General features: G+C 39.6%; 1 protein-coding gene across 2 annotated transcripts; it reads left to right on the forward strand.

Annotated features, from left to right (window-relative positions):
• The first annotated feature begins 2809 nt into the window (after positions 1-2809).
• Positions 2810-110852, forward strand: cdh11 (cadherin 11, type 2, OB-cadherin (osteoblast)). 2 transcript variants are annotated; one of them, XM_055024052.1, is made up of 16 exons: positions 2810-3339; positions 51381-51432; positions 74538-74909; positions 76755-76894; positions 78266-78560; positions 80483-80602; positions 84786-84953; positions 89979-90166; positions 100122-100235; positions 100394-100533; positions 100651-100784; positions 102318-102439; positions 102548-102665; positions 106744-106995; positions 107506-107657; positions 107745-110852. In XM_055024052.1, the coding sequence occupies exons 3-16, from the start codon at positions 74759-74761 to the stop codon at positions 108108-108110; spliced, it is 2460 nt and encodes an 819-aa protein (XP_054880027.1). In that variant the 5' UTR covers positions 2810-3339; positions 51381-51432; positions 74538-74758; the 3' UTR covers positions 108111-110852. The 2 variants fall into 2 exon arrangements, with proteins under 2 accessions (XP_054880027.1, XP_054880028.1); XM_055024053.1 differs by lacking the exon at positions 51381-51432.
• The last annotated feature ends 33327 nt before the right edge of the window (positions 110853-144179 follow it).

The following is a 144179-nucleotide window of genomic DNA, read 5'->3' on the forward strand; positions in this document are numbered from 1 at the left end:
TTTGATCTGAAATATTTAAATTGTAACTAACCTCCCTCTGTAAAACTAACCCCGCCCACAGACAATTTTTGAAAACTTCCACCAAAGTGGGCGGAGCCAAGAGATCCTGAAGGGTGTGATCAAGTTTGGGTCTGAGTGGAGGGGGTTAAGCAAGGCCATGTTCAGGACCAGGGATAGAACTACTGCTAACTTAGAACTTTGTTTCTAAATTAATGACTTTTCAGACTTTAACCTTCCAACGATTTCTTTTCAAAAAAGTAACTAACGACAAAACTCTTTTTACCTTATTAGAGGCAACATGTTAAAGCACCAATCGCACTGCAGCATCTGTCCTGAGGGAGAAACTGCAGTGGCCACCGTGAAGCCCAAAGAGGTCAGCACTGAGCCAGTTTTAGACTATATCTGTGCATGAAGATGTCACAGTTTGCATTAAGGCCACATTTATAGTTTATCTGCAAAAAAAAAATGTTTATTTGATGTTCAGCTTTTTTTTAAATGGACAAAACTGAGTAACTTTGGAAGGAGCAAAAACCTTCCCACAGTGTGTATATTTAAAGATTTCTCTATATTCTGTTGCCCCAATACAATTTATCCGCTACTGACAGTGGAGTGAAAATGTGCTGCAGTTAGAATGAGAGGCCAGCTATTTTGAATAGCACAATTAACACCAAATGCCTATTGGTTCAAGAACCATTAATTATCCTAATCCAGAACCTCGGAGCAGCTCTACTTTAAGTTCTAACCTCTGTTACGTATCAGAGGCTGTTTTAATTAGTGCAGCCCAGGTAATTACAGGGCGGAAATTTGAATTTCTAAAATAAATTGTAGGCTATTTGACGACAATTTGACTGAAGCAGGCCGCACCGAGAAATAAATCAAGACAGCGAAAGCCTGATTAGTATATTTATCTTAAAAGGAAATGTACCTGTGGTGTCAAAAATGCATTGAACATTTGAAAGCAAAGCGTATCAGTGAATAGATGGAGAAGCTAACGCCTTAATCACCTTAGTGAAAAGAGAGTTGGTCAGTATTTACAGTCGCAGCCAAAAAGAGTGAAGTGCCGAGCTGATCACCCACAATGAATAATCCGATTTGGATGTAATGTGCTGCACATGCAGGCCAACGAAGTGTAAGTAAATTATTCAGTTACCAAGGACCAGGCACCAGAGGGCATGGAGTTGCAACACTGGCTTCAGTGTTATCAGGCAGTCATCAGAGCATCTGGCAGTCAGTCAAAAGGCTGATTGAAGTCACCAGGGAACAGGCAGGACTGGAGTCGATGGGCTTTATCAGCCGCTGACCAAGTTTGATGGGAACTGGGTTCTTGGTTTACAGCAGGCTAGCTGGTGAAGCTGGTGGTGAGCCTCGCCAGTTTTCTTATGTTCAGCCCTGTATTTAACATTAGTTTGTTGCTGATGAAGAAAAAGGAAAGGTTACAGAGTATCCTTTTGGCTTTCTTTTGACACTTTCACTGTCTCTCCACATGTTCATAGAAAATACCAACAAATAATTGACTTATTGCACAGCCGTTTTCTAATGATGGAGGTGTTTTCTTGGTCTTCATGAAACTGTTTATTCACTAAACCCCCACAGCCATCACAAAACAACTACATTTATACAGTGGATTCCTGTCCATATATGTTCACTGATTTACTTATTTGCAGATGGTGGAACATAACTCCAAATTATTGTCAGAAAATATGCCAATTCACTGAATTTGTCTTATGAGGAATATTGGAAATGTTTGAAAAAAATGCATTTTGCAAAGATGAAACTGAGAAAAATGTCAAAATTCAGAAATGGAAGTGAAAACTCTTAGATAAAAGATAGAATTCTTAAATTTAAGTGAGAATGGGGAAAAGATGGAATTCTTTGGATAAAAGTCAGAATTGAAATTAAAGTCAAAGTTCTAGGGGGAAAAAAGTCAAGACATCAAAGATAAAAGTTATAAAGACTGAAATTTCAAATTCAAATTACAATTTTGACAGGGGAAAAGTAGAATTATGAAATCAGAATTCTGCAAATTAAAAGGGAAGGATTCTGAAAGTGGAAAAGTCAGAATTCTTAGTTTACACTTCTAAGTTTTCAATCAAAGTCAGAATTCAAACAGAAGAAAGTCAGAACTGTAAGATTAAGAAAATTTTGGATGAAAATCTGAAATTTTGGATAAAAATCAGAATTTTAATTAAAACCATAATCATGAAAATTTTAAAGTTTGTTGAAAAACCTTAGATTATTTTTTTTCCAGTAGTGCTAACTCTTCCCAGCAGGTGAGAGCCTCTATTATCTCTCTGAAGTAAGAATCACATTTGACTCTGTTTTCATTGGCTGAGAGACAAATTAGAGCTTGTTTTCCGTGCAGCCAATAGCTGCTCAGTCTGCTGCTGCTCCCCTCCTTTCATTGGCTGCATGGCAGACCATCAGTATCTTGTGCAGCAGTTTGGAGTCGCTTCCGTCCTATGAGGAAAAGCAACTGTTGCATCAATGACCCTCCTGCCGGGGTTCCCTGTGCCGCAGAGCGCCTCACTGGTCCGGGATGTTGAGTTTCTTTGGTCATAAAGAAAAGCACAGTTTCATTTTTAATGAGAACAAAAACATTAAAATACGTAGCAACACTTTTTTCGAGGGAAAATCGGACATGTTAGACGTAGAGAACTAATCCAGAGTGAAGGTTGCCCTCCACCGGCTGGCAGCGCGGCTCGCTCTCCTCCCTCCTCCCCAGCTTCCCGCGCCTCCCTCCCGCCTCCCTCTCTCGGTGCAGCCGCTCTGCCGCTCCGCTCCGCTCGGCTCCGGCTGCCTCACATCGCTGCTGACTCTCTGGGAGAGAGAACGGAGACAGGACGGAGACAGGACGGAGGAACGCCGCGGACTGGATTTTCATACCCGAAGGAGGGAGGAATGCTCCGGTGATTCCCTCCACCACTCCCACCCCGCCTCTCTCTCTCTCTCTCTGTCTCTCTCTCTCTGTCCCTCACCCACCGCCTCCGCTCCCGGTCTCCCTCCTCCTCGCCACCTTCGCTCCTCTCCATCACTTCAGTTTCGGGACCTTATCCAGACGCACGGCTGCTCCGGCTGCATTTTCTTTTGTGAAAAAAAATAAAAATAAAGAAATAAATAAATCATCTTAGAACCTGCTGGGGTTTTTTAAGGTTCTGTTTGTATCTTGTTGGCCCCTGCGCTCCGATTTTTCACCTTTCCCGTCCAAAAAGCAGCAGAACAGTTCACCCAGGGCTTACAGCAAGTGGACGTGTTGGACATCTGGTAACAGAAGCAATACCACTTGTATGTTTTGGAGGAAAGAAATCCACTGAAGACTCGCGGGAATCTTTCATTTTCAAGGTAAGAAGCAGCTTGATTTTTTTTTCAGGATGTTTTATTTTTTAATTATTATTATGACTGTATTTTATTTATTTATTTTTAATTGTGTGCACATTCCTTCGTGCCACTCAGCTGTTTTACCCTCTCCTCTGGGGGGTCATTGCGCAAACCCAGTTGACAGACTTTGGTTCCCGGGACGCCAGGGAGATTCTGGTTCCACTCTGGATCAGCACTGCAGATGTAATCTTCTGGATTCGTGATGGGATCCGGTCAAGACATTTCATCTGAATCCCAACAGTCGCCTTCATTCATCAGTGACTGGTTTCAGCCACCGGGTGTCGGTCGGATCTCTCAGCCGGGGATCGTCGCTTGACTCCCGGCTTCACGCGTTGCTGCTGGACTAACTTTGTGAGCGCGTCCGTCCTCCCTGCCGGAGCCTCTCCGCGGCTCCGACGCACAACTTTGATTGAATGCGGGCCTCCAGTATTAAAAATATACAAACCTATTCGGCTTGGATGCATTGAAGCGAAAATAGTGATTATTTTCAGGGGAGAAAATATCAACTTTTATGGCTTTTACCCAACTTATATCGCTCTTTAAAAATCTATATTGTTACTTTATGGATTAAGATCAATACATACAAATGTTTCCCTGATGTTTGGGATGAAAATCAACTTCAATAATCGGAGCTTCGTCTTCGCTCGGAACTCAGGAGAGTCTCGTGCGCTGCGTCTGGCTCGCGGATCACTGGACGGTCGTTTCGTTTCCACTCCGACTCCCTCCGTTGCTGTTGAGCGATTTGAATTTTCTATCTGGTCTGGACATTTAGGAAACAGGGGCGCTGGCAGAAAGTTTTGAACAGGGGCTCACCAGATGGGGACAACTGCACTGTCATGCAGGTTGAGGGTGGCCAAGCTTTAAGAGCAAAAAAAATAATAAAAACTTGCCCAGTGCTAAGTTTATATTTCTATGTCATATTATATTATATTTGCCCTTTGCCCCCTGTCAGTAGTAGCAAAAGATTTGCAGTTCTCCATCTTTGTGCAGTTTAAATATCTGTCACCGACTTTGTTTTCAGCATTTTTCCACAAACAAACAAACAAAATGGGTTGGCCTCTGTCCTTTTGTCTCTCAAACACAGTTGCAGTTTGAAAATTATTGAAAATTATCCCCCTCCCATTCTGCCCCCACCACCACATTTTTACCACCCATTCTTTTTTCCTGTCCCTCTGTTCTACCCCCTTCTTTTCTCCCCTCTGCCGACTCTGCCTTGCGCTCCGGTCTGGTGGGAGCCATTGAGAAAATCATTTGCTGCTGTTGTATTTTATTTGAGCGAGAAGGTTCTCACACCAGCAAGCCCTTTTTTTTTCTCTCTTGCAAATAAAAAATAAAGTCTTTGGCCAACAGTTGAGACACAGAAACAAGGAGACACTTAGAAAAATAATGTAGGAAAACAAAATCTGAATTCTTCAACAACAGACATCTTTTAATACTTTGTTCAGAGTGGCTGATTTATGCTCCATGTTTCCCTTAGAACTGAAGACTAAAGTAAAATCATAATGTACCAAACCTTTCTAATTCTCTAGGTACCCATCCAAATACAACACAATGACAGTATAACCTGTGGTTCAAACCTGTGGTTAACAAATTGTCTCCCATTTCAGTGACCAGTCTTCTTGTGGAAGTCGTTTCTAAGCTATGAATAACATCACTTAGATTTAGCTAAGATGGAATAAAAAGTTCATCTCTTCTTCGTCTTTCCATAACTTGTTGCATCCTGTTGCTTTGAAAAAAAGCTTTTCTGTGTGTTATCCATTGGCCGGACATGTTGTGGATTTCTCCCACACTGATGTCATTTTTCCAGCTCAGTGTGATCGAAAAACATCCATTGGACAGGAAAATTAGGCTTGACATTTGCGATTCTCTGAATTTTGGCCGCCAGATGAGTTCACAAAGTCAACGACCAAAAAGGCTTGATTTTCTTTTCCTAACAGATAGCTTCAACGCATTTGGAGTTTCGGTCACTTCATGAATTTTAACTCGTGTGATTGAATCTATTTATATATGTACATACAATTTTTAATGATTGGGGTTCTGATACCCATTCGGGTCAACTGAGATATTAAACATTTGGCACAAAGTAAAGCCAAACATAATACTGGTGGATAATATTTTACGGTGATGTGTAGCCACCGGTCCTTAAAGATCACTGTGAGTAGATTATAGAAAATGATTTGTTTGTAATAGGGTATGAAACTTCCCCAAGGTGAGTTTGGGTTGATGGAAGCTAGTAAACACTGTGACGTAACGCCCATGTCCAATGGCACCTATTGTCACATTCAACAAACCTGAAAGTCTGTTCATATGGCAAAACAAAACTGTGACAGTTCCAGACTGCAAATCCTTCTGGACTTACTCAAAGCCACTTTTAAGGATGGCCAAGTATAAAATGTTGTACTGGTAAGGATGAAAAACGCATTGAGTCTCTGAAAAAGTCTCCACTACAAAATGTACAGACTGTTTTAACCTGCTGGTTCTTGAGTTATTTATGGCTAAAAAACCCCCCAAGATTTAAATATCAAGCATTTGCAGACAGAAAGGGTGAAAACAAATCTGACCTGAATAGTAAATTAGCTAAATTTGCAATTTTCCACCAGGGAAAAACCCAGATTAGTCAACTTCTTTGACTTATTTTTCCTTCTTGCGGTTTTACTCCCAAAATGACTTTGTTTGGAGTAATTTGGTAAGCATCTGGAGGCCAGAAAACAGAAACAGGACATGTGATGAATTTTTATAGGATGTGGTGCGCTGAGTAGAAACAACAAGGTACGGGATCAGAGAAACAGATTTAGGTTTTAAAAACCAGAGCGTGACTCCCATCAGGATGTTAGGAGAAGACGAGGGCAGCGTGACTTCTGTCAGTAACGTCTGTCGTTCAGTTCTCCAGTATGGGAGTCGCTTCTGTCTGAGCTGGACGGAAAAAAAAAAAAAGAAAAAACACAATGAGAAGCTGCCTGTCTCCACTTAGGTATCCGAGGACACAACAGCTCCAGCAGAAGTTGGTTTTCTTTTTTATATCTGCAAAAGTGATCGTCTGGAGGCAAGACAGAAGCTTCAGTATACTAACCACGAATCTTCACGCCGTGTTTAAGCTGAACCGCACGTAGAAATGTTCTTTGGATGACAGAAAAAAGCAGGGTGGGGGAGACGTATCAGATTCTTAGCTGACATTCATTTGGGAAGAAAAAAAAGAAAGAAAAACGGCACACAGTGTAACACAGAAATGTCATCAGATTTGCTATTTTTTATAAGAGCTGTTTCAAGAACCTGGTAAGGCAAATACTCTGCAGTATTCCTACCACTTAGCAAAGAGCTGATGTGTCAGTCTGTATTCCTGCTGTAATATTGACTGAGGCGCTGCACAAAAAAGGTATTTTGTGAAAAAAGAAACAGTTCTCAGCTTCACTTTTTATTTTATTTCTTGTTGCTTTGCTGTGCGATTCTGACATTTATCACTGGTTGGAAATTTAGGGGTTTTTTGAACTTGGCCCTGACATTCAAAGGGGTTCACAAACCAAATTAGCGATGTCTTAAACCGACTGAGACTAAATGTCTGAAAGGAAAAGGAAAGTCAACAACCTTTTCCTTTTCCAATCATTTAAAAGTCTGGAAATTTACTAATGAGAGTAAGAAAGCGGATGGAGAGAGAACAGACTGTAAAGACGGCTGGAAGTGTTGAACTTTGCCCAGGTGCCGATAGAGGGAGCTGTTGAGCTGCGGGCTGCTCTGGTTGTTTTCCTTCTTTCTGCTCTTTCTTTCTAATTCTTTACCAATCTCCCTCTCTCAGAGAGCTGGTCAGGGAGATGGAGAGGTAGTTAGGCTCCCCAAGGATACAGGATTCAATCTGCACGAACTGCCCCGAACTCTCTCTCTCTCTCTCTCTCTCTCTCTCTCTCTCTTGCTCTCTCTCGCACACACACGCATACACACACACGCATACACCCCCCCCCCCTCACACACACACACACACGCATACACACACACTCATGCACAAATCCAACCTGTCTGGATAAGCATGTCCACTGTGAATGGTTTCTGTTACCTTCACATTCACATTACCTCCCAGTGAGAAGTGATAAGAGGTGGTGTGTGTGTGAGGTGTGTGTGAGGTGTGTGTGTGTGTGGGGGGGGGGGTGTCTTTTCAAGGGGAATTGAGTTCTGCTGCTGCAGTTCTTCATTTTGTTTTCCTGCCATATCTGAGTCCACGGCTCTGACAGAAAGCAGAGTCACAGTTACACAGCAGCTTCTGTTTTTCTTTTATTTCAGACTATTTAGAGCCGAATAGGCCGGTTAGTGGTAAGCTTTTTCAAAAAGTTACTGTTTCAAAACCACGGACATTTTTCATTCTGCCATCCCTCAAGTCAACAGACCGACTTCGACTCTGCCAAAACTAAAAGTTTGTTTTCTTTCCCCACTCCCAATGCGATTGGCAGTTGTTGTTTTTTTACCTCATATTCACACACATCATATAGGCATAATCTTTTTTTTCCATGTGCTGTCTGTTAACTACTGTGTAACTGAGCAAAAATGAAGTTTTATATGGAAGAACAGAAATGCCACTAGTCCCATCAAAAGAAACATTCTTGATTTTGCAAAAAGACACATTTCTTCCTTTTCACTAAATATTTCACTTAAAGTTCTTGAAATAAAATCCCAGACCGATCAGCAAAATCAATTAACCCCTCCCCCACATGTTGATGCAAAGTGGTTGCCAGGTAGTTGGGGAAAAAAAAGGAACTGCTCTTTTTCCACTTCTCTTTACTGTATGTAAACAGAGTAGTAGGGACAGGCTAACAAAAAAAAGTTTTTCATTTTGCTAGTCATAATGTTAGGAGAACATAGTCAAATATGAGAAAAAAAATCATACTAGCATAAAATCACCTTACGAGAATAAAGTTATAGTGTTACATGAATAGTCATCATGAGAATAGTCATATATTAAAATTAAAATAACACAAGAAGAAGTCATGATTATACAAGAACGAAGTTGAAATATGAGAATAAAGTCACAGTGTTGCGCAAATTGTCATGACGAAAATAGTTGTTTTAATTACACGTGAATAAAGTCATAAAAATGCTAGAATAAAGTAGAAGTAATTTGAGACGAAAGTTATCGTGTTATATGAATAGTCATTCTGAGAATAGTTGTATGTTAATCAAAATAGTACAAAAAAGTCATAATTATGAATAAAGTTGTAATAATACCATAATCAAGTTATGATATGTGAATAACTTTGTACGTGAAAGTTATTAACCAGAGAGTGAAATTGCAGTAATGAGAGTAAAGTTGTAATTATGCATGACTGAATTTGTAATAATACAAGAGTAGTCGTAATAAGATGAAAATAATGTTGTAATAATATGAGATTAAAGTAATAAAATTACAACAGTGAAATTACCAGAATAAAGTCACAATAAATTGGGATTATAGTCAAAATAATGCAAGTATATATTCATAAGATTGTGTATGAGATTAGGAGAATCTCATACACAATCTTATATCTCATATTTATTCCTTCAGGAACATCAACTGTGCCCCACTGCCAAATACCAATAAACATGTTAAATTGACAATTTTTTGTGACATTTAGTAACAAATATTTCATTTTATCTTAGCAGCAGTAGGAGTAATTGTTACATGTTCCGACAATGTTGCATTTTTTTTCTTTAAAATTGCATTAAACCATAAAACCAGATTTTTCTTCAAGGTCAAACAGAGAGAATTTCATACGTTGAACTGAAACCGGTCAAAATCTCGGTAGACGTAACACTGATTTATAACATCCGGAGTGCAGTGCAGTGGGATTATATCTCTAATCTTTGGTCTCAACCAGATAAAATGACAGAGTCGCTAATTAGTGTTCTTGACCTTTATTCCTGGGTAAAAGGGAGAAAACGAAGACGTATTTGTCTCCAGCTAAAAAGAGCAAGGAAATGATTTTCTGCTGATTCTTTGTTGTCAACACAACTCGCTCAGCATTGTTGCCACGTTGCAATACTTCCCCTTCTGTGGCGGCTACAAATTCTGTGGCGTCTAGCATGAAGTTTGTATGTTTTTCTTTCTTTTCTGGTGCTCATGTGGTTTCAATTATTCCCTCAGTGTTCTCCGTGAGAGCAACCTGAAATCACTGCCCGCGAGTTGAAGTTCATGCACTCCTGCGTTTTCCTTCCTTGCTTTTTTTTTTTCCCCTTCCCTTCTTCACAGCCGGGAACGAGTCCAACTTATGAGAGCACAGAAAGGACAAGAAATGAATCAGACACGAAGCAAAACTCAGCAAATGGGGAAACGTATCGAATTTGCTGGACTCGATCGGATAAAGCGTGATATTTTCGTGAAGCCGTCCCATTCCCGCGTTAAGCAATAAGCAAAGTCACAACAAAGTTGTACAGAGGTCAGGGGGGCACAGTGGGGTCCGGTGCATGGGCAGGAAGAGCAACAAAGTGACACTGTCACTGGAGACGACGTATGCGGGTTCTGTTTTTCAAAAGGTGTCGGTTCTTCTGAAGCGGGCCTCGTTTGCTCCTCTGACCTTTCCGGCGTGAGGAACGACTTGGGCCAGGTTGTGTGGATTTATCGCCAGGGGACGGCGGCCGTGGTGCGGTCGATGTTAATTCAGGATTAACGAGTGATTTTTATTGACTGGCGGTATTGATGATCAGAATACAGCTCGGACAGGTTATTGATCTCAGTACAATGAAAATTGATTACTTGGGATAGAGAGGCGATATTGACCACAGTAGAAGGTGTGCAAGCCTCTACCTAAAAGCCTGAGTATTTGTGTATTTTTCATGCGAAAAGGGAGTTTTTATTTATTTATTTATTTTTGGGAATGTGTGTGTGGCGCAGATCTGTGTTATCAAGGGTAATTTGTTTTCCCTGACAGTCGCTTGGTGCTGACAGGTGGTGGCTGATCTCATGACGCCAGTCACATGAGGGGAAATGAAAAGAAAGGTTGTTTCTTCATGCATAATTTTAACCACACTTGTGCTTTGGTACGCTGTTTTCAGTGAGGAGGGACGATGAGGTACAATGAGAGAAGGAGCAAGTGTGAGATGAAGGTCAAGAAGAAAGTTCAATTCTCAATTATGAATTTTAGAAGGTCTTTTGTTGTTTTTTTTTTATTTTATTTTATTTTTTTCTTTAGCTTTCCGTCATCATTGCGATTACTCCGGATTGGGGTCACTAAGATTTTCTTTTTTTATCATTTTTTCTTAAAGACCAATTAATATTTCACAGCTGAAAAGCCATGTGCTTTGACAAGCTTGTCTGAAGAACAGCAGAGTGAGCGCAAAAGAGAGGAAAAGAGGCGAGTTTCTGCGAGCGGGTCAAGGAGAGATTTAATGAGTCGTTTTCTTCTCATTATTCTGTACAATAATTAACTGTGTGCGAGCATGTGGCTGTGTGTTCATTTTGTCTTTTCCAGCCACCAGCGGAGCGGTCATTTGTAATGGTCTCAGCTTCTCAATCTCTGGCTCATTTTTAGGCTAAATATTTCAGGGTATTATAATCCAAATTGCTGAGTTTGCACTTGTGTTCTAGGACGGAGCAGCAACAATAAAACAAACTGGTATGTTTATGTTCAGCCTTCCCAAGAACCAGCTGGCATTTTTGTTTGCTCATATGCTCAAAAGTTCACCATGTGAAACTAATGAGCTAATTTCACACAGAATCATATACGTTTTACTCCGTTCTTGGGGTTACAGCCAACCAAAGAAAATGATTGGCTATTTTGTAAACACCAGCAAGTATTTTCCATACTTTGGAAATAAATTATGAAACATCTTATAAATAACTATTTCATTTCATTCTTCGCAGTTTGACTTTGCAGATGTAACACATTTGTAGAGGTGACCGGTACAGAAAGACAGTAAACGCCTCATGCTGTTCAGTGTGTGGTGGCGGCTGACAGATCTGTTCCAAACAGGTGTGTCAGCCGTCAGCTGTACAAGGAATTTAATTTCACACCGCACATGCTGACACAAGCACGCAGGGTGAAACTAGATGTTAAATGCATAGAGGGGAGAAAAAAAAGCAAATGCTGCGTAGCTCTTATCTGATTATGATATAGAGGGTGCAGCAGAGGAGTGGATAAAGAAACATGCAGATAAACAGGCTGATAGGTAGGCTTCCTTTGTGGGAAAATTCAGAGACTAAAAGCATCGCAGTCATGACCTCTGTGTGGTCAAGAGCGTGCATTGTTCGACCATTATTTTTCTATTTTTGTGGCTGAACTGGGGGGAAAACAAAAGTGGGTGACGGTGTAGAAACACAGCCGCATAATGAGCACTCTCCACATGAAGCTGGAAGGCAGAACGCGCAACACATTGTCGCTGAGCCCCTTCCCATGTCATGTTTAGAGGAGGAGCTCGGGAAAATAAGTGGCTTAATCGCCAGATTACACGGCTCCATTCCTCCATTATCTATTCCATTATCAACGGCATCTTTAAGCTTGTGATCTGCAGAGAGGAATTCTCTGCTGCTTGTTGTGGGATGAAGAGTGAGATGAAAAGTGAGTCATAGCACCAAATTTTCCAAGCAGCAGGACAGTTGTCTCAAGAGGAGTGAATCTTTAGACATCTTTGGATGAGAAAAAAAAAATCAGTCGTTTCACCCTGATATTAAGAAAGGTGTGGAATATGTTTGCATTTTCAAAAGCAACCTCTGTATCTACTGAAGATATAATACTAGAACCCTATATTCATAGGAACCGTAGCTGAAATCCATGAATACTCGAGGTCCCATCTGAAAACGTTTATAATTGGCTACTTTAATAGTTCAGGCCCCAAATAATAAATAAGCTCAGTGAAACCAAACTTAGCGCTACTGTAGAAGCTAACATCTACGGTCTTTCTGTAGATGGTACAGCCAATCAGCACCAAGGAAAATGCTAGCTACAGTCATTGCGTTCAGGTTTTTAAGTTCCCAAAGTTGTGTTTTCTTTCAAAATGTCATACCATGAGCTGAGTAAATCAAATACGTCGTCAGAGTGTGGAAAGTTAGGGAGAGATTCTACTATAGAAGCAATTTCTAACTCATCAGTCATCGTGTGTGTTTAGGCGTAGTCCTAAACTTTGAACTTTGGAGTTTGTTGTTGTACTTTGGTTTACAAATCTAAAAGGTATAAGCTGAGATTGATTATTGTTCTTCTTTGTTCCTTACAACAGGACTGAATGGAGCAACTGAAAACCAGCTTAGGCAATAAGATAGCTGCTAGCCTGTTAGCCGGAGAGTTGAGAGCACTGCATGGTGTGCTTGTCTCTGTCCATGTTTTTCATTTGTTCCTGTTCGTTTCTTCTTGTGTTGTGATAAAACAGGAAGTGACTGGAAGGAAGAAGACCCTTAAAGGGTTAACATTTCAGCGGCTTTGAAACCATAACCCTTTTCTATCTGTAAGCAGCCCAGGCGTGTGAAGACTCAGGGACGTTGTCCTTACACTTCCTGAAATGAAAGCATCACATGTAGATGCTTCGCATGTTTCTGCTGCAAACAAAAAGTGATTCATTTTTCAAAATGGGTTTTCTGAATACAGTCCACCTTTGCCAACTTTATCAGTGTCACAGAGAGAAATTCAAGATGAAGCCTCTTACCATCTCATATTCTAATATTTCAAAGTGAGAGTGTGTGTTTCTAACATTAACCAGTCAGCCTGCTGGCGAGGCTCGCTCTGGCTGTCAAAGTAACGCTTTGATCACACTGGGACTTATCTACCAGTTCTCATCCACTCCTGTCTCTTTCTCTCTGTCTTGTTCTCTCTCATCCCTCCATCCCTGCTGTGCTTTTTTTAGTTTTTTTTGTTTGTTTTTTTTTCCATGCTGCCCTCCCCTCTCATCTGTGCTCATCCTGACTGTGACGTGGATGAACCCAGCAATATGTTCCCAGAAACAAACCTGGCTGCAGCACAGATGCATCGCAAGCCAGTCTCCCTCATGAATATGCAATGTGACGTAAACACTAATAGAGACCTGCTGCGTTGTCATTAAACACGTTTGCTAAACTAGCCAGACGTTAAACGGTCGCAAATTACAGACGTCTCTTCTCTTGTCTCATAAGTATGAATGAACCAACCTCCTTCTATAAAACTTCCCTGTGACTCACAGGTTCAGTTTGGTGAATTACTGAGGTGTTATCCTTAATCCGCGCGCCTTTCTTTAGGCTTCTTACACACGCAGACACACACAGCTCTTATAAATACGAGTCTGTTTTCTTACCTTCAAGACAGAGCTTCACAGCAAGCTTGACCTCTTCACAATAATAACTTCTTTTGCTTCCAACTGCCTCATTCTGTTAGTTTCTCTCTCTTTGTTTGTATGTCATATTTTCTCCTTATTATTTATTTTTCTTATTAGTTTTTCCTATTATCTTCCCATCATTTCCTGTCTTTCCTGTTGTCAACTATGATGCTAATCATGGGTAAATACGTTTTCCAGGAAGCTAAGCTTTCCTATTGTACCGCTACACATTTTGCACTCCCAGGAAACTGGATTCCGACTGTTTTTAATGTTCATTTTTATTTTAATTCTTATATCCATTTTATATCTGATCTCAATCTCCTGTATACATTGGGTGAGAGGCCGGGTACACCCTGGACGGGTCACCAGTTCATCACACGGCCTGTTTAAAGTAAATATTGGATATAATTAGGGGTGCAATCTTTGACCTGCCAATTCTGATTTCAATTATTTATGTCTGGACAGTTGCTAAATACACCATCAGTGTTGGTAAGTTTGTAAACGTGTTGACCATGCACATAAATGAATCAGTCAAGTTAATGTGTATGTGTATGGCACATTTTAGCAACAAAGCAGTTTGGTTCAGTTTCAAATTTGATTTACTTTCTAGTGCAGATGTCTTAGGACACTTGAAATAAAATGGCTGACTGATTTGTTGGTGCACTGGTAGATGTATGTCAACAATTTTTGCTCCTCTGTTCCTTCCTTCTATTTGGCTGATTTGAATTCGCCTCATGCGGCTCAGTCTGATTAGACTGTTCTGGTCAACCAGGCCACTGCAGTGACACACCAGCACACTGAAATTACGCATTCTGTGTCTGTTTCAGGAAACTTCTGCACTTGAGAATATTTACTGGGAGGCTTTTTCCACAAATGAAGTTTGTTTAGGGACCACAACAGCCCATGAAAAGCTGAAAACCATAAGTACTTAAGACTCAGTCTAAAATCGATTAAAGCTGCCTATTGTAGTGGTTCAAATACCAAACGTATTGTTAATATGGAAAGTAGAAACCATCTTGGCTCCAACGTAGAAGCTGTGGTGTTCCTAAATTCCATTCTCAGTGAACTGCTTATTTACTTTTCCTACTAACAGCAAGGTAATTGAATAGTGCTTAAGGATTGGCTGTTTTTACAGATGCCGGCCAATAGTGAGCCTTCGTACTTCAGCTTCCCAAGCTTAATTAAAGAAATATATCTTTGACAGTTTTGAGCTAGTGCTGACCCATAGCCAGTTCTTAGTCAAATAAAAATGATGTGTGGACAAACAGAGAAAACAATCCCCAAAAATTTAGGAAACCAAATTCTTTTTAATTAGAGAAGCAAACCTCTTTTCAGTTATGAATGTGTATATAACTAAAGGGATCTTTTGTCAAAACAGGTCTCTCTTGTAAATGATATTTTGGATCGTCAATGAGACAACTTTTATAACAGAATGAGTTTATTTAAAAAATAAATAAATTAAAAATTATGATGAATTCATTGTTACTTTTATCATCCGAAAACTAAATCAAGTTTTTGTGATCCTTGGAATATTTTGAACTTGACAGATTTGGTCGACTTGGCAAAAAGTTTGGACATCTCCGGTGTCCTTGTTGGACAAAATAAATTGCACTGTTTTGTGAACAGCTTGACTGCTTCTATATTTCTCTGCCTGCCCCTGCATCTCAAACTCTGACCATGAGTCACAGGTTTATAGAGCATAATTCATACAAACTAACATTCCTGTCCTCATCCAACATGTCATCTTCCCTCTGAGCTCTTTGTGTGCAGCTGCATGTAAAACTTAGCGCTTCTTTTTTGCTGAAAAATAAGCAGATATAGCTGCTTCCAGGACTGGCGAATGGCTCCCTGGTTTCTAGTAGTAGAGTGAGAGATTTAACAGGGCAGCCATGTTACAAAATACACGCGATAAGTAACACTCACAATTAAACGAAAAGTTTGTTCTGATTTTTAAACCGTGATAAGAACATCCCAGGACATTTAGTAAAACGTCAAACAAACGCGGTACAGCCATTGATTGTATGTTTGACCTCTGCTGCTTGGGGATTTTGATCCATCATTGGATCTTAATTAGTTTTTTCAAACATATTGCAGTAGTTAGTGAGAAATGCAGAGAGACACTCTGGTCAGGGTTTATTTTTAAAAGCAGTTCCTTTGAGTCATTTTACATTTGAGTTTTCGGTGCTTATTTAGAGTGACATCGGATTTGTCACCCTCATGTCTAATTTTATTGTGACGGTTACAAAAGCAAATTCAGTCAACATTGTTTATGCTCTAGTGGCAAGGTTGAACAAACAAGGTCAGTGTTGGTGTGTGTGTGTGTGTGTGTGTGTGTGTGTGTGTGTGTTAGTGGCAGGGGGAATGAGGGGTCATTGCATGTTGCTTTCACATGTAGTTCTAAAGCTGACCGTGCAAGGTCAGCATTAGAGTCTTTGCGCATTCCCGTCCACCTGAGTGTTAGCATCACCGGAGTAACAGATAAAAGTTATTCCAGGCAGCCTGTCGGCAGAAGTCCATATCATCTGAAAGGTGAGAAGGTGAACTCTAAGCTCTCTGTGAGTCAACGCATGATGGCTACATGGCTGTTGCCTTGATTTATCTGTACAAGAAGCAAATGAACCTCCAAGGGGGGGAGATAAGACGGGAGTGGAAAAACAAACAGTACAATGTTTCATAACTGAAATGCAAATAGGCAAAGAAAAAGCATCCGTGTGTTCTATGTGCTCAAAAGATGGAGCTTTGAAGTTTCTCGTCAGAATGTTTGGCCAGAACATTAACTGAGGTTCAGAGTCGTCGCTTGAGACGTTTCTTCGATGGCTGTCTTCTCCGAGTTTGTGCTTGTGGTTTTATGCTGTGAAATCTTTGTTGTACGACTACAACCGCGTTAGAATGCATAAAACGAAAAGAACTCTGTTGATATGGATATTTAGTCTTGTCACTGACTTTTACCATTAGAGTATCCATCTAGTCAACTAGAAAATCCACATTTGTTGACTTGGAAGGCAGTTCAGTCAGGTGGGACATCTGTTATGTAGCATTTGGTCTCTGAGGTTGTATTTTTCAAGGTGCAGTTCAGAAAACTCAACAGGAATACATCTTGCTTTCAAATCAGAAAGCTTTCCACCAGCTATCAAGTCAGAATTTATTATAGCTGCTATGTGTACAAATGTTTTTTTGAGCTATATGTTTTGAGAGATAGGCTATGCCATGGTTCACTCCTCTCCTATTATATTTCTGTACAAACTCGATTAGTAAACATAATACAGGGGATCCTGATTATTTGTGGGGGTTAGAAATAATGCTAAAATTTATGATCCATGAGATCGACTCAAAAGCTGCCTATTTTAAATATTTGATAGATCTTCTTAAATTGGAATCAGAATGATTATTTTCCAATATAGACAACCTGGACGACCTCTGCTCCTAAACAGTGTTCTTGTTGTTGGATTCATGAAGTTGGGTGGAACATAACGCTTTCTGCTTGCATGCTACTGCTAGTTAGCTTGGTCGTGCAGCAAAACATTCTTTTGAAAACAGTCATGTTTTGTTAGCGTAAAGCAACTAATAGAAAGAAAGCTGGACGAATGATGGATGTTTTGACCTGTTCTTTTTAAATTAGAAAAAAGCGCAGATGTTTTATTCACAGAACACACACTGATCTTTTATTCAACAAATCAATGTGCCAATCTTTCGGAGCAGTTTGGAGCAATAACAGCTGAATGTCAACCTGGTTTTCTTCTCAAAATGAAAAGAAAAAAAGCAAAGAAAATATATCGCTGCCGCACTTTGAGGGAGGAAAAAAAAGATATATTTGCTTTGCGAGCATTTCCATTTTTAATTTATATTTCAACAACTGTATTTTTTGGAGGCATTTATTCAAAGCGACTTACTTCGCTCGCGTGAAAAAAGTAGGTTGAGTTGCTTAAGCACACCGGCATCCTGCCTCCTGATGTTGATCATTGAGAAATAAGACGCTATCTGCTTTTCTTTTCTTTCTTTTTTTCTTATGAAGCTTAAAAAAATATTTTTATTCCTCTAAATTTAGGAAGTAACATCTGGTCGTCATTCATCTCAGCTCCTATGGTTGCTCAGGCCGTTTGAAATTGAGACTACAGGCTTAGTGAGGTAAGAGATTGCAGTTCAGAAGAACAAAAGGCTCTCTGTGTCAACCTGGAGGAAGAGGGAGGGGAGCTGGCACAGCCATGTGGGGAACCAAGAGGGGGGTTATTATTAAGTAGCGACCGTGTCCAAGAACTGAGTCGGAACGCAGAGGACAGGGAGGGGACGGTTCGCAGGAGACAATGTCTTACCACAATGACTCTTGTGTCTTCAGTTTGTCAGGGATGTCGACGGTGTGTCAGTGGTTCCAGGGCAGGTCGGGTGATATGTGATGTTGAAGGGTAATTAGGGTCATTACACATGCATGATAAGTGCAGTGGTCTGCAACACTGCTGATCAATTGTCTTTTTCCTCTCTGCGTAGGTAAAGGCCACGTTTTTGTAATCTAAGGAAATAAGTATTTCAAAACTTTTCCACCTAAAATGTGACATTTATTCTATACAATTTTAGCTACGAATCTGTTCTGTTCAAAGATGAAAAAAAAAAGTGAAAACCTGGTTCCATGAGAGGAAACAAAACCTAAACTCCATAAAAAAAACTGGCATTAGTTTACAGATGCAAATGTGGAAAAGTCCTGAAAATCAAAATATGAGAGTCGAGTCAGAAAGTGTTCGGTTACGTCTTACTTCTGTGTGGCTATTTCAGCTTTTCTATTCTTTATTGTCTCCTGAACAAAGTTGTTTATTTTCCAGCTCAATGTCATTGTACTCAGAAAATATTTAGAAGTTATTTATGATGGTTTTGTTTTAACAGGACTCTGTGGACCTTTGAGAGAAAACACATTGTTTTGTTGATACAGAGCAGCAATCTCAGCCCTGATTAAAAAGTAAATATTTGCTAAAACTTTAAAAAAATATATAATCTTTTTTTAAGACAAACATGGGAAATTTTGTTCTAACATCATTTAATCCAGTAAAAGTTTCAATTTCTTTCAAAGCCGCAAAACTCATTCAAGCTTCCTGTTTTTAATTTTTTTTCCTACATCCTAATCACCTCTACCCTGAACAGCTAGCCTCAACAAACCTAAAGCAACTTTTTGCCCTCTGAGGGTGGGCTTTACATGTTTAATGATACCCCTTCCAGCTTTAAAGTCAAATCCATGTTCCCTTAAAATCAAACCCATGTTCGCACTTTATCATTATGAATAAAATCTGCCTCAAAGCTTAAAAACGGCTAATGGCTGCCAGATGAGCGGATCATGACCTGCCTTTAAGCCAGAATGTTCGTACCTTAAGGTCTCCACAGGCTAATTTGAATGTAAACAGTGGTCCCCCCTCCGCCCTGGGGATAAATGGGCTTGGGGGTGATGGGTGAGGGTTGGGGTGCATCCCTGGCTGAAGGCGACTCTTTAGAGTCTTAGCGGCATCCGCTAAGACCTTGCGTTCTGCCTCTTGCCTCTTCAATAGAGCAGAGCTAATCTGGGTGTGCTTAGGCCAGCTCTTCTCCTCTGTTGGACGACTGTCTACCTCTGTAAACGTGAGACATTCTGCGTTTCGCTCAAGGACACTCTGACGGGGACACGATGCCGACCTTTGCGTCAGAGCATCGTCTGTCCGACCGCTTGGCCAGAGCCGTCTTTTACTCCACAGAGTTCTCCAACTGACTGTCTTTTATACTCCTCTATGCAGGTGTAGTCTAAGTGTGAGGCTCAACTGAAATACATGTTGAGCCTTTAAAAGATGTAAAGACAGCAGCTACGTTGGCGCTGTGTGTCCTTGGGTTTGAAGTAAGAACAGCAGGAACCATAAGATTTCTGAAAAATAAACACTGGCTCTTGGAGGTGAACAGATCCGTCTCTATCGCCCCATCTCCTGCCTCTCCGGGTCCCCAGGGTCTCGGTGTCAGCTGCTTGCACAATAGGACAGCTGTTTCCAGATCAGCCAGAGATCTACATGCCCCTGGGGGTTGGATTAGGCCAATTAGTAGCTGTCCATCACTGTGACATATCATGGACAGTTAAATCAATACCTGAATGGACAGAAGGAGGAAGGGGCATGGAAGGAGGCTGGGTTTGGGCACATGGGTGGAGGCTGGATGTGAGTGGGGCAAATGCAGTGTATGGTAAAAACCAAAAATTTACATATTAAGAGACAAAAACACCATGTTTTTCCTCACCGTCTCAAGTTAGAAAACCAAACTTTCCTTGTTTGTTATTTCCATTTGCTAAATGCTGCAATAATGAGAGAGAGAACATGTCAAAGATTTAATTATTAAAGTCTTCACAAACAGAAGTTTACATGCGGCATCTCTTTAAGCGATGAGGGAAAGCCTAGAGGACGATGTAATTTCTTTAGGAACTTCTGATGGGTTCATTGACACATATGAGTTAACTGGAGCTATAAGCATGTATAGACGTGATGGGAATAGCACTCTGGAAGGAGCTGGGCTTTGAGTCCCAAATGTTCAAATCAAATCCAGAACAATCCACACAAGGACAGGAGACATGTCCTGAGGTCTAATGACACTGAAGTTTGTTTTTCTCCCAGTTTGGCGGAAAAACTGAGATGCTCGTGAGGTAAGTTCGTCAAAACAGATAGCATCATGGGAAGTGAATTTTATGTGGTGCAACATCTAAAACCCCAAAGTGGGTAGAGAATGCCTTAAGAACACCAAAGTCAGTGTTTTAGCATCACAGGGTCCTGATCTCAATCTTATCAATAAGTTGAGGGCAGATCTGAAAAGACAGAGGTCCACCAGTTCTGTGCCAGAACTCCAAGAATCTATGGCAAGACATTTGTAGAAGGAAACCCAAAAGATTTGACTGTTTAAAGACTTTGCTACCAAATACTGAGAAATGTATCAACATACATTTTGATGACTTTAATAAATAAATCTGACATATTCTTTCTCTCATCACTGTGGAAAATTAATGAAATAGCAAAAAGAAAAAAAAATATTGCAAATTCTAATTAACCTATAAGAAGAGACATTCGGTCTGATTATATGAGAGACAGTAAGAAAAAGGAAGGTGAACGCAACCAATTAAAATTCTAGACTATACAGAGATGATACAACACACACTTGTGGTGCCATGTGACAAGATTAAGGTCTAGATCACTTTTTTAAAGTCGATAGACAGAATAATACCTTAATACAACTTTGTCTTACTCATGAGCCTCGAGAGACAATAAAAATGAAAAGGTGTGCAAATAATCAGCCCCTCTCCCTTTCCCAGTCACTTCTCTCTGGTTCCCATCTGCTTTGGCTTTACATATTCGTGCTCAGCTTTCCCTAAGAGGTTTGCAGGAGACAGAGATTGGGTTTATAAAGTTTGGGCGACATCGGCAGATTTTATCTGCTTCTGACAGTTAAAAGGAGGAGGAACAAACACAAACCGGCAGAGAATCAATACGATTCAGAGAGAGAGACGGAGGGGGGATTAGCAACCTGGTGGCTGCGGAGACAGGCAGAGGAGATGGTAAAAAGGAAAAATCGGGGATCCAGATGGCTAATAAAGAAAATATTCATGCAAGAAAGATATTGGGTTTTCTTGTTGTTGGGTTTTCAGTCACATTCATGCAGTTGTCAATTAAACCGAGCGAGATTAGTATGAATTCAGCAGAGTGGGGAAAGAAACATCCGTCACAATCCGTAGATCAGGGATATGATTGTGAATGCTCTCCCTCTTTCCAAGGCTTCTGCTCCTTTTGACGTTTTCAGCTGATTGAGCTAAAAGTCAATGGACTGCGGAGTTAGACAGCATTGACGCGAATAGAGGGGTGGAAGCGAAGGATAAAGCAATGTGGAGTGAGAAAGCAAATAAATTGCTGTCACAAAGAAAGAAAAGAGCAACAGAAATAAAAGATGAGGGTTTTTTAAATAAAATTCAGAAATGGAAGAGGATAAAGAGGAGGCTCTGTAAAAAGAATAAAAGGCCAGATGAGTGAGAAAAAAGAAAGGCGAGCTGGAAGAGAAGGAGAGGATGTTGTTGTTTGAATATGAAGCTTGGAACATCTGGCATCACTCTCCAAACTTCTTTGGCCTTTTGAATTTGAATGTGTTGGTAGAGGATACGATGGGAGAGGGGGTGAAAGGGGGAGCTGTTAGTCTGAAGCTGTAACACACCCCGCCACCAGGCCTGCCACACTCGCTTACGTACGCCTCGGTGGATACGAGAAGCGAGATGGAAGGTTTGAGAGAGGACAGAGGAAAAAGACAAAAAAAAAAAACATGCAGGGAGGAGAGCGACAGATGGACGGGAGAGATGATATTGGGAAAGCATCCGGAGAAGAGATTTGTTTGGGATTGATTTACTTTGCTCTCCTTCGTGGAGGGTGTTGCAGATATTTTGCTCTCTCTGGGGCAGGGTGGGTTTTCATTCATGTGTTGCTCGCAGGTCACACAAATCGCAGTTTTCCTTTCTGACAGCGCTCCTCCTGACCTCCAGCTATTCATAGAAATGCTCTGACAAACATGATTAGCTCCCCACATGTTTTAACATTCATTCTACATTATGATCTGAATATCTATTTTTGGCCCTTTAGTCATGGTTTTTTATTTTTTGTTGGGTTTTTCTTATCGCTTTCACATATAACGAGGAACATGTCAAATTCAGAAGAAATTCTGAAATAATCTCATTTTGGAAAGTCCTTGTAAGTCAACCTTGTACTTAAAACTCCTTGTAAGGGCACATGTCTATTGAATGTCTGGTTTAAAAAGATTTAGTTTGGTTTTATAAGATTTCCACTCAGGAATGTTTGAATATTTTATCTCGACCCATCGGCTGAAGCATTGGATTCTGTAGTAAGGCTGTGTCTGAATGGAAAGTTCTGGTTTTGACGAAAACTGACAACTTTGTCAGAATTGATGCTTCGGATAATTCCTCCATTTTTGGTTTGATAAGATCACCAAGAAATATTACCAATTAAAAAATGTGATTAAAAGGCGATTGCTGTTCAGAGGATGCCTCCACACTGGGTGTTTCTTAAGAGCAATGTGACATTCAGTCACATTCATGCAGTTGTCCTAAAAAGAAGCAAAAATAAGTACATTTACCTTTATCATCACCTTCCTCATTATCAGAATAACTACCATAAAGTGCGATACGCCCTCACGGCCCAGCCCTGTTGTGGCTGTTGACTCTTTGCATGTCACCTGATCAGGTTGGGACAGAATGTCGGATGTTAGAAACGAGGGCATAGAACAGAGCAACTGCGATTGCTTTCCCCGGTAGTTTTTGCCAGTGTAGCAACGGCTTGAACTTGTTCAATTTGTCTGTGGAAGTTGCACTTTGTCTGTGGCATTCATAGGCATGCTTTTTACAAAAGTAGAAATGGCTAGCTTAGAAACTGACCCTCACAACCGTGATGAAATCATGAATTTAATGAATTCATGCCATGAGACACGTACCACTATGTTAGAAACAGAGCAGACCTAAGGGCATGCTAAAGTTTGGATGCTTACCTTTTTATTTGATTTTTTTGTAGATGGTAGGCTACCTGATGGTGCGACATTTCCTTCATGATTACTAATAATTAATATGCTAATTGTAATTGATTGCGTCTTACTAATCTTGCTTACTTGTGAATGTTAATCTACTTATCTTGTAAAAAGATCTGTGGATACACCGAGGGCTGCAGGTCCTTACAGCTGACACCTGCTATCCATGGCGTCTTCTTTCCTCATCAAAGAAATACTATCAAAAAGCAAGTTTGGTTTGCATCTGTCTTTGTAGCCAACCGCTCAGCACCCTCTGACCATCTTTACAGATAAATCAACTTTGTAGAAATGATAATAGGACACTGTGTTTTGATGCGCTCATAGGTTGTTTTGACATCTGTCTGTTCTGAAGAATGTGCAAAGAGTCAATAGTTGTTGTTGGTATGACTAGAAAAGCTCTTTATGTATTCAGTCCATTTACCATTCGTGGTCATTTGGCTGCATCTGTATTTTTTCTTCCACCCCATCATCTTTCATCTGTCTCTCCCTTCAGCCCCTCTCAGTGGCCGTCTTTATGTCCTGTGTGTCTGAAAGTGTCTGCTGTCTGCTCTTTATGATCTTAACAAGCACATTTTCTGCCTGTTTTAACCCTTAAGGAAGTGCTGAATTATTCATTGGGTTGTGCTGCCTCTGCTGTTGCTGATGGGTCAGTCACAAAGCCATAGATTTGTAAATGAGGGTAATCCACCTTTAGTCTGTGCACATGTGCCCAGGAAGAGGGGGGATGCATTAGCTTGCAGACTGATCAGAACTTTGAACGCAGATGAAATGTGCATTTTGGCATCCATGGAGTAGAGACTCTGGTGCAGGAAATGATTAAAAGTCGATGGAGAGTTAGTCAAAGTGTTTTTTATTTGTGTGTGTAGCATTGTGTGTTTAGACGGGGTCAGGCTCTCCGGTTCGAAGACAAGAAGTGTTTTGTTCCACAAGAATTTTGTGTGCGTGCGGGTGTGTGTGTGTGTGTGTGTGTGTGTGTGTGTGTGTGTGCGTGCGTGGGTGTGTGTGTTTTAGCTGTCGAGAGCTGAGTGCTGCCAGGATTTGTGGCTGTGCTACCACAATGACCCTTTCATCCGAAGAAACCTCTGATTGTGTGTTTGTGTGTCTCTGTGTGGCCCTGAATGTCTCAGTGTGTGTGTGTGTGTGTGTGTGTGTGTGTGTGAGAGAGTGATTTTGCAGACCTCTTTTTTTTCTTTGAGACCCAATCTCTTTATCTGTCCAGAACAATAAAAAGATTGAGGCCCAGAGGCACACACACACACACACACACACACACACACACACACACACACACACACACACACACACACACACACACACACACACAGAGAAGACGAACAGAGGACAGACAGCAGGAAGATAAGCAGACAGACAGAAACATAGCTTACCCAAACAGAGGTGTATAATTCAGGTCACCAGCGTTGGCTGAATGCACACAGCCCTTAATGACAATCGTTCAATACAGGAAAAATTGCATTGTCTTGCCTTTAACACTGATGTCCTGACCTGGAAACACTCCAGTGGAAAACCGGAGGTACGCCGATCAGGGAGTCGTGGCTGATTTGTGATACACAGTTCCTGAAAACCTTGACCTGGAAAAGGTCAGACCAGGTTATATTAAATTAAAAGAGGATTTTGAAATGAGGTTCTCGGAAGCTAGTTTGACGAATAGCGCAATCACAAGGCACTTGTAAGAAGAGTAAATAAATAGTATGTTTGGTCAAAGCTAATTAGCACTTATTTAGCTAACTTGGGGGATTGACTGTTTTCTGATTCCATGGAGAAATTCACCATTTTAGATGGAGTTAGACAAGTCAAAGTTCCAAAATCAAAACTGGAACAACTGAAAAGTCACAGCTGGTGAATCCAGCCGACAGCTTAACAAAAGAACCTGGTTTGGCTAAAACAAAACCGCTTCAAACTTCAAGTGAAATTACAGGGTTGTTAATGTCAACTAGCCCTGTATTTTATCTTTCTGACATAATGATGGGTTGAGTAAAAAAGGCTCACATGCAAAAAGTTGAAGCTATAATGCACTTTGCCAATTCCCAATTTAACTACACATTTAATATGTACTTACTACCATCTCTTTAAATTTGAAAACCCAAATCCATCAAAACTGAAAAACCTTTCTGGGTTTGTTGCTCTCACAACAGGTGTCCAAGGAGAGGAGAGGTGAGGGAAGTGGTGCAAACTGGAATTTGAGAAAATCATGAAGAACCTTAAAGAAAGAAGCTGAGAAAACACTGGTGGCTTGTGGAATAAAAGGAAAATTGTCACTGAGTTCCACCTTAGAAGATAAAGACGGACTGACTTGATTTTAAAGAGATTATCTGATTCAGAGACATCTCCACAATGTGGTAAAATGACTCGATTACCAATATTAGCGGCATCCTGTGGAGACGAATGTGAGGAGAGTCAAAGCGTCTGAGTCTCAGCAAATCAGCGAGGCACTTTCCAGGGAAAGAAATCGCTGCACTATTTGAGGTTTGACAGTAACAGCCGATCATAGTCAGCATTTTCCAGACAGTTTGTGTTCTGAATATGAAAAAAAAGGAAGCAAAAGAGAGAGAGAGGGCTAAAAATGGGGATGAGATGAGGAAAGAAAGAGTCTGCTATAAAAATAAAGGAAGAAACAAGGTTAAAGGAGAAGAGGGAAGTGAGGCCGGTGCAGCTTTGCTTTTTCACTCCTGCGTGGGTGTGTGTTTGTGAAGACAGTTTCTAAGCTACAAATAGTTCTGCTGAAACAAACCCAGTCTGACAGCAATCACACACTCAAGCTACCCACTTTGATGGCCTCCTTTCTTTCTTTTTTTCTGCTCTCTCTTTCTTCCATCTTGGCCTCCTCAGACTTCTAATTTGATGAGTTTTCCATGGTTGGGGCCCCTGGTTCCTCGACATGCATGCAATTTTGTGTGGTTCTGGCAACTCACCGAGCTATTTTTGGCGCTCTATGTTGGCTGTGCATGCTAAGCGAAGTCTGGGTTCAGTCCCTGCTCCTGTTACTCATGTTTCGTATATTTTTTTATACATATTTCCATCTCTTTTTCCACAGTGACTCATTTTTCTCCATTTTTTTATCCTTCTTTTGTAAGTTCAGCTAAACTCTAATGTGATCAACATGAAGAACAAAAATTCTTTGCTTGTTTTTAGTGGAATACTAAGTTTCTAAAGATGATTAAAAAAAAACTTTTTCTTAAGTCTTTTATAAATACCTTTGAAAGCAAGGACATCTTAAATGTGCTGAAAGACTGTTGTCTTTTTTTTTTAAAGAAAATTATTCAGCAGTTGAAGATTTAAGTAAATAAAAGATCCTGTTTTTATTATTTCAGCTGTGAAATCATTTTATTTGAATTTGCTTCGCCCATTCAGTGCCTCATCTGGATGCCCAATGTTAAATGAGAAATTCCTCCGCTAAGTGCAGCACTCGCGTTCATTTTAGTTAGTAGCAGGAAAGCCGCGCTGTCATTCACCGCCATGTCAAAGGAGCTGCACATTTGGAAAGTCAGCAAAACACTAGAGCTGAAAATACTTAAAACAAAGGGGAAAAAAAACAAAGAAGTAAAGCGTCGTTCAGATATTTTAGATACTTTATATTCACACGACTAATTTTCTCTCTTTCTCTCCAAGTTCGGGATGTACTTCAGTAACTTTCAGGATAGCTGGCTCTGTTGGTTTATCTAATGGAAAGGGAAGTTACATGTTTATAAGATTTTGCGACCCAAGTGTTCTTTAATAAAAGTAAACAGAGGGCGAGCCGGCATGGAGAGAACCAAGTCGGGAAAAACGGGCAGCCTTGATCCTGAGACGGAGAACCGAACCCAGACAGTTGGAGGACTAATAGTGTCTATAAACATGGCGCCCGCTCTGCACCACATGGCTGCTTGCGAAATGTTTTCAGTCATTATTTCTGCAGTCACAGAAAAGTCTCAAGTTTACTCCTTTAATGCCTCAGACAGCCGTACATTAGATTTAACTTCGTTGTAACTTCGTTGTGACTTTGTTGACCTTGTTAACTGATTTGTAAAATCTTAGGCTCTTTTTTTTTTCCTGACAGAAATGAGACAATTGAATAAAAAGTCATTGCTGTGTTATTAGTACCGTGACAAATATAATTGACACATTCAACCGGCATATAAAAATCAAGACATGAAAGGGAGATTAGATCAAATCAGACCAGAAACGCAAGACTAGTTTGAAAAATAGCCGACGAGACGAAACAGAACCTGGTGACTATTTTCTTTCAATTTAAAATGTTAAAAGTAGCTCAAGACTATAAAAACAATAAAAGATTGAACTTTAAATCTCTACATCTCTTTAAGCACTACTTCTTCACCTGATTTTGTTTTTTATTAATAATTTAGCATCTTTATTAAGGCTTGGCTTGGTTCTGGCTGAGGGACCCAGTGATTGTTTTACTGTCACAAATCTTCAAAGGCCTGAGGGAAAGAATTTATCACCACACATTTTCCATTGTTTGTTTGTGGAAAAAAAAAAATAATATTCTTATTATGTTATTCTGTACAAATGCTGTTTAGAAGAGGGTGGATTTAATTATCTGTCACTAGTAAAGAGACATCCAAAGACTAAAATGTAATAAAGTTTCTGATGTAAAAGCAACGTGGTGACAGAAAAAAAATCAATTTGAGAAAATCTGAAATATTTAACTCGCCGCAAACGAGCAAAGGAATAAGAAACTAGTTAGTAAATTGGGCATTTAAGAGTTTATTTATGCTCAAAGAAGCTTTTAAACCATTAAATGTAACTTTCTGAAACCTTTGGTGCAATTTCCGGTCGCCGTTTGCCATGGTTACCTGAAACTATGACAAAATAAAAACAATTTTTGTAGGACTTTAGTCATTGTTAAACACCTTCACCATCACATGGACGCCATGGATGCTGAAGGTGCCTCTATCAGCAGGGCCTGTCGAAGCAACGCGCGCGGGTCGTATCCGGGTCAGTACAGTGTGGGTGGTCCAGCGTCGGACACAACCGTCCTCCTGCTGATGCTGGTGGAGGGTGGACGTCACAGACAATGCTGCAGATCAGTAAAGAGCTTTTTGTGTGTCGCACAGACAGAGGGAGGAAGAGGCCATCACTCATTTGCAAAACAGTAAGCCGTGGTTAAAGACACTCTCATTTCATTTTAATGGTGTGTTTACTGAGCTGCACAGGAACTCAGGAGGAGGTGAAAGCTCACACACCACACAGTAAATGGCTAACAAATGAGTGGACTGTTATGTAAATGCGTATCCTTTTTTGATGTTATGTGTGCTGTTAGTTCCTGCTTGGAAAGCAAGCAGCGCATTACACTGTTCTCTTTGTGATACAGACATTTCACTCACAACCCTTAGAGTTTTAGCAACAAAGAAGAAGAAGAAGCCAAAGGCTGTGAAGCACATTAGAATACTCCGGAGTGTTTGTCCTGAATAAAAAGAGTCTTTACTGCCAGTTCAGATTCCAAGGTTCGAGCGTTAAGACCATGACTACGAGTCTCTCATGGTAGGAGAACCTCACAAACACATAACCTGGTCTCACCGTATATATCATATATTATACAAAACTCTGAATAAAACCAGGTTTTATGTAGAGTTTTGTAATGTGGTTTGTTTGGTTTTTAAACAGAAAAGCACCAGCTATTCCTACTTCTGTTAAAAACGTATGATATCTTTAAATGTGCGTTGAACTTGTTGTTTACAGTTGGAATCAGGTTTAATGTCTCTGTTGTTAAAGATATTGAGTGTTTTTGAAAAATAATTGTTTTATTTAGAAATGAAATTTGAGACGACTCATTGCACCCGTGGCTCTCATTAGATCTGACCTTTTCTTTTTCTTCTTGGATAGAAAAAAGTTTGAGTGCTTGGCGTTGCACACAGGTGTCATCATGCCGTCTTGTGCTCACAGGTAATGATGTCTCCCCTTTTATCTTTGGGTGTGTGACAGGAAAACTCGACACGAGTGGGCTTGTTGAACATGCTGAAAATATGAAAAGTAAAGAAAACCGCTGGAGGAACATGTGTGTGTGTGTGTGTGTGTGTGTGGGTGTGTGTGTGTGTTTACGTGTGTGTGTTTGGCACAGACAGGGAGCCGGAGATCTGTTCAGGCAAACGTCACGCCCCTCAACGCCGTTATTGGTAACCATCAAGCTCCCAGTTTCTGTTCCTCTTAATTAATTGGAAACAAAATTTTGCGCACAAAGTTAATTTATTTACCATTTTTAAAAACTGGTGCCTTATTTCTCTGCACTGTGTTGTAAACATTTTGTGACTCTTTCTGCAGGTTAGCAACAACACAGGGGGAAATTAGATAAAACGATTCTTGGTCTTTCAATCTAGCAGATAACAACAAACTTTAAAGTCTTAGCTGAGCCCGACCTCAAGTTGTTGGCTACTACTGAGCCTGCAAGGCGTCCCTTTGCTGGATTGATTAGAGTGGAAGAAAACTACCCTGAGCTCAGGCTTGTGCAGAGCTCAGTGAAGGCAGAGACGACTCCAGCAATTTAGATGGCTGGAGTTCCTCGAAAAACCAAGAGTGGTGAGCAAAATGTTAGGTTTCCAGCCAGAATCTGTGGGACTGGGAAGAAATGTGATGAATCAGGCTATGGACTTTAGAAATTACATGTGAATCATGTCTTATTCTTTGCGCTCATAAAAAAATCAAAATAAATCATATTTCAACAACTTTATTTCTGTGCTAGAGATGAAACTTTGTTCTATTTTTTATTAAGCGTCTGTAGCTTCGACAGATAACTACAAATTTCAACAAAAGCTGCCAGAGATGTGAACAAGAGTCATAGACCAGAGGCTGGCTAAAATTTTCTGACTGTAGAAACAAGGTGGGCGAAATGGACTGAAAGCTTCACAAGATCCTGTGGTAATATTGTGATAAATATTGTGTGATAACAGCAATAATAGCCTTACAAACACAAATAAATAAATGAAATAAACCTTACATTTTGTCAAATTCCATCAGATATGCTGATGGATTTTTAAAGCTTGTTCATCCAAACATGTTTGTCCAACAGACAGTCAGATTTTAGATTTAATCCAGTCCAGAAAGACAGCGTCGCGTTGGGATTCAATTTTCTGTTTACTGAGAAAAATTTGAGTGATATGACATTATGTTACTCTGATACAATTTTCTTCCAGTTTTAAATTATTTATCAGTCGGTCCCTGTGCTTATCTACTGGCCGGTACCGCCCCGGCATCTCGGCCCTGTCTTCTCCTGCTTTATCTTGCAGTGGATTTCTTTGTAGATCCCTGGAGGCTTTTTAAAGCAGATCTGTGACAGATTCTGTTGTGTATGCATGAAGCTGTGGTATTTCCAGTAGTGATGACAGACAGATGGGATTACTGAGCCACACACACACACACACATCTAGAGATATATGTGTGTGTGTGTGTGTGTGGGGGTGTGTGTGTGTGTGTGTGTGTGTGTGGGTGTGTGTGTGTGGGTGTGTGTGTGTGTGTGTGTGTGTGTGTGTGTGTGTGGGGGGGTGGTGTGTGTGTGTGTGTGGCAAGGCGAGCAAGCTTATCTATCCGTGTGTCGGGCCACGCGATCAACTGACCCACATGCTAGAAGTAACGACTACGTCCGAGCAGAGCGGTCAAAACTCAAAGTTGTTTCCTATTGGACTTCATTGGATATTCTCGTTTGCATCATTGAGTTTTCACTGCATTTCTTACTCAGTTGCTTAGTCAAGGCTTGGACTAAGCAGCCAATTTTATTACTTTTCTTTCTCGGCCATTTTGCTGTAGATGTACAGCATTCAGGATCATTGGATTCTTTTGAATGACAAATGAACGAATGCGCTCACATTCATTTATTTCAGAGTCGTCTCACCATGTGACTGTTGGTTGGAGGTGTTTTGGCTGTGTTTGGTTTCCATTAGCATAAGCTCTGTGTATTTAGGCTGAAACTGCTTGAGGAACTTTGTTGCCACATGCCTTTTGGGAAGGAATCTGGAAATGCTTCTGAATGTGCCGTACTTGTTTCTTTTTTTTTTTAACGTGTTTGCTTCTCTCTGCTGATGTATGTCCTCTTTGCCCTTCAATCTCACAAAACCTGATTAGCCGAACACAGATAATCAAGTAGCACCTGGCTGTTGTTACCCCTCTTAAATAGAAAAGCACAAAAAGCACAAAAGATGCACCACATTTTCCAGAAACAATTTCTCGTGGAACTATTTTTCTATGCCTCTTATGACGGCGTATCATGGCTATTGTACATGGAATTAAATGAGGAGTAAATTTCTGCCAAAAAAAACCCATCAGAAATTCAAAAATTTCAAAGTTTTCTTTTCTCAGTTTCTGATATTAAACTAAATATATTTAGGTTTTTTTTTTCATCCAGTTTTTGACTTTTCAAGTTCACACCATTCCCTTTTTTTTCTGGAAAATATTCATCTTAACATTTGTTTTTTGTTTTTCCTACAACATTCAAGATTGATCTAGACATTTTATTTTCTAGAAATTTTCTGAGATTAATCTCAAAATATTAAAAATGTATTCTTCTTTTATTTTTTATCTGCAAGGACCTTAATACAATGCCATAGCATTTCAACTCATTCCCATCAAAATAAAATCAATTTCATTGAGGCAAATGCAAATTCAAGTCAAATCAAAATGCAATTCAACTGAATCCAGATGACTTTTTTTTTTTGCATTGCACATTTCATCAAATGATCTAATTTATGCATTGTCAGACATGCTTATGATTTCTTGTAAAACTGTAAGTTGAGAAACATTGGCATTCACTCGTTCATATCAAAAAAAATTCTCTGTCTCATTTAAACATGTGAATACATGTGCTCAATCATATGAATACATGTGCTCAATCATATGAATACATGTGCTCAATCATATGAATCTCATCATATGAATACAAATCAATGATACATGTGCTCAATCATATGAATACATGTGCTCAATCATATGAATACATGTGCTCAATCATATGAATACATGTGCTCAATCATATGAATACATGTGCTCAATCATATGAATACATGTGCTCAATCATATGAATACATGTGCTCAATCATATGAATAAATGTGCTCAATCATATGAATACATGTGCTTCAACAAACGCAGCTGCCTTTGCAAACAGGTCAGATCACCTTGATCACGGCCGTTTAGCAACCCATTCCCTCACGCTGCCTCAAAGACCACAGTCCACGTTTTCCCACACGAACACACACGCTGTAGGGCTGCCAATGCTCCATTATTTTTCTGAAGTGGCTTTTCAATTCCATGGCTAATGCTTGAGGGAGTCTGTTTGCGTTGGTGCGTGTGCCTGCGCGTGTGTGTGATGCAGGGCTGGGTGGGTCGGTGGGTGTAAAGGGGGTGCTTGACAAAGATTGTGACATAAACCATTTATAGTGCTGCACTGGCGTTTGAGCGGCGGTGTGTGAGAGACGGAGTGTGATTTCTGTTGACATTAGCTCCTCTGTTCAGGTGAGTTTGGTGCAGGACACAGTGAGGGATGAGGTTGTTTTTTTTTTTTAAGTATAAAGAAGGAGAGAAAGCAATGAGATTCAGAGGGATTTAGCTCATATTATGCTCCATGCTAGTTCCCAGTGATTTCAAAACACCTTTTAGTTTTTGCCTATGCAATCTATCAGAAGAGCAGAACAACCTTTGATCAGACCAGGCCATAGTGTATGTAAATAGTTTTTTGTCCTTTTTGCAAATGTGTACTAAACTAATATGCTGGTAAATTGTCCACATGTATGAAGCACAATAAAAATATGAAAGCAATAAAATAGTAGCCATAGGAAATAAATGGCACAAAATGTTGGTAGGAGGAGATGAAATGATAATCTGTACGTATAAAATAGAAGTACGAATTGACTCAGAGCTACACTACTCTCAATTTATTATTATTTTTTTTCAGATATTTGTAGTCAGATAAAGACACTTTTATACTTGTAGCCCTGAGATCAACAACCTCAAAACAATAATAAAACATCCGTAGCTTGTTCAAAGCAGTGCTTGGTGGAACAGTGGAGCGAAAGAACAAGGTGATCTGAGCAATTATGATCTGACAGAGGCTTGAGTTGCACCTGAAGGTGAAACCGCCTCGTAATTTTCCCAGCTTGCTACATAAAACAGATATAAGTTAAATATATGAGCAAAACCACACCAGAAGTTGCACAGGCATTTATTGAGATTCTCCATCTGCTGATGTTTCATCATTCAAGCCACAGTTAAGAGTCTAATTGATTTTGGTGACCCCTATTTTCTTACTGCAGTCTCTCTATTGATCCAGTCGGTGCTGCTCTTCACCTCTCTGCAAGTGATTTTCCCAGTCATTACTGCCAAGATGAGGCCTCTTTCTGAGTGGGCCCTTAAACGACTTTCATGCAGAACCTCTGTCAGCTCCACAGAGATTCTTCAGAGTACAACGGGTCGATCTGAACACAAAAACCTGTTGGTGTAGCTGTTTTTTTTTAAATGTTTTTATTTAGTTTCGAAGCCAAATACAAATTGAACCCAAATCCATTTGGAAACTGATGCTAACGCAACAATATCGTTTGCTAATGGATGGCAGACGGGAGTCGCGGTAATCAATGACAAGTAACTGAGAAAATTACTCTGACTGATTAAAAAAACACATTAAATACCCACATAATGCTCCCAAAAGGAATAGTCTAATTTGAACATAATTTGATATGGATCGGTAAAGGTTACCAATGGATGAGTGAGGATACCCACACATTGTGTGGAATGCAGACCCACCGGGATTCACATCCACAGATGCCCATAATTACTCCCTCTAAACATAACTGCCTATTTTAACCATTCAAACAGCAATAATACTTTAATTTGGATTAATACACACATTTGAAACTAGGTTGGTGCAACTACAAAAGCTAATTATTCAATGAATTGCGTAATAAAGTAAAATGAGCTCGACGAGTTCGAGTCTGATTAATGTCTTTTTGAAGGGCAATTTTGCTAAAAGACCTCATGATGCTTTTTATTTTCAGTGTTTGTTGTGTGTACATTTATTTATTTATTTTTATTGGGGTTTTTTTGGTTGCTGCATTTAATTTGGATATTAAACCAAAATGAAACAAAACATTTTCACTCCACACTGTCTCCCAGTTACAGTGTGGACATTCCCAAAGCCCAAAATGAAATCAAAACATGCACAGACAGTTTGAGTAGAGCACGGCCGAGTATCAATGAAGTTAAATACCAATGAAGTTGAAAATATAAATACATATAGCTACTGTGGTTTTTTTTACTAGCACTAATCTTGCTTCTTTATATGAAAAGAAATAATGAGTAGATTTATTGTCACTTTTACCATTATCAAATAATTGTGATCAAAACATTTCCACATCTTCCACCTCCAATTCATCCACATTCATTCTTAAATGCTTCTTTTTTATTTTGAAGTAGGATATGATCTACCAAGAATCCACAACCTCTTGACAATTTTTGACATAAGACGTCTAGAGGACAGAAACTGGTTTTCAGTGATAAATTCAGAAGATGTTACATATTGACTGATAACTGCATTAACGGTCTATTAATAGAACACACAACCATGCAGCAAAAAGCTCACACCAGTGGCCGCGTCACACGTTCTGCTACTTTACCTTGGAATCAATTTCATGTCAGGTTACAGTACGGGTTCGCCCTCTGACAGAGGTCATAACCGCTACCTGCTGACTGCGTCTCCTCTCCTGAATGAAAAGACTGCATCACGTTACGTACAAATGCACACACACACACACAGGTTGCAAAGAATATACCCCAATCTCCACTAACACACACACACACACACAGCACATCGTATTACCCGAATAAGGAAAGAGCTATTGCAGCCAATGCAAAGAAACTCAATAGGCTTTTAACATTCATTTAGCTGGGATAGCAGGGCTTGCTAAGGCCGTGCCAAGTAGATCTGATAGCACAACAGAGATGGATCAAGACTGACTTCACACTAAAGCGAGCTGACAGCAAAAGGGGAGGCAAATTAACTTAAGAGAAACTTGTGGAAAGACAAAGACGATGAGAGGAACAATCAGCAAATGGTGCAAAAAGGTAGAATTGACATCCCGCCCACTCGCTGCGGTCAAGCATCTTCGTACATTCACACCCACAACAGGTCCGCATCGTTTCCACATCCTCCTGCTTTTGGCCCGCTGTCATGTCATTTCCCTGCTCTTAACATGCTTACCTTCTCCTTTAAAGAGCTGGCACATCTTTTTTACAGCCGCTTCGGGTGGCACCGGCATCATCGCATAAATAAATCTGGAGTCACAGTGAAAACATTACCGGCGTGCGCTCACAGCGCTTGTATTCGAAAGCAGTTTGAGAACATGCCAAATTCAATTTGGTGTGGAGTTTTACTGCCTGCCTTGGGGTTAGGAGGAGGAGAGGGAGGCGATGCTGGTGAGGCAGGACAAGTTAAAGTGGGAAGACAGGTAAATGTGGAGATGGAGAGTAAAACGAGAGATTAATGAATGACCGAGCTGTGATGTTGAGAGAAGCTGAATGACGGAATAGAAATCCTCACATTGAATAGAACTTTTCAATTATTGCTATTTCTCTAGATAAAGACATCAGAAAAGTTTGCAGTGCTTCTGTTTAAATATAAATTTGAATAAACTTGTCAACAGCATTTACTAAATGCTGTTGAATTTAGGGTTCATTCACACCAGCCCTTCTCGTCTGCTTTAATCAAACTTTCTTTTGTTTGCCTAGAAACTCCTGTTCTTTTGGTGATTAATAACCTAAGTACTAGTTCGGTTGAGGTGAAATCTGACTGAGCATGTCAATCTTTTGGAGAAGGCCATGCAAAGAGAGCATTCTGGGTAAATGCAACCTAAACAAACGAGTTACAAATGGCTCGTGATCTTTTGACAAAGAACGGAAAGAAATTCTACGACCGCTAAAATCTGATGCTGTCATTTTTGTTGACATTTTATCAAGGAGTTGTGCTTGGTGTCTTTTTCAGAGGTTTTTATGTCGTTTCCTTCATTGTTTCGATGTCAGTCCCCAGTGGAACAGAGTCTACCAGACTATCTGCTGTGAAAATGCCTTTACATTAATTGTCATTTAAATAGACCAGTGTCCAGCTTCAGAATTGTTCATTTGATATGAGCCACAACTTTTTCTAAAACATAGAAAACTCAAGCTGGCTGTTTCTATAGTTGTTGAACTAATTTATAAAAGATATTTTTGGTACACTTGTGTCTGTAAGAAGTGTTGGCATGTGACATATTGCTTGGCATTTTTTCCTGATGAGACAAGTTCGTATTTATTGATGAATTCTAATTAAAAATACCAAAACTGTTTGTCATTCCAAGCTGACATTGTTTTATGAAGCCTGTTTAAGAGCAATATGAGTGCATATCCACGGATATCATAGGTGTTGAGACGCTACAGCTCACAGAAAGCTGTGGGCACATTGTATAGATGGAATCAAAAGAAAAGAGTCAGGAAAACGTGGGTCAATCTTCATCAACATCACAACGTTCGGCAATGGTATTGCAGTTCCATGTTGTCCTGATACCCAGCTAGCTTAGTTTTTACATAAGCCAACACATGGGGAAAGATGCACGCAGTGACAGCAGCTTATCTTTGTGGCCTAGTTAAAAATGACAAAGTCAGCCGTTCACTGTGAGGCTTGTTGTTGGGATGGCCACTCGGTTTGAGAAGCAATAAAAATGTCTCCACTGTTTTTAAATGGTTTGTCAGGGAGCTTGTTGGGAAAAAAAAGAACTGGATATAGATTATTTCTAAACACAGTGAAAATACCAAAGCTGGCCCTTAGCCGCTAACTACGCTGAAGTTCTCATCTTAGAGCTTTGACTGTTGTCTGTGTTTCTAATGATTCATTTTTGCTACTGCTGATTGGCTGCACTTCCATGATTAGGAAGACTGTGGATGTTAACTTCTCCTGTAATGCTAAGACAGTTTCCACTGGTCATATTAATTCATTTTGAGGCATATTTGGTGTTTGATCTATTAAAATAGCTACTTTGGCAGGTTTTCCCTGTAATTTATACGGAACAGTTGCATTTTTTAAATTTGTTTTCATAATTTGCATGGCATTGTTGATCTCTTCTGATTGTATCACAATCTTGCACTTGTTTTATTCTGCAATAATAAATTAATGCAACACACAAAAAATCCTTGGCAGTAAGCCTAACAAATGTTTGTCCATCAGATGAGGAGTACAGAGGGAACTTTGTCTTGCTTGCTTCTTAACAGTTGCTCATCTCATTTGAATCATTTTCAACATGCATTCCTGGTATTCCTTTCTGATTCATCAATGCCAGATGCTGTCAGGACCACTGAAACAAACAGCTAAGTCACTGTAAGCCTATAAAGCACCAGATGTACAGTAATGTTCATGGCAAGCTACTTATGAAGTCTGCCCGCGTTCCACGAACCCAGCTTAGAACAGAAATCCATATAATGCTTTTCAGCAGCCCTCCGCTCTCCTCTCCCCAGTTGCCTTTTAGAGTTGTCATTGGAGAGTGACCTGCATTATCTATCCCTCGCTCGCTCTCCCCGGCTCTGCCTCTTTCTCCGACTGAATGGAGATTTAGATAAGAGAGCCTGAGCTGCATGAAAGCGGCTGCTGAATACCAAGAGACCGACCGTCAGAGGAAGAGGAAAGGCCAGAGCGGAGAGCGGGGAGCCGAGGGCAGATCCACACCGTGCTTCTGACTCGTTCTGCCGCCGCACCGGCTCAGGTCATTCATCAGAACGCTGCGACTGGTGCAGAGTGTAGCGATGACTGTCATCCTGCCTGTCAAGAGGGAGCATCACCCCTCTCTGTCTAACATTTACATGCATGAAGAAATTATGCAAATACAATTACATATAAATGTGGCAATGGATTCACTCAGCTAAAGTTCACGTTCCACGGTTCCTGCAGATTGTTGTAGTTTGTTTATGCTGCACAAAGTCAGTATGTGGAGTTGCACGCTCCATAACATGAACTGATATGATTGGTTCAGGGATGTGTGGGTCTGGAGTAAAATCTGAAAAGTTCCCAACTTCTTCCATTCACCCACATATTGTCTGTACCTGCTTATCCTGGCTGAGTGTCATGTTCATTTTGTTCAAAGGCATACAGTTATCTTCAATAAAAGACATAATAAATGAAACCAAATAAATCAAAATAAATGTGACAAAAAGCATAAACGTAAATGGACACGTTGTAACTTGACATCACACGCTCGTTAAAAAAACTGACGATGACTACCATTGGTTTTCACAGTCAAGTCGTCAACTTAATGAGCTAAATCGTAAATGTATGCGTGATATAGAAAAGAAGAACGAACACAGTCTTTACTACCAACCGTCAATACTCTGCCAACGAGGTAACAACGTCAGAAAAACATTTTAATTAACAAAAAACAGCGAGTGACAGGGAAGTCGGTCAGTTATGCTAGCATGACTTTGACAACCTTTCCATGCAGATGTGCTCCAGAACTCCGTGTTGCAATTCAGTAAGAAAAAGGCGACCCACAAACCAGCCAGCTCTCTGACAGGTGAACCAGGTGTTTCATTTAGCTAATGAACTGCCGCCGTTTTCAGATGATCACTTAATCATCTGAAATAAACATAAAGCATAAAAACATAAAACTGTAATGGACTGACCGTTTTGTTTTTAGCTGCTGAATGTTGATACGTCGGTGGAGTTGCTGTTAGTCAGACAGACACACAGACCTGGCGGCAGGTCTGTGTGTTGCATAGCCGACACACAGCTGAAGATAAAAGTGGTTTTGAGTCATTCTTCGTTTTTATTTTATTTTTTGTATAGTTTTTGTCCTTTGCTGTGGAAAACAGCACTAAATTAACATTACTTACATATCCAGACTTCTTTTTGTTAACTGAATACTTCACCCTGGCAATGCTGTTATGGATGGCATGAAAATGTGTTTGAATCCTGGATCTTCTCCCTGTATTGCAACAACTGGTTAGCCCTGCTCCCGATTTCTGTAATCTCATTTTTTATTTTTTTCCTGACTCATGTTTTTTTGTCTTCCTGTGTGAGTGTGTGTGAGACTTCTTTTAGCTGCGTGCTTCTGCATACGACAGAGACACTCACACACAGGCCACCATTTCAAATGTCCCTGAGGTGATCGATGAGGTGGTGATGGAAATGTCATCTGGTGCTAATACATTTATCATCGCTCATCCAGCCCCATGAATTCCTCCTTTTGCTTTTCAATCATTTTTGCTCTTTTGCCACTAGACCATTTGAATGAAGTGATTCAGAGGACTGACTGCACTTTCCTCTGAGGAGGCTCACTGAGCGTGTAGGCATCCAGCACTCTGACTAGACTCACTAATTAGTGGGCAAGACGGGGAAAGGCTAGTTTTTACATGAACCTCAGTGAAGAGGGGGGTAAATTAATACCTGCATGAGCAATGTGCATCAAAAACAACAATTATCACAAAGACAATAAACACTCATATACCCAAAGCATAAAAAAAATAAATACTATTTACCTGGTTATCTATAACATCGCTCTAGTTTCAATAAGATCTCAAATAAATAGCATTCAAAAGATTTTTTTTTTCCAAATTTCCGGTTGAACTGAAACTATAAACAAGTTTGTGGTAAAATATAGGCTAAGAAACAAAAACAAATCCTAAAACACAGTGCTTTTGCACTTGTTTTTCAATTAAAATACAGACGTATCGTATAGAGATTAAAAAACATCTCATAATAAACAGAGATTTCCCATCAGTCTGCATTTATCTCACAAAGTGATAATCAGTTGCAGTTAGCATATAATTTCTTCTTAAGCTAATGCTATTAGCCTCCAATATGAAGGCGAGTAGCCTAGCTTGGCATCCTGTGCTAACTTTGAGTTTGAAACACTATTTTGAACTAAGAAATGAAGTCGGTTTTTCAAAGTTCGACGACGTCTGCAGAGGAATCGTGCTCTGTGAAACAGAGACACACTGAAAAACTGACAGATCAAATTGATGTGGAAACACTATGAGAATAAAACTGGGTAATTATGTCTACTAATAACTGCTAGCTCCATAGTTTCCTTCTTGACGTGCTGTTGACCCGGTTTTCACACAGCTTAGGGACACCGACCGCTCTAAAATGTTTATAGCTGCCTATTTTATTTATTCAAACACTAAATATACCTTAATATGCATTAATATGCACAGTGGAAACCGTCTTACTACTGCAGAACCTAACATCTACAAATATGGACTATATTTGTATTCTATTTTAACATTCATTTATATTTTTCTTGTTCTTGTTATCTTGTGGCATTTTATTGAATTGTACCGTAGGTACTTGGAAAAACAAAGACTATAGGGTCAGCACCATGGAAAATGAGTACTATTGTTACTTGGATTAGCTTGTGTGCAAATACATGGTAATGCATAGTGCATAGCTATTTCTGCTTCCCAAAACTGCATTTTCTTTCAAATATTCTAGACCACAGGTGTCAAACTCCAGTTCTGGAGGGCCATCATCCTGCAGCTTTTAGATGAGCCTGTGCTGCATCACACCTGAATAGAATAATTAGGTCATTAAGGCCCTGGAGAACTACACAAGGAGGAGGTAATTAAGTCATTTCATTCCAGTGTTTTGTACCTGTGGCACATCTAAAAACTGCAGGACAGCCGCCCTCCAGGACTGCAGTTTGACACTCCTGTTCTAGATATTCTCTGCAAATTTTTCCACAAAAGGTTTGGAGTTACGGTCCAGAGAAAAATATGCAAACGGGTGACTCCACAAATAGGTTAGGAGGCTCATTGTGAACTAAAAGGCTATTTAAAAGTTTGAAGTGACTTGAGATTTGTCTACACCGGGCAAAGTTTTTCTGCCTTTATTCTTTGTCTTCCACCAGCACACTAATTTAGAATAAATCAGCAATTCCCTGCTTGATGTGTGAAAGACTAATTCATCTATGCTTTTCACCTGTCTGTCTATTCCCCCACGTCCTCATCTATGGTCACAGACTCTGGATAGTGGCCAAAAGAATGAGATTGCAGATACAAGTGGGAAGACTTCTCTGCTGCCTCTACAAACAAACCCTGACGAAGTGGAAGATAATAAATGGGATAACACTTTGCTTTATAGTGGAATTAGTTTGAACTATATGTCAACTATATGTTTGTCTAACAAGCTGGACTTAAATTTTGTGGTCAACAATCAACCTGGGATGAAACAGTCAGAGCCACCCTACTAAACGCTGTCACTCCACATTTAACACCCTCTCTGCTCAGCAGCCTTTCGGGGACTATCAAAGGGAATGGAAGTGATTAGCTGATTGTAAATGATCATTACAGTACTGTATAAAGCAGTACTTGCATACACTATATGTTCCATCTATAATCATAATCACGAGTTAAGAAGGTTCGACTTTCGAGGCCCAGAGCCTGACTGCAATTTTGCAGCCTTTGAATGGCTGCCCTGTTCTCTGTTTGAAGGACTTTCTAATTATCAGCTAGCAGCACATAAAAATGAAAATCATAAGAAAAGCGATCATTCCTACGTTATTATTCCTGGCACTAAAAGGACATTTCCTCCCTTAAATGTATAATTGATAGAAGTTATATATCTGCAATATGGTGTCAGTGTCAGTTACATTTGGATTTGAAAGGAATGTTTTTCAAGTCACATTTTGCGTTGGCTGATGGTTTTAAATGCTAGAAGCAGACTTTAAAGGGTAATATCAGATTGTGTTACGATAAAGTTGTAAGAGTTCATCATATATTCATGCGCGTATGTATTTCTGTAGCGGCTGAGCGACTCTGTGAGTAAGAGTCCATGTCATGAAGCAAACGATCTAGATGAAAATCATCGACAAGTGAGAAAAGTCATAAGTGAGCGTGCGCATACACACACACACACACACACACCCCCACACACACAAGTGGGTCAACCAGGCAGAAATGAATATGTAAAATGGATATTTATTGTCTCGTCTGCCTTCTTCTGTTCGTCAAGTACCGACTCCATTCATCATCCATATTTTCTCCTGCTCTTCATCCCTCCACTCCACTCTGTCAATCCCGTGACTCCAGCTCGTTTCTCTCTCTCTCTCTAAGGCAACGCATCAACGTTGAGATATTGCTCCTCTTCGTAACACACATTGCTATGTGTGTGTGTGTGTGTGTGTGGGTGTTGTTGTGTTTACATGTGAATATACAGTAAAGTGAGTTTCATCCGTGAGTGCCGTCATTGTCTTGTTTTGATGTTGGTTGTTTTGATGCGACTCGTCGTCCCACATTATGTAACTTTCATTTCAGTGTGTGTGCATGCAGGAGCGTGCGCGCGTGTGTGTGTGTGTGTATTATGAGAGTCATAAACGGCATCAAAAGAAAAAACACAGCATTTAGATTTTATATGATCTGCAGCATAAGGGTTGATTTATGTGAGGCTGCATTTAGGTTAAAACCCAAAACTGTCTGTGTGTTTATATATTCCATTGCCGTTTTTTTAAGCTAGTCAGCATAAAGTATGTGCTCATTATCTATTTATATCCATCAGGATGTAATATGAAGTGGCATCCCTCCAGCTTTAGCACAGAAAATATCTGCTGTCAAAGTGTTTTAGACACGGGCCCCATCTGATCAGTGGTGTGAGCTGAAAAAGCGGGGGTGCAAACCTGGGTTGGGTCTGGCCGCTCTGTGGTCAGTATATGTCATCTGACACACTGCCAGCAATCCAATACATTAAGATACATGAGAACTCCCCATTCTATACCATTCAACAGCAATTAGAAAATGATGTGACGCCGTAAAATAAATCATGACGAAGTGAGAAAATGTCTTCCGACTCAATAAAATCAACTGTTCATTTATTTTACAGGAAAAGTCATGATTTCAGTCCACTGAGCCTCAATTGAATATGAAAAATCTGACTTGCAGCAAAGCTGCTTATCAGACAGTCAATGATTAAGAATTAGCAAGAAAAAAAACAGAAAAAGGTCAAACAAAAAAAAATCTACACTAGGAGTAAAGTGCCTGTTGCTCACCAGCAGCTGATTAATTGCACCAGTTACCAACCAGACGCATCGAAAATTTGCGGCAAAATGTGGAATGACGAAGAGACTAATCAGCTCTGATCCAAATACTCGCGTTCCACTGATTGTTGGACGTTTTGATGTTTATGATGCGACTCTATTTGGATTTCTGCCTCTCTCCATTCACCTGGAAACAGGGTGAAGCTGTTCCAGAAACACCTTGTATGCTACTAATTAAAGCTCGTATGAAAATATAAAATCAAAATATTCCATTCCACTAGTTTTGTGTGCCGTACTTTATATTTACATTCTCCACTTAATATTAGATTTAAAGGATTTTTCTCTACAGCCCACTGCTCAGTCCAAGGAAAACCAATTTAAGGAGCTACATGTTGTTGGGGAGCGGAGGGGGGCTTATCTCTTTATTTTATTTGTACTGTATTAAACACCAAAAAGACAAATTACAAGTAAAATGAAATGAGAAGCTAAAATGAATATGCACAATGGAAATGCCTCGCAACTTGGGCTGTCTGGAGCCACGAGGGACTAATAAAAGCCTCTTACTGAACAGCAGAGTGGAAAATCAAGGGTGCAAGAAAGATTTCATATCACGTCGCTGATTAAAAAAACATGGCCAGGTTTCAGTGAAATGAGCAATATTGCATTGCTGAAGCAGAGAACCAAATTTGGGTCCAGGAAACAAAGTGAGAAGCGAGTGTCGACGGAGCTCCGGTTAGCACACAAACTGCTATCAATATGCTTTGTATGTGTGTTTTGCTGTAATAAGTGCTTTTTGGAATTAAATAACTTGGAGTTATATCTGGGCTGCTCGACGTTCTCTTAGGAAAACGTTATTTAACATTATGCTTAGAGCGTGTGAAATACATAATTTAGAGGCTTTTCAGGAGGGGAGAGCATTAAGTGGCGCAACTTAAATACACACCATTCACCATCTTGTCACGAAAGGCTTAATTCCAAAATCCCATTCAAAAGGACAACATAAACACGTCCGCCGTTAGAGTCAAACCTGCAGCTGCTGTTGTCTTACGCTGCATATTCAGCAATACACCTAAAAGGATTTGATGTTATTCTGTTACAAGATGTAATTTGGGGACATTTGCTGTTGCAACAGAGTGCCTCAGGTTAACCTTTTTCCCCAGAGTTTGATTTTTTCGGTCCCTCTCCTTAGCCGTCTTCCTGATGTTAACTTTGTTCAGGCGCTGCCTTCCCCTGCTTTCACCTACTTCTCTGAATGTGTGTCTATCCCCCCCCCCACTTCATTTCTCCATATTTAATGCCACTTTCTGAATGTTGGTATTGTTCTTACTGTCGATTCACGTTGCCAGCCCACTCACTTAAATCTCGACTGCACACAGACATCTGCAGGGAGTTGTGGAAGACTCTAGTGGGCAGATACAGATGACAAAACTCATGTCAGCCAACGGTGGCTGTCCAACAGACAGCAGGGGGGATTGGGAATTATGAATTTGCCCCTGAAGGTTGCTTCACAGTTGTGAGGGTAATAAATGCATGTTCCTGCTTTGAAAGACATGACCCTTTGAATTTACTTGCAAAAGGTTTGTGTTAAAATGTATCATCTTAAGGTGCATCCAAAACATTTTTGTGGTTGTTTAAGGCTGCCGGTCCAGAGTGAATAAATGCTGTTTCAGTTTTCTTTTTTGAACTATGGAGGTTTATCTCCATCTTTCTCTCTCTGTCCTGCATGAGACTCAGTCTCAACTAAGTTGAGTACAGACGTTCTCAAAACGTTGTTTTTGGGAACCACTGTGACAAATCCATCAGCCAACAACACTGTTGTGACCTACAGTTAACATTGTCATGCTGTGACTTTAAAGGTGGACCAAAAGCAGGAAAGAGCTTGAAATGATCACAATGAAGGTGTAATAATGAAGGCAGAAAACACAGAAAAAATGCACATGGAGAACAAGAAATGAAGCTGCAGGGTCTGCAGTTACAGTTCCTTTACAAACGTGCACAAATGTTTGACGACATTCTGCTTATGTCGTAAAAAAGCTAGCAGATGGAAATGATGGAGAGAGATTAATAAATACTGAAGGAGTTGGACTACAAAACACAGACTGGGATACACTGATACTGATATAAGAAAACTAACATTCAGAATAAACTAACTAAACACAAAGGAATGAATTGATATGGCAATTTTTCTCTCCCAATAATTAACACAGAGAAATGAACTGAATGTAGGAAAACACATAGAACATAAATGAACCAGGAAATGTTCAAAATACCAAACATCCAGGGATCATAATAACATAAAATATAGATAAAAATCACTTTAAATCAGACTTAGACAGTGATACACTTTCAGTTTTCAAAAGCAGGATAAGAGAGTAGTTTGTTTTTGTTTCTTTTTTTCTTTATCCTTAAGGATTATCTACCAGTTATTTGGAATCATTTGACTGAGAAACTGACTGCAGCATTGCTGATTAGATCCAGTGCTGTATGAGCAGCAGCATTGTGGGTGCGGGTCATCGGAGCTTAAGGATAATAAAAAAAAGGAAAAAAGTAAGACTAGCCAATCTGCTGTAAAATGACTGGTCGCCACTTGCACCTGCATCCATTGTGCTGCGTTTTATTTTAAACTCAGGAATGACTCAGTGAAGAGGCGAGGAGCGGCGGGGGAGGAGGAGGAGGCGAGTCAGAGAAGGATGCTCGCCTGGAGATGAAACATATGAAAGGAACTGCACACCAAACACAAGTTAAAAGGAAGTGTGGAAGAGAAGAATCCACTAGTACAATACAGACGTGTCTATTTTAATCAAATGCTGCCATATTTAGACAGGTTCCAAAAATCAAACATTTTTGACTCTTGCCAAAATTCCCAAAGCATGTCCGAGTGTGTGGGTACCTCGTCAGTAGCCTAAATACAGCATTACTAATGTGTGTATGCGCGTGTGTGTGTGTGTGTGTGTGTGTGTGTGTGTGTGTATTCCCCTGCAACAGTGAATGCATACTGGTGCATGGATTATCCAGAACCAGCTGGAATCCACTGTTCCCTGCCTGTGTATGTGTGTGTCTGTGTGTGTGTGTATATGTGTGATGTTTTCCAGCTGTGCCCACCTGGCTGAGCTGTGCAGCTACCATCAAATTTATCTCAGACTGCCAGAATAAAGCTCCCATTTGGTTGCATGAGACAGAATCCCAACATAATCCAGCCGGTTTAGGAAGTAACCGGAGCCTTCAAGGGAACCATTTAGGTCCTGAATTCTGCCTCAACTTGAGTGAGGAATATTTTCAGACCTTGTGGGTCAGTGTTGTCAAAAACTCCAGTCATTGAGGACAGGTGTCCTGCGAAACTCAGGGTGTCTGACAGTCTCGTAGACTCGGCTCGATTACAGAGTAAAATTGCTATATTTGTTATATTTTCAGTTAGTGCGGATGGCATTCACACTGCACTGTTTCAGTTTAAGTCAATAAAACTTTATACATCCCCAAGAGACAAATAAAAGATGCCGAGAGCAGCAGCATTCAACCTGCGTTCTTTGCTCCACATCAGTTTAACACCTCCCCAAATAAACCAGACTTTCTGGGGAAACAAATTAGAGTTTGATTAAAGTGATCTAAACAGGGCTGGAGTGGGAGCACCCTCAGACATGTTCCTAGAAAAGACAGACATCTGGAAGGTACAGGACACTGACCAATGGGAACTGAAGTGACAATTCTGTGAGCTGAGCTAATATCTGACCTCTGCGTCTAACTCCAGTGGCCATTGGGCATACTGTGGACTTCTCCCTGGACTAGTCACCAGTCCACCACAGGGACACACAGGATAAACACACATGCTCACACACTCACACCAAATGGCAAAGTTGAGAGACCAGTTACCCTAACAGTCGTGTGTCTGGACTGTACTGGGAAGCTGGAATAGCATCCAGGCATGGAAAGAAAAGGCAAAGCAGAGAGACCAAGACCAGGATTGGAACCCAGGACCTTCTTGTTTCAGCCAGCTGTGCTACCAATTGCTCTGCTGCGTAGCTTGTAGCAGTTTTCAAAAGAAACCTTCAGACTGCTTGTCCTCGTGGAGCTAATGGCTGCTTGACTCTTCTCCTTTTTCTGTTTTTGTGCCGATGTTCCAGCTGGCTTCCATCACACAGTAATTCCCAGCATCTTTAGTTGGGCAGCACATAAAATCCCAGATTTTAATCTGAGCGTGTGTAACATATTTGGATAGAACTCAGCCACAGAGGACTATAATCACAATAATTATTCTGGTCTCACTCCAGCTTTAGGCCTTTTAGCTAATGACAAGGCACCACACAAATGGCTAGATTTCAAACTGCCTATTTACATCCGTACATGACGTGTGTGTGTCTGTGTGTGCGTGTGCAAATGATGCATATCTTCAAGTGTGAGCTGGTTTGGCAGTAACATTTCTACACTGATCAAATACAAAACCGATGTCTGCTTCTGTCCTTCAGCTATGTTGTGACTTGCGGCTATAATCCATAGTCTCCATCCTGTTTGTAGTTGTGGAAGAGAACAAAAGTCGTGGTGTTTGGCCGCCAGGTGTTTGTTGTTGTGAAGTACAGCAGTGTCTTGAAGTGCTTTAAAGATATCAAAGTATGTGATCGCAGCATGATGCTCTGAACAATTTATTAGAAAAGTGAACCAAACGGTTTATCATTGCAGCTGAACACTTAATCTTGACATTCAGGTCACTGTGGGTTTTTCATCAGTTTATTAGATGAACATCTATTTCCTTCTTTGCTATCAGTATGAACCAGTTGTGGATGTTTACATATATTGCATTATGTGCAGATAAAGTAACTGTCTTTCCTTATCAATAGCAAAGTCTTACTTTAAAAGAAATATGACATTGGAATTAAGTTGAAGTTCAGTGTCCTGTTTTCACAGCAAACTCTTAATTCTGGCAATATTTTTTTTAACTTAGCTCTGTGGCCTTCAGTTCCATTGATTGTAGTTTTATGGTGATCTCGGAGTTGCATTGTTGAGACCTAAAACAATGATTTCTGTCTTTTCTGTGTTGGAAAGATCAAATTTCTGCACACCGGCTCATTGTGATGCTACATTTTGATTGATTGATTGAAATGGGCTGCTGTCATTTGTTGAACCCATGACAGCAGTCACTAACCCTAAGTGTTTCATCAAGATAATCAAACAAAATCAGAAACTTTGAGGTCAGACAGACAAAGCATGTAGAGCAAATCAAAGTGATCCAGAAATGGAGCCTTGATGGACGCCACATCAGTCCACCAGTCAATCACTGTGCTATGATTAACTGGCTCAACGTAGGAACCAGTAACACCAATACAGTATTATTGGTATTACATGGCTTACAGTATTATTTAAAAACTAGAGATGCACAATATATCCCCACAAGCATCAGTATCGGTTTGATAAGTAAAACTGGACTGATCTTGGCAACCAGCATTTCCATCTTGGTGCCATTTGCTTGTTGCCTCCTCTATAAAGACGCCGCAAAAGATTAACTGAAACAGAAAGTGGGGGGAATAAAATCAGCATTAAATTAACGTATTACTGGTAGATATTGTTCATTGGCCATAAAGGCAAATATTTCCCAAATTTTCATATCAGTGGATCCCAAAGAAAAACCTTAAAAAAAACCTTTAAAAAAATCATACCTTAAAAAAAGGTATGATTTTTTTACCCTTTTTACTGATCTCATTATGCCTTAAAATAAACTCTTTAAAACTAATATCTTTACAAAATGATAAAAACAAAAAAAAAGTTTGTTCTGCAAAGAATCAATCTTCAGATAAATACCAAACAAAAAAAATCTCTGCATAGATCTCCGCAGGATCATTTACTACATAATTATGACAATAGTATAATAATGACTGTCACTGCATTGGATGGATATTACTTACACTGAATAATGAAAATATGTTATGATGCTCTGCTCAAAATCGTGCTGTTTGTGGCTCCATGATGAAGTTTATGAGGCAGAAATTCGATGGCGCTGCTGCTGTTATGATGTTATTTGTACAAGGTTGTTCATCTTTTTTTATTAATTAGGTATATGAAGAAAAAAGTAAGGAAGTCTCCACTGTTTTACATCTTCACAGCAAAAATGGATTAGTCTGGAAACAGACACTCAAAGAAACTCAGTGATATTTTGAACAGCTTATTGTTACTGTATGTTGGCTGCAGAGCGCCGACAGTTACCAGTAGGCACAAAACTACTGCTAATAATGTTCAGCAAGATTATGAAAGGATTGTTGACTATTTGGTCTATCTTTCCATCCTTCAAAGCTGTAATCATCAATAAATTATAATTGCATCAATATGAATGTTTGTCTCATATGAAAGCAATTAGGTATTATCAAACTTTTAAATGTGTAAAAATCCAATGAAACTGGTGTTTTTAATCAAGCATTTTGTTTTATGAGCCTTTTTAATCAATAGTAAATCTGAATATTGTAAGAGTCAAAACTCTGTTTAAGAATTTTTTTTTTTTACAAGTCCTTTTGCTGAATGTGTAAAAAAAAAAAAACATGAAAGGATGTCTAATGATTGCAGAGTGGAGCGTAAGTCCTCCCAGCTGTGTGATATCTCACTGTACATTTATGAATATGTAGATAGAGCAAACGTTGCGATGAAGATAAATGCAGATTTTTTCCCTTTTGAAATGTAACTTTTGCGTCATGCCAAAATGTCTTCCTCGCTCTGCTCCATCGCTCATGAATCGTCTGTCCTCAATAATAACGTAATACCAAACGCACAGGGAATAAACCCCTGCTGATGTATTTTTTATGTCCTCTTTCACTCATTCGGTTCCTGAACAAATCACACATTTTCCTCCTCAGTGGCCTGGTTCACACTCATGTAGGGAAGCAGCTTCGCAGCACGTTTCAGCTGAACCGCTGGCCTTGAAACCTCTCCACCGAGACCCACCTGGGTTAAATAGCTCACCCCAGGGCTTCCTGTTAGCTGAAGTGATGGAGGCAGCAGAAAGTCCTGCTCGGTCTCTCACCCCTAAAACGCCCCAGGTGATCTGGGAATGTAATGGATGACGTTTGTTGTAAAATTCAAGTAAGAAAAAGGAAAAAAAGTTTAGTTTTCTTAAATAAATGAAAAAAGAACAATGCTTGTTTTCAGTGACTTACTTCTTACATTGCCTCTATTTAAACAGTTTCCTTCTGTTAAGATAAGATCAATATTTATTTGAGAGTTTTTATCCAGGTTTGTGTGAAATTACTTATTTTAAAATGAGCTTCCAAGAATATTTAACAAGAAAAAGTTACAAAGAAGCTCATTTGCAGGAGTAATTTTGAGTAACCAGAAAAATACCAGTGTATGAATAGGTGTGGATCCACTATGTGTAAAATTCACATTACCGCCCACTGATTTTTTTGTAACTGTGTAAAAAGTCCATTATGATTTTGATTAGTTTTTGTGTCAGTAGGCAAAACAAAAATAAACATTATAAACTGTGATTTTACTTTTGGAAAACCGAGGGTAAATGTTTCTTGTGTCCTTGTGTTGACTTGGTCTGTATTGGTTCCAGTAATTGCATGTATATGTAGAGCTGAATAATAAGTCTGGTTATATTGGTACCAAGATCAAAAAATTTTAAGTCATGCTTTTTTTTTTTTTATTGTCACAAATCTGCCTTATGCCACCGTAACAGTCAGTGTGTCATTTTTATGCCTCTATTGCCTGTTGATGCATATTCAATACATAGCAGATATCCTATTGGAAACACTCTGACAGCATCTAATGGTCTGAGTTATGTCTATTGTTGCTCATCTGCTTACTAAGTAGCTAAATTTGTTTTCATTTGTGAGTACTATAGTCTAGTGATTATGAAGCAATTTAAGGTTTTTCAGTCGAATTGTAAACAAATATAGTAAACAAATTATGTAATGAGCTGCCAGAGAATGTATCAAAGTTTCTGTGGCTGGTATTTGAGCTGCCACTCCCCCTCGGGTGGCTGCACACTGCAGGACAGCTGACTAAAATTTAAAGAAAAATGCTTCCACACATTTAAGACGCATTCATGAAGAACATCTATGGAAACATTTCTGGTTGTGGAAAACTGCTGTTGTTTGACTTGACCCAAAATGTCCTGTTATTCATTTTTGTTAAGTTATTGTTTAGATGCCATAAAACGATGGCATCTCTACTTATGTCTCTGCATGTTCTCAACCCGTTTCGCTTCAGCTGTTTTTGATGTAAGTAACAGGTTTCCTCCCTGTCTGTGTTTCTCTCAGGTAGTTCTGTGCAGAGAGCGCGTCTTCCTCAGCAAACACTGATGAATTAAAGGTACGGCTCTTTATTTTTGGCTGCTGTCTCTTTGCAGAATCAAAAGGATTTTCCGTGGCAATGACGCGGGAGACCCACTGACCTATTCAGCTTTCCATTTACCCAGGGACGCTTTCATTCATACATTGTCTCTCATATTTTCCCATTTATCCTTCAAAAAAAAAATATATTTTCTACTTTTGCCCCAGCCTCTGTTAGTAATGAGTTATGTCCTTCACGGCTAATAGAAAATTATTCAAATTTGCTGAGCTTGTGTTAGCCTGAAGCAGCTTGTTGAATAGCATTTGTAAATAATACATTTTTAATGTTATCTCATGCCTCTTAAATGTAGCTGACAATGTTTCAGGCCTCTGGGCGCATGTTTCCAAAACACTGAATTGAAAAAAAAAGAAAGAAAGCGTTGCATGTATTAACAGGCAGATCTAATCAATCTGGACCATGCTTATCAGTGACTGGCAGGCTGACGAGCTAATTGCAGAGCCGCATTGTTTAGTCGTACAAGACAAACTGGTCCAAAGAGCCTCACATGCAAGACACTCTAAACTAAACTAAATAGCTAGTGTTATACAACTTATTATTCTCAAGAAGAGCTTTGTAAAAATGTTTTAAATGCGGCCATACTGTTCTTCTGATGTAAATGATTTAAAAGATGGTTACAGCGAAATGTCTTGCAACAAGTATGAACCTGTATTTTGTGAGGGCAAAGAAATTCACTGCATTTGCATACGAAGGCACAGTTTAGTGAAAAACAGCAAAAAGAAAAACTAATTGCATTATGTGAGGAAACCTTTGCAGCCACAGAAAACTCACACAAACACACTCATTCTTGTTTAGATTGAAACCCAGGACCCTATTGCAAGAGAAAACCAAACGCACACACATGTTCGTGCTTGGTCTCGAAGCCAGGCTTCCTTTTGCCACGAGGCAAAAGCTACAACTGAACTACTGTGCAACCTATTATTTAAATGTTTTCATCCATATCCATTGTCTGCACCTGCTTATCTTTCTGCGTCTCTTCAGTGGTCATTGGAAGCCAGTCCAGCGCAGAGACACACAGGACAAATTATGCACTCATATATACATAAGTACAGTCACTTAGAATTCACAGTAAAGCTGTACATAAAGACTGTGCTGTAACATAGTGTAGTGTGTTCACAGTTACTTTTTTTAACAAAATATGTGCGTCAGCTGTTTCATATTTGTGTGATAATGATTTTACTTCAAAGAAATTTGGAGGTGAAGCATGGAGGAAACGGGTGTGGGAGGGCGATGCCAGCTCTCTCTGGCATCGCCTTTAAAGGACTTTGAACCGCAGGAGTTTTATGCTGGAACATTTTTTGCGGTTTGTGAAACCACAACTTTTCACAACCAACACTTGCCTTTTGTAAAAAAGGGAAAAAACCTAGCCAAAAAAAAACAACAGAAGATAAAGGTAAAAAAGAATAGCTGACACTACAACCTGCTATCTCTTCCTTACTGTTGTTTTTCTATGTACAGGAAAACTAAACTTAAAGCTAAAGAAATGCTAAAAGTCAAGCTAAATGTTAACATTTAAACCCATTAGGGTTCACTTTCCAAGCATTGCCAACAGGAGAAAAATGTGGAAAATCACATATCTGATGTTCAGAACCCAGTGAACACTTCATTCCTGGTGTTCCTGTATTTCTGTAATTCTGATTAAACCTGACTTGGATCAACCCGACTCCTTTAGTCAAACCCTCCCTCCCTGGCTCCAAACGGTTTGTCTCTACATTCTGATTGCATGTTTAGCCCTTTGACCTTCGTAGAGGGATAAAAGCACATTTCCCATAATATGAAGCATCCATCCAGATAACCTTGGCAGTCACTTTGAAAGTGACGAAGGGATCCCGTGTTGCTCTGTGGGTTTTCCTTGTTTGACGGAGAATTAGAAAGGGAACAAAAGAGCTTATCTGTGCAATGTTCAGGTCACACCATCCTTCTCTCACACACAGACACACACTATCTCCAGCATCCTCTCCCTTAGATAAGTGCCTTCCTCTTTGGACCTATTGCTGCTGAAAGAAAGCAACAGATATATTGTTGAGAGCGTATTTACGTGGCAGCTCTTGGCTGCGTTTCTCTGTTATTTCATTCTACACCAATTTCACCCACTGAGACACCAAAATGGGGACATTAGAACCAACATCCATCCCCCACTTGCTCTCTCTCTCTTTCTATCTCCACCTGTTTTATTTTTTTTATTTCTAATAGTTTGTAATTACGCTCTGTGTCAGCTCACAGGCAGTTCAGCCAAAGTTTCAGACTTTGTAGAATGAAGCCTCTAAGGGGAGGAGGAGGAGGCAAAACCTAAGCTGCACTGACATCAACACACACATACACACTTATGCATGCACACACGCTTTCATTTAAGGGCATTTCACAGAAGGAGTCCTCTATCACAAATGTGTCTGCATGCACATCACGTATTCAGTATTTTTTCGGCTTGTAGTCTGACTTTGCATGCATTAACCATAGTGAAATGAAATGCTTACAACAGCATCATTGCACATGAAGCGTATAGCCTCAGTGTACGATTACAAAAACTGGATACCGAATGGAGAATTCCCCCTGAAACTGTGTTGTACTTCTGCCGGAGGTTTTAACCAAACAGCACATCAAAAACGAATGAGAAAGACAATTATCTGATCTAAAGGTCTGATCTGTACGGTGGCCCTGAAGGGCAAACCACTTCAAAACACCACTGAACACAACTCCAAATCGTTAAACACTGTATATTCAAAAACACGACGTCATTAACTAAACACTGTTGCAAACTAAGAAAACTCAACAACGTTAACAAATTGGAAGAGGTGTGAAACCTGAGACATCGTTGATTGGACGACAACATTTGGCTTTAGAACGTAAATTATTCAGGCATTCACTCTCTGTTAAGATAAACAGGAAGGCAGTCACAGCGCTGCATGCTGCCCAAACTGTGAAAAGAATGAAGCGAAACTTTTGTAGTACGTCCCGACTCAAACTATGCTGGGATAGCGGTTGCTACGTTTGAATTCATATATTCAACAAATTCACCAAGGCCAGAATAACTTCTGGCTCTAAAGCCAGACGTTTTGTTGTCCAATCAGCGATGCCTGATGTTTCCCACTGGGACCTACCACTCCCGTTTTCTTAACGTTATTTTGTTTTTTCAAATTCTACATAGCAATTTGTTGATGTAGTTCACACTTCAGGGCCACCGTAGATCTGCTGGGTGTGACACACCCGGCCATGAAGACGGCTCTGTCTCCGAGTTCAGGCCTCATAACCTGGGATTTTATTCGAGTTCTCCCAAGTTCTGGATTAATTTGATTATCGATGGTAGTGCCGCCATTTAGAAGCCACTAAGACTGGGTTTCAACACGCAGAAAAAAAGCCAAGGTTCAGCAGTTTGCTGTATAGGCAGACTTAACACATAAAGCAGTGCTGATAAGAACCTTCTCCACAGTGGGAAGTAGAGTGGCAAGATGCTGTTAAAACTTATTAACAATCAGGTCCATATATCTTCAGGAATGTGACACTGATGGGTGTCTGGGAGGACAGATAAGGAGCAGGAATTAGGGAGAAGATGTTTTTCTTCCCCCAGGATTTCCACACACACACGCAGAGTTTTAACGCCCTCTACCACTATTGATTATCCAGCTGTCTGACTGATTGAGAGCCAGATATAGAAAAGGCACACATCAATAAAATACTGTGGAAAACCTCGGGAGAATTTAAACACACTGTCCCTTTTCACCCCTGTTTAAACCACGTCAGGGTTGCTGGTCATTTGACATTTTGTATCTGTTCTAGTTGTGATCATTTAATACCAAACTTTTTCAAGTTTGCTCCAACACAGATTGTATGGAAATTCAATATTAGAAACAGCTAAGTCAAAGCAACTTTTTGTCATCTACACAAAATCTACTGTAATAGTTATGACTATAATAAATAACATCGTTTGAGTGACGGTTGGTCAGAGGTGCTTTTGTTTGGTCAGGGTCCTGATTTGTCAGACGTCAGAGGAATCGATTGGCCTAACACGGCTGAGATGAGAAACTAATGGAAATATGGTGTGAAAAGCTGCTTTTGTATCTTTTTATGTCATAGTTATTAAAGAAAAATGTTCTGCTTTCCTTGGTATTGTGAAGATTCCTTGGCATAAATTCCTAATCAGAAATTGGTCATAAACCTTCAGTCGGTGGATTTCTGGATCAGCATCAGCTCTCACATCTTTGTTTGCTTGGAGGTTTTCAGGCGGTAGATTCACTTTCATCAGGCACCAAACTCAAACATTTGTTCTATTTTCATCAGGTGTGGTTGTGCATGTGCAAACAGAAAAAAAGAAAAAACAGAAAAGAAGGTGTAATTTCACTTTGAAAATTTTGACTTACTGAAAATATTGATTCTGCATTCAGACATTTAAGCACACGGAGTGTCAAGAATTGTAAAACTTCGGTTTTAAATCAGTGGCTGGAGGTAGAGACATCACACAGGTTTAGTTTGGTGAAAAACTAGACTGAGCCTCGAGCCAGGAAGTAGCTGGTTTCTACTTCCTGTCGTCCTCTGTGTCATTTATGCATCGACTGCGCTGGTGATGATGTCATCGCCACAGCTTTTTGGGAACCCTGAATGATGAGATAAAGAAACAATATCTAATATAAAAGCTTAAACAATCCACTACAAGGACAAAATGACATTTTGGAATGGATAGGAAATGATCTATAGCTGTGCAGAGGATGCACAAAATGAAGCCACCCTCCAATATGAGATTACAGTCTGCCAAGCTTACCTCCTGAAAGCCACCTGCACTGGATTTCCACAAAGATGGGAAGAAAAAAGATAGTACAGTCTGACCTAAATCTGTTTTTCACTCGTACATATTGATTATTAATAAGAAAAAAAATGTATCTTATTTTGACTCTACTTGTTTGAATAGAGAATCAACGAAAATGTTAACCTAGCAAGATAAAGTCTGCATCAGTATCTCTGCAGTGGGTTGGAGGGTGAGAGAGGAGAGAGGGATGGATGGATGGATGGATGGATGGATGGATGGATGGATGGATGGATGGATGGATGGATGGATGGATGGATGGATGGATGGATGGATGGATGGATGGATGGATGGATGGATGGATGGATGGATGGATGGATGGAGGGAGGGAGAGAAGGAGGATTTCAGGATAGAGGGATGTGAAGGATAGAAAGAAGAGATGCAAATATGGATAATGGATGACAGGGCTCAGAGCTGGGAAAAAAACAAAACAAGCTGAGCCATAAGAAATGCAAAGATCAGGTGGAGCAAAGAGAGAAAAGTGAATACTGAAATACAGGGAGATAGAGAGGAAAAAACAAATGTAAGCCCCCGAGGATTAAGTCTCTCATTTCTCTTTCGGGAAGAATGGGGGGAAAAAAAGCGGATTTCCACCTCCTATCCTCTCAGCTTCCCCTTTCATATCTCTCTCTCTCTCTTTCTGTCTCATATTTTAATATCTCCAGCCCCTATTCATCATGCTGGAACAGACTCTGAGCTCACTACAGCATGAACACACATGGCTAACCATACATGGACACAAATCCCCCCATGTTCCTGCTCTCTTTCCCCTACTGCTCGGCAATTTTAGTTGATCTCTTCATTTTGCTTTGCCGCCATCCATTATCTGCTCCCCTCCGAAAGTCACATGTTTGCCAGGAACTTGAAAGCAGCATCAATTCTTTTTAGCTGGCCCCGCTTTGTTCTCCATCTGCGGCGGTTTGGCAGCTGCGTGGAACTGTTGCGCGGGGGCCAGCGCCGCACTACGCCACTCGTTGTTGGTGTCGTCGCTTCAACGATTGCTAATAAGATGAATGGGTCTCCCACTGATCGGTTAATAGCATATTCAATGATCCTCGGTGGAGTGCAGATTTCTATAGTTCTCACGGCAAACACGGAGGAAACAGCTCAAGCGGGATGTGATTACCGAAGTAACCCAACGAGTAAAAATGACTCGCAGAACCTCTGCTTAGATCATTCAGCTTATTATTCACATCTTTCCTACCGTTCAGCAGTTTTGTAATAAGAAAAAAAAATTGAATCATGTGTTGTGCATGTGCATTCAGTCCCTGTTTACTCTGATGTTACAGCAATTAATGTAGTGCAACCAACTGCCGAGACTCTGCAGGTCTTCCTTTGAGTGTCAGAATGGACGCCATTAATAAATCACATTTACATTTGCCTACATTGTGTTAGAGCAGAGGTGTATTTTTTTTGGCCCATATCGAGATCTTGAATTTTTTCAAGGGCCAGTTGTGCGAGTATGTATTAATAAAGCCTATTAAAAAACTGTTAAAATATTGATAACAAGCTTTGATAAGTACTTCTTAGAATTAAATAATATCAGACATCTTTTCACGCTGATCCGTCCCTGCAGAACTTCAGGATTGTTTTTGTGATTTTTTTTTTTATTTTTTTATTATTCAAAATAGCTGATTCTGTGGAGCCATTAGAAATATTTGCAAGGAATTTTTGAAACATTTGTGCTTACAGAATTTGACTTTTTGTTTCTTGCTGTATTAATTACAACTTGACGTCAAGTAAAACCAAGGAAACTGTCAAAATAAATACGTAGTGCCACCTGGTGGTGGGAGGTAAAATGTTTCTCATCATTTTTGGGGGAGAAATTTTCAACAATCTCTCAGTGACGTGTTAGTGCAGAAAACTATTTGAACTGATTGATGTGATGTGGTGTCTGGAGTTTAGCGGCGGGGCCGGATTTGGCCCCTTGGATTGAGTTCGACACTGTTTTAGAGTATAACTTTTAGTTTCAGCACAAGATTTTGAAGCTTGTGGTTTAACTTAACAAAATGTACAAAATCCAAAATACTGCATCTTTAAGGCACTGACTCACACATCTTCCTGAGTTGTAAATCAGATCATTTACATATCCGACTCTGGTTTCTGTGTGTACATAATGACCCAGAGTTGACCCAGTTCCCTCTTACCACTCAGCACAATGCTTTTGTCAGGCAGGTCCAAACGAGGCGGTTTGTTTGTCGTTTGGTTTTGAATCGTCTGTTCATGCAGCATTCCCTGCACGTGTTGGAATCACAGCCCTCACTCAAAAGAAAAAAGAAAAAGTCTAATACTCAGCCACTGCAGTTAAGACGGGATAGAAAATAAACTGTTTCACAGCTGCCGCGCAAAACAGGTAGAGAAGCTCAAGCTGCTCCAGCAGAGTCTCAAGTTATTGTTTTTCCTCCTTCATCTTCCACTTTTTATCCATCACTCTTTGTCTTCTCTTTGTTTCTTTTTGTACCTCTGGTCGTCTCTCTGCTCATTTTTTTAGAACCTATGTAGAACCAAGAGCGTATCTGCATATTGATGCCGTCACTGCAAATCTTTAGGTAACAATGGCAGCGCAGCTCTTTTTGGGTTGTTTTGCGGTTCCATTCGTGCAAACGGCTTCGTTTATTGACAGGCTCTCCTGTGAAACAGGAGCACCGGTCAACAAAGGAGCAGGAACTGACTGTAAAGTAAAGGAATCACTTTTTTTCTTTTTTTTTTTTTTGTTCGTGTCTGCAGAAGCTCTGTCCTTTGTGCTATATGTTCAAGATTCAAAAAATGGCTTAAATTCATCTTCATATTCTACTCTCTACCCTGTTATTTTTCTTTGTTCCCCCAGTGATTATGTGGTCACTTGGTTTTGCTGTCCTACGTGTTTTTTTCCTTCCTTTGTGGTCATCCAGTCCTTCTCCTCAAGCCTGTAAGAATCCAAAGTATTCTATTTTTCCTTCTGCCTCAAATCATTTCCAGACGCCACTGTTTCCTGCTCCATCTTTCTTCCCTCCGGTCCAAAACCACGTAAACACACACGCCCACACACACGCACATTTTAGCTGTTTTTCATTGGATAAATTTCAGCCCTTTTTCAACTCTGCTCCAAGAGCCGTAATCGTTCCTGAGGGATTATTATTCAGCAGGTCATGCTGTTTCCTGCTTGCTTGGACGACCTCCTGACATACTTATCTGTCTTCTTATCTTTTCCTCTGCCGTAGATTAAAGGCCGTTCTATTAGTGTCGGGACTCCTGTGATGTAGCCAGCGCATGACGGTGAACTCTGACCTTCTGCTGACACCATTTGATGCACACCTTTTGAACAGCCTGAGCCGTTAGCCCCATGCAGATGTGTCCTACACATGGCCGACGGTGGCGGAGTGTCTTAAGGGCCATTTCTGTCCCAGTGAGAGAAAAGTTTGAATGAAACTAAAGCTTTTGGTGCTGTGCAGCTCCACATAATTATATGTGGATTTTCTGTTCTTAGATATAGCCTTACAGTGTTCCTCAGTAATTACAGTGTCAGAATACGTCCGTATTGCAAAGCTATAATTTACGACGATGGATCCTACCGGCCTGGGCCAGAGGATAAAGACACGGGCAGAACGGTGGAGGATATTTATGGTGGCCTGAATAAATCTGCTCCATTTTTGCCTTTTGTCACACTTAGATGTTTCCCATCAACGTGTTTTTTTTATTTTTTATTTTATTTTAATCTTAATAACCAAACTTTCTGCTTTCCATTTAATTTATGCACTGAAGCCAATTTTGATGCACCCACATTCTCTTTTTTTTTACTTTGATTTTCTTTAACATTAGCTTGTCATTTTGAGAGTTACAGAACTACATAACGAAACAAAACATAACGAAACAAAACATAACAAAACCGCCAGACAGAAATTTGCAACTGGAGTTTGATGTCAGAACTGTATTAAATAGGATAACAACTGGGAGATCTGAGTTTATGTTATTACAATTAATCAGAAGGTGGGATGATTTGGCTTTGAAGCATAAAGGGTCTCCGTGTTTTTCCGTTTTTGATGGTTGTCCATCTTGTCCAAATTGTTACGTTAAAGTTGTATAAGTGATGAGATTTTGCTGAGTCAGTTGGTGTTGGTGGTTTGGTGAATTTCCATCACCGTCTGCCTTCAGGGGTGAAGTTCCAACACATGGAGGATCAGTGTATTGAAATGTGTTGATCTGGTTGAATGTTGCATTTAGAAAACTTTCTGAAAAGTGCAGATCAACAACCAAACAGATATCAATTCACCCAAAGAAAAGCTAAACAGTTACAAAATGTGATTTTCATTTGAAGATTTCATTTGTTAAGGGAAAAAGTTTAATCAAATCAACCTGGTGAAAAATACCCAACTCTTTGTCAGGAATTTATGAAAACATTTTGTTGCTAAAAGTCTGAAATAAATGCAGGGGGAGGATCTCACTAAGACAAGGTTTCTTGTTAAAACCAGAAAAACATTACGCTGTAATGAGACGTAAAATCTGGTAAAATGTGAGCGTTTCTTGTTATAACGTGACAGATTTTATATCTGGTACATCAAAAAACATTCTTATTTTGACAAGGTTGGATTTATATCTTGTTAAAATGACAAAACCTAAGATTTTTGTTATAACGTTTTATATCGCGTTACATTGAGAAACATTCTCGTTTTGACGAGTTGAGTTTTGTATCTTGTTTCTTATTAAAACGAGAAAATCTTGTAACAAGATGCAGAACTTGTTAAAATGAGATTTTCCTGTGAAAAAATAACTAAACCTTCTCATTACAAAGAGATGCAAAACTTACTGAAACGAGACGGTTTCATGTCACAGATTGACTAGTTTATATCTTGTTAACCTGAGAGACTAGAAACAGTTTTTATGAGATTGGTTTTCTATCTGTAAAAGGAGAAAGTTCCATATTAAAATGAGAAACCTTTTTGTTTCTTGTTTTCTGTGATCATAGACTCCAGTAGTAATGTAAATGGGCCTGTAAATTGTACATTTGACCTTGTGTTGTTTACACATAATCCATAATAAATCAATGCTGCACAATTAATGGTTCAAACACACCAACAAATGGCCAAAGCTAATGACACTGGTACCCAGTGTAATAAGGAGAAGATGACAATAGAGTTAAATAACTCAGCTGACTTTTGAATGAAAATCCTGAAATTCACAGGGTTCCTCTCTTGGTCAAACACGTCACAATTGTAACAGCTTTTCATAGCCAATTCCTCACACATCGTTGCTCCTTTTCTAATGGGTATTTTAGTGCTTATGAGAGGTATATATAAAGATTAGTCTTTATAATTAACTGTTAACATCTCTGCTCTGGAGTTCATTGACGTAAAAAGCCAATAAAGCGAAGTTTTCCACGCAAACTGATATCCAGCGAGCAGCGGTCAGCAGCCTAATTGGAAGTGCATTGTGTTGCCTCCAGCTTTGCGGAGCCTCATCAGCCCTCCCGTAGTTTTAGTGTCTATTCTGGTCCCTCATTTAGGAAAGCTGATTGGCTTGGTCATTAACTTGTTTTCAGCTCAAACGATTTGATTATGGTTCTGAATGCCTAATAAAGAACTGCGGCATGAGGACACCCCCGGATCCTCTCAGGCCCATTGTAAACCTCTTTCTACATTGGTATTATTTGGTGGCATTAAAAAGATTGTGCTTTTTATAAATTTTATTTTTGTTTTATTTTTTATGTTTTGTTGCTTTCTTTACTTTTCATGGAGTGGGGAGGAAAAAGTTTAGTCTACAGAGTTTGCATAATACTAAATCAACCGTGTTACAGCCAACAGAACTGGTCCAGATGTGTTGCAGCCAGCTGTCCGTCTGCATCACATTATGCAGATGCCACAATGGAGATTAACCACAATAATTAGCAAGAAAAAACAATTTAATTACCCAGCTTTTTTTTTTTACAAATGAGTATAAAAGGCAACCTTTGTCTTAATTATGAGAAAAGATTTGTGATTGTGCATAATTTACCACAAATTACATACAATTTCTATTGAAATGAGTGTGATTTCATGTAATTGGGGACGAGAAATAAAACGTGCCAAACAAAACAAATAAACCAAAAGTTTGAATTCACACGTGGCCCTCGTTTGTGTCTGTAAACCAATGTTCTCACAGATGAATTCAGTCTTTGCAAATGACACAGTGGTTAATTAGGTGCTAGCTGGTACAATGCAAGAGTCATAAATGTGTGCGTCCTGTCAGCATGTTGTTTGTCATCCTCATTCTCAGCCTCCTTCATTTAGCAGTTCACAAATGACTGTAATATGTAGCCTAATTTGTTGGCGCAGTGGCACTGAGGGAGCGAGCAGCGCTGATGTTTCGCTGGCGTACATTTAAAACATGCATTAATAACGCCTGCTCTGTTCAAAAGGAGAACTCTTCATGGTAAGCAACTTCAATAAAGAAATATATATTATTGTCTTTGTTGTGTTCATATTGCATTTATTTCAATATTAAAGTTAATTTAGAGAGTTATAATACATTCAACTGAGGAAGCTGAACTGGGTTTATTGGGTTTCTGAAGAACAGGGTGAGGCTTTAGCAGCGTCTTTAGGAACAAACTTTTTAGTTTGTACAAATTAATGCATCACAGACAGCGTTAAATCATTTGAACCTTAGGACCCCAGAACGCTACAACATAAAAAACAAAAACAATGTTAGAACCAATAATTAATGCTGTTGTAGCAGCGCAACGTTAGCTTGTCCAATAACAAACCTCAGGAGCTGCTTCCTTTCTCATTTCAAAATAAGTCTCTGAAACATGGATGCAGCAGTCAGTCAAGGAAGTTATGACTCATAATAACAATTTATTCTTCATTCTGGCTAACATTGAAATATTGTGTTGTTTCTATGTCTCAAAGTCTCATGGCAAGTCATATAATTTCAGCCTCATTTTGAAGTGAAACTGACATTTACTTGTAAACATTCTGTCTTTTTTTGTGAAAAGAATCAGGCACCTTTAAATAATAGATAAAGTTCTGGCTGAATGTTTTTCTTTGATTTTCTAGATATAAATGTATTTATTTATTTATATTTTTGCTTCGGCCCTCTGGACTTCCAGCTCAACATGTTTTTTTTTCACACAATATAGAATTGTCTGCAAATGACAAAGCATTGTAAATGATCTTGCCTCTGGCTGAACTGCTCCTGAGGGGAACATGCAGTCAGTTCGCTTCATGAAGTCACTGACCTGTTTCATATACATCTAATCTGTTTTCCAAGATACACGGCGTCAGATCCGCTCAAAAACACACTTGTTTACCTCTTCTCACGCTGAATCAGCCGCGTCTTTTCATATTCAATCCACTGTACACAACAGCTCACATTTTTTCTCTCTGAAAAAGAGGAAACGGATCTGCTTCGCCGTGGAAACCCATCCCTTTCTGACTGTTTTTCTCCATCAAAACCTCATCAAAGCTCCATGACACTAAGCACATTACCTTCACGTTGACGGATAACAGGTGACGGGATTGGGTTGTGAGTAATGCTCATCCTTACCAAATCTATTTGCGGAGCGTTCCTTGTTGGTTTTTCACGCGTCACACAGTAAGAACCGCAGAACCATGTCAGTGATTGCACTGTTCACAGGCCTCCCGCCTATCTGTGTGCTTCTGATTCATTTAAACAAAACATGTGTAAAAGTTTCAGTGAAATAGTTTTTCTCAAATGATTTATTATAATAAATTTTTGTGCTGGAGTTTATAATATTCTATCAGAAACAAACTTAACATAACTGTGGATTAACATTTATACCTGTGAATCCCCTGAATACAAGGCGTTTTGAAACATTTATAGATTCTGAAAGTGTGAACTCCAAGCTTTCTCATGATGTCAAACCGTAACAGAATGAAGACGATGAGGCCATTTGAATGTTGGCAAGTGATAAGACAGACAGACCTCAGAGTTTCAGAGCTGCCCTCTGACATGAAACATCCTTTGCTAACATTCCCAGGTAGCTCATCATGTCAAACACAACGGGTTAGATTGTCATATCTTTCGTCACAAAGATAGCCTGATGTAACAAAAAAAAAGATTTTGTTTTAGGTGTTACTACTACTAAATGAAGTTATGCATCACGGCACACGACTCTTGCCCTGCGAAATCCGCCTTGCACAGTCAGCACAGCACACTGCAGCATCCCTCCAATGCAAATAGCATCACAGTTAGATTTAGGTTATTGGGGAGTTTAACAGAAATGTTGAGCTTACATTTCAGTTTCAAACTTTGATCCCAAGAAATGCACCGACTCCCTGCGGTCTCCGTAGTTATATAAAGTGGATGTGTGTGTTTGTGTAAAAACAAAAGCAGCAGACTGCAGGTCTTGTGGGCAGCAATTAGTAGTTGAATTTTATTAACTGTTTAATAGGAATCAGGAACCATTACATCCAGACGTTCAATCGCTCACTCGTACACAGCTACATGCAGAGCAGCGCTCTGCTCTGCGGTAAGCTGGCTCTGTGTGTGTTCCAGCTACTAGCCTCTCATTAATACCTATTTTCATGAATGCTGAGAAAGCTTTGTGGTTCCCTCATTGTAATTGCCTTACCGCACACACACGCATATAAAAAGACACGCTTCTATTAGTTCCTCTAATTGAAAGGCAATTAAGCCTCAGGTTTCGTGGTGTGAGCTAAACGCTGGGTGTCTGTTTTCAGCGCCGCTCCGTTTTTAAGCTTTTAACAGATCACAGAGAGCCAGCCTCCGAAACAAGATAGCAAAAGTGAACTTCAGTGTACCGACGTTCTGCCTTCCAGACCTCTGTGTCCTTGCTGCTCCTTTCTGCCTCACGTTCTGTGGTTCTTAACTCGAACTTAATTTAATTTTGCAAGTGAGGTCACCAATAGAGAAAGAGCAAAACATTTAAACAAATATGTTTTCAGTACTCAATGTTAAATCATAGCTTCATCTTTCAATCTGCATATTTGGAGTGCAATTCTTTCAATGTCTTAGAAAAGCCTTGCCCCACATTTTGTGGTTTATTTTGTATTTTTGCCCACACTCTGAATTCTATATGTTAGAAAATATTTTTGAAAAAAAAAAAAGGAAAAAAGAGAAGTACTGTGTTAAGCTTTACATCTACTGCAGAGTACTTGTGATTCATTTCAGAGACTTTGGCAGATTTCTTTTTGAGTAGCTAATTTGAATTTTTAATCTTTTTAATCGTTTCATTCCAGGAAATTACAGGAATTCAAAAAAAAAAGAAAAAAGAACTGCCATCTGGTTCAAATATTTCAGGGAGAACTAGTAGAGCTGGTGGCAATAGAGTTAGGTCCAATCATTAGAGTTGTTCGTGGTTTAGGAGAACTTTTTTGAACTTTAGTGAACTAGTTTTAACAAAATCCCCTCAGTTCCTTACATATGCTTTAATAGTTTTTTTCACTGCTTTTTGAAGTCCACTCTTCATTTGTATATCTTCTGATCATTTTTAAGATTTACCTGTGGCTTGGAGTCCAGCAGTGTGGGTGTGGCGCTGGGCGAAGCATGTAGTGGTCCCTCATGAGCCTAAAACTCATTGACTCTTCATACATTTATTGGCCAGTTGAAGCCATGTGCATCAGGTTATAAGCCAAAAACATCCAGTGCCTGTCAGAGAGTGAAAGCGATTTAAAAAGACCAACGTCAATCAACAGATGATAAGGGACTCAACTCAACTGCTAACCATGAGTGAAAACCTGTTTTATTATTGAAGGGGAATGAAAACTTACATCCCGCTGATACTCTACATTTTACCGCCTCGATAAAAATCCATCTGTAGTCATTAAAAAAAATAAACGTTTATTGTGCTAAAGTAGATTTTGCATGTTGAACACAAAAGCCCGGCCTTCTGTCTGTCTCGCTCTCGCTCTCACACACACCCACACAGTTGGGATTCAAACACTCTGGATGAAAAGGCTTGAAGTGAAATGAAGTAGCAAGCAACTTTATAACTCCCACTAATAAACTATGGAATCATTATAAGTCTCATAAAATAGTCAGCAGGACATGAATGAGATGTTTGTTTAAGTGGCAGCTGGCACTGATGGGAAATTGTTGCTTCTCATTGAGTATTAGGAATGCTGCAAAAGGAAAATACCACCATGTTCTTTCTTCCCTAATTGACCTAAAGTCAGTGCTATTTGGTGATTTCATGAGCTCTGATGCATGGAGAGCTCCTGAGAACAAGGCGAGGTTTTGGAAACATTTTAAGGTACACTGAGATTCACTGCACTTCAAGTATTTTTATTTTGCCATTTTCACAAATAAAGTAAAAGTTTCAGAAATCGCAAACTGTTTGGGTTGACGCCCAACAAAACAGAGAACAAATGCTTCCTTTTTTCCCGTTCCTAAGTCTGGGAAGCTAAAGGTCAGCTGGCGATGGTATCCTCACATTGTTTGTACGGTTTGGGTCTTGCCTCTCATTCCGTCTCTTTCTTTATTTCATGTGCCCCAAAGTGCTGCCATACCAGTGATTTAAAAGGTAAAGAAGTTTCTTTAGTATTTTTTGTTTTGCTTTTTTGAGCTAAGTGTAGTTAGCTCCTGTGAAGGTCTGGCGACATGTCCAGGGTGACCCCGCCTCTCGCGCGTCAACTGCTAGATCTGGGCACCAGCTGACCTCCGACCCCAACGGGATACAGGTGTAAGAAAATGGATGTCAGTCAAAAATGCCGGATAAGAAAGCTCGAGTGGAGTCTTCCACAAACATGTAATCCGCCATCGTTGTTGTTATGTATGTACTTGGGGTCAAAGGTCAAGTTAGAGGTTGAGCAAATATGTTAGCGTTTTCACAAAAGGTACATGTTTACAAGGATGAAATATTAACGCTGTTTAAAGAAAAGCTTGGGGTTCTCCAAAGGGCTGTTCCCATATGAGCGGGACCTCAGACCGACTTCACAAAATGAAGTCACATGCTGACAGTTTACGGTTAAAACAATTAGCTCTTAGCTCATCCCAACATTTTTGATGTTGTGAGTTTTCGTTCTGCTTCTTTTAGACACAGCAGCATCTTGTTTCTACCAGACGGATTTTGTTTGCTGTGTTGTAAACCCCTGAGACGAGTTCCTGAGCTGCTCCAGCACATTACATGTCAGCAGCAACTTGTCATGTCTGTCTCAGAGCTGAACTCTGAAACAAATTGTCAGAATCCGGCAACAGATCAGAGTCATGCTACCGCAGAGTGATGTTAACTCGGCGATGGACTGCATGGGACCAAGCTGGCCAGCTCTGCTTTCATTTTTTGACAACCAGTTGCATAACAAAATCTTTGGTTCACGCTATACTGACTAAACCTCCTCTGTCCTGTTACAGAAATGTTATTTTGTCTCATAACCTTCCTTGAGGTTTTGTAATTTGTTATAGCGTCTGTTCTTTTTGACGCCACCTTTGTTTATTTAACTGCAACTTGACTGTAATTGTCTTTTTGCTGTTTCATATAAATGTCCAACAAAAATCTGTTTTGTTTTTTTTAGTTATTCATGTAGCAACATTTTTTTCTACAAGAAAATATATTGACAACTTAGACCAAGCTTTTCTATCACACATATTTTCTATGCAGCTTTGGTTTTATTTTTCATTATTGCCAAATTTTACGGAAATAAAAGTGAATAGAAAATTAGACAAAACTAAAAAAAGAAAGTTAAAGAAAAAAAATTTAGATGTTTTATAAAAAAAAACGTAAAGGAATATCTCTACATTATCTGTCAATATTTGGATTTGTTTCCATTGTTTTTGTTTGGTAAAATGAATAAATAAAATAAAGCGTGGTAAAGCATGCAGGCAAATACCAGACATTCATAAATAAATCATGTTTGTTCTACTGATGCCTTCAGTAAAAAAAAAAAAAAGAGGCAAGTTTGAACCAAAAAGAAAAAAACACTTCCAGCCAAGTATTTTGTTCTTTCTACACTTCAGAAGCATTTTCCAAGGTTGTTGTAATGTTGCTAGAGTGAAACTGAAGGCCAGTCAGTGAGGAAAGCAGAAAGAAAAAGATCCTTAATGCTAAATGGATCAAACAAGTTTACACAAAAATGACTTATGCAGAATATTTTTGATTTGAAAAGCTTCAATTGGTGCAGGTTTGGCTGCATAAAGGCTGGCTACTAGGTCAAGTTAGAGGTTGAGCAAATATGTTAGCGTTTTCACAAAAGGTACATGTTTACAAGGATGAAATATTAACGCTGTTTAAAGAAAACAGCGTTAATAATCTCTGAAATCTCTGAAATCCTTTTCAGAGATTTCATATGTTTATTAGCTGTTTGGAAATTACTTAGGTTTTTTTTTTTGTCGAGAAACGTTACTTTTATTTCCAAAAATAAAACTCAAAGTAAATGAAAAGACTCTCGGCTGCATGGACGGGTTCATGTTGAGCTGGACTTTACCTGTTTAAAAACATTTCAGACACAAAAAACATGGAAAATTATGATTTTGAAACTAAAGAAAGAGGGCAACAACATCAATGTGAAAAATGTTTTTTTTATTATTAAAAAAATGTTAACACAAAATTTTAAAACATGACTAGGGAGTTCTGTTATTTGAAGACATTACAGACAATACTTACACACCGACTATGGAGTTTTAAAGAGGCAAACGGGCTTTGAGAACTTTGCTTATGGTTATTTTTCTACATTTTAAAGAGGAGAAATATACGAAAAAGTCAAATACAACTAGAACATGCATGATGCCGGTACTCCAGCACTGACTTTGGGCACCACTGCTCTAAGTCCAAACGGAGACAAATTTGCAGTAGCATAATTCCACCACAATTTGCACTATCTGAAAAATTCGAGCGGTTTCTGAAAGGGGGGAAGTTGCACTTTCCACCTAATATCGCCGCAGCAGGGAGTGAAATTAATCTGAAGGACATTCTTATAATAGACGGTAAATTACAAAAATAACTTGCGAGAAATTAAAAGTTTCAGGTATTATGGATAAATGGGCAAATATATTTCCTCAGAATATTTAAAGAACTGCGTACAATTACAGTAGGCAAAAATATCAGGTGGAAATTTAAAATTTAGGACATTCATAATTGGTATCTAATTTGAATGGATGCCAATTATGAAAAAAAAATTTCTTAGTAAATGTATCTTCTATTACATTTTCACATTGTACTCCTTTTAGAGTCGTTTTATAGACGATTCCTGGATGATTCCTGGTGCTATCTTGGATTTTCACTATCAAAACATGAGTTTAGGATTCTCTTTAGAGAGGAAAGTGATGACTTTGTTGAAGAGGTTTTGCAAATTTGTGTATCAAAATATAATTTTAATGTTTACACACTTAGGAAGCATAACGTAGAACAATTACTATCAGAACAATAACCTTCATAATTGCGTACGTTCTGTTTTCTGAATATCGACGTCACATTTCAATTTGAAGGACGCACAAATTATATCTTGGTGTACAGATGTGGTTGTTCTGAATCAGACACACATGTGGGCTTATATGTGCCTAGATGATATATGAGTCACTGGGGAACATCACACAGACAGATAGTGTTTTAAACCTCAGAGCTTCGACCACTGTTTAAAACACACACAGACACGCAGCTTTAATGTTGGCCAATGAATCACTGAGCTCTACTCAAACACTTGACTCATGGATTCGCAGCGCTGCTTCAAACTGAAAAGAATTGCATGTATGCTCACACACACACATGCTCGAACATACTGTTCGCTACTCTAATGTGACTCTTGAGTCATGTATGCAGACAGAGGAAATCGTCTGGCCAAGAGGCATGCTTGCCCTGGGGAGTCATCTTCACTGGAGGTTTCTGTGTAGGCCTTTTCTTCTCTGCTTGACTCTTTGCCGCTCAGTCGAGAGTTGAGCATGCCAGAAAACCTGGAGCTGTGTTCTAGAAACAACGGCTGTTAGACTGTTTTGACGAAAGGCCTGCAGTTTCAAGATACAGGAAAATAATAAACACCGGTGTGTCCAGATTGGATGCTTATCAACCTGGTGTCTTGCTTTCTAGGATATTCATTATTCTACGAAGTGATTGTTTTCAACAAACAGGTTTTGCAATGACTTAAGGCATATTGCCAAGAGCTGTTGTTGCAATGAAGAAATTATGTAGACTTAGCACAACTCTTTTTTTTGTTGTTTTTGTGTTTACATACAATATTCAGAGCAAGAGTTTTTGTATTCAGGTTTCTGGTACACCTGTAAATCGGACGCACAAGCAACAGTGATAGGTAACAAAGCTCTTTATGGACCACTGGGGGTTTATTTTGCTTCAAAAAATGATCTAAGATGATGCTGGAGGAGACTATTGTTGTGTTCAGGTTCTGTCGACATCTCTAAAGAAGTTCCATGAATGACCAGGGGATCCTTGAGCACTTGATAGCAGAATGGTCAGAATAGCACTTTACACCAATCTGATGGTTTAAGAACCTAAATAACAAATTAAAAACAATACACAGTACAGACCAAAAGTTTGGACACACCTTTTCATTCAATGAGTTGACTTTATTTTCATGACTATCGACATTGTAGATTCACACTGAAGGCATCAAACTATGAATTAACACATGTGAAAATATGTACTAAACAAAAAAAGTGTTAACTGAAAATACGCCTTATATTGTAACAACCTTTTGCTGTGATTACTGCTTTGCACACACTCTGCATTCTCTTGATGAGCTTCAAGATGTCGTCACCTGAAATGGTTTTCACTGCACAGGTGTGCCCCATCAGGTTAATAAGTGGCTTTCTTGCCTTATAAATAGTCATGAAAATGAAGGAAACCCATTGAATGAGAAGGTTGTGTCCAAACATTTGGTCTATACTGTATATATTTGTGGTTGAGCTCATATTTCTATCTATTCCACAAATTAGCAGCAACATATGTTTTTGAATTGAAAATGAAGCTTATTTTGCTGATTTGTGGTTATCAATTATATAAATAATGTGTCTCAAAGTAACTATGACATCACTGTTAATTACAGATACTGCAATTGACTCACTTTAGAAAAGTTTTGAAAGAAACAAACCAATCAAATTCTCTAAGTTTAATGTTTGTTTTTACATGACGCCATGTTTGATGTGTCATCATCCTCACTACTGCCACTATTTTAACTTAACAAGTAAGGAAAAGGGTCAAGCTACAGAAGGTCACATGAATGTGACTTAAAAATGTCTGCATCAAATCTTAGAGCTGACACAGCACAAAATTTACTCACGAGGTCTTCACCGAATCCGCTGTTTAATTATCTTTTGCGTTTGTTTAAATGAATTTAATTTATTGGATGTTCAGGATGGATTGTTTTGTCCAACATCCTGCGGTATTGTTTCGCTCAATTCCAGGATGGTGTCAGATTAGCGGTCTCACAGAACTAGCTTGCAGGCCTGGATAAGTGAGTGACAGGCAGCACATACACACATTTACATCCACAAACAGATGCACAGAGCATCTGAGCATAATGAGACAGATGATGAGTCAGTACTGGAGTAACTGTCAGCACTTCATAGCCGGCTGGCAATGCGGTTAATGCTAACCAATGATCCGTAAAGTAAGATTCTCATCAGCTGAAGATTCTAAACACACACACACACACACACACGCACACACACACGGTCACACTCACCAAACACATTCACATTCTGTGAGTCAAAGAAAGAGTGGAGAAGAAAAAAGAGCATCTCAGTTTGAGATCTTAAGTCAACTACTGCTTTTTGTTTTGGAGTGATGATGCTGCTTCCTGTTTGATTTGGAGGCTGAAGTTTCTGAATTTGCTAGTTTAGAAAAATCAGCTGATGTCAGATCGTCAGATCTGATATGGCATCCATGCAAAATATATAGTAAGAATTGCAAAAATGTTCAGTGTACTTACAGTTCTGACAGTTTGTTTCTCATTAAGTTGGTAACACAGATAGTCAGTGTGTCGACATCCCCAGTTTGTGCTTAAATGTATGAAATGCTGAGAGAAAACATCTGTTCCGGGTGATAGCCTGTTCAAAAGGACCATCATTAATAACTCCCAGATGTTGCCCATTTGCAACAAGAAGACACATCAAACATGGAGCATTATTCTGAGATTTGAGATCAGACTTTCATGGTGAATAATGTTACCTTAATGCTGACTGGGTTTGAAACTTTGACACAGTGTAGCTGAGATCAATACTAACTTGCACAACTTATTGCTGTGTTTGGTGGTAATTCAATATAACTAGCCCAGCTGTTCACCCGGCCCTAAATTTGCAAACATGTCTGAAGTTCAAGGTGTAGCAGACCTGCTTAACATTAACATAGAGGAAGTTAGAAACATGCAGTTATAAAAGTGTAATAAGCGATCGCAGAGGTATGGTGCTGTTCATGTTTTCTTTGATCAAACATTGCCACTAAAATAATTTCTCCATTATTGAAGTGATGTTGTGTTGCCAGATATACCAAAGACGATGAAAATGATCTCATTTAAATAGCGATGGATGAGACAGTACACTGTATTCACTGGAACAAGACAAGGACCTATATGGGAGGCCAAGGTCCTCAACTGAACAAAGTGGGCTGCTTCCTCTAAGTTGTTGTCAAAAGCAGAGAAGTGCGAGTATTTTGGCATTGTGGTGTTGTCGGGATGGAGAGGAAGTTTGATAGATGGATTGAAGCGTTGTGGGCATTGATCGGATCTGTGGTAGAACTATATTTACCTTCTGACCTTGAGATCCCTCAGAATGAGTTGGGCAGAGTCAGCGGCGGGGAGATGATCTCAAAATAGAGAGAGACAACAGAGGGATGGAAAACAAGGACAACCAACAAGCCTAATACTTTGGCTAGAGAATCTGTAATCACAGAAAATATTTAAATCTCTAAGTATGCACTATTTTGTTTGTTTGATTATCACTGACTCACTATGTCTGCTGTTTAGGCAACAATCTGTGGTGTGTAACCACAAAATTGATTTGCAACAAGCAGTGAAACATAACTGACCCTGTATTTTATTGTCCATTTGTAATTATACATCTATAGATATTGGTTTATTATTATTATTATTATTAAAGCAACTAATAATTCTACAAATATTAGTTGGTTTTACTAGAGACTCCTGTGACCACAAGTTGTTCTTACTTTTGTCAGTGAGCAGCAGGCACTGTTCCAAAGTAAAATATTATATAACAATAATAACAATTATTAACCATATCAAGGTGTCTCTGTGCATCCCAACCATGGATAAAGAAGGATTACAAAAAAAGCAAAAACAAAAATTGAAAATGCACATTTTGTCTTTTTATCAAAAGTGTTTCATAAATCCCAAACCAGTACAATATACCTGCTTGTTGTTGAATTGTCTAGTGTGGAGTTGACCAGTCAATTGTGTTGAATCTTAATAAAAAGAGATGGTCAAACAAAGTGAAAAAACAAAACAAGTGGTTACAGGAGGCTTCAAAACTGAAGCTAACTGTAGCGGTTAATTGTTCTGTCAATGTTCTCACAATTCATTCACACCTGGTCTGTTACTGCTTTTAGTTTTTTGTCATTTAACTACCCAAATTTGCACCATGTCAGTATTTTATAATGGAGGCCTTTGCAAACCAACCAGATAACACAAGCTGACAGCAGCTGACGGACTTCATCAGGCGTTCGCCGCTTTCATTCATGTGACTTTTCATCCTGATCATGTTAACTGAATAAATAATGACAATAAACATTTTAACATTTAGTCAAGCATCAAGACATTAAAAACACAGATTTTTTAAATCAACTGTCAGGCTGAAAAAAGTGCACTTCTGACTGATATCCATCTAGGGTTACTTCCATGAGCAAGCCGTTCTTAGTTTCACAGCTCCGGATTGTTAATGGACATGTTGGGTTTTGTAGAGATCAAATTCAGTCCCAGTTTTGCTGATTCATTGACTGCGGATCCGTAGAGGCCAGATCATCACCTCAAGCAAAGTGTGCAGCTGAAGCGATAAAGCTCCTATTGGTGTAAACAGGCTCTGTGGAGAGTACACTGTAACACTTAAGTGACTGTCTCTTCACTGTCGTGTTACTTTAGTCGCTTTTGAAACGGCAGTAATTAAACCAGCAACACGGTGACTGGCTGTCACATGAACTGTCTGCTCTACAACAAATCTGTCTCCATCTAATTGAATTAAAGCTAATGGGTTTATGGACAACACTGCCTGTATAATTAGCACATTGTCCTAATTAACCCGACAATCGTTTAGAAAGCCATTTTCCCTCTATTGCCAATCTGTTTATAATGTCTAGGCTTATATAGCTAAAGATATACTTTTTGTGTTAAATATTAATTAACCCTGTGTTACTGACTAAGTTTTTTTCCATTCCGCTCTCCTTCAGGCTCTCTGAAGACACAAGTGTCAAGTTGGAAGTAGAGGTTGCCCATCGGTGATCAGAACCTGCAGCAACGAGCTCTGCCGCAGCAAATGAACAAGGAGACTCTTGATCGACGTTTCGCTCAGAAAACAAATCAGGGTTGGGCCTCGGTGGGAGCAGAGCTCCACTGAGAGGAAGCAGAGAGCCGGAGAGAGCCGAGCGCACGGTCCCATTGGTCGGCCAAGATGGCGGCGCTGATAGGAAAGCGGCAGGGCTTCGGGCTGCTGAGGGCCCTCCTGGTGCTGCTGGGAGTGTCAGTGCTCTGCAGTGTTGCGTTGGGAACCAGGAAAGGCCATGCTACGCTGGACCACAGGAGCCACAGACACAGACATCCAGGTAGGACTTAAGAACAGCTTCAAACTCGAACCATTTACGCCATTTTTTTAAATGGATTGCTGAAACACTTTTGTCGTAATGAAGTTTAAACTGAATTGAATCACTGTTTCTAAATCCAGCAGGCTCAACTCTTGGCAGCTTTGAATGTTGCATGATATTAAGTCCTGACAGTTTGATTTATTCCTCAGGATTAAGACTTTATCTTTGTCATAAATTTGTGAATTCACTGAAAATTGTAGAAACAGAGTAACAATAAAATTAATAACTGTGATTTTGTACCATTACATTATCATTAATCAACAATATCTACTTAATACCATTGATCTTATGAAATGTAGGCATAAGTAAAGCTCATTTAAACTTCCAGAAGTACGAAAAACCTAAATATATGTATTACTTACTATTATAAATGTATTATAAGCTTGGAAGACCAGCCTACCCCCATTGGGGTAAAGATTGCTTTTATATGTTAGCCTTTTTTAAATCTATATACTTGATGTTTAGATCTTGTTAATGTTTTTCAATAACACATGCCACCTTTTATAATATGTGTTACACTGGTTAACATTTTTTACTCAAAAACACGCGAGACAACTGGATGACTGTCCTACATAGAAAGTCGGCCCATATTTATTTACATTTGTTTAAATCACATCCACAGCAAATTGTCTGTCATCTCAAAGATCAAACAGGTTTCCTTAAAAAAAAATCTAATCTGCTGAAACCTGGTTGTAATGGTGCAGAGGAAGGAAACAGGAAAATGGGTCAGAAAGAGCACTAAAGGTAGAATTAACTCTGTCTTGTGATGAGCTCTGTCTGATATTATTGCCAAAAATCCCTGTCTTAAAAGAAATGGTCTAAATTGTTTTTTAACTCCTTTTGTTGGACAGTAAGATTTGGGAAGTTGAGACTACAGTAAGCACAATAGGAAATGTAGAAAATGTACAAAACAAAATAACAGTTTTCACTCTTATGTGTTTATACAAGCCATTACATTTGTCCTCTGTTGGATCCACTTCTAATCATTTGAACGTCAAATGTAGCTTTTTGTCTCCAAATGAACGAGTTAAAGTGATGGGTGGGATTGCTCTTGTTTGTATTTAGTGCAATTTGTTTTGTGAATCTAGTGCAGAGTTAAAGGAAGTAAAGGGAGCAAAACATCCAGCTATTTTCTGTCATACTGATGTTCCTCAGCATTATAAAAAGCATGAATTCAAATGTTTCTGTTTCGCTTGTGAGTCGTTGGTGAAAGTGTTAGATTCAAATGTTCAACTTTTCACTCTGAACATCTTCCAGTGGAGATGTGACCCCCATGTTGTTTGGTTATTTCATTATGCATCCAGCTTGTTGCTGTTTGTGCTGCCTGTCCCTCCAGTCAGACGCTGCAGCATGGATTGAGTTAAAACCCAACCCTGCTCTGCTTCACCACAAAGCAGCTGCACCGCAAAAGACAGAGGTTAAATGCCTCCCTTAGCGCCTTGTGAAACACAATTTATTGAAGTGTGTGTTCTTCATACAATCTGCCCACGCCGTCCCAGTTTGGGATTTGCACGAGTGACCCGGAATTCAAAAGCAGACCTCCATGCTCTGGAGGTTACAGCTTCTCGCCCACTTTTAAGTTTCATCTGTGGAAAAGAAAAAAAAAGTGTTTATGAAGTTCAGAATTGTTTTCCTTTCTGTTTTTGCTGTGTTCATTCATACATTCATCAGAAAGTAGCCTTAATTTGTATTTTCTTTAGTCTTCTAACATTATGTGTGTAATAACGTCACAAATATGCTGCCAGTTTTCAACTCTAACCTTTTCTTTGTGTATAAAACATCAAACTGGACACTTTGATGTTTTAGGTCACTTATCGCTGCACAGACACAAACAGAGGACAGGGAAGGAAGGCCAGGTACTACACCGGTCCAAACGAGGATGGGTTTGGAATCAGTTCTTTGTCATTGAGGAATACACCGGACCTGACCCGGTTCTGGTGGGGAGGGTAAGTTTTCCACAAACCCCTGTAATACTTTAATGTCTGCCTGCATATCCTCATAGACATAAATCATAAAGCTCTCAGTTGCAAAAACTTATCAACACAATATCATATTTTGCAATGTCACAATCACAAACTGTTACTGAAAAGTGGAAGAAAGGTTAAATAATTTTTTTTATTTTAAAAATGTATGTGAATCTCAGACATTGTCAATATTTTGAACTGTATTTGCAACAAATGATGACTTTACAAAGTTCTTTGGTTATTCCATAGCTTCCCATCGCTTCATGTGAAGCTTTACACATCCAGGGATGACAGTTGCTTCTTTATGACAGAATAACTCAAGTTCAGTTTACAACAGTAATCATTTGTAGTAAGTCCCACTGAAAAGAGACTTTGTAAAACAACCTTTAGCTGCAATAACAATTCCATATCATTTGGCTATACCTCGACAAGCGAGTTACGTCTATTCTGAGCTGACTTCTTCTCAAAGTCAGTCTGACTTTTTTCACGTTTTGTCACAGAGCTGTGACAGTGTCCTGTGCTTAGACCTCTCCTCTTCTCTAAGCCCAGTACTTCAAATAAAAGCCAGTAGAGACAAAGAAATTCTAAAAGTTTTGTCATAATTTCTCATTTCAATTCAGCTCTGGATTTTGTACACATTCTTTGCTATGAACTATTCCATTAGCTACTTTGCTGCAGGAAAGTGAACCTCCACCCTGACATCAACATCTAGCAGGTTCCCCTCTTGTATTGCCCCTCATCATAACTCCATCCATCCCATGAAATACAGTAGATGTTTGTCTTAATGGGTACAGTGAGTCCAGTGCCAGTCACAGTGACAGCTAGCTCCCAGTGAGATATAAATAAAGTCCTCCCGTTCAGCACGCATTGAGAGTAAGACACAAGTAAAGGCTTTGGGTCAAGTTGACATTCATGTGGGATGATTGGGGGTTTTCCTCAACAACACCATGACTTAGACAGAACAGTGGCATTCATAGAGAACTGAAATGACATCTGCAATGCAGCTTATTTCATAGTAAAGAGGCTGTAAAGATGGAAAAATTGAATGTTGAATAATCCTTGTCTTTTGTAGGAATATTCCCTAATCTCTTCCTATATTGACATTTGCTTGTCTGGTACAGAACATCCTCAGCCTTTCTGTCTCACTCTGTCAGGCCTTTGGTTTGAAGAGTTTGGAAATTAGAACCTCAATTCCCATCTAGCTGTCAGTTCTCCTTATAGTTTTTCCTGTCACTCGCTATTCTCCTTTTCTGTCTCTATCCTCAACACAAAACCTGAATTTCAGATGTTCTTGATATTCGTGCATTTAACCCTCCTGTCCTTGACTGTCTCGTTTGCTTCTTGTCTCTTCAGCTTCACTCAGATGTGGACAAAGGCGACGGCACCATCAAATACATCCTGTCCGGTGAAGGCGCAGGAACGATATTTGTCATTGATGACAAGACGGGCAACATCCATGCCACGAAAACGCTGGACCGTGAGGAGCAGGCCCAGTACACCCTGACAGCACAGGCTGTGGCCCGGGACACTAATGAGCCACTGGAACCTCCATCAGAGTTCATAGTGAAAGTTCAGGATATCAACGATAATCCGCCAGAGTTCCTGCATGGACCATACTACGCCAGGGTGCCTGAGATGTCCAATGTTGGTGAGTGACATAGAAGGCATCAGGGAAGTGAGAAATTTTGCTTTGTTTGTTGGCAACATTTGTCAGGAATCCAGACTGAGGCTAATATCCCAGATAACAACAATATCTGATCATGGTAGTCAGGCTTTTTCTTGGTTGCACTTTTCATGTCTCTTCACCATGAAATTACACAAATTGAATTGACAAAAATAAATTTGTTTAATGGAAACACTCCAATTTTGAAGAAACTCCTCTTTCACTAAAAACGTTGTGCACCAGGATGAGGTGTTTTTTTCAGCCGCATCAAACTGGATGTATTTTGCAAAACAGTTTTTGTTTTCCATCTCACAAGTCACATGATCAACAGTCGGAGGTTGCTACTGCCGCAAACAACGAAGAAGACGTCATGAAGTGTCTGGAGGATGTTGGTTTGTTTTTGTTTTTGACTTTTTATGGACGATTTGCAGCTGGCTCCACCAGAGCTCTCACAACACAGCAACAGCAAATAGAAAAATTGCATTTTTCTCAACTGAATACTGAGAGAGATTTGTGATGGAAACACAGTTAATGATATTTTTCTCTGCACAGCATGCAGAATGGAAAACCGCTAGCCCCAAATAAAGTCCTCAATCTCCACCTATTACTCCCTTCACTTTCCCCCACATTTACCTGCTAATGCTCAAACCACATTAGGATGTGCATGATTCTCACAATGGTCTGGTTTACCAGTGAAAGGTTCCCTGGTTGCCAGACTTCTGGGACGTACATTGTGCCATCGAGTCTCTTTAGAATAAAAACTAACAATCAGAGTACACTGCTCTGTGGTGCACCTTCATTGATGATCACCTAGTCAGACCCCTGAACCTTTAGCCCCAATCTGTGGTCTGTTTGTCAGTGTCTGCTGGAGTTTCTTGCAGTAATTCAGAATAAATTAAGTAAAATGCACAGGAAGAATCCAACAATATGACTCTCATGGTTCTGCCCACTTTGTCCACTGATTCACAGTAGAAATGATCTTCCTATCCTCTCTAGACTGATACAAGTAATTCATTGTGTCTCTTACTTACTCACTGTGCTGCATAAAGAAAAAGGAATGTGTTTTTGTTGGATAGCAACTGTATGATATTGAATAAAATACCACCTTTGGACATTAACAATAATCGTTTTTGGATATATTCAGCACATTTTTACAAAATCAAAAGGATAAAGTTGTTAATACCTATAATTGTGAGAAATATCTGCATAAAAATCATAATACAAACATTTCATGTGACAACAATGTCACTGTTAAAGGAGCGGTGAAATATTTGTCCCTATCTACAGCTTGTAGTGGTGAATTTAAATAAGTAAGAAAGTTTCAGCAATGCAATGAGTTCAAAGAGTCAGCCTGGAGCCGTGTTTCAAGAGTCGGGTCCAATTTTTTTTTTTTTTTCATTTCAGCAATTATACAAAGATAATGCAAATTATTTAACATTTGAGGCATTTTAATTCACTTGGCCTGAATGCAGAGCTTCTCTGTGTCATGTTGAATTAGCAGGGATCTGCTGCAAGTGAAACACATCATTTTGAAAATAGCCAATTTTCTGGGCTGTTTGAGCTCAACATCTTTGCATTTTACAAAGTTTTCTAGGGGTTATGAAAGGTTTTTCATGAAGCTCGGGGACTGTTGAATTCTGTCCACCCTCATAATGTTTTATTAAACCATAAAAACCACTGACATCGGAGATGGAATATTTCCATCTCCCACAATGATGAAATGCAGAGAAATAATAGCGGAGTGCAGCCTTGTAGGCTGAGCCTCGCTGCAGCGTGTCCGAGTATTAGAGCGGTGAGCAGCGGTTTTGTCCAGCCGGTGCCGCTAGGTGAGCTGACGCTGATTGTCCAGCTTCTCTTGAGCCAAGTCAGTGAACAAGCCTCCATGCCTCCGTGTCTCCGTCCCACAGGTACGTCGGTGATGCAGGTGACGGCTACAGACGCCGATGACCCCACCTATGGCAACAGTGCCAGGCTGGTGTACAGCATTCTGCAAGGACAGCCGTACTTTTCTGTGGAGCCTCAAACAGGTGAGACTGGAAGCCGAACTGTTACCCATCCTCTAGTGTGGTCCTGGTGGAGTTGTTTAACACTCATAGCTCTGCAAAATTAATTACTACAAGTCAGCACATTAAAGTAAGAAATGGGAGGCCTATCTGGGCGGTGGACCCTCCATGTGGTGGCTGAGGGCTACAGCAAAGTAAGCAGGCAGATAAAAACCTGTGGATTGAATAAAAGATTAGGGTGATTGCATTGAGGCCTTCCAATGGAAATGAAGAACACAGTTATCGGCAATTCCACTGTATATAGGGTTTGGTTACTGTGTTTTTTCTATTTATTGTTGAGGAGGGTATTATTTTTAATAAGACATTTTAAAGGAAATGTAAATAAACTGATTTTTGTTTAAATTGATTCTTGTGTTCAATCAACACAGACAAGCATCAATGCCTTTCAGAAGCGTGCTGTTTGGTTGAATGGAAAAAATTGTACATGTCATAGTTCACCCTAAAATGCATAAAGGAGAACACAGAAACATGATGCACACTAAGAAGTCTGATAAAAAAAAATTGTGACTGAATGCTATCCGCAGCAACGCACACACAACATTCTGATGTAATATTTCAGTTTTCTACCACTTTTCATGTACAAAGCTGCAGAGTGTCCGCTTCAGGGATCGCATAACCCTGCATGTTTTCAGAGAAGAAGGCAGAACTGCAAAAGAAGAAAGAGAGAGAAGTCCCAGAGGACATTCAAGCCCGTTCCCAGCAGAGCATGGGCCTAATATTTGAGTTTGCATTAAAAGAAGAAATTGGTTGTAAGGCGAGAGGTTAGGGCATACATGGAGATCTGTTAGGTCAGAAAGAGAGCCAGAAAATAAACCGCAAGCTAGAGGTTAGAGAAGAGAAATTGGTTCAGAGAGAGTGAGCTCATGGAAAAAGAGTGGTTAGGGCACAGAGAGTCGGAGAGATTTGAGCGGAGTAAATCTAGCTAATCAAACCAGTGTTGGGTATTTGACTGGCTCAAATCCATAGCTCACATTTCTAATTGGTTTGGAGATTATCAGCTTTTCATGCTGTCACACACATACGCACACATTTGGAGTAAAATGACACCGGAGAGCTTCTCTGCAGTTCGACATGCGGGGAGAGGGAGAGCGAGACGGACAGAGAGTGGCGGGGGATCATTAAAATGAACAGAAAAGATTACTGCAGCTTAAAAATAGTGGATGGGAAAAACTGCATGAAAGTTCTTATTTATCTAACAGATGGAAGAAAAAGGGTTCGCTTTCAAATTAAATATCACAAATTAAAGTTGCGGGGGTTAGTTTATGCTTAGCAACTGTTTTTTGGTTGTTGTTGTTTTTTTTGGCTTTTTAAATGAGTTTTTTGCTGAGATTATTACCTCACTAGTTTTTATGGTCATATAAACAAGAATTGTGCAGAGCAATTATATGTGGTAGCAAACATTTGTGAGTCTGAGGATATCTAATTTTATTTGATGATGAAGCTCTGAAATAATTTAAAGAAATATTTTTAAAGGATTATATTAAAATTATATTTCTTTCATTTATTTTTTACTCTTGAGCTCAATCTAACGTATGACAGAGCTAGATTTATTGCTAGAATATCTGTCAGTTTTATTTAGAAAATTCCAAGCTCAGATTTTGGCAATTACTTTTTTCTATTTTCTGAACAAGGAAATATATATATCTGCAAATTTTCTCAATTTAGAAAATATTTTATCACTTCTTTTGTAAACTGCTGTTTTATATGTGGCTAACCTAATCTATATATCCCATATATCAATAATGTCTGTTGTTGCATATTATACACATACCAGGATATGTACTGGAAATGCTTTTCTGGCATCAAAATTGAACTGAATGAAGCAGTAGTTGCTGTTTTTAAAATGATGCTGATGTAATGAAGACACTTCAGGTTCTTACATTTTATTTTACCTTCCTAAAAGACACCCTGGCACAGCAGAGAAATTTATAAATTGAAAACAAAAATGTACTACTTTTCTTTTCAAAGTGGATTTTTTTATGTGATGTCTTCCTCTTTGTTAGCATTTTTTATCTTGCAATTTTCCTTTTATTTGCTCATATTTACTCAACAAAGGCCATAAGGAGGACAATGCATCACAAAGATGATGGCACTGATTAATTATGCAGTAAATCCCTAAGCACAGAGCTAAGTTCACCAGAAATGTGTCAGTGACTGAAACCTATTTGTTCCCTTTTTACTATGGCTGCAAACTCCATGGATGGCGTCCACTATCCATTATCATCTCCAGTCTAGTGTAATAAGCTGTGTCATGATGAAAGTGGCCAAACACATTAGATATCACTAAACTCACCGAAAAGATACACAAACACACTGGGCTAGTTGATGTTTCAGCTGTGGAACCAGATTTCTGTCAGAAGCTACAGCTATCTAGCATCCTCACTAAGAAGCAAGCATATGAATACTATGGATACTTATTTTTTTCTTATTCAAAAATGTTGCATATGTATGAAATTCCATTAAAAATGTAAAATGGAGACAAGACCTCAGCCTTCTTGAAGGATTATTGGTTTTATGGATGGATGTATGGATGGTAAACAACCTACTGCTTCATGCTGCTACTTCTGTAGCGCTATGCTATATTGACTTTAGGCTACTTTGTAAATACACAGCTATTTTCTGTTGTTTACATGCAATAAATCACCTTTGTTTCCAAATATAAGTTAACAAGCAAAATGTTATGTTTGTGAAATTTACTGATAGTTTTATTTTATTCCAAGTATTCCGAGGCAGTCTGACAAACATACACTCCTACTTAAAATTAAGCATGTTAGCCTGCCAGGAAACAGTTGAGGATGAAGAAAAAACTAGCAAAATGGCAACAGCAAAGAAATAATGATGTAGCAAAGCAAACTGTAGCCTTGATTCTCAAAGATTACCCTTGTGAGTTCTCTTACAACAAATCCCCTTAGCAGAATTAAAGCGTGCAGCACTCCTCATGTCCTCCTCCTCCTGTGTTTAAGATAACATTCCCTTTAGATGACTTAAAACTCTACTAATCTCCAAGGTTGGCCTTATCTTATATTTTTACAGGCTGCAGCTGCCTGCCAGGCTACTTAAAGCAGACTGTTTTTCACTTGCTGTTAATTTAACACGCACTCCTATTCTGAGGAAACAACCGAACTCAAACCAGTCCCCTATCCCAGAATCTGGAAAAAAATATATCTTTGTAATCCTAATGTTTATTATATTTTTTATATCATTCATTATTAAATATACAACTACAAGCTTTTATTCTGGTTTTTGGGCTCCTTGTAGTCAAAAGGAAGGTGATAGAAACTAGTTGCGGAATGCTTTCTTTTTCTTTATCCTTGCAACACCAAAAGACATCCGAAACTTTTTCAAATCCTGGTTTAAAATTAAAGATTCAGCGCTTGCTATTTTGCACCCATATTTCACCATAAGAAGTGATTCAATCAATATGAGTTACAAATCTCTACAATTTAACGACCTGTGGTTGATTGATCGATCCCAAGGATCAATCCTGTTACCCATTGTTTTTTATGTTTACACATTTATTTTGCACTTTGAAAGTAGTTGGAGCATTCCCCAAAACGTTTGGATCTCTTTACATTTAATTCAACCAGGACTGTAACACATACAGTTGACCACCGATGTTCAGTGGAGTTTGGGATCACAATTGCCAAACAGCTGAAATCTGCAGAAACTTAAAATTAAAACTACTAAAACTGCCCATTTTAGTAGGTCAAACAGCAAATTTATGTTAATATACATTAACTCACAGTGCAAACCATCTTGGAAGCTAACATAACATCTTCATTATCTCTGCTCTGAGGATACAGCCAATCAGTGTCAAGAAAAAGAAAGGGCACTTCTGGATTGGCTGCTTTGCAAACACCAACCAATCGTGCATCAAGTTAGCATTGTGCCAAGGTGTCTTAGCTTCCCAACCTGCAATTCTTTCAGATATTTAGACATGGTCTAAAGAATAGGTCCATTTTCTGTGAATGCATTGGTGGTCGAGCCACAAATAGGTTCAGTACGCTTGATTTGTATTTTTTACAAATCTCTTAAATGTCAACATTTTTCATAAATTTAATGGAATCTTGATTGTCGTGTTTGTAAGCTCTTTATTTATTGTCCAATAAATCCTTCAGACTTTATCACCGCATTGTTTCATTTCCAGGTATAATCCGCACTGCCTTGCCAAACATGGACCGTGAGGCGCGGCAGGAGTACGACGTGGTCATCCAGGCCAAAGACATGGGCGGCCACATGGGGGGGCTGTCAGGGACCACCGAGGTCAAAATCACCCTCACAGACGTTAACGACAACCCTCCAAAGTTCCCACAGAGTAAGTTCATTTCTTCACTGTCTTCATGTACTATCCACATTTGTCACACTCTGTTTAAGCATCATTGCCACTTCCACTGTGAGCCTCCACTCTCACCAACTGTGTTGAAAGTATAAATATATGATTGAAATCATGTAGAACTCGAACATAATCTTTTTGAACACTCCAGCTCCAGTCATTGTTTTGCTATTCTCTATTTTTTATCCAACTCCCTCGTCTTTGTTCAACACTCGGTTTCTTCCTCTTTTCCCCCCTCAGGCCAGTTTTAGCCATCTGCATGACTCTGCCATTTTCTCCTCTTTCCGCATTTCTCCTTCCCCTCCCGCAGCTCTGAACCAAGGAACTCCAGACAGAAATTAGCTGCAGGAATGGATGGAGAGTATAGGAAGGGAGAGAAGTGAGGATGAGGATTTAGCCTGTGGAGAGGCTGAACAGGCGAGGAGAGGGGTGACGCTGGTGGAAGCAGTGAGGTAGGCTGCAGAGGAGAGAGAGAGAGCCTGTCAGAGTCGTCCCTCTGGTTGCTGCGTGCTTCAACGAGCTGACAGTTCTTCCACCAGACTATCAAGGGAAGCTAAAATCTGATTGTGCAGGGCCGTGACAACCGGAATCCATTTTTGTTTTTCAGCTATCTTCAGAATTTGAGGTGTGTGAAAACTGCATACTGACACTCATACTTTTTAAAACTGTGTGACAGTTTGTAAAAGCAAAGGGCTTTTAAAGCTAAAAACTCTGTTAAATACTTAGTTTATTTCCATTTTTGTCCCTTTTTGTTTTAAATTTCCGATTTAATTTCCGTAACAGTTGTACAAAGTAGGACTATTGCATATTTTACAGAATTGTTTAAAACATGGGATGTGTCCATGTGGCCGGTTTTCCCTGATTCCTTCCTCAGAGATTAGCTTAATTTGAAGTTGCAATGAATAACATACACTGCTTATTTTATTTGATCAAATTGGAATGGTCTGTCTGTCACTGTAACCAATTAATCAGATGCTCAGCTGCATTATAAATTAAATTGAGGTCAATCATTTCCATTCTGATGACACTAGTGTGTTGTCGCTAAGCCTCCACAAATGTCCACTGTCCTGCAGTGGGAGGGGCTTAAAAGGACTGTCTTTGAAGAGAGAGTGGCAGAAATGTTCAAAGTGTTTAAACATCTGAACACCAAAATACTGACCAATGAAGAAATCTGTATTGCTACGGCAACCTTTAATTTCCCTTGACTATTATCTTTGACTTACATTTTTAGCAAAAGTACCTCTCTGTATGACAGAGATGCTCTTAGCGCATATCTCGCAGTTTGCGCCTGGGATGCGAGACAACGCACAGAACAACAGCAGGCTGCGGAAGTTGGCCCCCGTGTTCAAAAACAAGGCGAAGCAGCCCAACCACCTGCAAGAACAGTCTCCCAGATGGTGAGAATGAGGACAGTGATTACTTATTTAGCAGCGGGGTTGACTGAGAGAGGGCACTGAAAGGATAAAAACGAGATAAGTGAGACGTGAAGAAAAACAGAAAAGACAAAAACCAGAATTAACACTCCCTGCCGACATATGATGCGTCTGCGTTTGAGTTATGGTGATGAGTTATGCCAAGGTGTTATTTAGATATCGTGCTTTTGAGTAAGCCACTCCGGGTGCTTTATTCACTGAAGTGACAGCCAAAAAACATCACACGCCTCCAGCTCAGCTTGTCGCCAGCACTGGGGTACTAATAAAGTTGCAGCAAACCCTGAGGAAGAATGAGGGGAGATAAAAAGTAACACATATGCGGTTTTGTACAAAAAGCTAGACTTCCTCATGTGGTTCTGTGTTGTTTGTTTGTTTTTTTCAGTTTCCATCAAGCAGTGGCATTTTTCTGAGGCTTCATCTGTTTTTAACACACCCCTCATGTCCCTGCAATTTTCTCCCTTTCACCTCATTATCAAGCACCCCCAGAAAATTCATTACGACACAGACGGGTTATTACAAGCAAGGAGGGGAAAATAAAGATGAGAAGAGTTGTGACTCCGTGACTTCAGTCTTTATTAGACTTACGACGACGAAGATGGTTTTGTTAAATACTGTTAATGTACGCGTGCCAGCGCACTGTAAAGCCAGTGCCCTCTAATTCCCGCCTCAACAGAAACAGCGGGGGAACGACGCAGGTCATAAAAGCTGTTTGAAGAGAATATATTTTGATTGATGTCTACAGGCTTCTGTTTGAGCGTTTCATTTACCTTCGCTGACTTCTGAAATTGCTGTTACAGAGCTGCCTTCTGTAATGAACCACACCAGAATGATTCAATTAAAAATCCCCTAACATGACTGGAGTGTTTAAATGAAAACCATGTTGGAGCTTTAATGGAAAGTTTTCCTGCCAGATTTGACCCAAAGGAGAGAAAAAAAAATGACAGAAAGGACGACACGTCTTTATTCGCAAACTGAAATGTTTCCATATTTGGGACAAATTGTCAGACACATTTCATAAAGGCAATTATATGATAAAGCAAAAATACTGACAGCTGAATAATGACTGTTGAAACATTTTCTGTGTACATTATTACCTTGTGTTGAATTGACACTATATTGCCTCGCCTGCTGACATCCTGTTCTTAATCCATAGGGTTTAAGTTGATGTCTGCTTATTCTTTGCAGCTATAACAGATTCAACTCTTCTGGGAAGGCTTTCCACAAGATTTAGGAGTTTCTTATAGGGAATTTGTGACAATTCTGTATGTGAGATCCAACACTGTTGTTGGACAAGAGGCTGATGTTTCACAATCTCTACTTTACTTTATCCCAGAGGTCTTCTGTCTGGTTGAGGATGGGACTCTGTTCAGAGCAGTCAAGGTCTTCTACATCTGGAGACATCTCTGTGGACATCCAGGAACTTTTAGTCATTTAACAGTCTTTGCAGGAAGAATTGCACAAATCCATGTAATTTCACACCATCTGTCAAATGCTCCTTAAAAGTATTTATGTTGCGTGCAGATGCAAAAACTGGATAGATTAAATGACATACCAACATTGCTGTCTGAGCGCATTTCTGCATGAAACACATCCACCAATGTCTGACCAATCACAGCACATCACATGGGGCTCTGTGTGACATGGTTCAACCCAGGCCTGGCGTTCAGAAGTGGTGGAGGAGGACGCCGTTTCAGAGTTGTAGTTGTAGTCTATAAACAGATGAAGTGCATGAGGCCGTTTGGTCCGTGTTCACCAAGAGCTCCCAACTATTGAGCAGCTGCAGTCAGAGCAAGGAGAATGTTTAAGATATTTAATTGCTTACAAAGATGACTTTGAGCCATTCTGTATTTTCCAGAACTTCCTTCACCATCCAGTTTACGCATCATATAAATCATGCCCAAAAATTAGTGACTGGATAAAATCAGATCCAGTCATTCAAAATTTCAACAGAGTCCACACCTCCAGCAAGCAGTTGTTTCCCAATAGGCGAAGTCGTTCCCTCTGTACGAAGCAAAGAACAAGGCGAATTCTCTAATTCAACATTTCAATCATTATTCTGGCATTTAACAAATATAATATACTTTTATTAAGTCAAACAGACCTAACGCAGAAAGTGTTTATACAGTGTGTATGTAAACTCATGATTCCAGTTTTATATGAAGACAAGCAAATGAATCTATGATCTATTAAATCAAATTTCTGCCACAAAGCAGTTCAAAGTATTAGAAATGTTTCTTTACTCCAGCTGGTTGGCCTCACATATCCTTGGGAAAAAAGTTTTAGAACTGCATGAAAAGTCGCACACTTTTTTCCCGATGAATATTCATCTGAAAAATTTAACATATTTCACCTAATGTGGGATTTGAATGTAAATGTTGGTACTGTATGCACTGCGCTACACTTTTCGCCTGTAGCCAGGTACGCCAAGTCGTACCTGTCATACAATGTTTAAATCAACTGCCACAAGCCACTGAAGTTAAGCTACTTAGGACAAGCAAGGATATGACAGGGGAAGAGCAAGAGGAAAAGGGCAAGGACAAGGGAGGAGGCGGGTAGTGGGTGCAAGCATGAAATGAGCTTTTACCCAGAAGAGGACTGAGGAGGGGAGAGGAAGGCAGAGGAGAAATAGGCCAAAAGGGGGAGGAGAGGTGAGGATGACTGAAAAGATTTGAGAGACCAGAGGGGGCAAAGGCAAATGAGAGATGAAGACGAGGTGAAAGGGGGTGGTAAGGGACATTAGCAGGACAGAGTCAATCAACATGAGGGGAAGTTTAAACGTCAGGAACAGGGAGGGAGATGAAAGGTTAAGAGGGATTAGGTGAGGATCGATGCAGATGTGGCGAAGAAAAAGTAAAGAGCTTGAGGGTAGCTGGTCGGGATTCCAGCCGGATGAGTCCAAGCCCGGGAATGACTCTTCATTTTGTTCCACATGCACATGCCTAGTCGCCTTATGACCAAGGAAATTTCATGATTCCAGTGATTTGCTCCACCTTTGCAAGCGGGGTAAACACTCTAATGACGTGCTAGTAAAAATGATGAGTTCTCTTTGAATGGTAGGTGTGGGTTGAGATGAGGTAGGAAAAAAACACAACAGAACAGGTATGATGGGCACAGAGAAAAGAAAGGGAATTATTATACGACAGGAGAAACAGAGGTGGAGGAAAAATGTGAGGAAGAAAGGAAGAAAACGTCTGGGTAGGCCAGAGGGAGGAGCGACGGGAAGATGAGAAATGGAAGATAAGGAAGGATAAAAGAAGACATATGGTCCTCCTGCTTGCATTCTGAAAATCTGGAGTCTGTGCCTTTACCCACATGCACACACACACCTGACACCGCAGGAGATATTAATATCCTTTGGGCCATATGAGGCAGATGGTATATTTCGTGTTAATCCCTTGCTGCCCTCCAAAGCTGACCCTGCCACAGCCAGTAAACATGCTGACAGCCGGCCAGGATTTCTACAAAGGTGTTGAATACCAAAGCAAGCCATGACTACGAGATAACACGGCTGGCCTTCATCGGCAAGTACATTTTCTGATTCTTTTTTTTCTTTCTTCTTCTTTACTCCCACCAGGTGTGTATACCATGTCTGTGTCAGAGGACAAGGTGGCAGGAGAGGAGGTGGGTCGTCTTAAGGCCAAAGACTCTGACATTGGAGACAACGGACTTGTGAACTATCGCCTGATAGACGGAGATGGGATGAGTATGTTTGAGCTGTCCACCAACTCAGAGACCAGAGAGGCTGTTATCAAACTGAAGAAGGTAAGAGATGATAGGGAGGATGGAAGAACCTGAATGAGACTTTCTACAGTCTCCTTCAGACAGAAAACCGTTTAGCTGTGAGATTACTGTGGATTGCTAGACAGTTGAGAAAAGTCTGGAATTAGACGTAACTTTTCTAGGTCCATGTTCTCTTCCAGAATCTAAGTTATTCATCTCTCCATCCATTTGGGCAGCCCCATGTATTGTGAATGTGTCATCATCAAAATATCAGTGTTCAGAACATTTGTATCACAACAGATTGTTTGGACTGCAATGAATGTTGACCAATTCAAGGGTTCCCAAACTTTTCCAAGATCATTAACTTCTTGTATTGAACCCCCTTTGAAAACCCAGACAATGATACAAAATATGTCAAGAAACATCAACTAGAATGATTGTTATTCATTATTCTATAATTATGCTGCATCACACCTTCTGACTTCAGATGGTCATGAGTTCTACGGTGGAAACCTTTATTATCAGAAAATATATTATGACTTAATTACCATATAGTACAATTGTTCAACACACTTTTGATTATAAGAAATTCTCATATTTTACATTAATGTAATGTATGATATAATCATACATTACTGTAATGTATGATGTAATCATACATCATTACATTAATCACATAAAAAAAATCTTCCCAAAGTTCTTATAGTTTTCCTCCTTTGGTCCTTTTCTTGTCAGAAACTTTTCTATTTTCTTGCTATGGTAGCTTGCAGAGCAAAGCAACTTGAAGAATTTGACAGGCAGCCAATCAGAACTAACATTTAAAGAAATTATTTTAACTTGACAGAAAACAAAATGATTAACAAATGGAAAACAGGAATGATAATGAGACATTTAAGAATAAAAATTATGAGATTATTTTTCTTTTTTTTCTCATTTTTTTTCTCATCTTTCCATCCCACAGCGCCCCCTGGCAGCCCTCCAGGGGATTGTAGTCCAAATGTTGGAAACATAAAATTCTGAAGTTATTTTTTTACATGTTAATACATATTAGCTAGTAAATATGTGACTCTGGGTCAGAGTCTCCCAGCAGCTAAAGCTCAAATTAGACACAAAAGGTGTCGCTAAAAAATACTGAAGTCACATAGAATAGAAAGCGTGTATATAGACCTGTCACAATAACATATTTTGTAGTAAACGATAATATTGTCATCTTGTGACCATTTTCAACTAATATAATGGTAATGGCATAATGATGCAAGTTTTCAAAGACTAATGAACTCTACTTTTGTACAGTTCATTAGTGAACTGTACAAAAAGAAACTAAAGCAACAACACAAATAATTCCCAAAGACTTACACCTCCTATTTTTTATAAAAAACACTTGAACTGGAAGTTATTGTAGATAATCAATATAAAATACAGCAACCAGAAAAAGCAATCAAAGCCACACACAAACAAAACTGTAAAAAAATTGATTATGAAGTCTCTGTACACAATATTGCCCTTCAATAAAATATTATTACCCAGCTCATTTTAATTTATCATGCAATTATTTACTTATTGGGACAAGCTTAAGCACACAAAGAAAAAGAAAACTATATTGCACCTGATATCAATATTGCAATATTTACTGCTATGGTGCAGCCTGTCAATCCATCCATCAGACCATCCATCCGTTCATCCATTCATTCATTCATTCACCTTTTTATTAAGACTAACAAATGACAAACAAATGTCAGAGTATTCTGAAAATTTGAGTCTGGAAGTAAAGTTTGGATTTCTCTCATGAAAAATCTGAATGATGTATGAATTTCATGATTCCAGCTGTAAAGTTCTCAAACAAAAAAAAATCCCAACTTGAGAGAATTAACCCCCAGTCAGCAAAGGTGAGGGGAAAAGTACTACCCTGTCTGTTCACTAGGAAGAGAGCAGCAAATATATTAGCGCTACATTCAAAAATACACATTGACCTTTTAATTTTTTTTTTTTTTTTTTTGCTGACTGCAATGCTGCCTGCACTAGCAAAATGATCAATAAAGTTTCTTTCTAGTGCTGAATGAGAAAGCACAAAGCAGCAGAATCTGGCTGTTCTTAAAAAACGAGGCTCTGTTCGTGCTCTCAGAGACCTGAAGGCATCGGTGCATTTAAACTGTAATTTATTGACAACTTGCACTACAAAAGTCTTGTAATAGTGAGCTGTGTGGTAGAAAAATACTGTAACTCATTCAAGAAGTCTTTATCTGTCTTGCTGAATTGAGTGCAGGTTCAATGCCACTGCTTATTGTCGCTTTGTTAAGTGAGTGGAGAGTTTTCAGTTATTTATATAGGATGTACCAGAGTGAACTCAATATATTAAACATTGTTGCACCTACCTTTCATACATCCATACAGCATCTGGAATGTCAAGAGAAATTTGAAAATATCACATAATTGCCACAAATCTGTTTGTAAATGTAAGGTTTGATAACAGTTAAGGTCTAGATAATGTAGGACCAGTTTTTATAACTAAAATACTTTCATTTTGGGGTATAATTTATGAAATTATATCATTATATTTATTCAGCTTGTTGCTCCTTTTTTTTCTTTCCAGTTGTATAATTCAACTAATCCACTTTTTTTGTTTGACTGAACAAAACTATATTAAAAAGTAAAAAAAAATTGCAATCATGGAATTTAACCCTAGCACACACCGTGAGTCTTGGCTCGAAGGCGAAGATTTATTACATCAAATGCTCTTCCAGATGAAAAAGGAACAAACAGTGCTGCATGGCTTCTGCCAGAAAGGCAACGGTGAACCAGAGAGGATCCAACAGGCAAGATGGACTGGAAGGAGCTTATGGGGAGATATGGGAAATGATCAGTGGCTTGGGAAACAAGTTGAGATAATCAACAACTTATAGTGCAGCTGAGTGGGGACTTGAACAGAGTGGCTGGGGAAAATATGTAATTAAAAGAAAAGCGAACACAGAGTGAAATGTACACAAACACCGAAAAAACTGTAAGCAGTTTGGAAGGAGCTCCAAGCCCAACCTAGCAACTCCACCCATAGTTATGTCCCTTCCTGCTCTCCATACATGTAAGTTTGTTTGTCCCTTTCTCCCTTCCTGCTTCTTATTACACTTTACTAAAATTTCAATTCAATCACACATTCCATTGATCCCAGCTATCAAACAGTACAGTATGTTCAATTAATTATTCAAAGTACTTGAACAATATCTACTTCATATTTATCAGGGTGTCCATTTATGGGAGCCACAGTATTTGTGGTGATCTTGTGTTTCCTCCCCAGACATTCGTGACGTTGCTCAGGAGTGCAGTGAGCCCCAACCCACACTTTGTATTCTCTGATGGTGTGGGAAAATCTTTTGCTGCAATAATCGATTCCAGTCGTCCTCATGTTGCTTTTTTCTTTTTTCTTCTTCCATGCCGCTTCACAGCCTTCTGCACGAGCGATCCATTTTCTGCTCTGTGCGGAAGCCAGGCTTTGAGAGCGCTCAGAGCTGAGGGCTCTCCTCCCAGCCATGACACCAGTAGTACGCGGGGAAATGAGTTAGTGATAATAATGAATAATGCTCCTTTCTCCTCTATCAACAACTATAATTACTCCGCCCTGGAGCAATACAGGTAACTCATAAATAAGGCATAAGCCAACAGTAGAGGGCTGTGACAGAGCGGCGTATATCTAAAATTCAGATTGCTCTCCTGTAACTGAATGTAAAAAGAAAAAAAAACTGAATGAAAGTTGTCTTCTTTTTTATTTTTAAAGATCCATCCTAAAATCACCAGAATGATCTGAATGCAAATCACGCGATTACGCCAAAATGAAGGGCTAATGTGTGTCTGTGTCTGTGTCTGTGTGTGTGTGTGTGTGGGTGTGTGTGTGGTTGACAATGCATCCAGTTCACAAGACACACAGCAAGGATTTATTTATTTATTTACTGTAAACACAGGAACTGGATAGTGTTTTAAAAGATAGACTATAGGAGTAATATCACGGTGTTCTGTGCACTGGGAGGTCTTGTACTACAAGATCTTATTATACTGCATGCAGTGTGTATACAATACACTGTGCAGGCGAGGCTGTGAATGTTTTTTTTTTTTTTTGGCCAAACTTACAGAAAAATGTTCTCATAACATACAAACTATTTCTTAAAATCTAAGCCTCAGGTCATTTTCACAGCGTTCATCATTGCTGGGATTTGTGTTTGGTGTCGCGTTCGCAATGTGAAAGAATAGTCACTGGGTATGTAATATGGGATCCATTACCATACCAAAGTTAGGGGCAGTTTCTTCTTTCATAAATCTTTTGGTTTTTGTTGGAGGGAGAGGCAGAACTGCTTGTTGAAAATTTACATTATAACCTCCACAGATATATTGGTCAAAATACCCTTGAATGTTGAATCCAAGCACATAGAAAACCAGTTGTATGAGGTAAATGCATGACAAAAGATTCTCCTCTTGTCCTAATCGTTGGGTTACGTTCTCTTTGAAGAATCTGCATAGGATCTGTTCCCACTGCACTCACTACTTAAGTATTTCCTCTGTGAGCTTCTTGTGCTCTTGGAATCATTATGTCTGTAAATACAGCCTTCTTGTGCTCTTTATCAGCTGTTACATTATCTGGATGATGTCCATCCTGTCTGGATCCAGATCCCACAGAACGTCAAAGTCATCATGCTAGGGGTGCTGTGGTGGCACAGGGGTAAAGCACAACCCACATATTCAGGCCTTAGGCTTTGTGCCGGTGGTCACAGGTTCGACTGTCAGCCTGGCGACATTTGTAATGAGAGGGGAAATTTTAGTCCCCCTCTCTCATTACCCTCTTTCCTGTCAAACTACTTTCAGAGCCACCAAAAAAAATAATGTTATCATGCTCAACACCACTCCCACTCTGACTGTTTTAACCACTTTGTCAGATTGTTCAGTGTATGTTTTCCCTACTGTTTAAGGGACATGTTTACACATCTTCCATCTCAGATTCTGAATGATGCGGTAGACAGTGGGGTTTTTTGTTTTTGGGTTTGTTTGTTTTTTTACTCCAATTCAGGCTGTCTGGAGGTGCAATGTGGAACCAGGGTGACGACAATAGGAGAATTGAGCCAAGAACAATAAAACCATGAAGCTGAAGTACTTTGTTAAGTGGCAAAGAAATGAGGGGAAACTAATTAGAGGAACACAGAGCCAATGGGGCAGAAATAAGTAGGTTCCTGAGGAAAGGTGAAGATTCAAGATGGTGGGGTTCTGTCATGTCTCCTGTACTTAGAATGTTTTGTCTGGTCGCCTGCAATCCCTTTCTGGCTCTCTCCTCTTTTGAGTCATACAGAAAGTCAGACTGACTGTTGTTGTCATGTACAGATTAGATCACACTATTTTTTAATGTACAGCATTAGCCAGCAGCCCAGAGCTGTTCCTCACAATATTGTAGTGGAAATCACCTCAGCTGTGGAGGGTAGAGTTGAGCCGTGGTGTAGAGGCACAAGTGGAAAATGGCCAAAAGGTCCAAATGATCTTTGGTCATCCAAAGACTTTTTTTTTCTCTATCTTTTATGCTGTGCATTGTCAGTTTTAATGTCTTGACCTTAAACGTTGGAGCAGGCATTAAATTTTGAAGTCCTCAGGTCCTCTGCTGATTGGTTAGCTAGTTCAGGGAGGCCATCTGTAACATACCCTGACCTTTAAGTTGTTATCACAGTAAATTTATCTTGATTTGGTCAGTGAGATCTTACTAATGCTGATTTGAAGACAACGCTGGACCATAAACAGATCTGTCGAAACCGCCACACATCAGCCCATTACCGCAGTTCCTTGTGTCTCTTGGAATAATAGCTCATTAGCCAGATCCTGATTAAAAGTGCGTAAGTGCAGAATGAGTTGATCACACCCACCTCTGCTGCTCCCCACTCTCCCCCCTTGATCTGATGACGCCATTTTAACTTGAAAGTGTTTGTATGTACGCAGGGGAGAGTGTGCGTGCGTGCATGCGAAATTATTGGGTCTTGATTCATCTCAGGGGAAATCAAAACCTTTTGTGCCCTGAAGGTATCGTCACACGAAATTAAAAGCAAGCGCATACCTTCACACATGCACACACACACATGCGACCACATGCATGCACTTCCACCTATACACACTTTCAAATCAGCATCAAGAGTAGCCTTCACTAATCTCCATTCTCTCCTCCTCAAAGACAGACACACAGGGATGAGCTTTAATCAGCTATTCTCTTTCAACTGTGTCCTGACGAAAGCAGTCCACAGAATATTAAGGAGCAGCGTGTGTATGTGTGCTACAGAAAGCAATAGGGAGAAGGAGGGGTATTATTGTGAATATTATTATCATTATATCAGACTGATTATAGAAAGAGGGCGAGAATAAAGACAGGGCGGTGATAAGAAGAGAGGGAGGCAGGGACAGAAATGAGAAAATGAAAGAAGTGGGTCACATCTATTCTTCTTCGACTGTACCTGTCATCATCGTATTAAACATGTTTATCTGCAACTGGATGAGTGCGCAACAATCCATTCAGAGGAGGTGTTACTTTCTGATAATGTGTTAGATCACATAGAACACGGTGGACTTTATTCGCTTGGAGTTGTAATCTTGATTGGATTCGGGATCTTTTATGAATGATAAACAGGATTACCTGCCTCCAGCACATATTAATGTGCCTTATTTAGCCGTCCAGGTTGCAGAACTTAGAATCTCTAGCTCTAAATTTGTTCCTGAGAGCTCACTCGCTAATGGGTTTGGGTCTGTGGAGCTAACAGTTAGACAAACCCAAGACCAAAGATGATTTCAAGCATAAAGTCAGTTTCAGAAAATAACTCTTGTTCATTCAGATTCTTTCAGTAACATTTAAAGTGCTTTCCTTTTTGCATAAGGTGGCTTTTTAGACACTTGTCACTAGATGTACCAAGTATCCGCTTAAAGTGAATGGATCAAGAGCTTTATAACGAATAAGAAAAATATTCATTATTTTGCCAAAAGTATTTTGTCACTCCATCAAATCATTGATTGCAGGCATTCCTACCTCTTTCATTGCCACAGTTGTATGAAATCGATCTCTTAGACATGAAGAATGCTACAAACAGCCATTCATTGTCTAGGTTGGTACCTTTCTCTGTGGTACCAGCGCCAGGTGCACTCTGGACAACGACTTGTCCAGAGTCCAAAGTCATTGGACTCTAAATGAGGAGCAATTTAGAAAGATCAACTAACGTAATAGTCATGTCTATGGACTGTGGAAGGAAGCCAGAGTATCTAGAGAGAACACATGCATTTACATGCAAAACGTGAAATTACGTAGTGGGTGGTGCAGCTGCATATAGGGTGCAAAGTTTATCAACTTTCTGTTGTTAACAGCTACACACATCCAAACTTGGTGTGGCATTTAGTTTACCTCAAGCACAGTCTACAGAGAGCTCCGTTGGGTCTCTTTAAGAAGCTGTTACACCTGACCCTTCAAAGCAACAGGTGTGGCTCTCTAAAGCTTTCTGAACACCAGACTGGTGGAAATATGTTCTCCAGAGTGACGAAACATGCCACAATACAAAGTCTGGATTTGGTAGTCGCCAGGAGAACACATATTGCCTGACTGAATGGTTTCTAGTGCAGAGTGTTCTGATTTTGTGGAGACAGTTAGGAAGGAGGCAGATGCTGTCCCACAGTGACAGTTCACCAATGCATAAACCCATTTTTCGCCTCTGTCCTTTCCATGTGTCCCTTATGAGTTCTTTTCTTGCATCCTTTCTCCTTCTCGTCTTCCTGTTCTTTCCTTTTCTCCCCTCATTCTTCCATTTTTTTTCAATCCCTTGGCTTGTCTTCGACCTTCATTCCTTCCTTGAGTCACTCCTTCTTTTCAGTATCTGGGTGGTTTGCTGGTACCAGAACTGACACCTGCCTGCTGTGGACACATCTCCCAGAGACTTTCATCTGAATCTGGCTGGGGATTCAAAGGCATCTTCCTCAGTGTGGAATTCAGTTAAATGGGCTCAGCTGGCGATCCATGGATAGCGATCAATGGATGGGGCTATAAACGTAATCCCATTACAGAAGCTATTGCATCACATTAACCATAATTTGGTAATTAAATTAAAATTATGAAACCGCAGACAAAAAAAGAGCCCCAAACCGCATGACTTGGCTGACAGATTGAACTTTAAAAATGTTGAGGTTTCTATTCAATTTCATGGTAAATATCAGAACCTACATCTAGAAAAGTGAATCTTAATTCAATTGAATGATTTAGAGGCAAACAATGGGTATGCTGCCATAAATTTAAAATATCTTCTAAACTACCTCCAAATCTTCTGGGAATTTTGCAGATATTGATTTTTACTGATTTTTTTTTTTTTTTTATTGGAAGAGAGGAATAAACAAGAACAGAAGTAGCGGAAGAAGAAGCGATGCCTCCAAACATTGTTTCTTTGAATATTAAAAGCCCAATGATACAACTGAAAACAAGCAACAGACCTAAAGTGAAATCTACAAATGTTTTCAGGCCCTGACACCTCAAAGAAAAGACACCATCATCATCATCATCATCATCATTAATGTTTTGAACAGATATAGAAAATTTTGCCAGCTGCTCATTTGGCTGAAATGTATCTCTCTAATTAAGACTTAGAGCCAATGACACAGCGCTTCATGTAAATGTGACAATAATCACGACTCGCCCACCTCATTTGCTTTTGCTTCTTGTCTTAAAAATCTGGTTGAAGATGGTTTGAACTTCCTCCTCCTGCATCTATGAAGCCTGCTTTTCAAAATCAATTTTAAAATCTGCAAAGAGAACAAATCAGAACCAACATGACAGAGCTACTCCAAACCAACGTTTACCAAAGGCACAGGAGCCCCAGAGTAAAAGATCTTGGGTATATCCTGTTCAGCATCACCATTTTCAGGAGGAATAGCGATGTCTTTGTGGCAAAGGATGAGTGTTTAAGACCAAACAATAACACCCAAAAGAGTGTCACTTGCTATGATTACAGTTGCATATAAGGTTGCTGCCAAATGCTGCTGGCGAAGCACGCTGCCTTGCAATCTTAGCAGAGAGCACCTCTTGGGGATTGCATCATACGATAACTGCCAGAACAATTGTTGACTTAGAAGTTTTCCCTGCAGCAGTGTAGACTCTGCACATCAGGAGAGAGGATCATTAGAGGCGTAACATGCACTGTGCCTTTTAGCCAAGGGTCATTGCTTTGTAATTGCAGTGCAACTTTTTTGAGGTGACTAGATGAGAATGTGATGTGTAAGGAAAATATGCTCGCAATGGGGAAAAAAAGAAAACCCTCAGGGCACAAATCGATTCTGCATCGAGGCTACTGTATGTAAAAAGTGAGGTGATCCTGACTTCCATGTGAATAAATTCAGCACCTCAGAGTTTATCTTGGAGTTTACTGATATGTTAGCTGAAATATTGGCAAGCTGTGTATTAAAAGTGGATGATTAATACAGCAGTCTCCATTGTCAAGGTGTAAATGATTAAATTCCGCCTAATTCTTCTGGCGGAAACGGGCCGTCGCGGTCCTGAAAGCGTTTCTGTTCCTCTCCGTCACGCAGCATCCCAGGCTCCCAGACCTCATCCTGGCTCATTAGAAACACACCACCATTGTTTTTCATCTGATGATGAAAGCAGCCAGAACAGAAACAATCCAATGATTCATTCACTTCCAGAAATAATCCTGTCATATCATGCCATATCATACACCAGGAACAGTTTTAAAATCAAAGTCTGTATTTGGGTTACTGGGGTGTTTTTTTTGTTTTGTTTTGTTTTTGGCTTGTTAACAGAAGCTCCTTCGATACATTCATGTGGCAACAGCTCCCCCTACCTGAACAGGAAAGCTCAACACTGATCATTCATGCAGTTTCAACGTCAATGCAGCTTCTGCAGGGGATGGATATTAGTTCTGCTGTTTGGAAAAAACAACAATATTGTATGTATCTGCAGCAATGATAATAATGATAAAATCCATTGTCTCTACTTTCTCAGCAAGTGGACTTTGAGACGAAGAGGTCCTACACTTTGAAGGTGGAGGGGTCCAACCCACACTTAGACCCTCGATTTCTCGCTTGGGGACCTTACAAGGATGAAGCCACGATCAAGGTAGTTTTGTGTGTGGAAAGGAGCAGAAAAGTCAATAATGCATGCATTTCACTGGGTGCACAGTGTGCCCAAGAGAGCGAGCCGTGCATATTTGTTTGCCGGTTTAATAAAGCAAACATCACAGAAGCCCTTCAGCGGTTGTTTGTGTTGGTGTGCAGATATCGGTGGAGGACGCAGATGAGCCTCCAGTTTTCATAGCCCCTAGTTACACTTTCGAGGTGGAGGAGAACGCGCCTCGAGGCACCCCGGTGGGACGGGTTCATGCCAAGGACACGGATGTTGCCAACAATCCTGTCAGGTAACAATAAAACAATGTGTTGCACAAAGACTCTCAGATCAGAGCACAAATAACCTAAAAGTTGAGATTATGGAGTGACATAAAACTTGTGTTACGGAACATGTTTTCTGCAAACAGATACATGATTCCTCGGTACACGGATGTGGATCAGTTCTTCAGCATCTCAGAAGACGGAATGATCACCACGAACAGACCGCTGGACCGAGAAACACAACCCTGGCACAATATTTCAGTTTCAGCTACAGAGATTGGTATGTATACCACAGCAAACACGCCCAGTCATCAAAGCTTATTACAAGGCAACAAAAACAATATTTACCCTTGAACTTAAGGGCCAAAATGTTGGTACAATGTTTGTCACTGTGCTGACTCTGTGCCAGAAGACGTAATAGAGGTTTAATTCAAAGGAACAGAACCGGTCCTTTGTCTTCAGAACTCCTGTAATTCTTCAAGGTTATAAAATTAAAGTTGGCTGTTTGGCTCATGATTTGAGGCTGGGAAAGGACTTAAATACAGAACAAACTGAGGTAAAATCAAAGTTCTTCAGTTAGAAATGCTGCCTATTAATATGGAAACTGCTATAAATCTGGCTTGATTCTCTTTGAAGCCCCTCATTATAAAGTGAAAAAAAACATTAATTATTTTTTGAACAACTGCTTTAGGTAGTTTTTCACATGTTGCCTTTGGCTAAATTAGTAACATTTGTATTTTGACTTTACATTTGTTTTTGTTCAATGAGACAAAAACCATGAAAGGGGAAAAGAACTAAAGCATTCACACATTTTAAGACGTTTCTATGGATCAACGGTTTGATGTTACGCAAAGCTTTTGGGTCTAATTTTGAGAAGCAGCGCACCAGTGGAGTTAACAGTGTCAACACTAAGCAAACTGAAATGAAAACTAAAGAAAATCAGTTAGATTTGTCCACCCACAGACACTAGGAAGATTTTTCTCTTTGGTTTTAACGCCAGAAATCTTCACAGGCCACCGTGGCCCCACCCTGGTATTCTGTGACCAGGACCCAAGCTAGCAGAGCGCCATGTGGTTTTTCTGTGGCGTGCTCGACGCCAGACGGACAGATGGAAACGGACTAGTCGCCCACAAAGTTAGAAGCATTGCAGGCTATGCTGACCACATTTAGGCACTGGGAAGCTTAAATAAACGGCCAGTAATTACAGGGTAGTGGAAAACATATGCTGACAAGTTCAGCAAATATGTACATTTCTGCAGCAAAGAAATACTTCCCATCCTTTTTTCTTCCGTTTGATATTTGGAATTTGTCACATTTGCTTATCAGGGCAAATTTAGTGTTGACAAATATAAAAACAGTTTCTTGCCAAAGTATTCATTCCTTTTTATCATTTGAAATGATTGTGACATTTTTTGCACTGAAACCACAAATATCTGTGGATTTTATCTGGATATAGATAAAGTATAAGAGAATCAGTGAATACTAAGCAGAGAGTAGTCGGGGGTCCGCTGTACATTAAGATTTGTAGTTGCAACATGAAAATATGTTCAGATTTCAAGGGGAATTCTTTGACACATTACTGTAAATAGACATGAGTCAGTGCGTGGTAGACAGCAGAAATAATTAGCTGCTTGTTGCATTCTTAGAATTCTAAGAGGCTGTCTGATTGACAGACAATCTTGCAAGAAAACAATATTGTCCCTCGATGCCAAGAATAGATTACTAAACAGACAAATAAACAATCACTGTGTTTGACACTGCTTTATATATGTCTGGTAGCAACAGCGTACTGATTATTTTATGTGCAACACAGGCGGACACCACCAGGACACCAAAGTGAGAGTTAACATCAAAGTGAAAGACGTCAACGACAACGCCCCAGAGTTTGCCACAAACAATGAGGTCCACATGTGTGAAAACGTGGCGCTAGGGAAGGTACGCTCACCGGCACCAGCCAGTGCAGAGAACTCCTCGGTACTGAAAGGCATAAACACTCAGTGACTGTTTTGCATCAACGTCTAGTCTCCTGTGTTTGTGATGCAGGTTATCGAAACAGTCAGCGCAGTGGACAAGGACGAGATGGCTCACCGGCAACACTTCACTTTCAGCCTTGCTCCTGAAGTCGCCCACAACCAGAACTTCTCAGTCAAAGACAACAGGGGTAAATCAATCGAGAAACTGATTTCTTTATTTTTCTTCCTCCAGTACTTTATTTTTGCAGCCAGCCTTCCTGTTTCTTCCTCTGCAGTCTCTTATTCAACACCTTCCCCCCTCCTTCACTCAAATTAGATCAAAGCAGGACCAGATGGAGGCTTATAGTGCCTTGTAGAAATAAGCAGGTGCTCTGAATTTTTCTCCTGCACACTCATGAATGCGCACATGTCCTGCGGGCCATATTAATTGTGGTGGGGTCTCTGTCCGTCTGTACGAGTATCTTTGGGGGGCCGACTGATTGAATTAGGTTTTGTGAGAGCCGTGAGAGACAAAATAGGAAGGGAAATGAGAGTTAAGGGAAGTGGAGAAGACAGCGGATAAGAGAGGAAATGTCATGGGAAGAGAGCGGTGTGTGTGAAAACATGTTTTACCTGTGAGCTTTTGAAGTCTTTGAATGTGTCATGGTTGCTGGTGCCTCATTGGGCTTGTCTGAGTGTTTCAAAGCTGATGATATTCTGGGATTTTCTAGGCTATGGGTTTTACAAAGACATGGAAACAAAAATGCTCTCATGCAGCTCTTGGGTGGACAGAAATATGTTATTGAATGACAATTTTAGAAAACTAGGCTCATCAAACCTTGAGGCAGCTTGGCTACAGCAGCAGAAACCCCAATGGGTACCACTGCTATCAGCTCAGAACACCAAACTGAGACCAAAATCTGTACTAGCTCATCAAGGTCAGATAGTAACAGATTAGAAAATAGCAGAAGAGTCACATTATGGATATGGAACCGGCAACTCTACAATAACTGTAAAGACTCCAACATACTTCAGCGTACTAATATAGTTTGAAGAGCCAGTTGGGTGCCCCAACCTGTTTCTGGTTCATCTATTCGCAACTTTATCAGCTTGGTTCCATTTCCCACCTAGCTGTTTACTGTGTGACATCAATTGAGCATAAAAATGGACCTTTGCGAGGACGTGTTTGGCAGATGTCACAATGAGTCCACTTCGCGTCGCCTTGACTGTGCCTGTACCTCTGTGGAGTGATGTACGTTTTACATCACTCCACATGGAACCTTTAGGTCTCATTGAAATATGGACAGAAAATATCACACTTCTTTCTATGTCTGGTGTCCCGAAGCAGCTGAAATGGGGATATTTTCAACTCTCCCATGGTCTTACCGCGACATTCAGGAGGAGTGTGGATTGGGGGTGTCCCATCAGACCGTCATTTCCCAAAACCACACAAAAAAATGTTGGTAGAAAGCTCTCGGGTCCAATGAACCCCATCTGTTGAAACCGTGAGAGAGTTACAGGCACAATTTGTGTTATCATAATAAATACCGCCAAATATCATGATAAAATTTTAAACGAATATTCCCCCCTTCTATCTTCTTGCTCTGACTCTGAGAATATTGGCTGACCAACAACACGTCACTGCTGGACCAGAGGAAAGAAGTCATAGACTCTTAGATAACCGCAGCCAATCCAAACGTTTAGTTTGATTCTTGATAAGTGTAACTTGAAACAGAAGAATAGCGGTGTTGTCTGGTGTAAAAGTAGAGGAGGCGTCTCTTACATGGAGTCCTTGACACAAGTGTTCAGGGTTTGATTCCTGATCTTGGCACTTTTTCCTGCATGTCTTCTCCTTCTCTCTCTCTGCCCATTTCCTGCCTTATCTGTTGCAAATAAAAGCCACTGGTCCCAGAAAAACCTTAGAAAAATAAAAGTTGGGTCAGCATCAGGCCAGCATCAGAGGACCTCAAGCTGAACATTTCTTATTTTCCAGCTGTTTATATATCATCTCACAGATTAAGCAGGTAAACGCTTAGAGCTGCACTAACAGCTGATTATGGAATCAGTGAAAAATAAACACTATTTTCAACTCAGCTCATGTACACTTTAGTGGTTTGAATTAATCTCGCGCCAACGGTTGTGTTCAACTTTAACTTTCGGATCGCCAGATTGAATCTGTGTGGCGTTCACAAACATTGCGTTTTGATGAAAACTGCTTTAATACATTAAGGTGGTGATATGAGGGAACGACTTGAACAGATGCTGAGATGGGTAATTCGATTTTTGTAGTTGAACTGCTTTAATGCTCTAATGCTGGAGACCTGGCTTTTAGACCAGCTCTAGTTTAGCACTGGAAGCACTTTGGTGGCAGGCTGTAATTGTGGGTTTGCATGAGGCTGATTGTTGCCCAGCGTGTGTGTGTGTGTGTGTGGTGCACTCTTTGCAGCTGAGAGAGAGATGACACGACGTATGGAGGTGCCACCTCAAACCCATTCATTCCAGAATCAGATCACAGGGATGTGAGGTTTTGTGGCGAAGCAGTTTTACTGCTGGACCAGGGGAGGAGCCGGTTCCCAACTGGTCCAGTCAGAGAGGCTGCCGCTGCAGTTCAGCTAATACTTTCCCCACTGCATTCTAAAGTTGTTCTGTTAGATTACACCACAGAGAGAGAGCTTACAAAACACATTTAGAAATGATTGTCTTAATATTTCCAGAGTAATTCAGAAGCTGTTTTAACCTGCAGGGTTTGTTGGTTCATGTTTTTTACAATCCCCACTTGTATTTATGACCTCTGATCAGTATTTATGAATAGTGCTCTAAATGTGCTACACACTCTGTTTCAAGCAGGATTTATAGACACCAACTAGTGATATTTCAGGATCCAGTAGCTTTTATGAACAAGAGTCACAACCAATTATAAATACTGATGGTGGGAGCAACTGTACTGACCCAAGCTCTCTGATCTTGATTATTAAAATAATCAAGATTAGAAGAAGATGATATTATAAGTATTGTTTTTTATAACTGTTCCCTCTGGTCCGTCAGATTTTTAGCACTGAAACAAAACCAGTGATATGAAGCTGAGCTGGAACCTTCAGCTGTTGAAACAGGAAGATTTGGAGCTGCTAGGCACGAGCACAGATGAGATTTTATAAAAAATAAAAAAAAAGTTGACACCAAAATGTTATTTCTGCTTAGATAACAAGAAAACCCATCACTTCAGGTTGATGAGTAAAATGACAGATAATTCCCATGATGCAAAAATGTAGCATGTAGTTTATTCATTTCTATGACATAGAAACACTTCACATTTGTTCCTTTTTCACATGAAATCCACAGGTTGTTTCAAAATAAAGCAAGCACGAACAAGAATACAATATTTAAATCAGGAGGATGATGCAAAATCAGCTTATTGACCTTTATATTATATTCCCACATCAGCTCCTCTAGACTGGCAGTAGCTATTAGCAATCACCAGGCAGAACTGGGCATCTATTGAGCTCCATAGAACAGCTGTAAACGGCACCGTGGAGGAGCATCGCTGTAAAGAAATAGAGGCCCAATTTCAAGGCATCAGAAATGACAATGATTTATTTTTAAGTAATATTTTATATATACAGCATTTCCATAACAACAGAAGGCAACATAGTAATTTGGGTGTGCTGTAAAATGGCACTATGTGGCGGAAGTACTGTACATAACTCCCCTGCTATAAAATTCTTAGTATGTACATTTTTTTCTTCTACTTCTTTTATGTTAATGGAATAAAATGTGGAAATTTTCAGATTCTGTCTAATTTCCAGTGCAGGTACATCTCTCTAGGGCAGGGAAGGGCAATCCTGGTCCTCGAGGGCCGGTGTCCTGCAATGTCTCCCTGGTCCAGCACAGCTGATTCTAATCGCTGAATCGCCTCCTAAATGTAGTCAAGTTCTCCACAGTCCTCTTAATGACCTCATTATTTATCTCAGGTGTGTTGAAATAGAAACACATCTAAAAGTTGCAGGAGGCCGGCCCTCCAGGACCAGGAGTGCCCACCCCTGCTCTAGGGAATCTGTTAACTGTCTCCATTTTGAAAATAGTCTCTTAGCACTGTTTACAGGTTTTCCCATCAGAAATAAACTGGAAAGTTTTCACTCCCCACTTCAAATCCTGTGAATTCAGATATTCCAGCCACTTGAGTTGCTGAGCCGTTATGGGATGAAAATCACTTTTTGTCTTGCACATGTTTGTGTCACTTACTGTTTTTTATCCAGCTCACCTGCATGTCTTCACTATTCGCCTCTACAGACAGCACAGCAAGCATCTATGTGCTTCGCAAAAGCTTCAGCCGTCTGACCCAGGATGTCTACTACCTTCCCATTGAAATAAACGACAACGGCTTCCCCTCCATGAGCAGCACCAACACCCTGACCATCAGAGTCTGCTCCTGCGACAGCAAAGACTCCATCCTCTCCTGTAATGTGGAGCCCTACGTCCTGCCTGCCGGGCTCAGCACCGGCGCTCTGATTGCAATTCTAGCCTGCATCGTCATTTTGCTGGGTAAGAAACCAGTTGACAGATGCACACTACTTTGGATTTGTGGATGTTGGTGTCATTAAATTGTACTAATCAATCTGAGCCAACCAAATTTTACTTTTTTTCTATTATTATTTATTTTTTCGTACCGATATCTTCTGATCACAAATCCAAAACCTCAAAGACGTCTTGGAAGTGTGTTTGCAGATGAAATCATTTCATCTTCCTGGTCTTCGCTGACTGATTCGGACTGCATCATCCTCATTAGAACCGAGATAGAGATATGACGCTGCGCTCTAAGATTAGCAGGACGCATCTGAAAACCTTCAAAAGACATATTTTAAAATTACAAGCAATTAAACGGTCATGTGTGCATCACAGTAGTATACATACCAATTAGTCTTTAATGCACCTCCCCAAGGGGTATGCCAATTATCCACACTCATTACAGTGCAGCGTTTACTCATTTGCTGCTCGGATTTGAAAGACGGATCCAAAACAAGCTGTTTGATGTGGTGCTTTGCTTTCTGGCAGCCATTGTGGTTCTGTTTGTCGCACTGAGGCGTCAGAAGAAGGAGCCGCTGATAGTGTTCGAGGAGGAGGACATCAGAGAGAACATCATTACATATGATGATGAAGGAGGCGGCGAGGAAGACACGGAGGCCTTCGACATCGCGACACTGCAGGTAAGGAAGAGTTGCTCCAGCAATAAGACGTCTTCCCCGTCCTTCTGTCAATGTTTTTATATTTTTACTGCTTCCCTTTTCACCCAGAACCCAGACGGTGCCAATGGGTTCCTGCCAAGGAAAGACATCAAACCGGAACTCCAGTACCCCATCAGGCCTGGCATGGGTCGCCCGGCACCCAACAGCGTCGATGTGGACGACTTCATCAAGACTCGGATCGCGGAGGCCGATGGCGACCCCACGGCGCCGCCCTACGACTCCATCCAGATCTATGGCTACGAGGGCAGGGGATCGCTGGCCGGTTCGCTGAGCTCGCTCGAGTCGGTCACGACGGAGTCCGACTTGGATTATGACTATCTGCAGAGCTGGGGGCCAAGGTTCAGGAAGCTAGCCGATCTGTACGGAACGAAAGACTGCTCGGTTCTCGACGAGGACGACGGCGAGGACTCTTAACAGCGGTCCTTCCGGCGGAGGACGACCACCTGATTTTGAATTCATCGATTCCATGAGGATGCGCTGACTGAAAGTTCATTCACGTTCCAGTTATAACCAACTAGTTCATGCCAATCTGAACATTAACAGCTCCTCCCTTCCACATGGCGGTTCCCCTGGATGGTTGGGTAGAAGGACGCTGACTTGAACCGCTGCCCTTTCCTTTTTCTTAAATCTCTTCTGTCTCTTCTATGGTTCATTTTTTCCACTGTTTCTATAGACTTGAGCTTTGCAGGGCTGAGAGTTCTGTCACCAGTTTGTCTGTTTAAGAGAAAATTTGATGGGAACCATATTAGTGTACCATCTTGGATATAGCATATACTTTTGTGGACTAGATTCATGTACTTCCTCAAAGGTGGCAGCCAGGGAGATATTTTATTCTCTTAACAGCTCCCTTAGCAGCAGGGCATATTGCATTCTGTTTCTCTCTTAGAGCAGACAAGGAAGAGCAAGAAAAAAAAAGTGTGTTTTGGGGTCTGGCAACAGCCTGCAACCAGATGAAATCTGAAGAAGTTTAACATGCTGTTCTGTCGGCCAAAAGCAGCAGGTACCACAGATCAGATGAGTTGACCGACTCCGGGTTGTTGATACTCTGAAGATAAACAGAGCATCTTCACAGTATGGTGGCCTTATAATAATTCAACAACAACTCCAGGGGTTAGCACACACGAAAAGCAGAGACTGAAGATCGAGACCACTAGCTTTGGTAGCTGCACAAACAAGTGGGCTGTAGGAGTGTCTGTGACAGTCCTTCACAAGTATCACCCATTTTTTTCTACTCCCAAACAGAAACGGACTGAAAAAGTATCTCCATTTCCAAACTGTGGATCTTTGTTTTTCCTTAGTGATTGAGGCTTCTCTAAGAAGAGAAGGCGTTTTTATTCCACAGACCCACTTTGTCCAAAATCCTGCCATCAGCACTCGTTTCCCATTTTGACCTGAGTCGACCAACGAATGATCACCGCCATATTCCCAGTCCACCACTGATGACGATGGGTAAAAATCTGTGAGCTCTAAAAATCGCCTTAAACTTAAACAGAAACTCTTGCAACCCAGTGCATTCTCTCCTTATTTCCCTTTTTTTAAGTTCTTTTTTTTTTTTTTTTTTTTTTTTTTTTACTTGAGTATATTCAGAAAGCAAACTCTTCTGCTTGTTTAGTGTGTACAGAGCAACATGCGGACATATGACGTATCACTCTGAGGGTACAACCTGCGCCTGGGCCGCTCTTAAACAAGGATGTGCTGTTGATTTGTTAGCCCAGCAGAGTAAATGTAAACTTTGTCACTCCCTCCACATACCTGGGTATAGTGGCTGACGAAAGTGAACACACCTCCAGTGAAATGCTGTGTTCTTGTGGTGTTAAAAAAGATGAGACCTTTGTATTGAACCCTTAAAATCCAACTGAAAACAAGGTCTAAATAAGTTGGTGCAGCCTTAAGATTATACTCAGTTGAATGGATTTTTGATTGAATTTCACCATTTTGAATTCTTTTCATACCAGAAAACCACATCTTGTTTTCACAACATTTTCTCTCTCTACATGGGAAAACTTTTCCAAATCACACAAATTCTAAGAACTTTTCTTGTCCACAGGCCCCAGTGGGTGAGGGCTGTCGAATTTAAGCTGAACTTAAATTTTACATTACGACTAATATGCCACTGATGTGCTTTGGATAATCACCAATGTCTTTGTTTTAGAATTTGTTTCCTGTCTTCTCCTGACTGATACCAATGCCTGATTAGATCCTTCTTTTTCTGTAAGATCTTTGCAACACATAGCTAAAAAAATGCTAATTAGCAAATATCAAGAAAATCCGGTGATTTAGCAAAGAATCATTGTGTGGATCACAGAAATGTGGCCCTTTAATGGGGGTGTGAACACTTTCCTGAGCAGTATTGTTTTGCCTGCAACATATGTTGCATCAACATGTGTTGATTTTAAACATAAATTGTGCACATGTGGGATTGGAGGGGGTGATGGAGTCCTGGAAAGGTTGACACCCGAACATCCTTTTTAAGAGTGTGTTTTTGTTCACTTTCTTTTTAATGTTATATTATTATTACTGTTGTTTTCTATTATTGTTGTTGTTATTATAATCATTATTATTATTAATTATTATTATTACAGTAAGAGTTACTTCATTGGCTGCAGCCACAAAGGAACAAACTGATGTTTAACTGTATGCAGACGATACTTGAGTGTTCTTACTGTTTTAATGAACACACACCAAATAAAAGACATTTGTTTTTCTTTTCTTTGGAAAGTTGTAAGAAATTCCCTGCCTAAAGTTAAATATCAGCTTTGATTATTGTTATTTTTTTTGTCTGAGTGGAGACATCTTCTTCCTTTCTTATTTTATTTCTTTGTATTTTACGTTGTTCATTCCATTATTTCTTGGTTCTTTCTTCCTGTTCCTGAGGAAAAACTAGCAATCTGTGTTTGTTGCAGTGAGAGAACGCCTCGTTTTTAATTCTCTGTCAAGTTTTATGGTACAGATTTGTACAATTTTAAAAGTTATTATTTTAGTATACATGCAGAATATTCCAGTATTACAACAAAAACATGTTAAGAAGATTTAAAAAAAAGAAGTTACAACATCACACTTATATTTTCAGAACATTGTATTGTTGCTTTACTATGTGCTTCAATCTGAGAAGCAGAAAAAAAATTTGAAATAAATGCTCTTTTTATAAAATTTTTATGGCGGGTGTGTGGTAGTTAATTTTTTAACAGTCTGGTTAATAACACCACTTTAGGATTTCATGGGCTGCATTCATTGGAATTAATAAAGAACTGTATGGTTTATGACTCAGGAAAACCAAACCTCAAGTAACCTCAGCATTCCAGATTCCAAGCGGTGATTATTTATCAAACAGAAAGGAAGTCAACATAGAAAGCAGTATTTGGATGAAAAAAATAAATAATTTAATTTTAGATTCCAAAAGAAGAGGGAAAATGGAAGCTGATAATCAAATCCACTGGATTTATCTTGTGACCAAAGTCATGTTAGTGAATCTTTTGATAGTTTGCTAGCAGGAAGCATACAACGCTCTGTTTACTCAGGGATTCTACCCAAGAACGGACATACAATCAGATTGCCAGTCCAAAAGTTAAAAGAAACTGCAAAGGTTCCAAAGAAAATATTCAGATAAAGTAGCTCAGTTTCCATTTATTACAAAATGACACAAGTTGAAATTATGTGAATAAATTTGCTTAATGGGATCACGGCAACTTAAAACAAACCTTGCGTTTCCCAATGAAAAGTTTTTGCTCTAGGAAGAGGTGATTTTTCAGCCATATCGAAATAGATATATCTTGCAAAACTGCAATAGAAACACTTTTTTGCATCACATAGATCACAGAAACAAGCGGATGTTACTACTGGCAGAAATGACGAAAAAGACAGGAGGAGGGTGGTTTGTTTTTTGGGGGTTTTCAGACAATGTGCAGTTGGCTCCACCATGACACTCACAGCATCACAGTTCCAATGAAGTCATGTATCATTTGAAAGAGTTGAGTCCATAACTCCTCTGTAAAACTACAGACTACAATTTCCCTAGAACACCACAGACGTAGCCGCTGCAACGCCTGAATAAGACACTGATTGATGCCTCCTATGGATCTGCACATGTGGATCCATGGGAAGAATAAAAGGAATGCAGCTTTTCCCAAGGAAAGTTGTGAGTTTGATTCCAGTCCCCCTCACCCGTCTCAAACATGAATTAACAACCAATTATTTTTGGACTTTGAGAGGAAAGTGAATCAGCATCCGACCATCCCCAAAGCAGGACAGAATCTGTTACACACAGTGTGGGGAGGTTAACACTTTACAAACTGAGAAACCGACTTTATATCCTGGTGCTTCAAGCCCTTGTCAGAGTGAGTTGTGGAGTAATTATCCGTCAAAGATAAAAACACATTCATTAGGTTACACTGATGGAGGCAGAGCTGAGAAAGGTCACAACACACTTTGGCTGAACAACTAAAGAGACAATAAGAGGAAAACAAAGGAAAGGCTAAACATCAGTCCTGCTCATCAGATTGAGCAGCACTAAGGAGGAACAGGACATGAAAGGTCTAATGCAGCAAAATGGCTCCTTTGGCTTTGCTGCAATGCTATCATGGAAATAACACTATCATTACATTTGGGAGAAACATTTGTAGTGGTCGGGTCATTTAAATGACGTTTGAATTTTCTTTTGAAAAAGCTTTTTTTGACATAATAAAATACAGGGATAAAACGTATTTATATGTAAAATTATTGCGATATCAGTGTTTGTTTACATGACTAAAACAATGGTGACGATATTCAGTGAATAGCCTTTGTCTACAAATGAAAACAGGACTCAAAGTAAATGAAGTGGAAGGACTAGAACAATAGTATGTCTTGTGTTAGAATCACCGGCTGTGAATAATTCTCACTCCAACACACGTCTGTTCAAAACGCTGCACCATCCTTCATGAAATCCTAAGCTAATACTTCCTCCGTCATTACGGTGCCATGAGTGAGATTTACGATAAATGAATGTATTTGTCACATGGGTGACCTATTCCACATTTTGATCTTTTGCATCTGACACAAGCCGTGCATTATCTTACTTCCTATAAGATCTGACTTTCACATCTCACCTGCTCCTCACAGCTCTACTTTCATCCGCTTTCATCCTTCTTCTCTCCGTATGTGTCTCTGCCTCTCACTCTTGGCTCTCCTGTTAAGGTAATTAGAGTTCAGTCTGTGTCAGTGTGTGGGGTATCCCAGTCTGGATGAAGCCTGATTAGTTTTTAATCATGAAGTGGCACTTGAGTAAACAAGGAAATATTCTCCCTGTCACTCTGGAGAGAAGATGTGAGAGAGTGTGTGTGTGTGTGTTTATGGAAAGGTTTGTGTACAAACCAAATGGATGTCCTTGAGTGCACAACAAACAGACACACGGTAAGTTAATCAACCAGTCAGTCAACCAGTCAGTAATGTAGTTCTTCATATCTAGCACACCTTGCTAGAGTCTTTAAGTTTAAGTTAGTTAGACTCATGGGGAAATAGGTTTTCTAGCAGTTGGATGTCCAAAATGTGCACAAACCCAAAACCTGGTTTGAATCCTTTCAGTGCAAAACTGATCTGTAACCTGCAGAGTAGGTTCCTTTATGTAACTCTTTACAGATAAAACAAGGTAAATAACTACTATTATCTTTTTTTTTTTTAACAAATTCTTCCTCATCAACACAGACCAGGTCAGCTTGGGTTGCTAGGTGACAAGCTGGGTTTTGCTGGAGTTGCTAGGTAACGGCACGGTGCCCATCGATTGTGACTTAACAATCAGGAGATCTTTGAGAAAACTCACTTTCCAGACATCAAAAAACATGAACTTATCGCCAGCTGGGTGTATTTGTTTGTTAGTTTGTTGGGTTGTATTTAGACGCAGTAGGAACCCCAATGGAAGTACAAAGGAATGAATAATGTGAGTTTTGCATAATAATAATTAAATGTTGTGTTTGCATACTACAATGCAGAACTCCAGTTGTTAGTTAAAAGTCAACAGAAAAAAACGTAACATCACCGGGAGATGTTTCAAATCAAATGCTGGAGATGCTCCAGCTGTGAGACCTGCTTCACATTCTCTCACTGCAAAGTTCTGGGTCAATCTCATAGATCCTGTTTGCCCACCAGGGTTGAAAAACTACCTCAGACACCTGACCTGTTTCTTGAAAAGGTGCCTGCAGCGGAGGCACACCTTTTCATTCACTCATCAGTGAGGTGAGCATCACTTGTGTCACTCTCTCCTGTAAATTAAAATGATTATTTACTATGATCTATTGTGAATAATGACAAGCTTTAATAGCCTCTGGGGTGGCAACATGTCAGCGAATGAAGTTGAACTTTTTCAATCCAATCCAGACCCACAGTCAGAATTCTTCTGCCGTCAGACAAAGAAGCATCATTGAATCGATGAAAGCCTCACACACTGAGGGTAATTGAGTCTGGGGTTTGATAAATCAAACTGCAACTCTTTGATGTGGCGTCTCCGTCTCTGGCTGTGCTTTCCTGGGTGCGGTTTGTCACAGGCCACTGTCACACAGGAGAAACAGCAACACGACGCACCATGAAAAGGACAGAGCCCGTGTCCTCAGCAGCCGTGTGTGTGTGTGTGTCTGCGAGTGATAGTTATGTAAAAGCAATCAGTGACCTGTTTAATCTTTCAGAAAGAGAGCCTGCTCATTTCCATAATCAGTATCTCTTTTTCACAGAATCCCCCGTGTTCCCGCTGAAGAGCCGTCACTGCTGGCAGTCTAAGAGGGGGGGGACTGACGCCACACTTCTTTGGTCCTTTTGCTTTCCTTTGTCCTGGTGATGCCATGATTGAAAGCATTCAAATAGATTATTGAAGCATCTGCTAAAAGTCACTTATTCACACTTCATAAGCGATCATTTCACTACAGTCCCTTGCAAAAGCATTCATACCTCTTGAACTGTTCCACATGATGACCACAAACCTATTTATATTACATGTGTTATGTTACATGTATCAGTATGAAACTGTGCTATTAGTGAATGATCTACTGTTAACTTCATTATGAATCCAGATCCTCTGTGTCGGCCTGAGGTTTGTCACAAATCATCAGAGAATGAAGACCGAGGAAAACAGCAAGCATGTCAGCTGGACATGGTTTTTAATGACGTGAATGATGTCATAATACAAGGATACAGTTGACATAAAACAAAAATGAAGACATAATATTACCAATGTTTAATAGAATGAGATAAAAGTCATAGTAACATGAGAATAAGTTCCCACATGATGCTGTGTCAAAAAGAGAAATGTTGAGCAACTTGTGAAGTTAAACTTGGTTTTACAAATGAGAAAATACTTTGAAATTCATCATCAGGATCTAATTATTATTAGTAGCAGGACTTTGAATGAACCACATGTTGAGCTGATCACCTCAGACAATGATAACTATCCAACCTCATTTCTCCTCAAAGTTATTATTTTCTCTAAATTGTACAACTTTCTTCTGTTAAAATTAGGTCTCTATTGTGTAGCAATGTTTTGACTGTTTTCCTAAAAAAATTAAAAAAATGAATGTCTTAGTTTAATCTAACACTCTGGTCTGATCTGCTCCTTTTCCACATGTTTCTATGGCTTGTGTGAAATTTCGAATGAAACCCTCTTAAGGCTTTTCTTTAACAACGGCTTTTTCTTGCCACCATTTCCTGACAACAGGATTTGTGGAGTGTGCAACAAATTGTTTTCCTGCTGACAGATTTTTCCAACTGGAAAAAAGGGGGTGGAGGGTCTGCTGATGGAGCTCTGTTTGTTGAGTTGAAGGGGTGAAGATGAAGTGTTCTCCACCTCCGCCACATTGCAAGCACTCAGAAACATTCCCTCATATTTCAGGGTTTTGTTTTTTTTCAATGGACTAAAATGCTTGAAATCGGCATTTTAGATTCAAAGGTAAAGCTAACATGAAGCAACATGCTAAAGCTGGTGAGTGTTTGTGTGTGTGTGAGTAAAGAGGAGATTACTGCAGTGATGTAAATGTTGGTGTGAGCCAGATGTGTGTGTGTGTGTGTGTGTGGTGTGTGTGTGTGTGTGTGTGTGTGTGTGTGTGTGTGTGTGTGCGCGTGCGTGCGTGCGCGTGTGTGTTTGTGTGTGTGTGTGCGTGCGTGCGTGCGTGTGTTTGTGGCAGTGTGTGTGTGTGTGTGTATGCGTGTGTGTGTGTGGCTGTGTGTGTGTGTGTGTGTATGCGTGTGTGTGTGTGTGCGTGTGGGTGCGTGTGTGTGTGTGTGTGCGTTCGTGCGGGTGTGTGTGTGTGCGTGTGTGTGTGCGTGTGGGTGTGTGTGCGTGTGTGTGTGTGTGTGAGTGCGTGTGCGTGTGTGTGTGTGTGTGTGTGTGTGTGTGGGGGTGTGTGTGTGTGTGTGTGTGTGTGTGTGTGTGTGTGTGTGTGTGTGTGTGTGTGTGTGCTGGTTCTGGCTCTCCCATTCCTGTGCACGACTCACAGATGGGTTGGATACGGAGGCTGGGCACAGAGAGGCTGGCTGAGCTGCATGCCATATCAGCCAATAGCATCATTACTCACAATTAGACCCTAAGCAGATTAAAGAACTCCAAGCAGCCAACCAGGCAGCCGCACAGAGACAATCAAACTGCTTTCAATACTGACCCTTTTCACCACCTTTTTGTTTTTATGTGTTTTTTTTTTTTTTTTTTTTCCAAACGTGTTGCTTCTTTAAATCAAATCCCCGTGCCATCATGCTGGCACTTTATCCTTTTAATGTGTTGACGTTTTATTCATCAGATGCACTAAGATAAGCGCTGAATTTACCGTCCTTGAAGTTCTTTTATTTGTGTTTGGTACACAGGCGCCCCGGCTGAAACCCTCTTGGTGTTATTTCCATCAGGGGAGGCTGCAGGTTTGGTTGTGCCTGAACCCGCCAGTAATTTCAATCAATCATCCAGATGGTAAAATAATTTACTCAAGGTTTATTGCAAACCAGAGACGGTGCACGCCACAAAGCACAACAGCAAAAATGTCAAAGGATTCCTCCTGAATGTTGTTTTTGTATTCACTGTGTGGCAGGATGGTGTGAGTTTTAAAAGGGCCAAAAGAACCAACATTGAAAATCAGTCATGATGTTCAGTTTCAATTTTGTTGTGACTTGAAAGAAAAAAAATTACATTCATAAAAAACCAACTTCTGCATTACATATGTATGACATGTTACAGTCACACTGTGTGTCTGTAAACTAAAACATATTTCCCCTCTGGCTTCCCACCGTTTTGTGTTTCAGTATGCCTGTTTGAGGATTTATTTTTTTTTCAGTTTATGTTCAATTTTAAAAAAGAAAAAAAAAAAGTAATCTTAGAAGCTGTGACCCAGGTCTGACGCTACTTTACATTCTATTATTCAGCATTTGCAAAGCAGCCAATCTAGGAGCCTCGTTCAATTTATTTGGCACTGATTGGCTGTACATCCAAAACCTGACACAAGAAAGACAGTAAATATTGTTACATTTGGTGTTTAAAATCTTAAAAGAAGCACTTTTAAGAATTCTCTAGTATTCACAGATTTTATCTGCCTGCAGGTAGAAAATGATATCACCGTCGACTCAGTCGAACAACTTCCAATTTGTGGCACTTTGCCGTCTGTTAATCATTTCACATCATTTTAATTCCTCTTTATAAACCAGAGATAAACGTGTCAGATGTTCAGGGACCCAATTTGTATCCAACTTGTGTAGCTGAACTTAGCCAGTTCTCATTTATCTTTTCAAGCAAAATCTAACAACTGAAAGTTTTTTCTCTGCGGATAAAATTAAATTTAAATGAAACAATCCTCAAAAACAGTCTTTCAATCAGCATGTGAGGATCACTCGTGTAAAATTTGGAATTGAGATTAAATGGCACAAAGACAAACGTTGAACACAAATCATGGCTTAACTTTTCCCATTCCAGTATTAGGACTGTGGTGTGATTTAAAGCCTGACTGGAAAGCACAGAAAAATTACTTTATCATAAAGGGGCCAATTTCTTAATAAACAGTTTTTGTTTTGGCTTTTTTAGTAAACTTTGCCAGAAATATTAGATTAATATTGGCCTATAATGCCACATTATTTAAGCATTCAGCTTTACTTTGTTTAAAAAATGTTTGATCAGGACAATTGTCAATGTTTTTGCAGTCATTGCTCATCTGCAATAATTGGGGTATAAAAACCCCTTTGTTGGCAACAAACCTACCGAAGCAGGATGTTGTCCCTTTAGGTTTAAACACATTCATGAGTTTGTTAAACCCATTCAGATGCTGCAATGATAATGTAACACAGGAGGCTATAGGAGCCGAAGCAACAATCTGCAAGTCTGATTGTCTAAATGTTGGCTTTGCAACAATCTTCAAGGCCGTTTCAGGAGTCAGCAGAGACACATGTTGATTGGTTCATTAACCTGTCAACACCAGTAATGTTAGTATTTTTATTTATAAAAGTAGAAAATGTCATTTCATTGTAAATGAGATTGCTTAAATGTCATCTTGATGTCTCTTTACGACTCTGTTATTGATAGAACAGGTTTTTGATCCGTGATCTAAGTTGGAAGTATTGATATGATCTGAAGCACCTGAAGACAGACAAAGTGACCGGTGAGCATTAGGCTGGCTTGGATCAGGGTAAATTCTCATTCCCAGTCTCATCAGTTTCTGTTTTTCTTTGCATTTCCTGATTAATTTCTTTTGATGGTCTGAGATCGTCGTTGTAATTTAAACTCCTTTCATTTTCCCCATCATCCCGCCGTCCTGTCTGCCCCCCTGCGCTCCGTTTCCATCTCCTCCATCCTGTGCTCTTCTTCTTCTCCGCTCTCCCCCATCCCCTTCTCATTCGCCGCTCTCTCCTCTCCTGACACAGCTATGAATAACAATTAGAAGATCTACAAGACAGAGAGAAACCATTTAAAAGTTTGGAATCGCTTCTCCGTAAAGTATCAGCCTGTTTCGGTTTAAAGAAGGGAGGACCAGGGTGAGCGGCGGCTGAACCCGGCCTGCTCAAGAGGATCTTGGGAGAAAAGTGGGGTGAAATTAGTATATTTTTTTCTTTCCTACCAGACCTCTGTGAAGAACAGATTATTTATCTGTTGCTTCCGTCTGGTTGCCACATGAAGCTGCTGAGGTTCTTGTCGTGCTGCCATTGCTTCAATACCCGGATCTTTAACAAGGAAGGCTGCTTGTTACAGGATCTGCTGTGATAATGCACAGAAAATGGAGGGGAGGCAGCACCATGTGTGAAGCTCTTATTGTCCAGGCATCAGATGGAGAACAGAGGAACCCCAGAAAGTGGGCCTGACTGTGGTGCTGTTCGATGTTGTTGGTTGGCTTCACTGGCAAAAGCTCGACATTTAATTTAGAAATACTTTATTAAGGGAAATTAAAAGTTGTTGCAATTCACATTGCCCACGTTTCTTGCTGGAAGGTTCTCCAGAAGAGTTTTTATTCAGATCATGTCTGAATAAAGCATAATATCACAATTGCTGTGTTTTCATTAAATAAGAAGCAATAAAAGTCACATGTGAATAAATTTTTTTCAAGTGATAAATCATAAAAAAAAAAATAAAACTACTATCTCCTGTTGTTTTCTTCCTCATGGCAGTTTTCACCAGTGGCAGCATTCAGTTGTTAGTCATGTGACTCATGTGATGCATGAAAAAAGTGTTTCTGTTGCAGTTTTGCTTAAAAAAAAATTACAGAAAGAAAAACACGTGAAACTTTCAAATCAAATGACAAGTTGATGCTTTTTTTCACCCTTAGAAGGATTTGATTTTGAAATGTCAAATTGCACAATTGGAAACTAACTTCTCAGCAGGATAAAACACTTACAAAAGCTCACCACATTTTACAGATTGAGAAAAATTTTTATTTTCTTTTATTTCTAACACAAACTCCTTTACTCTTGCCTATCACACGAAGTCCCACTAAAACACGCTGAAGTTAGAACTTATGAGGAGAAAATATGAAATAGTCTGAGGGATGTTGATCCTTTTAGGAAGGAACTGTAAATGCACCAGGTTGGCAAAGGATCAGACGTCCAGAAAGCCGCTGGAGCCTCCAGCCTTTATATCTGAATCTCTCCTCTCCACTAACCAATTTCCACCACAGTCACCTCTGTCCCATGTGCTGGCTCACACTGGCTAATTGAAATTGACACATTTAATTTTGCCCCACAGCCAGCTTCATTCCAGTGATGGATGGCAGTGGATGAATGTAATTGAACTTTGGAGAGGAGAGGAAGGAAGCAAAAGGAGGAGACATCGATTAACATAACCTGACTGGCTATTTCATTTATCAGGATAGACAGGGAGCGTAGAATAGAATAGAATAGAATAGAATAGAATATGGTGACACTACTTCAAAAGCAATACCTATCCAATGCCAGTAGGTGGTGACAATGTAAATATGCGCAACATGTTTATATTGTCAACATGTTACTGATGTTCATGATTCATGAACATCAGTACAATTCAGGTGCTACCAGTATGTTTAAGATATTGGTAGTTTACCAGGACCCAACAGTAGTAAACCTGTTATTACTAAGCTTGATGACAGATGTGATACCTGGTATTAAGGTCTCAAACCTGTGGAGACCATAACAACAGGGTTAAAGTCTCAATAAGTGTAAGGTCTTAAGGAGGACTGGAGACAGGAGCCTCTGTCCTTTCTCGCTGAAATGATGCGATTGATGTGATTGTGGCGTACTGACCGCAAGTTGCCTTATCAGTAACCAGAAAAGTAACCTAATTTAACTATTAGACATATAACAGACATACTCGATCCATGGATTTAGAGAGCACATAATGTTAAAGCAACCAGTGTTTGAAAAGTCTTCACATGACTTCCAGGCAAATCATTAATTTTACTCTTCTGACTTCAATTTCCTGATCATTTCCATCCCTTTTCTCACACAGGCTCGTCGGAGGCCTGTTGATCTCTAATCTCTTCATCGTATTCGCTCCGTTTCTCCTCCAGCTAATTAGATCAAGACATATAGTGGCCACGTGACAGTATCCTCCACAGAGCGTTGGGGCAATATGAATAATTGAGGAGCCATTATCCCCTTCTATTATATCCTGAGCAAAGCAACAGAAATTGTGGAGATGGATAATACCTCAACCATCATTTATGATCATTTTAGTCTGCTGTTAATGAGCAGTCAGGCATATGTTTTCTCTTACTCCAATTATGGTCATTAGCAGGTCTGGTAATTCCAGAACTGGACATTGTATGCATTTTTTACAGCCATGTTGTTCTATGTAACAGGTGTTTTTAATATATATACTATAGCTCTGAAAAGTATTCACACCCCTAAAACCAGATAAATCCTTCTGAAACCTTTTCCTTAGAAAAAGAAAATCTGTTGCTTCAGAAGGAAACAAAAACTTAACTGTATGCACTCTTGTTCAACTGTCCTATTTCACCTTTTAGTGAAGCACTTTCTGTTTCACTCTCGCCATTCAGTCTAACACTATCCTACAGCTTGACTTGAATGTTTTCCCTCTGTATTTTGTGAAAGCAGAACTCAAATGACCAATCTGTGTCTTTATGAGACTTATTATACTCTCTAGGTCAATGATTTCCCATTATTGCTACTCCTCTTGTATTATTTTCCTTCTGATAAATGTTTTTTGTCAGAGACAAGGAAACTGATTGTGTGAAAAATATTTTAAATCTCACACTGACACATGTATAAATGATTTGGGGCTTAACTGTTTATTGACAGATGTATCTACTGGTAAACAAAGCCTTAGTAAAAGCCTCAGGTCATTTTAATATTCATCTAAATTAATGCATGTAGGCAGCAGGAAGTAGAAACGCAGCTTGGTTAGCAGTAGTGACTCTTGAGCCACTCAGTCCAGACTGAACTGATTTAAAGCTTTTTTTCAAGGTGAAAGAAAAAAAAAATAACATACCTCCAATTCTTATTTCAAAGACATTTTCTTTGTTTTACATTTCCAAACCGGTCAGAAACTTCAGATTTATCTGGAGTTTGAATGTCTTGACTTGTTGAATTGTGTCAGTAATCTCAACACATCCACTCCATTGAAGGAACCAGAAAAATATTCCTGTATGTTTTTTTTTCTGTTCAAATGGAGCTCAAACTCTGAAATAGCAGTCTCAGACTCGCACAGTGCGTACGGTGTGCATACCTGCTGAAACTCAGAAGACAATTTTGGAGCAAAGTAGGACAGCAAACTCTCACTTGTAGCTCGCTTCGACTTGTGAACAGAAAAACACAAAAATTGTAAGAAGTGAAAAGATTATTTCTGTCGCACCACAAGAGAGTTGCTGTATGAAAACAATTATCTCACTTCTGGAGGTTTGATTAACACTGTACCTAATGTTTAAACCCAGAGGCCCTGGGCCACAGGAGATTGGACTAATTAAAACATATATCCCCAATCTTTTAATGCCAGCTAATTAAAACATATAGCCTCTTCAATCATAAAAAAAGATCAAATTTAATCATAGAGGACTTTATGTGTTGATGCTGTCTAATTAGCGCCTCTTACCCTCACTGTTGCAGACTAATTAAGAAGTACACCTTTTGTTCTTCACATTTTTCATGTTCCTCTGGAATTCTGATGTTTTTATATCCAGAGGCATTCAGGCTTTCTTTCCCTTCTGTTCAGGTAGCTTCTGTTTCTGAGTCGTGATCTTCCTGCTCTGCTTCCAGAAACTTTTGAGTCTGTTCCACATCAGCTGTCCACTCAGAGGTGTGGACAATCCCTCTGGACTCTAACCCTGGACTCAAACGTGATCCACGAAATACTGATGGCTGATGAGTCGGCACATTATGGAAAGAAAGGGTTTTAGGAGGGAATGGACCCAACCTGATGAATGCAGTGGGACAACAGGTTGACGTGTTTTTGGTCTATAGGATGTAGAACTCTTTGTTAATTAGGTGTGAGCTCTCCATTCTTTTCTTATGAACTTGTGCGATAAGGTGAAAGTTGCTTGCCCTCCTCCGCCCAATTGACCAGCATTATTCAGTCATGGGAAATTTCAAGCTTGTACACGTTGATGCTGTAGGGAAACAGGTATGGAAGCATTATGTCTGATCTTAGAGCAAAATATGAGAAATTCTATATCGAAATTACTGTTGCTACATAAACGTCATAAAGTGCAAATTGTATAATCTTCAAACGCTTACAAACTTGAGTTTCCTGACATAATCCATTTTATTAAGAGCCACTGAGTAAACAACCATTTGTGCAAAGAAAGCATTTTGAAGACATATTAGTCTCCAGAGAGGATCCTACACACAACGTTAAAACTGTGTAAATGTCCAAGTGTAATAATAAAACTCAAGTAATGTGACTAATTGCATGACAGCATCAATTTCTGAGACTCTGGCTTTGAGAGAAACCTTGAATTATTCAGCACTATCATTTAACACCTCTAACAATAATTCTGCCGATTATTCATTCCTCCTGTTTGTTTCCCGGAATGAGAAAATTTCCAGTCACTGTATTGATATTAAACTGCAAAGCATATGTGATTATACCAGCTCTTCCAGATAGCTGGAGGGCTTTTAGTTCTGCAGCCATGCTCCCCATTTATCAGCTAATCACAGGCTGTAAATCACAACCATTCATTCTAATACCAACACCGTCCTCATGAAAAATTGAGGAGCGTTGTTTATCCAGCGGCTGCGATGCCCTTGGTAGTCATGAGCCTTTGCTTAAAACTTAAAACTGACTTTGCACGACAACAAAACTATGAATTTATTAAAACTGGTAGCATTAATAAAGCATCTAATTCATTCATATCTATTGATGCATATTCTCAAAAAAATATGACTAAATCAAGGGTTACTGCAATGTTTTAGTTTAATTCCACAGGTTCTCAATGCCTTTATGTAACATGAAACAATTATAGAAATGAGAAAAAGAAAGGAAAATATTTGCTAAACTTATTGAAGCAATAAATAGTTCATTTCTTAGAACATGAAGAAGGAAAAGACAACAGAGGCTTGATGAGGTTGCAGTAGCCAAAGTCAAGATTAAAAATGGAAGTTTTGATTCTTTTGTGAAAAGATAAATGAAAAGGTGGGATTGTACCTGCAGCTTCATGCACTGACTTCAACATCTAATCCTCAGTATTAGGAGTAAATGAAGACAAACAACTTGCTTGGTCTGACCATTAGAGCGAATCCTTTTTGGACAGAGTAACATTGTCTTCAGGTCAGCTTTACCACAGTATTCCTCTTAGTAGTTTAAAGAGATACAGCGAGATAAATATGTCAGTTTTCGAGCCAATGTTTAGGTTTTGACAATCTAAGGTTACCCTGATTATCATGATGGCTTCAGCGATAACCTCATGACATATTTCTGCAGTGTATAATTGGTGTGTTAAAAGTGATCTGGTCTTCTTATAAGGAACAGTTCTTCTGAGGAGATCGGTGGTGTTCAACTTGTTGTGTTGTCTTGGTCCGACTGGTTCCCCGCAACCTGCTGGATGTGACGTGTTGCCAACCAGACAGAGAGGTGACGGAAACAAGGGGGACGAACAAGAATTTAATCTAAAAGATAGACATATTCATCAGTTACTTAAATAATCTTCCCTGGACTCTCATTGTTTATTGAAACTAAGAGAAAGCAAATGCTACAAAAAGTGCATACAGGCTTGTGTTATTTTAGTTTAAACTTTCAAATAAAGCCAATTAGTGTCTCAGTCCAGACAACTCAAAGTTCAGTCTGAGTGAAATTAAATCTAACATCACCTGGTTTGGGCTTGTGACAGCGATATATCCATGTAGTAACATGTTGAACCTCCATTTCTGACGTTCCAAAGTGAAAGTGAAAACATCTGGAACAATACGTTGCGGTTGCCAGAGTGAGCACAATGTCCCATTAACATCAACAAGTGTTAAATAGCTTAATGTAGGCTGTGACTGAATCATTAAATCAATTACTCATTCTGTATTCCAGATATTACACACCTTAATATCTTTCCTTGAGACACCTCTGGGAGCTGGGCTCATTAAAGCAGAACTATTGTTGTGCAGACAGAAAGAGGTCTGTGCCTTTAATATATCATTGGTCCCAAGCCAGATGAAATCACCTCTAAAGAAGTCAGTCTCTCTCTGAAGTGTTGATTCCTAATAGCAGCTGAACTCTGTTTCCTTCCAATTAGAACTTTCTTAAGTCACAGATCCTTAAATGAGGTTAATTAATTCAAGGCTCTACCTAATTATGCATATGCACATGGACCATCGTGAAACATCAAACTTTTTTATGTATTTTTTAATTGTTGGGTTAGTAACAGATACAACAAGAGTCCTTTTAACTTTTAAATGACCTAAATAGCTGAATTTTCTTTTTTTTTTTTTTTTTTTCTTTTTTTTTTGTTTAAGACCCAATTAGGTTTGATCAGATTTATATCTGGGTCCTAACAATATGTTTCAAAAATGTCTGCTGATTTGAAAAACCCGAGACCAAAACCACAACGATAAACAATCTTATAAATGTCAGGTTTGGTCGTACATTTTGTCATCATGTAATCTACCATTGAAATGTGTCGGTGTCTTACTGACGGGGTAATTATTGATCCTGTTAGTAACTGAAACAACTTTAATCTTTCAAATTTAAATTGAAAGATTTGAAATTGTGATTGAGAATATTTTACCTTCTGCTCATTCAGAGAAAAAAATAGACTCCTTCAAATAAATTTTGATTTTGTTAAAAAATTATACATTTTATCTAAAGAGGCATAGTTATGTCTATGCCTCATTCTGTGACAGACCTATAAACCAGACCTATAATTAGTTAGTTTCAGTTACTATAATTAATGATTCCATCATAAAGAATCGATCAATTCTTTACATTTATTGATACATTTTTCAATTCTGAAAACCCAGAGCATCCTCTTTATGGAAACAAAATGTCTTCAGTCAGAGGCTTCTTCAGATGTGCTGTAACACAGACCTCTATAGGAGATCCCTTTGAGGAACTTGAATTAATGAGTTAATTTCCCTTTGGGATCAATAAAATATTTCAGACTTGAATTTTTACTCTGTTTTGAATGAGCTCTGAATGCATCAAATCATTTCAGATGGTTCTGGCACTGAATCAGAATCTGTCTGGGAGGCAGCCGCTCTGTCCGGGGCTCAGCGGGTCAGTGACTTTCACATCCTGTCGCTCACAGTTTACCATAAACACATGTTGAGGCTTCTTGCATGAGAGAAAAGAGCTTCTTGAACTGATTTAATAGCATAAACAAAACTTCCCTTTTAACATTACTTAACTTTTCTTCACTTACAGAAATGATCGATTCTACAATTTAATCTTACATTACTCACACCTATTGAAGAAATAATCAAAGAAAACAACTTGATAAAGTGTGTTAAAGTAGTAAATGCAGCAGGCTTTTTTGGTAGTTATAGTTTCACAAAGTTTTTTTATATATATAAAAATATCTGGGATGGGTTTATGACTTTTCTTAAGCACAGAGCAGCCAGCTCTGAAGGAGGCCCGTCTCTCCCATCACGCTCCTTTTGTTCTCCAAACACATTTGTCTTCCATATGTTTTATATCCCTGATGCTCCTCGCATGCTTTATTCCCATCTTAAGAATGTTAACAAGTCTACTAAATCCCCAAACAGATGATGTATTAGGCATTTTCTTCTCTCCATCTTCTCCATTGATCTCTCTCTCAACAACCTCCCTCCATCATGCTGGTTTGTCCCCTCACTTCCCTCCATCTATCATTTATTTGATCACTTCCAACACTCTCCCATCTGGTTGAACCATGAAACATCAAACAGACAGACATATTTCACCTCATCATGTTGACATCTGCACTGTACTCTGTGTGTGAGTGTGTGTGTGTGTGTGTGTGTGTGTGTGTGTGTGTGTACTTATTTATGTAGCTTGTTTAGATGGTAATAGGGTCATTCTAATCTTCTGAAGACTGATGGACTTTATTCTGGGTCCTTAAAGGTTAGGAGTTAGGAGTATATGTATGGTATGAATGTGGTTTTGGTTAAAGAGGCGGCATTGTGTAAAATTGACTTTGATCTTTCCGTCACATTATAATGTTAATCTCTCCTCAAAAACATGCCTAAAATGTTTCCTTGCTTCAGTTTCTAACTCTCCACCGTGACTTCCCTCCACTCAGCTCCTTCAGACTAGCCAGCAGAAATGAGCAGACATCTATGTTTTTGCTAATTGCTACAATGTGCTGAGCTCATCATAAGAGCTACTTCTCAGTGCAATGCTGGTGAAAATGTTCAAAGGTTAATAGAGGAGTCATGTTGTGATGACTTCCTGAAGGCAGAGTTTCGGACAGAGACAGAGATCCACTTTCAAGGTGTTAAATATCAAAGTAAAATTTCTTTTAAGTCATATTTTATATAAATAGCATTTTTATAACAACTGAATTTACATAGTTACTTGGCTGTGCTGTGAAATGGCAATTTTTGCCTGGAAAATACATAAAACTGCTTTTTTAAAAATATATTACAAGGAAATATTTTCATTCCATTTCCATTAGTTTTGTTCAGTTTTCTTCTTCTTGCTTCTATGATATAAACTGTGACTTAACAAGACTATTGTGGCCCCTGACTATATGACCCTTTTTGCTCTTGTCAAAAGTAGGAATGCGACTTTTTTCTTCTGCGCTTTTAATTACAACCAAACCCGTTTCATCTCCTCTGCTCACACACACAAGGCTGAGCTCAAAAGCCCACGTGCTCATTCTCTTCCTCGACCGTTTCTTTCTGCCTGCCCCCTCACCTTTCTTTTTTTAGTGCTGGTTCAAATACATGCAAATGGAATATTTCTGACATGAGCATTGAATTTACGCTCCCTCCCTCTAACAGCATGCCAGGCTCTCCGCTGTGTCTTTTTAAAGTCATTACCAGGAGAATAAAAAAATATATATATATCCATAATGTTGTTTGTTTCTTAAAAAAAGTGGGGGGTGGAGGTGGGGTGGAATTCTGTTTCTTTTATCTGATTTATTAGCTCTGGAAGACAAAGCAAGCGGAAATATTTATTAGGGAACGTTTTCAATAAAACACTCATACGAATAGGTTACAAGTGAGAATGTTCTTGAATGCAGGAATGTTAATCATATTTCTTATTTGCTGTTCTTTTTTGCTATTCGTGGTCATTTTCATGTTGTTTCTCTTGCTTGTGGTTGCAACATTTTTTGTTTGCAGCTTTTTTGTTTCGTTTGTTCCTTGTTTTTATGTCTTGGAGTTTGCATCATTCATGTGTTTGTAGCTCATTTTTCCTTTTGCTGCACACTTGCACCTGTGGGCCACCGTAGTCACCCCCCTTATTGCATGATTTCAGTTACAACAAAAAAAAAAAAAAACTGTTTTATTCTTAGTGTCCAACAGATGCTAAAATAAGTAAAGAAATGTACATTTGGTCTATGTACATTTTGGAAAGATGCTAACTAGCGCTACATTAATTAAGGCTTTAAGATTAAATAAATTCTTGTACAATCGATTCTGCTCCATAAAACTAGCATAATTCATCTAAATTGCAACTGATTGTGATTCTAGTGGCTCCAATCTTTGTGCCACCTGAACATTTACACGTGGCACAATTGCGTATGCATCAACAGACATCTTGGCTGAGTTGAAACTCTTAGTCTTGAGGCAATTTCAACGAACGCCAGTGTCTGGGTTAAATCAATCCAGTCGTTTCAAACTTCAGTCGAGTCCAAACCTCCAGCAAGCAATCATTTCCCAATAGCCTCTCTGTGGGAAGCAAAGAGCAGAACAAAGGGCTGTTTCTCACCTGGCTAAACTACAAAGGTTTCATGCTAAGGAAATGATTTGCTGAGCAAATGAATATTTGGTATCCTGACACAATGTCATTTGTATTCTCTTTGCATCATAGATCCAGATTAGCATATCATTTATATACACACACTTTTAAAATTCCTCCTAAATTATAGAGGAAACAAATGATTTATTTGCCTACTCATGAAAGCTTCAGAGTATTGCTCGTAATGTTACTGTTGTCATAATGGCAGCATGAAACTCGACTGTCAGAGGAGCTAAAGTTGATCTTTGCCATCTCCAGCTTGCTGTCATTCGTGGGAGGCCTGCTGGGAGAGGATGCGAGTGTGTCAGCTGTTCAGCACGAGAAGGCTGAGCTAAATGCATGTTGTTGAGACCACAGGGTGATCTCTGCAGACTCACAGCTGGAGCTTCCTCAGCTTTCTGGGGAAGCATTGTGAAGTTAGCCAAACTGCTGCCAGCAGAAATGGATGCATTCTTGTTTTAGTAATCCTTCACAACGATGCCTACTTTGATGATGATGATGATTACAATGATGGTGATGATGCTTGTTGACACAGTCATTCAAAAAGGAGGCATATTTTTACATGAAATTTGATGTTTCTTTCCATAAACACACAAAAAAAAGAATAAATACGACTTTTGAATATTTACTATTATTGCCTTGGTGCAGCATGGTGTCAATTTTAGTAGAAAACTATTTATGTAAAAAAATACAAGCAAGGCAGGCTAATTATTCTATCCAACTGCCCAGAGATATTGTGGCTGTAACCAGGAAAAGCTCCTGGTGGGCCCCATAAGATCTGTTAAGAACTATGCTCAAATTTTCATGGACTGGATCTGAAGATGCTTCACTGCTACAACGTTTTGTCTGCCAAGGGTGCTAGCTAATGATGCTATAAAATGTTTGAAAAGCACAATCTGGGGGCCTCACGTGATCAGCAGGTTACTGTGGGTAACTGTGGGTTGATTTCTGTATAGCTGCCTTCCTTCTGTCCCCGTTTCCTGTCTGATGACTGTCCCTACAGTGACAGAATAAGTAGAAATGTACAACATCCATTTTTGAGTATGAATGAAACTTATAGCATAGCTAAAGTAAAAAGTATAAATAAGGTTTTTAGGTACATATGCTTTGTGTTAATGGATATATCTCTCTGTCTCTCTCTTAAATGCTTCAGTGTGAGATCATGCTACAAAGATGTACAAAGATTTTTCAGACTTTTTACATGCATTTATCAGTGCAGTGAGCTGAACTGCCTTCTGCCTGCAGAATGTACAGGATCAGTACAGAAATAAGTGGATGTGACAGAAGAGCAGTCACTTTGTAAATCTGATCAATCGCTGATCATTAGGTGGAGCAGAGCGTAATGAAATTGGAATCTGCATACGTGTTTCATTCTCATCACTAAGCGTTCAATCAACTGGATAATGAAGATGATGAGGGAAGGTTGGCACAGAGGAAAAGTATTGCACATGCTGAGTCAGCTTTGCTGCTTTGCTTGAGACGAGTGGGAGAGCATGATCAACACCGTCAACAGCTGTATGAAGATCTATATGTAAGATAACAGAGTCATCCATCACTTTAAGGCAAGCTGTCTCATTCCGATGAAGAGCTCCGCAGATAGATTGGAACTCCTCAGATGACTCAATTTAGTCAAGCTCAATCCGTTGTATGTTATATTTGATATAAATGGAGCGTTCACAGACACAATATGTGGACATTTCAGAGTGGGCAATTCATCTCCTCTCCCTTTGGTCATTTCTGTGCATGATCAGGAAAGGGAATCACAAAGTAACACGGTGCTGTTCTTATTTACGTTGCCTCTGTTGGTACTGAGGGTATAGATGGAAAATCTGTTGGCAAAAACCAGAAGAATATCGAGCCACAAATGTAGCGACTGCATCTGGACCAGTCTGCTTTTCAACTATTGAACCAGTTATATGAAGTGTTTTCTGAGTCTGTAGAGGGAAAAACTTTCACACCAGGACAGTCGATGGTACTCGCTGTGTTTGAGCCTGGACATTGTCACGCAGTCACAACAGCTGGTCGTTAGAGGGGCCATCATACAAAGCTGTCCTCTGGGGCCAGCCTGTTGCTCTATGTAAATGATACAAATGCAGCTGTACAGAAAATGACAGGGAGCAATGAGAGACCATGAAGTGGCGATTTGGTTTCACAGAGGATTTATGTGGTTTTAGATACTGCATGTATCTGTAAATCATATTTGTTCACCCAGCAAACCAGGGTTCACCTTCACATCAACTGAGAGCCACGTTTTTGAGGGGACCCTTGTTAGCTTGTTTGGTTTTCGCCAGAGTTCAGATAACCTTACACAACTGTAGAAACACAGCAGACTGTCTGCTCTGCTTATAGCGGAACCCTGTTGTAAAAACACCATTTTGGTAGAATGAGCCAGAAAATGAAAAGTGTTCCAATAAATACATCTCTTTGCTGAACTTTTCTTATTTGACATAGACCTCTTAATTTCTAAATATGGATCATAGAATTCAATCTTTAAGACTTAAGATCAGATATGTATTGGCATTAGCACCACATATTTAGGAGGCCTGGAAAATCTGTGTAGCTCTGACTGTTCAGAGACAGGTTGCATAAGAGCAAGAAAAAAAATCTTGGATTTGGGTCTACTGTGTGAATATAACCTTGGATTCTCAGTGGGCATCATGGCAGAGTGACGACAAACTCATCGCAAGCAGTGACGTTTTTATGCCTCACCAGTCAACCTACTGTGTTGTGTGACGCCAATATCTCCAACCTAACCGTACCATCGACATTTGGACCTTTGACATTTGAAGGGAGTCCAGGAATTGTGCGGTACGGGTTTGGCTGTATTAGGTCTTGTCAAAACCGCTCAGTGGAAACGAGGTATTGTGTCAATGAGGTCATGAGTCACTGACACCTCTCTCGGTCCTCTGAGTCATTTTCATTGTTGTTACTGTGAAAAGTCAAGGACACATTTGGAGGCAGATTCCACATAACGCTCTACAAATTATGGAGGCAACCTGGAATATTTAAGAATTGCAGAAAATTCAAGTACATCTTTCAATGTGACCTTTGACCTGTTTCCCTGCAGTCAGCTGCCCAGGTGATTCTACCATCATCTAATGCTGTGGGACGCACCTTCAAACAACAGAGTCAGAAAGCAGCCATGCATGTGGCGAGAAGATCAAACCACGATAGCGCAGGTCAACGTTCTTTTACTTTTCCAGAACTTTGGAGTTTTTATTTTATTCTCTATCCATAGGAGGTTTTGAGCTTTCTCCTGCGGCCATGCTGTGGAGGAGTAAACACCATCAGGATTTTCATATTTGAAACAGTCAGCACTTGGATATGAATATTAAAGCTAGGTGGTGTAACCAAGAAAATAATGTTTGTTTTTGCTTTGCATCCAAAGGGCAAATGATGGATTACTGTGTCTGAAACTGCATTTATTGCCACAGAGAGAGTATGAATTATTTAAACACTTTCCAGACAAACGTCACTATAAGTTTAGTATTTCTTCTGAGAAAATACTAAACAGCCCTTTGATTTGGAGGCTTTGAAGTCGATGTTAACTAATGGCTAATTGTTAGACTGATGTTCTACATTCACAGTGAAAAGAGTGTCGCCACAGGTCTCCATTAGATGAACCTGTAAACGGAAGAAATCAATTCTAAAGTACTTCCTTTCCAACTTCAAAGTAAGACATGGAGTCCGTCTTAAAGTCCTCACCTTCCTATGCAGATCTCATATGAGCTTAAACCTTTTTCACCAGAGGGCAGCAGACACTGAAGACGCTCTTGTTGCCCTGAACTCTGCATGTTAGATAATGCCAGTGAGTCCCTGCCTCGCATCTTGCTGGAACAACTATCACAAACACATTCTTACGGAAACTTTTTCCAACCTGGGAAGTAAAATAACTGACATTCTCTAGAAGCAGAAGATTATATATCTGTAGGATTAATTCAGACTTTATTTGTGAACAGAAGATTTTCCAGAGTTCCTGAAGCTCCTAACATTACCCTCCTATTCTTTCTCCTCAGCTACAATCTGTGATAATTTTTTGTACTGGAAAAATGCAGAGAGGAATTATGACATTTAAAATGTAACTGTTCGCAGACCAGCCAGCCGACACCGGAGTCTTGCAGAATTAACAAGCATATCGGTACTGTTTATTCGTAATTTTCTTTTTTTTTCTTCTTTTTTTTTCTCAAGGTTTTCTCCTTGAGCGCGGTTGGGCTTCGTTTCCCGCTCACAGTGAGTTCTGTGGAAGTGCTGGCTGTGAAAGCAGTGAGATAGGAGTGATTACTTACCCTTTTCAACGCGCTTTAGGAGGTGACATATACGCCTCCTGAACCATAAGTTGAATACTGTGACCTTTTCTTTTTGGCACACAGTGGAGTTTGTTGTTCTATCAATAACCAGAGTTGTCAAAGCCTTGTGCCTGTAAGCTTATGACGTACAGTAATTCTCCCCTGATAATGCCTGTCTCTGTCCTCTGGCCTGTCTGTCTCTTTATTTGTTTGTGTCGGCTTCACACCCGTCGGCCCCCCTCCCCCTTCTCTCTTTATCTCTGCTTCTGTTCCTCTGGTATAATTCCACACTCATCTCAGGCCCAGAAATTAATCTGGGGTTCCCACAATGAGCTTAGATGGCATTACACGCACAAACAAAAGTCAGATATTAAAAATCAAGCCTTGTCACAGAAGAGCTGGGGAGGACAAACAATACTGAGTGATTTATTGGTTAGTCCCGTTTGGAAATGTTGGATTTATTTTAGGAAAATGAATATGTTTTTTGTTTCTTTATGGTTTACAGACCATGAGCAGATGACCTGATGCTCCTAATCACCAGCTCTGCAGTTGGTTACACAGGTTTCTTGATAGATGTGAGGATTCTGAATCATTTTTGTGTTCGACACCCAATAAAGCGGAGAAATTGTCCACTGTGGGACATTATGGGAAGTTAAAACAGATAATGTTTTCTGTTTTATGATTCCAGGCTCTCCTGCAGCAGAATAACATGCAGCTACCATCCCCTGACGTCAAAGTTGGGATGTTGTTCTGGCTTGAAAACTTGCATCTTTTCACTCCAAATGACAAAATGTGTCAAATTTATGACAGGAAGACATTGTCTTAACGTCAACAAGCATTCTGGGATTGTTTTTTAGTGGACAAAGGGGTGTTTTTGATTTTGCTAGTAATTAATATGTCGACTCAGAGTAACTGGTAATTTGTGAAGTCCCTTTAAGCTACAGCGGCGTGTTCACATTGCTGCTTTCTGCACTGAATCTTGTGTCTCAAATGAAACCCTGGAGCGACAGCAGTGAAAGGAAAATGGTAAGACATCAACCGTCTTGGATGACACAGAAAAGCACTTACCTGCTATTTTCAGATTTCAAAAGTAACACATTCATCTGGGTGCCAGACCAAGACGGGCAGCGTGAAATTTTACTAAAGATCCGCAGAGACAGAAAGGTAAAGAATCAGACTGAAGAGGTGTTTTTATGTTCTACGTTGTACAAACTCACCTCCATGCGTCTCCCAAGGGCTCTTCTCTGTCAGTCTGTTGATCTTTTTCTGTTCAGCAGCATGTCAGCGTGTCTGTCTTTATTGTGTCAGCAAGGAAAGGTGTAAACTTTAGAGTCTCTAAAGCGCACAGTCGCTCTATTCCAATATGTACTCAGATGTCAGCATGTGGTCTAGGATTTGAGCTGATTTGTTCACCCTTTGTTAGCTCTGGGTAAAATTTTTTTTAGTAACAGGTACAACCAAAAACACTCAGGGACAAAAAAAAATCTCAATTAAATGAGATTAAAAAGATCAGCTTTGAATGTTAGCTTGCAACCGCCCAGAGTTCTTAAACAGCCATTAAACGGAGACTCTTTAAAAGTTGTTGGCAAACAACAAACAGCCGTCGTTTTCTTCTAAGACTCCGGGATCACGGTTCGGGTAGCTGTGACCTTTGACCTGATGCGCACGTCACACGGTTAGCCATGTGGGAGACTGCGAGTCTGGCAAAACGTCTTTTGTTGACAGTTGGAAGCCGTAGAGCTAAATAGTGGGTAACCTTGAGGAGTTTGAGACTACTGTTATGTACATCTTCAACCTCCTGCAGTTGGAGTAATTTCACAGATTCCCTCGGGGGAAATTAGCAATGCGCATCGGGTCAGTACATTTGACCCAGGCTGTCAGATTAACAGCGTGTGGCGAAGAATCAAAGAGAAAAAAAATGGCAGATTAAAGTGATCTTTTAGTCTCAGCGCAGGAAAGGCAGGAATGAAGGACAGAATAAGCGCTGCATCTAAAAATAGACCAAGAAATGGGAAATAGAAAGTCTACATGCAACATACAACCTGAAAAAAAAAACAACACAGAATATTAAATGCTTGGAGAAGAAAAGAGCGCTGCCACTTTTAGAATCCAGAGAAATCCTCACTTCACCCACAGTATAATTTTTAAGTGATTAATATTTTTATGGCACAGCTTTAAGAAATGTATGTGTCCCGTTTAAGTTTAAGTAGATTACCTAAGCTAAATGGAATCAAATCCCAGAACACAAACTTATTTATATTTTTTTTATCTTTGTGAACAATTAATATTTTTTAATCCATATAATGACTTATAGTTTTTTGGGTGGTTTTTTTGCAACTGGATTTCAGGACTTTTCATCAAAAAACATTTGATTGATAAAAACAGATTTTGCAAACTGCAATATGGCTTTTTAATGTTTCTTTTGGATTAAAAGAAACATTACTCTCCTCTTCGCTCAGTGGCCTTTCAGCTCACGACGGTCCAGGACGCCTTTCACTGCGGACGACGACGCTGACTGACCAGCTTCAGCCAACATCCACACAACATCTTTAAACTGTTGTTCTGATGTAAATCTGCACATTTTGGACCAGAATGCAATCATCTCCGGGACACAGAACCTGAGCTGTGTGATCAGAAACTGGACAACTGGCCTTTAAGTCCTAAATTAAATCCTGCTGAAATATGCTGACGTTTCTGGAAGCAACATGACTAAATATTTAGACTGAGGGATTTTCGAGGTTTTGTAGCCACATAGAGCCACATCATGGTTGTACTGAGAGCAGTTTCGAAATCTGATTATTAAAATTTCTTTTTAGTAAATCCACTTACATGTAAAAACAAATCTTGATGTAATCTGTATGAGCAGATGCTTGCGGATTTGAGTCCGAACAAGATCTGAATGAGTCTAAGGAAACAGCCAGTCAATTGTGTGACTCCGTTCTCTGTGGAACAAGACAGCAGAAAAAGCAACATGGGATAAAATTAAAGGAAGGTTCCAAAAAAAGAGAGACGATTAGAAACAAATACAGCATTTAAGATTCCTGTTTTTTTATTGACCAAAAAAATAAAAAAACAGGATTATTTTCTGTGTTAAATCCAGCAAATCCAGTTTACTCAGAATATGATAGTTGAAGGTTTTTCATGTTTGCCTTTAAATTCCTGTAAAATAACCTTCTGGGTGAGGACTTCATCTGGAAGCAACATGCTTGATTCCTCTGCAAAGTGTTCTGCTGCTTCCAGCTGTCATTTCCTTTGTTGTGGGCGAGAGAAAGCAATCAGGGCCCAATCATGGTTACAACACACCTACACCAGTTGATGCTTGTAGTGAGACTTATTGTAAGATGTGCTCCATCTGCTGCTGTCTGAATGACGGCCCAGCAGCAACGCCGTTCGCCCTCCGAGGCTGGCTAAAGCGTTTCTGCCTCCTTGTAGGGTTAGGGTCTGCCGTGTTCTGTCAGAAGATGTGGCCAGAAAGTATGTCAGCCTTAAACAGCAAATAAATCACTGCAAACGTGTTATGTCACAGCAAACAGCAAAGCAACTTGGTCATAAATTGGTTTACAAAAACAGCATTATACCGTTTTTGTTTCGATATTTTTGGTTGTTTCACTAGATTTTGATGTTAATGTTGATTGTCTTAGTTCAGACTTTCCTTGGACTCATGTTCCAGTGTATCGATTCTGATTGTATGCAGTGGAATCAGAGGGTCCCATTGGACTCAGTGGGAAGTTCTGTTCATCATAGCTGTGTGCAGTGATCAAATTGGTGGAGGGTTTTTTTTTTCCTCCATTTGTACATTTTATAGATTGTTCTTAGTCTCTATGCATAACTGTTCTTAAGTAACTAAAAAAAGTCACTGCAGATTTTAATGACCTAAAAGCTGTAATCTGGTAGAGCTCATCAAATGGCAACAATTAGGTTTTAGTTGTACATTGTCTAATTTAAAAAAGATCAAAGTTAAATTCAGAATGAAGCAGGAATCCCACTGAAGAACGAAATGGAGGGAAACTGTGAGCAGCTGTAAAACTGCCATATAGAAGCAAAATTGATGGAGAATACTTTTTGACTTTGCTTGCCTCATTTTAAATATGTTCTGTTGACTCTTTTTCATCTAATCTTCTCACTGTGGGCTATCAGTGTCCGCAGTCTCTGTTTCATACGCGTACCTTTCCTCCTTCCGTCTACACACTGATTTAGCTGTCAGTCATCTTGTCACTGCGATTCCAAAGTCTCATTTTCTGGTCAGGAATCCATTAGCGAAAGGCTGTTCTGCTATTACCTGCCAAATTGCCAGGCTGTCCCTGACAATTAGTTGGGAAACAGGAGACAACAGTGAAGACCGCCATCTTGACTACTGGGAAACCGCCCAGAGCCCCTCAAACAAAGTCCAGGAAATGTTTTTTTTTTTTTAAAGAGGGGATGTTCCCTAAAAGTGATAAATGATTTGACAGCAAATTTATTCATGTTCAAATTTTGCAGTGACTGTGAAGTACTTTTTGGGGTTGCTATATCAATGCATAAGAGAGCAGTGCAAAGCGTTCTCCTATGCAATACATGGACGGCACACCTAACAGAACGTCTCTTTATTTACGTATTCATTTATTTTAATGTCTTTACCTTTAATGCAGATCGTACCACTATGTGCACGCCACATAGTGGTAAAAGGCTGTTGAATCTAAAAATGAGCTGAAATACAAAGATGGGCATCCACCACAGTTTTTTATTATTCCCATACCGCTTCCTGTGAAAGGGCACTGCGCCCCTCTAGGGGGTGCGCCCCACGCTTTGGGAACCACTGGATCAGAGAATCAGAGAATGAAAATGCAAAAGTCACAAAGCAGAATATTTTATGGATGAAAAAAAAGTGCTTTACCGTGTTTTTTTTTCAACAAAAAAACACAATTAACAATTAAAATAAAACATAAAAAAGACAAATGTTAAATTTAATGATATAAAATTATTTTTAAAAGACATTTTAAAGGATCTGAAGGAAAAATACATTTGAACAAATATGTATTTTAAATGAGTCCAGACTCATGAAGATTATGTAATGAGAAATAAAGCTCACGTTGCGCCGCAGCAGACTGGAATGAGCCATCAGCTCAGGCTTTATATCTGAGAATTAGGACTATGAGTAGATTTTGGTTTAAGGACCTGAGGGCTCAATCTGAGGAATGTTGATCTGATAATTTATTCATACAGGAAGAATATTGGCATTGAAGGCCTTCAAAGTTTGCCAGGACTTCAGAATGAATTCTACAATAAACAGATAAATAAATAAAATAACAAATATGGGTGAGAATTTTAATAGGAACAGTAGTTATGTGAAACCTTCTGCAAGGTTTTGGACCAACTGAAAATGATAAAGTGCTTCTTCACTGATGCATGTGAAAATTGCAGCACAACAGAGAGAGGAGAGGAAATGAAAGCATAAATAACTTTATGAAGTTTGAACATCAAGTTCGCCACACAACTTCTTCAAATTGAAAATATTTTTCAAGCAATATAAACCGTTTTGGATAAGTTGCATTTACTGACCAGAGAAATATATTCTGACTAGGGCCTAGATGTTTTTAATAAATTGAACATTTTAATTCAATTAATCACATTTGTCTTTTTGTTTCTTCACATGTAAAAGTCGTCAGATGGAATCTTAGTGCTTCTGGTCACCCAAAAATCAGATACACCAGCGACAAAAGCACATGAAAAAGTTGATTCTATCTATTCATTTTTGCTTCCAAAACAATCTGAAGGGACACTGGATGAGACTATTGTCAAATAATCTTTGCTGATATAACCTATCAACAAAGCTACTCATGCCTAAAATTAGCATCTGGATTCTAAACATGCAGCAGCAGGACAGACGTCCCCAACGCCAACGTTTGTCTCAACAGTCCATATTTCTAAGGAATTTTTTCAAAGAAGTTGAATGAATTACTTTGCACCAATCTGATGGTTTAATGACCTAAATGCAATTAATTAAGTTCACATCCTGCAATTAACTCAACTGGACTTTCTACATTTTAATATTTTCTACAGCTCAAAACCCAGATGGAGTAAATCTTTTTATTTTCCCTTGTCTTACCATATTTAAATTTTCCATTAAAATTCTCACTCATATTTGTTCTGCCGGCACACGACTGATTGAAGTTGGGCTTGATAGATAAGCCGGACGTCAGACCTTTGATCTGACTGCCCTGTGTGATCGTGAGCATGTGTGTGTTGTCCAATTAGACTGCTGTGCATGAAAAAGACACACTTGAGATCAGAGAGGACAGGTAGGAGCTGCCCTTTCATTCTTTATTAGGGAGAGAATTACTTTGCAAAAATAAAACAGAAGGCAAACAACATGACAGAATGCTGATAACAGCTCGCTGTTGAAGGATGAGACAACAGAGTAGAGAGCTGATACAAACAGACATACAGTGCTGCAGTTTGCTTATCATGTACTGGAAACAGTTCTGGACTGAGTATGTACCAATGAGTGCTTATGGGGGATGTAGTTTTGTATTTTCCATTGCTTTTCTTGTCAGTGAAGGAATGAACAATATTCAATTTTCAACATGCCAAACGTTAAACTTTCAAATAATATCCAAATTTTAATATTACCCATTATATTAAAGTTTGTTTGCGTTTGGATTCAGTCCTCACACAGCGGGGAGATTGATGGTGGAAGCGTTCTGTCTTCTTCCTTCGGAACCAAATTATACTTCAGGCAAAGCAAAGGCAAATGGGGTCAGCTTGTAATCTGCTAAAGCGTAATCACTCTCATGCATAACGCAGTGGGCCCGCAGTGTAATAACAACCTGGACATGGAGATAGGCAGATACTTGGACTATCAGAACACATTTCTGTTCAACGTTTCAGATGGTCGACAGTAATATGATCTATTCAATTCAATTCAGTTTATTTAGATAGCAGCAATTCACAACACAACACTTTACAAAAAAAATCTATTTGATTGAATCAAAAAGACAAATTCAAAGTGTTATTCCAGCTTAAATGGACAGTAAAAAAAAGCACAGAGAAAGATATAAAGTTAATGTCAGAACTGACTGCAGATAATGCACAAGTGGAGAGTAGTAGGAGAAAATAGTAGAGTGACAGAAAGTGGTCAGTTTGTCAGCCTAAGTGACCCAACAGCAGAAATAACTCTGGATAACTTAAACCAGTCTAACTAGAAGCTTTATTAAAAAGAAAAGTTTTAAGTCAAGTCTTAAAAAATAGGCAGTGTGTCTGCCTCATGGACCAAAACTCTGCCTCCCGTTCACTTTTTGAAAATCTAGGAACCAGCAATAGGCCTGCAGTCTGAGTACAAAGAGCTCTGTTAGCAACATGTGGAACAATCAGAGCTCTGATGTATAATGGAGCTGATTATTAAGACCTTTATGTAAGAATATCAAATTCCATTCTGGACGTAACAGGGACCCAACGAAGAGAAGCTAAACAGGAGAAATGTGATCTCTCTCTCTTTCATTTTTATCAGAACTCTTGCTGCAGCATTTTGGATCAGCTCAAGGATTTGACTGTATTTTGTGAACTTCCTGATCGTAAACAATTGCAGTAGTCCATCCTGGAAGTAAATGCGTGGACTAGTTTAACAGCATCCCTCCTGGACAGGATATCTTTAATTGTGGCAATAATCTAGAGTTGAAAAAAGGAGATTAGAGAAACCTGTTTAACTTGGGACTTACATTACAAATCAATAATAACACCAAGATTCATTACTTTATTATTGGAGGCTAATTTAATAAAATCCAGGTCATTGTTTTTCATAAGTTATTTGTATGACAATCTTCTGTAGCACAACATTCTAAGGATATACAAATATTAAAAGCATGTCTTAAACACAGAAGATCTTTCATGTAAGCATCAATAAAAAAATGTTAAATATAACTAAACAAAACTGAATCAGTTTACTACACTTTGCCAGGTTGTTTGAGTTTCAGTGTTGCCTTCCTTCGCCTGGTGCACAAGAGGAAAATGCAACTGAACAACATCCTGTCTGCTTTGGTGTTTTATTGTTGTGAGAACCTTTAATACAACTTCATATTCCTAATCTACAAACAATTTTTTCAGATTTACAGTCCTCTTGGTTCCTTTTGTGGAATCTGAGGTTTTCTGTAATAACTGAAGACTTCATAGAGGAGCTGATTTCAGCCTGAACAAGGCTGAACAGAGATCAAATAACATTCATCATAGGATTTATCTCCGGACTTCTCATTAACTACACAGTGGGTTGAATGTTTTCCCACCCATAACACTTAAAAGATTTGCAATAGAGTTGGAGATGACGATCTCTATAAGCAGTTTCCTGTTCCACATTTTCTTCAAGAGGTTTAATATTTCTACCCAATAAAGTTGTTTTTGAGGAAAATTCACACAGTTCTGATTTCAGTGACAGTTTTATACCCCATTTATCTGTAATATCAGACTTAACTGGCCCTCTCAATGCCTCTGTAGGAGCAGAGAAGTGATGCGGAGCAGAGTGGTGCTGATGACGATGGGGAGTCGCCGTCAGAATCTGAGGCGGAGAAATGATGTGGCAGTTCTATCAGTTGTCATGTGGATGGAGGGGGATGTGATGAGGTGGGAGAACGGAGGGATGCCAGGTCCAGGTCTCCACCGGGTCAGGCAGCAGGACTACACCCCCGCGGAGAACCCTGGAAGACAGAAGAGGACAGTGGAGGTGTGCCAGTATCATGCACTGACTTTCATCCTTTTGTCCAAAAGATCTTTTCACATTGTTGTTGCTGTTGTTGTTTTTTTATATCACTGACACAGTGAGGGCCATCCACCACAACCACAACAACAAATTCAGCAAAAAGAATAACACAAAAAACAAGTGGCTAGAGAAAGATATGGATGTTTTTGGTCTCCTGATCTACATGTCTTAACTGCCTAAAAATGACTGAAAAAATATTTGTCTTTATCATTTCTACCCATAGTGATGTCAACAGACTGGTTCCGATAGATACCTCAGTAATCCAGAGAAAGAAGGAGACAAATGAACATGTTGATTCGTTTTGCTACATCAGTGGTAAAACTGATGTTGTTGTGGAACAGGGTATTATATTTACCTGGATAATTCATATGCCACTTCCAAATTGTTCATGAGCTTATCAAGAATGAGGATTGGAGTGAGTGGAAAGGCAGGGAAAACAGCCAAGACGTCCCAGAAAGGCAAAACCTCTCAGCCACAAACAGTGGAACCAGGTCTGAAGTAGATCACAGAGGGGTGAAGGATCAAGATGGATGCCAGGCTGTGAGAAAGATTCCATGTCCATCACCACTTGTGGGATGGACCTTTTGCAGGAAACTTGTTGCTGCACTTTCTGAACTCTCCCACAGCAAATGTCTGAGTGTCGCACCGTGACATGAGCCGGAGTCTTCATGAAGGAGCCGATTTCAGCCTCAACAAGGCAGGAGTTTAAATGTGAGCTAATTCTGTGTCTGTGGGAATTTCCAGAGACACAGATCCTGCACGAAACGCCACCAAAGTCAAACAAATGCAAACACTGCCTCCTGGTGGACACAAATGGGTCTGACATCTCAGAGGTGCCATGGTGTGTCTGTCTGGTGGATGACAGAAACTGCTTGTGGAGTGGCACAAATAATGTTGTGACCTCTGAACTTTATGTAAGTGACTATAAAGAGGTATTCTGAATTATAAAAAAAAGATTCATTAGACATGTTTGTGGGCTTAATTGTGAAAAAGTCTGACTTAAGGTCCGATTTGCAGGTTTAACGGGTCCAGGTAAAAAAAAAAAATTAAAGGAACGTTTGCAAAGTTGAGATTGTGATGAAAGAAACTAAACCAGATAAAGTAATAGTGGGTATTTTTATTTACAGAAGTACTTCTATTCAAATGAGCATCATTTGAATGAGTATTCAAAATTATTGAATAATATGAAGTATCCCGCTAAAATAAAGTAACTTGACATGAATAAAACCAATGCCTATAATAATATGTTTCTCTTGTGAGTTTCTGTTTTGCTTGCAGGCTTCTGTCTCTTGGGAAACAGTGACCAACTTCCTGTGTGTCTTTTTCATTTCTCCTTCTTACTGATGCTGCCTGACAAAATGACAGCTTAATGGTAACATGGTGACGGGACTGAGACTGCTAAATTATACTGATTTCAAAATATCCACAGTAACATCCATTATGTGTTTGTAAGAAAAACAGTGGATATGTTGAATGTGCGTCTTAGTAGGCAGTCACCTTCCTAAAATAATGGCTAAAGTCATTTTTTGCCAAAAGTGATTTTGGCAACAAAGTAAAATCAAAAATAATGACTTAAATCATTATTACAAGGTTGTTCTTATATGAAATATGAAACAGGAGAATAAAAGGAAGGAATAAATTATCAAAGGAATGAAGAGAAGGAGAACACAAGGGAGGAAGGACAGAGTGAAGGACTCTGGACAAGATGGACATGAGACATGGAAACATGAGAATGAAAGGAGGCAGAACACAAGCAAAGAAAAACAGGCAAGAAAATAAAGACACGAGGCAGAAAGAAAGAAAGAAAGAAAGAAAGAAAAAAAAAAGAAAGAAAGAAAGAAAGAAAGAAAGAAAAGGAAAGAAAGAAAGAGAAAAAGAAAGAAAGAAGATAGAAAGATTTCATTCTAATTTTTAAAAACTGAATTTTTTCCATAATAGTGATCCATGTGAATATTCAAAAATTAAACCTCAGAATTATTTAAAGTAAATGGAATACCTTTATAATGCAGTTCATCCATCTTAAAATCATATTTACAGTTGAAACTAGATGCGAATGTGTGTGTGTGCGTGTGTGTGTGTGTGTGTGCGTGCGTGCGTGCGTGCGTGCGTGCGTGCGTGTGTGTGTGTGTGTGTGTGTGTGTGGGCGTGTGTGGGCGTGTGTGTGTGTGTGTGTGTGTGTGTGTGTGTGTGTGTGTGTGTGTGTGTGTGGGGGGGGGCGTGTGTGTGCGTGTGTGTGTGCATGGTTGTTTGTGTGTCTGTGTGTTGGCTCCAAATGATTCCTGTCTAAATCATCAACGTCTCGCCCTAAACTCAGGTGTTCATTCACAACTCAATGGCAAACTTACTAATTTTTCTAATGAATAAATAAAACAAAAAAAACACATCATTGACTCAGAATGACTGGAGGGTACACATTTAATATGGCTAACTTTATATTTTTGTACCTGTTTTTCAACAATCTTCCAGGTATGAAATCTTTGGCTTCTGTAGAAAATTAAGGAAAGTTCACTGAGAAAAGAATTGGTGCTCCAGCACTCAGTGAGGTTTCATGACAACATTTCTGTCCCATTCTCCCTTCTGGTCAACTTCACTGATGAGACGAGTTTCTTAAGCCATCAGACGTCTCCGGTGTCATTAACCACTGAGCTGAATCAAAAGCAAACGTTTTTCTGAGGGAAATCAACAACAACATGCCCTTT

The sequence above is a fragment of the Poeciliopsis prolifica genome, unplaced genomic scaffold, assembly GCF_027474105.1.
Source record: "Poeciliopsis prolifica strain line A6 unplaced genomic scaffold, Auburn_PproV2 SCAFFOLD113, whole genome shotgun sequence".
NCBI classification, from domain to species: domain Eukaryota; kingdom Metazoa; phylum Chordata; class Actinopteri; order Cyprinodontiformes; family Poeciliidae; genus Poeciliopsis; species Poeciliopsis prolifica.

Coding starts and splice junctions, on each gene's coding strand:
- cdh11 (XM_055024052.1), top strand. CDS start 74,759: ATGGCGGCGCTGATAGGAAAGCGGCAGGGCTTCGGGCTGCTGAGGGCC. Junction 74,910..76,754: donor CCACAGACACAGACATCCAG/GTAGGACTTAAG, acceptor TTGATGTTTTAG/GTCACTTATCGCTGCACAGA. Junction 102,440..102,547: donor AAAACGTGGCGCTAGGGAAG/GTACGCTCACCG, acceptor TTTGTGATGCAG/GTTATCGAAACAGTCAGCGC.